The sequence below is a fragment of the Osmerus mordax genome, chromosome 19 (genome assembly GCF_038355195.1).
Source record: "Osmerus mordax isolate fOsmMor3 chromosome 19, fOsmMor3.pri, whole genome shotgun sequence".
Taxonomy (NCBI): domain Eukaryota; kingdom Metazoa; phylum Chordata; class Actinopteri; order Osmeriformes; family Osmeridae; genus Osmerus; species Osmerus mordax.
Window position 1 is genome coordinate 8,190,962 of NC_090068.1, and position 141,582 is coordinate 8,332,543.

The window sequence follows — 141,582 nt, forward strand, 5'->3', positions numbered from 1 at the left end:
GACACTGACACACAAAGAGACAAGTAACTCTATGGAAGCAAATACATTGTGCATGGCACTGATTTCAACTCATTCTCGTGTGGAACAGAAACGATGTGTACGTGTGAACGACTGTGTCCCCCTTGAACACAGATGTGTCCTCAGAAAGTGAAAACCCTCATAGATGAAACTCAAACACCTGATACGTGTACAGTCCTCTCCACCAACACAACAAAGTGTTGAAGTGGTTTAGAACAGACATCAGAATCACAGAACAAACATCCGTAATACAGATATAGTAAAAAATACCTTATATGTTGAGTCCTGTTTTACAGCCTTCCCATGACCACATGTGTGTGGAGTGCTGTAAAGTCCATAAAATCCACTTTACTTACAACATTTTCTGAGCACTTTCCTCTCTTCAAGATAGCCTCAAAGCGTTCTTTCATTTCCCTCTATGCCCACTCCAGAGCTGACATTTCTGTTCAAACCCCCCAAACACAAAAAGCTTAGAGGAGACGAGCATGGAAAATACTCGGTGTTCACTCCGTGCTCCAGTGCACATGCACGTAGCTATGGGAATAGTGAAGGCAGCGTATTCTGTAGTAGATCCTCCCTCCCCCTTTCTCCCCCCTCTCTCTCTCTCTCTCTCTCTCTCTCTCTCTCTCTCTCTCTCTCTCTCTCTCTCTCTCTCTCTCTCTCTCTCTCTCTCTCTTTCTTTTCTCCCTCTGTGTCAGTGCTGGTGATGGTGCTGAGCCTGGCAGAGAGAGGGAGGCAGACACAGCTCGGAGCGAGACATCTGTGAGTGTGTTTAGAAGGGACTGAAGGAGTCTCTGCTCTGAACCAAGGACCCCCACCCCTGGCAGAAACGTGTTAGCTACCGGCATGTACCATTCACACGCAGAGCAGGGTGGGTGGCCTCACATTACAGTAGTAAATATTGACAATCAGATAGGGAAAGAAGTGAATTTGAAGGAAAGGCAAAAGGCAGTTCACTGTAGTTAAACAAATTCCAACCTAACCTTTACATACTCTTGAGGAGAGACTATTATGTCAAGCAAAGTAATTGGAAAATAGAAAAAAAGTAATTTTTGTGAGACATAATTTCAACGTGTTCACATTGCACACAGAATTGTTGTGGTTGTGAAACGACAAACATCCAATACGTAAATTGTCTTTGATAAAAGAAGCAACAACTAATTAATGTTTACATATCATAGTAAGCCTGTCCTGGTGAGACGTGTCAGCTTTAGGTTGGTTTGGAGAATTGCTTTTGGGGGGCCAGTGGTTTATTATATATACAAGCAAATCAACTTTCCTTGGTCTAATTAAGATATTATTTATGCTTTCAGTGAAGATGCTACCAAGATAATGAATGTTTTTAGTATAGTGGATAGTTTAACAGCCTGCTCACAGCACAAGTAGGTCAATGCACCCAGGGATCTTGTAAGTGTTTTGGGCCAACATACTCACAGATCCCCTGGAAGTGAGTCTCCAGAGAGGTTATAGGAATAATTAGGGCAAGGCCATACACAATGAGTGTACTTTGCAGACTTTGTTCAGCCTGCCACAACAGCAGCAGATGCTTAGGAGTGTTTGGGAGCAGAGACACCTCTTCTCCAAACTTGGTCAGATTGTTATTGCTATGATGGCTGAGATATACTAACTTTTATGACCTCACAATCCTAATGTTTGACATCTTATTATTTGGATGTAGGCACAGTAGGAGGTGTTTCTGCAGCACATGTTTATTTCAACTGCCTCTAAAAGTATTTGGCTGCTACGCAAGGCTTTATAGGAGACCAGATTTACCTCCCTGTTACCATGGGAGACTAAAGAGCAGTTGGTTCCATATGTGAGTTTGTGAGACGGAATGAGACAGAGATGAAAGTTGAATTGAGGAATCAATGACTCAGCCAAGCTGAATGCTGTTGTATTTTGTCTCTGGTTGTCTCAGGGGTAACCTACAGTGTGTGTTAATTCACCCTTCACAAAGGGCCTTGAAGCAAGGCACTTCCCAACCAGCCAAAAAATCGCTTTTCAAGCTCAATTGGTATGCTCAGAGGGTGAGTCTCTGGTCTTTATGTTTTGTAAACCGGATATAAGAATTCTAACCACAGACTCATGGTTGCAGCATCTAGTCTGTTACACAAAAACGTTTTCACAAACCATCTCCTGTTGCTTATGAATGTGCATGTTGCTTATGAGTGTTCATGTTCATGAATGTCCATTCACATGGACACACACAATATACCCAAAACGACCAACCCCATAACACAATGTCTCAAAGTTTAATACGTACTACTCTGATTTTGCAGATGAGAAAATCCCATTTGAACCTGCAACGCTTTAAGATGCTTGTTAGATCCATTTCTTCCATATTATTGAGAAAAGAGGGGGGTACATTTTAGAAACAGTGAGCCAACCCAAATTACACTTTAGAGGATATTCTTGATTTGACTTTATCATTAAATACATTATTTGCATTTAAATTTAAACAATTTCTCTTTTCTTTTTTTTTTTTTACTGAATAATAGCTGTCAGTCCAAGCTTAATTTATATGAATCTTATAATCAATTTATATTTTCTCCTGTGTCCTCTTTTAGATGTTTCACCCGCTTGGGTCATAACACTTGTTTTGAATTATTGACCAACCAAATGGCCTTCTTCATTATTCAAAGACTGTGAATAGCAGGGAAGCATCATGGTTGTTGCAGCTTGTTGGCAATGTGAGGGTACCTGCAGGGGTGTTTACTGGGACCAATGAATATTTTATAGAAAACAAGATCTACAGTACATGATTACAACAGTGAGGGGGGTGTCACATGACCACATATGTGTGAGCATATGGTTACATTCTGACCCTTCTCCTAGCTCAGGATGTACTAATTATGGAATGAAAAGACAATAAAAAGGACAGAGGATTACTGAAAATGTTGGAAAATAGGAAAAGGATTCCAGAGGAGTTTTACATTAGTTCTCCTCAACCTACTAAAGTTCACATATACAGTAGGAGCTGACATTCCCAAGGACTGACTCTATACTGAAGCTGTTACATGGCATCCTTTGTTTTGATTGCGAACAATACTCCTGTTTTGATTGGTATAATGCCTCATGTGTTATGGCAGGTATAGGGTTAGTACAGTTTCTGTACAAATACAGAAACACTTGTGAAGCAGGTGACTGCGACATGGACACGGTGCCCTGCGCATCTCACTGAACTCACCATCCCTGCTGACAGCAGAGAGACAGTCACTCAAAACTCTCTCAGCCCTCTTAAGCCATACACCCTCTCAACGCACGGAGGTCTCCAGTGAAAGCAACAACAAAAAAAGAGAACCTCATTTCAATATCCTCCCACAAGACAGGCGGAGATACTAGCCTAGTCTTTAATAATGAGATCTCAAGCAAGAAGGCCTTTATCTTGCGAAGAGACAGGGAAAATAATGGGAGTAATTAACTGAACGTTTCTTCTCAGCGAGACCTCATGAGAGCTCCTGCAGTCATTACCGCCCTGCTTGTGCTCCAGCACTTCCTCTCTGCTTTAACCGATGTTTCTGTCTGACCTAGCGCGCTTTGGAGACGCTGCAACCGCTTGTTTTCACGATATATTCACTTGGGATTCTTAATTATTTTCGGGTCACCAATGCACCCATGCGGTAGTTATTGCTCATATGAAAGACAAACACCTTTCGCTCCATGTATGAAACGTATTTCAGACGTTCAAGGTTTTCAATTTAAGGCTCCATATGGACATGACATTTAGTCCACGGTGAGTGGTGTTAAAATCTGTGTTTCACATGCAGCCACAGTGTGCAATCAGGCTGCCTTGGCAGGTTACAATAAATCATTATGCCCCGATAATTTATGACAGCAAGGGAGATCTGATCATTATGCTCTGATGGGCTCATGTAGAGAACTCTCACAACACATGCTTTAACCAAGGCAGGCCAGCCTCATTTATGTCTGATGGTTTGTCATGACAAATTACCCAGCTGCAGGGCTTGGGATATCAGGGATATTGTTTTTGTTTCAATGCAATGGGTCTCAGAACACGATCTGCTAAGATATGAGCCTCATTATGCTCTATAAGGTAACTATTGACCAGCACAAGGAAAGCATTAGGATTATCAATGCAAATCTAAAAGGATCCTGCAATTTATTTCACTGGTGTAGCTTTTCTATGACCAAAACAGGAGGTCATAGAGCTTACTGAGTTCTGCTTGAAGTGTTCTCCTTACAATCGATCCCTCAGGATCCAGTTGCTCATGAAGGAAATCAATGTACTGTATATACACCAACTGCAGTCAAGGTTTCCTCTGCTACATTTATATTCCAAACAATTCCCTATATTCTACATAAATGCTCTATAAGTGGTACATACATTATACTCCTCAGTCCTTACTTGTACTTTCATCAGTATGCATATCAGAAAAACATCATAGCCTTAACCTCCCCTGTCGAACATTCTAGTGCTACAGTATGGTTTCCTTCAGCTTTTTGAATTCTGCCAGAGAGACTCGGTGAGCCAGGGTCGATCAGGGCCTCTGTCTCGCACTGTAACATTGTGCAACTTTCTGGATTGATCTCTGCTCCGTGTGAAGTCAGCGAAGGGAGGATAACTGAATGAGATCAGCTCTGCCAGCAGTCCAGACCAGCCCAGGGCTGGATGGAGGTTTCTCCTATTCTCTGAGGGCTTAAAGATCCATAGAAGAAGAACCTCGGTCTCGTCTTTCAAGCGAATTAGCAATATTGGGCTACAATCATTGGTATTGATCAGTGCCAGTTCAATGGTCCAATTCGAGCAAAAGTTAATAAAAGAACAGGATGGACTTCTTCTGGCACAGCTGTTGCTGTGTCGAGATTGAACCCCCCCAGAGTGGCTCACTTTCACCGTCTCATTAGGCTAGCAAGAAGACACAAAGCACAGCAAAACATCTCTATCACCAACACCAATCCCTCCCATTGTAATGATGCCGGGCTGGTATTGTTTGTCTGTGGGTATATTGGTATATGTCAGCTGGTATGAGAAGCCTGTCTTCTTAACAGCTCACCTGGGGTCACAGCAAAACAAATCTCACTGCTGTTGTGATTCCTGTAGCCTGGAGTGCCTTCACACAGAGCTGGATGAAACGAGCTCAGTTCATATTTTTTGTTGGTGATCTGATATAAGCATCTGGGTCTCTGAAAGGGAATTAGATTATCTCCAGCTCTCACATATGAGATCCATTCTTCTCTGTCTGCCTGCAAGACCAATCGCTCTAAGTCAGCACAAGTCGACATGACAAATAACACTTTCATTTTGAGGGTAAGGGTACCAAATCGGGGAATGATGGTCTCACAGAAAATCATAAAAATACATCTTGCTTTGGAAAATTGTAGGGCGGCTGTTCTTCAAGGACACTGTCATGTCATCACCGAATAATTAAGGAATGTGATTAAATGCAGTTATGACTATGGTAGATTTGGTATCAATCTTTTTGTGTGTTAAAATGTTGATTTCATTTAAAGGTTGATACAAAGGAGATTAATCTAAGAGGTTGCAACAATACCTCTTACGCAAATATGAAATATATTTTCAACAAGGTTATAAGATGTTGAATAAAAGAGTGACACTTTTGAAGGCTCATTTATTGCCACTAAACGAAACCTTTCTCAATTTCTCTACCATATCAAAAGATCCTCGTGAGAAATGTAAGAAAGCCGTGAATAAAACCGTGAAGAACTCTGGCATTGATTTACCCTAAGCCCAGGTCTCTGTGATGATAATGTACTGACCCAGAAGAAGGAGCACAGCTCTAAGGGCTGAACAAATCCTTAAGTTATACACCTCACCTATTTAGTTAACCATGCATTATTCTGACATGGACATTTACAGTACAACGGAGGTAAAAAAAAAACAGAATTATGGGATTTTTGTCCATCATTCTCTCGTATTGAAGTCAGAAGGGGGTTGCATAATGGGGTGGATATGAAGCTCTCCACTCAAATATCAATAAAACATAGTAGTAGATGGGTCTCAGGTGAGAAGTGAACACATGGTATGGTTATATTTATATTGCAGAATTATCTCCAAGGTGAGAGAAGATGTGTTTCAGAAAGTCAATGTCACTTTGTACTACACAGACGATAGCTCAAAAGAATTGCTGTAAAAGAAATGTAAGATACATTTTGCTTTGTTGGACAGCTTTTCAGTGAAGTGTGACTAGGAAGGCAGGGAGAGAGAAAACACATGCAGAAAAGGGTCAAGGCTGGATATAAACTCAGGCTTCTGTTTACATGGTACAAACATTTATACTGCGTGCCACCGGGGTGCCCCTAAAGCTGCACTGTATTTGGTATGCTTCCTCACACAAGCTAGTGGAGGAACACAAGTCATTACTTTTAACAGCAGCCACAAAGGTGATCCTACAATGACTGATTTGCTACTGGATGGAAATCATACTTTAGTCACCATTGCCTTCTGAATCTCCTCTCACAGCCTCACAATAACATTTAAACGCTCCTTCTGCTTCTCCCATTGTGGTGCTGTCTTCAATGCTATTGGACATCTCTGACTCCTCTAGTCAGCACGCCTCTCACTTTACACTGTGATCAACAACGGATGTCTGGTGAGCAGCTGACATCCGCATAAAGCTATGCATTACAGATGTCAGTGCCAAAAGGATTTCAATGTCAAAAAGGGTTATTAAAAAGTGAACTTTGAATTCAATGGATAAAGACTAAGGATTGTTCTGGAAGAGTTTGTGTGGAAGCAAAGCTACAGCAGCACCATGGACAACAGCCAGTTCTACAACAGCACATTCAGGACCATGGACAGGTCAGAGTATGGTATTACATAGCAGCCTTGCAAAGCAGGATTTATTGATCATATCTATTTATACACACACGGTCATACAATAGCAGTAGTCTTATGTTGACTGGATCAGTCCTTTTTGTTCTTTTAGCTTTTGTGAATCGGTCCATTTCTGTACATTCTCTGGATTCCTCACTTTCCTTTCTTTCTGATCTCAGTTCAAGAGAATGTTGGAAGACGTGTAAGTGGCTTTAGATCATGAGTATTTAGGTTTAAAATTAGGCAAGAAAATTGCAAAAACAGAATAGCCCTCAGCTCCGTGGACAAGCCCTGTTTCTGACTTTGCCAACTAACTTCTTTACCAGCTCTCAAAAGCAGTGGGTTGGTTTCATCCCCATGTCATATTTGATTTGTCATTTCTTTCTAAATCCAGGATGGGAAGGGCCCTGACCACATTAGGTTCAGAGTTTAGATAGAACGCAGAAGGTCAAGAAAGTGGATGAGCTGGAGATGTGGAGGGCAGTACATAGGACAGGGTCGGCAATCATATTAACATTCACTCACACATACACCCACACATGCACACACGTTTTCTCACAGAAGTCCTGCACTTTCTGGTCTTCATTCAGAAACACAGGACACAGGAATCTTTCCTCTCATGATAACTACTTCAATACTATACATTCCTGTGAGCTCCAGAGCAAGAAAACATGTCAGGTTCCCTCAAGAGGCCAAAATGCAGAAACTCCCTGCCAATGTCAAATTCGGCAGGAATGCTTCTCCGTGTAAATTTTGCCCTTGGCACTGTAGCCATCGGTGGATTTGATGCCCTTCCACACAATGAGTAATGCATACAGATATTCTTTGACTGACAACCTAGAGGCTATGTAAATTTGAGCTCTTATCTATCACAAAGTTAATTTGTATGTCCCTAGATTCACTGCTTCATTATCATCTGTCCCATTCATATGCAGTCAGTGTGATGCTTGGCATGAGAATCAACCTGGAAAGATAAGCAGTCGTGACTGTGGAGGACGCCTTTCCTTGGAACATAACCAGAGATGGAGAAGAAATTCTATTCTTGTAGACAGTCTAAGTATGGACAATTTCTATGTTATTTTAGATTATTTATTTTTTACCTGCCATCAGCCTGGTGTATTTTTCATAGGTCGGCTCCATGTATATTGAGAGAACAGTCAGGTGACTGAGGGAGGATATCTACTAGATATTGTCTCCATGAAAAGTGACAGCCCTGGGGGAATACTGTTCAGATCCATGAGAAAGGTAGCATTCCATTGCCCACTCATGTGTCACATTGGGACATGTTTTTTTACACACTCTCTGCCTTCCCATCCATCTTCAGAAAGCCAGAGTCCCTGCCAGAGGTGACTGTATGACCTGTCATGATCTGTGATGGAAGACACCACCACATTGCACCATGTGGACCCCATTGATTGTGCACTAGCCTCGTCTTGGGCTTGGGAAACACAGCTCAAATGGCCGTTTGTAGCATAAGCAGATGGCGGTACAAAGCAGGGGCTGTCTGTTGAATCAGGTGTTACCGGTTCTGAGGCTGTGTTGTTTTCCCAAATCAAACCAGGATTATGCAATTTCCCTGAAGCCACATGAAATGTATTTCAGATGGATCCGTGATGGTGTCGTCCACACACTTTAGGGCACACTAATGTGGCAACATCAGCCACTTTTACATCAATTTGACCTGTCTCTCCATCTATCTATCTATCTATCTATCTATCTATCTACTCTAACCAGAAAACTGTCTTGACTCATTCACCTCCATTACCTCTTGATGATAAACCGTAGAATAGGTTAAAAGAGAATGGTCTGAAGGAAAATCTTTAAGGAGGGTTTTAAAGGTGATTAGCTGGTAAAACGCCTGGTAAACAGTCTCTGATGCGTAACATATCCTGCTGTGGCTCCTCAGACCTTCATGACGCAAGACCAAAGTATGATTGTATAGCTACTTTCTGTACTGCTCCATGTTGTAGATGAATGAGCAGAGGGAAGACGGGTGGAAAAACGTCGTCTGGGCGTTCAACAGGATTGCCTGGGATGGTGAACTGAGCCTCACTCAAGGAGGTTACGGAATTCTCCCTTTCTTGAGCTGTTGACAAGGAGGTAGCAAAGTGTGATTGTTGTCTCTAATCAACAGTGTCATTCATTTATTCAAATCCATCCCAGGAAGGGAGACAAAAAGGGGTCAAATTAATACAAAACACCAGACACACGTAACAAGTAGTGCCCTGGAGGATAGATAAGTGTGATAGATGATACATCTTTTTCAGGGGGAGGGGAGGGGACGAGAGATTGGAGGGGAGTTGTGGTACTTCAGTGCTGGTGAATGGAAGCTGAGAGGTTTAGAGGATGTCGAGGGGATTGGAGTTGACCTGACTACTTAGTACAGTTAAACTAATGGGTTCTACTTGCATGCATTTCCATTAGTCCGTGAGACAACTGTGAAACTACAACAACAAAAAATCGGAATAAATATGGTTTATTTAGGAAAGGAGCACTCACTCTTTCTCCCTCTTTCACTTTTTTCTGTCTCTCTCGCTTTCTCTTTTAACCTTAAACTTTATTTTGCAGAACAATGATTCCTAAGCACAGGTTAACTTTGCCTGTGCTCTATTACAAAAATCTAGTCACTGACTTGTAATAACTTGTATGCCAAATCAGTTCCAAAGAGGACACCAATATGTAGTCTGAATGGTCAACTCACTCTGAGCCTCCAGTCTATTGGCTCTTTTTGGCGGCAATATTTATATAGCTTATCACTGGTCGGTTGGCCACCCTTTGTTAATGGAAATTGGTGTAGCATGGATGTAAGTCTCCATCTGTGTTGGGAGGCATTCATATGTAAACACGCTGGAGTTAAATAGCTTTGGAATCCCAACAGCTCTTTGCCCTTGCTTAACAAACAATGAATAAACCTTGACGCTCACTGCTTGCACAATCCTACAAAAGCAAATGTCATTAAACAAATTTTTAAATTGGCTGTTTTATCTCTTTACATATTTATATGATTTCCTGGTTGGTGGAAGGCTGTGATACAGGGTAAATTGGTCAATTGAATCAGCAAAAAGTTCTCAAATAGAAGCCGCCAGCTTGATTTGAGGACAGAAAGCTTTTGTATCAAGGAGGCAAGGAAAGCTCATATGAAATAATGTCCCTACACAGAAACACACACACACACACACACACAGAAAAAAGAAACAGACACCTTCCTCACTACTGAAACCCTCTCGAATGTAGGCTACACTTTGCAGGCTAGTCTTATGCATAAACATGTATAACGTCTGAGGACTGCAGCACTCCATCCATCAAACAAGACGTTGATTACAAGAGAAACGAGTCCAGGGGTGAAAACGGGGGGGAATTCTGCTGACAGAATGACACAGTGCTCCACACAGGTGAAATTGGATCTGCAGGAAGTCTGTCTCGAAACCTTGGGGGCACTCGTTCATTCAAAAGAAAGAAGGTGCTGGAGGGGAAAAGGAAGTTGTAATAGCCTGCCAAGTTCCAACAGCAGGGGGTCGAATCAGACGCATTAATTGAAATTTGGAGCTCATTCCGCCGTACACTGCCTCCACTCCCATGGCTCCCCTGCCGGCCCAGCTTTGTTGCAACTGGTGAGTCGATGGTGAAATAGCGAGGGTAATTACCCAGTGTCCTATCTACACCGTCATGATGCTCCCTGACTCATCCCCACATCCTTGTCATTTTTCTCTTCCTGTCCAATCTATTATTCGACATGTTGGAGCCACAGTGTGGGTCATGATGGATAGACTGTCCAGTCGGCTACCTGTGCTGTGTCGGTTCAGGCGCCCTCCTATTGGGCATTCAGCAGTGGGACTGAGTCTGTGCCACAGCAGAGCAATCTTCCCTATACCAACCTTCTCTTTCATTATATGATGCCAAAGTTAACAATTAATGATTTCCTCTTTTGCGCTGCTTTTAATGAACATGTCTTTCACCCATCTGGCTCCATTAGAAAGTTGTGACCTTTACATTGTGTTAAAGATGTTCAACTCATATGAATGATTTAAGACACAATGTAAGCCAACATCACGTTTGGGCTGTAATCTCAAAACACATCTCCATAGACGTCCATGTTTCAATTCTGTACCACAAAATACCACTGTCATGTAAACCTTTTATAGGTTTTAGTCGTATATAATTAATATCCCACTGGCACTACACTATCCTATCCTAGTAACTAAGTATATTTTTATGGCTTAGGAGGAGAAACAAACAGCTGCCAGAGAAAACCCATTTACCCTGTTCCTCATGGCATAGTTTGACTCGTGATAGTAGCATTCTCTGTTCTGGCACACTGGCACCAAAGACATTAACTGCAAATGTCTTTTTGCTTGTGTTAAAACACAAGGTTAATTCAGTTGAGTCATTTCGTTGACAGAGGTATTGGGTGAAACAGCAGTCGAGGGGGAAGGGGGTGTAGCAAGGCTTCCTGAGACCTCCCCCTGCGTTACCTCCTCCAGCACTTCCTCTGAGGTAATTATCTACCTGACACTGTCTGCCACACCAATCCCACCTTCCCCACCACTCCCCAGAGCAGCGCAGCCACTGAGTTGCCTGGCAACAGAACTATAGATAAAGCAGATAAAATAAATCATCTCACTGGAGAAAAACTTGGATTGGCTTCCTGTCTGTTTCGGCATGGCTGACACATTTGTAAAACCTTTTGGTTAAACTACAATGAACAGAACACAATGAACTCACATGGTAATGCGAAAGAACAGGAAGCATCCTATGACTTGATAACAGGCTGGTGCTGCAGTGACTAGTGATATGGAGTGTGACACAGAATGCTGTACGTGTATGTCAAGACAGTGGCATTCTGGGAGATTTTTCACACCTTCAACCATCCAAAATGGTGTTTTTGTGTGCTGCCTACCACAAGTGTCTGAACACTTGAACACTCTGTCAGACAGTGCCTGACAGAAGAATATTAAACAAGAAAAACAAGGTTTCCTGCTCAGTTTGTGTACCCTGCACCAAGCTGAGTTCTCTGGATATGTAAAGTATCTGAAGTGCACACTTCAGATACTTCTCCACATGAATGTTCAACCTTAAATGGAACACAGAGTTCACCATCCAAGGCTTAAACCTGGATCTCGTCAGCTCGCCTGACTTATTCCATGTGACATATACATGTTAAATCCATGGAAACTGATCCATGTTGTCATTTTGATGTTTAAAACAGACATCATGAAGCCTCTCGTGTCAGGAATAAAGCTTTTAGAATGAGGAAAATGTCAATCTGTCATGGACTCAGGATGAAAGCTGATGCTAAACAGAAAACAACATCAGCAAAAATGTCTGCCTTGGAGCTTTCAGATGAGAAATGAGGGCCCCTCAGTGTTTTTATTATTCCTTTATTCAACTTAAACCCTTATGATCCGAGTGCCTTAATGATTCATCAGCGTTCCGCTGATGCCACGAAACGGAACGCATCCCGTACATTTCCATGCACAACCCACTGTGGTACATTATGACTGCTGCCGAGCGTTGAACAGTGGTAATGAGATCTGGCGCTAACCCTCAACCTTGTCTTTTCGCATCACAACAGATGCAATTAGAGAGCACTTCAGATGCTGTGCTAACACAGAGAGGAGATCATAGCCTGTCTACTTACCCTGTTGTTGCCCTGTCTTAATTGGGTTCTCCTTAGAGGCTCAAGAGCTATCAAGGACAGAAGCCAGTGATGGGAGAAATTGTAGAAACTCCATATTTGATTCTCACCACCAACAGTTCTTGACTTGACCTCCCACCTTCCCTGACACCTCCTCCCACACACATACACACATACAAACACACACACGCATTAATATATTCTGCTTACTTGCATGAATATTTGTACTGAAAATCATTTATTGATTTTCAGATTTTCTTTTTTCTCAACACGAATGTTCGCCAGTAGAGCTGTGGGCCATTGATAACAAAATTGGTTTTCTTATTTCTTTCTGGTTTCCCTAACGGGGATTGTGAGAGTACTAGCCTAGCAATTTGTTTGCATTTATTCAAAGAGTCCCAGCAGCTTTTGGGCCACACAACAAATGTTCTTTGTAGGCTTAAGGTGAGATTATGGGCTTGTTAATTCACTCACAGATGGGTACCGTTCCTAAAATGGGCAACGTGTTTATTGTGGGAGAAACAGAGGAAACCAACATGAAGGTAAGATACAAGAAAAGGTTTATGCCATATAATAAAGAAACCCAATAGGAAACCCACAAATCAACGCATAGTGTGTCAAAGAGGAAATGTGTTTGTATGCAATCATGCATGATACTGCTTGTATCCCTTGTCAGAGGATTATTTAATGGGTGATTACAGTTGTCTATGAATTTTAAAAAGACCTCGGAAGAATGAATATTACATGATGCACTGGAGTATGAGCACACTGTGACTTTAAATAATAGAAGCCTGTATTTTGGTTTAATTAATTAAGTAAAATTACGTTGAAATCAAAAACTATATTTAGGCATCGGAGTCCACCACTTTTGGATGGAAGACAGCAGCTTTGTGCCATTCATCCAGATGGGCAACTATCTACAAAGCCAACTTGGCTGCATATCCTATTAATAATCAACGCTGTTTGGCACGTAAGATGTCGAACTGCCAACCGTATGTATTGGTAGAATCCACATCTCCGTCAGTGGCATGACATCACTGGGCTTGTGCTCTCTGAGAGAGGGCAAAGATGCTGTGGATGTGCTCTCTCGCCGAGTGCTGACTGGCAGGCCTGGCTTCTCTCTCTGCTGCTCCTGCCAAGGCTTGTGTGGCTGCTTTTGGCAGCACTGCCCTGTACATATTCTTCTTCTGTCATGAAGAAGAAGAAGACTACCTGACCACAGAAATGTCTATGGAATTCATGCTTGACAGTACAGTAATCAACCGACTGAGCCCAAACCTCAGAGTTCCATGTTGTTTCTGTGGTTCTTGATGGAGAGGAGTTGACAAGGTAGTTTTCGTAGACTGAACTTTAGTACATAAAAACCATTAAAAACCATACACTGTTGTGAGCCCAACCACACAAATGTAAACCTGAAACTAATAACATTCACTGTGAAATCAAACAAGTGGAAAATTGTTGAAAGAAACAAAACAAGAACACCGTACCATTATCAGAATGTTGTCGTTCTCGTGTCTGTCCTGAAGATAAGAATAATGGATCCTTTCGCAACACTTCATAATATTCCTAACATGATTTTGTTATCCAACGCCCTCTCACGTACGGTTTGATTGCTCTGTTTTACAAGTAGGGATGTGGAGAGATCCACTCATGTTGAGCATGTCCCTGCCGACCCGTTGCCATCTGGTCTGTGCTCTGGGCTTCCCATCTGCAGTGCAGTGAAGAGACAGAGCTGAGGCAGCTGCAGGATGTCTCACAGCATCACAGCGTCCATGCCTCTATTATTGTCATGTTCGTGTTTTGATGGAACGGAATGCTATTTGTTATAAGAGATACATTTCCTACTTAATTTTCTTTGAATAGCTCATGCTAGCAACATCAAGTTAATTAACAAAACTAAAGCCTGGGAATTCATCAATTTGCATGTTTGTAACTCGGCCTAGGTAAAGTTCGAGTTGTGTTCCTCTAACGCCATCTGCTGGCAAATATTCAAACTATGCATCAATTGCTACAATGGCAGCAGACTGAATCACACGTTTCACAGTCAGACACAATGTTGGAACGTGGCCATGCAGCCTGGACAACCTCCTTCCTTACGAAAATGTAGGCCTACTCATTAAATGAGTTTACGTAAGCTATGTAACCTCATCCTTCTTAAACTCAAATGGCCTTTGGGCAGGCTTCCGATCTTCGAAACAGAAGCTGGACAGTGTGCACAGATGGGGAATGTACGCTCTTTACATGACGTAGCTCACATTTCTATATCAAAGCTGCGTGAGGAACGCCTTCTTGCCACGGACTAAGGGAATGGCATTTCAACGGACCAATCCAGGTGCAGAAGAAAGCAGGAGTTCCTGTTGCGGTTTTGTCTGGACACAGAGGGATTTGGGGTCCGACTCACAAGGTATCAGCCACGTATCCAATGTTTTGATACACTTTAACGATAATTTAACACTTTACCAAAAATGTTTACCTAATTTAATCAATTCCGGGTGTGATTGGAGAAATTATGTAGGATGCAGTGAACGATGTTGCTTCCGGATTGAAGATGCAAAATTGTAGTTCCATAGGCCTGCAGTGACTTTACCAGCTGTAACAGATGGAGATGCGTGATTTAAGTATTTACAGTGTCAGTTTAATATCAAGCAGAATATTGTTATTAATTGGTTTTAAGAGAAAATACCTATTGTTTTGGAATACTGTATTCATTTTGTATTCATGTTTATCGTATTTATAACATGTGATGCTGATGATTATTCCACATTATTGCGAAATAGGCTGCAGTTGATTAAACATGAATTACGTAAAGTTTCCGTTTAATGGATTGTAGCTGTAGAAATTCTTTCAGGGATTTGCCGTTTGCCTTGGTGGTCAAGCTTGAAGTTTCTCCATGGGTTTCCAATTTAAAAGTTCGACTGAAAGGCTATACCAACAGATAGACTGCCCAATTAAAGAGCCAGTTGATCTGCTCTTTCATATTCTATGAAGAGTGACAAATCCATTGATGTAATACAGAAGACCAAATCAATGGTATTAGCTATATCATTGTTCTGTGATTATGTAATTAGTTTGCTGGGCTGTTTGTAAATGTTAAAACGAAGGTAATTGGTCTTGAATTTCCTTTTGAGGTCAATAAAATGAATTGAATTGTGTCTTTGTTTTTAAACTAAAATCTAATAGAAGACCAGTAAGAATTTTACTTTCAATGAGACATATGGCAGGCCTAATCAATGCCCATTACACCCTTATTGTTTTGTTTGATTATCTAGGCTTTGGTGTAAGGGTTCACCTTCTGTTCTCTGTTTCAGAGGATCTCCACCTGCTGCCTACCTATGAAGAACTGGTCTGTGCAGAGAATGCACTCTACCAACCCCAATAACATCCACAGTGGAGAATACCAACCCTAAACGAGAAGCAGAAAGGAAACATCAGCACATTTCTGTTTGACTGACAAAGCGCTCCAATCAGCTGTCCACCTCATGCCTTAACCTCAGACTCTGTAACAGTTATCCTACAATTTTTTTATGTTTCTCTACTCAGAGAAAAGTCTGCATTGAGCCATTCCTCCTGTTAATGGAGCATCACTCTTGAGTGAACAGGTCCCAAGCACCGAAAGATTTCAGAAAGTAATTGAATAAGAATTGGGCCCAAAACCAGGAAAGGACGTTTTCTACAACCTTTTTGTTTAGCTTTTTTTTTTTTTTTTACCCCAGATACTACCTCTACATCTGGAAATATGGGGGCCACAGGTTATGGATACTACCGCACGGTCATCTTCTTCTCTATGTTCATTGGCTACTCATTGTACTACTTAAACAGGAAGACCTTTTCCTTCGTCATGCCCTCAGTGATGGAGGAGATCGAACTGGACAAGGATGACCTGGGTAAGAGCACTGATATGTTACCAAACGTGTTTACCTAAGTCAAGGATTTATATTGACCTCCATCTCTTCAGTATTGGTGTCCTGTTGAACCGCATACTTTCACTCCTGTTTCTTTAGGCATGATTGCAAGTAGCCAAACCATGGCTTATGCCATCAGCAAGTTCATCAGTGGTGTTCTGTCAGACCAGATCAGTGCTCGCTGGCTCTTCTCCATTGGACTCTTTGTGGTGGGAGTTATCAACGTGGCTTTCTCCTGGTCCTCTACTGTGGCCATGTTTTCTGTGCTGTGGTTCATCAATGGTCTAGGCCAGGGCCTGGGCTGGCCTCCATGTGGGAAGGTGCTGCGCAAGGTAACATTGCTGCACTCTGGAAACATGGAAACCCTAGGTTCTGGAGTGTGTGGGCTACGTGTGATAAAGAAACCTCCACCGACACTCATGAAGAAAGCATTCAGTGCCAGTGTAGGTTTAGAAATATGCACATGAACATTCTGAGAAGACATTGACACCTCTTAAGGTAATGCATGGCCCCAGCACTGGCCCCTTGTGTAACAGGCCCCTACGATCCACAGGTTTATGCTATGCTATGTGCCTGAGCCTTTTCCAATAACGGGAGAGTGCACCTGTCATTTACCATTTGGGACCGTACCAGCATGGTCAGGAATTTTGACCCCTGTCCTTGACCTTTTGGTCAAGAGAACTTGAGCTGTTTACCATGGTCAGTTCTAGACCGCTCTAGCTGCCTACATTATATGTTTTTCGATATGGAATAAAACGGTCAGTGTTTTTCCAAGACTTAAATATTTAGAAACACTGGTCCACATGTTGGACTGTCCATTTGTCTTTCCCACAAAAACATATTCCAAATGACTGAAATATAGGGGTTGTCTGGGTTTGAAGAATAGATAACTCAGAGAGTAGGAAATAACTCCTTCTATTGAGAATTGCTCAAAATGAAACAAGTGGCTGAATACATGGCTTCCGACTTACAACTATTCCGTGCAAACCTTTGTGCCACAGTGCACACTGAGACAGCTGCAGTCCATGAGAAGCGGACGTCAAAGTGCAAGTGTTTAAAGATAGGAGAGAAAATAGGCTTTGGCATTCACTGTGTGTCCTGGAGCAAGAGAGGGATTGGATTGCAAGTAATGGTATTTATAGAGGCCCCTGACACACAAAGGTATATATTTGTATGACAGAATAGGAACAATGACGAGCGACTGTTTCAACACAGTACAGGAAATGCTGGTGAGATGCAATGAAAGTGATTTGTTTTCATCAATTAGGATCAATGTGTTAAATCAACCTCCATGCAGGATTATGAGTGGGGGATAGTGGGGAATTAGTGTAGAAAACCTGATTTATGCATAATATGTAGGCATTCCATCAAGTGAGTGCATTTTAGACTTTCTTATTGATCGTGATGATGGAAAGGAGAGAGAGTGTTCCGATCTTGAAATCCTCTTCAGTCGTATCTTCTGGCCAGAGTACTCTGTTTAATCTCATCTCACTCATTATGGCAGGATCACATCCCATCTCACACGTACCCTGCATCCTAACATGATCAGCTAGACTGTGTAATAACATAAAAGTTCATTAAATGGTAACATGTGTCCTCTCGCTGTGTTTCCATTTGTCCTCAGTGGTTTGAGCCTTCCCAGTTTGGGACGTGGTGGGCGGTGTTGTCCTGCAGCATGAACCTGGCGGGAGGCCTGGGGCCTCTCCTTGCAACAGTCCTGCTGCAGTACTATGACTGGAGGGCCATTCTGGCCATGTCTGGCACCTTCTGTGCTTCCTTCTCATTCATCTGCTTGGTGTTTGTTAAGAATGAGCCCAAAGATGTGGGTCTGCCCAGTGTCGAGGCTGCTGCCAAGAAGGGGGGCAAGGGAGGTAAGGAGAACGTGGAGCCTGTAGACTCCTCATGTTAGCTTGTGTGTTATAACATGTCGACCAGTGAGCATACTCCAGGAAAGTCATTGGTAGTGTCTCTGTATGAAGATACACCCAGGTCCTTATTTTCTCCCCTGTAGCGGTCAACAGTGAGAGCACCCTGAGAGAGTTCCTGCTCTCTCCATACTTGTGGGTTCTGTCCCTGGGCTATCTGGTGGTGTTTGGGGTGAAGACGGCTGCCACCGACTGGGGTCAGCTCTTCCTCATCCAGGAGAAGGGCCAGACTGCCCTCATGAGTAAGAGAGTTGAACTGAATAAAACTTTCTTGGGGAAAGTCCAAGTGTAGCCTATCCTTGTGATTCAATGCTCATGACAAAATGTGTTCCACAGGCAGCTCCTACATGAGTGCCCTTGAGATGGGAGGTCTCGTGGGCAGTCTTGCAGCCGGTCTACTGTCTGACAGGGCTGTAGCTAAAGTAAGCCATCACACAAAGCACACATAGAATCTTTTTTTTTTTTTTTCTCTCTATCAAAATGTGCTAATTTTCCTTAAAACATGTCTCCTTAATGCTGTCTAATGACTTTCTGGGCTGTCCCTATCATTCGTCACAGAAAGGTTTGAGTACCTGTGGAAACCCTCGCCATGCCCTGTTGCTGTCCATGATGGCTGGCATGTTTGTCTCTATGTACCTGTTCAGGGTCACAATCACAACAGAGGATCCTGAGGTAACACAGGTCAAACTCATTTGAAATATTTGTCAGTAGTTTACAGTGAGAAATTGAGGCTTACTTTTTTTTTTTTTTAATTGTTATCTTCATTTAAGTGTGTGTTTTTGTTCATACAGGAAGCTCCTATTTGGGCCCAGGTACTCCATCCTATATCTGTGCTCATTGGCCTGTCAGAGAAAGAGGTACTTGATTAATTGTATTAGATGTGCATTTAGTGTATACACTGACGTTTCTAATCCTGACTGGTGTTAGGGGAAAACATCTTGAAGAAAGCACACTGACTTTATCCTACTCATATCTAGATCTGGATCCTCTCTTTGGGTGCCATGTTTGGATTCTCTTGCTATGGACCAATAGCTTTGTTTGGTGTTATAGCCAATGAGAGTGCTCCATCAAACTACTGCGGGACATCCCATGCCATTGTAGCACTCATGGCCAATGGTGAGTCTCTAGCTTGGCGTCCTACATGTCTAAAGCACATAGTGAACTTTAGCATTAGTATAATGACACTCAGTAACAGATGCAATTCTGTTGATCATAGTTGGGGCTTTCCTGGCCGGACTCCCATTCAGCACCATTGCTAAACACCACAGCTGGGACATGGCGTTCTGGGTGGCTGAGGTGGCCTGTGGCCTGATGACTGTCAGCTTCTTCTTCCTGCGCAACATGCGAACCAAAATGGGCCGGATACCCGAGAAAATTGACTGATTGCCAAGTCACCGGAGACAGTAAAATACAATGTTATGAGATGGTCAGCCTAGTGGGGCTGTATACTTGTATACCGTATAAAACGCTTCTTGCTCCTCAAGGCACAACACTGTCAATGTGATCTCATCTCAAGACACGATTGTAAATGTTTTAATCTCTAGAAGTCACTTGAGTAAGAATGTTAACTTTGTAGATGTTCAAAATGTTCCACTTTTGAATCACTTTTGATACACATGAAAACTAAAGTTTGAAGTCTCCACATTGAACACCACACAGTTTTATTAAAAAGCCACAAGGCAATGTTTTTGTTTGTAAATAGAAAGTAAAGTATGTAAGCTGGCACGGACAAAGGTTATATTTTATTATATTATTTCCTCTAGTGGTGCTTGAGAAGGACCTTCTGTTCTCCCGCTTATTGAAGGATCCTTGTGAATGTTTATAATTTCAGCTGTCATTTGTCTTTTACAAGTAATTTGTATTACTGTGTGTTTATCAAGATACATTACAGATGATGAACTAGCTGAAATATAAGTACACTGTAAATATGTGCTAGTCATTGCATAGTTTGCCTTCAGTGGAGGCCAATTGTCTTGGAGTTATTCAGTGTCTCATCAATGGGTTGGCTCAAGTCTGTACAGTAGACCAAGGAAATGCCACTGTGTTACATGTTCTCAGTAACTATGCACATCAAATTTTTTGGTATTTTCTTAAAAGAGCACTATTAGATTGTACTAATATGACATTGTTATGTGGTTTATTTAGTTTAATCAAAACGAATTCATCATCTTAGTTAAAAAAATGTGTACTGATATGAAGGAAAACATTCTGTATTGTTTGTTACCTAATACCCTTCTGTTTCTGATTGTCATTGTTGCTAGAACATTTTGACATGAACTGGAGTCTTAAATATTCATATTTTTATCTTGTGTTAATTTGACACCATCTCCAATAATTTGCTAGTTTGAGGGAAATAATGAGGGAAATAATCATATTCTCACTATGCATTACAATTCGGGTATGTTTTAATGTACTGGAATAAATACAAACTCTGGTCTATCAGTATGGTAGTATTATTTTATTATGACTATGAAACCCACGGATAATTGTTATAGACGCTAAGACATCCTACGAACAACATTATATCGGACAATATAATACTGCACATAAAAAAAATATATAATACGAACGAGAAACTCAAGTTCCCAGAATCACATGGAAGCTATACCGGATACGACACATTTGCAATAAGCGGAGCGTGCGCTTCAGGGAGTTCTCTCTGAACCAGCTCGTGCGGCCTCAACATGGTAAGAACGCGTGCTACAGTGAATTGATCCCGTTTTGCCACATAAATGCAGTAAATAGCCAACGGGATTGTGTTACATGATGTTTGAATACACGTTTTTAAAGAATTAATACGTACAACATGTTTAAACGTGGAAATGATCATATTTATGCAGTCAGATTTTTAGATGTTGTGCGGCCTGCTAGCTTAGCTGTTAGCGTCGTACTTAGAACTCGACTAGCTCCCACAGCGGCGGACTATGCATGTGTACAGACCAAGCCACCACCGGGTTGATCAGCATTGTACTTAGCTAGTGAGCAATATTTCCAGTGCATTTGATCAGAAACTACGGGATGTTTCTTGCAGCCTCCCAAGACTGATAAGAAGAAGGATTCGGGGAAGGCTAAGAAGGACAAGGACCCCGCTAACAAGTCTGGAGGCAAAGCCAAGAAGAAGGTAGCTACCGTTAGCTAGCAAGGCAATGATGAAGTTGGCAATGTACTATTTTTTTATATCGTTTTTTAATTTATTTACTCACTCCAAGATCATACTCAAATGTGCCAAGTTTGTTTCCCAGCACTTCAATTTTCATATACATTATCTGTCCCGAGTAGAAGTGGTCCAAAGGAAAGGTGAGGGACAAGCTCAACAACCTGGTCCTCTTCGACAAGGCCACTTACGAAAAGCTGTACAAAGAAGTGCCCAACTACAAACTCATCACACCTGCTGTTGTTTCTGAGAGGCTAAAGATCAGAGGCTCTCTAGCGAGGGCAGCCCTCCAGGAACTGCTTTCTAAAGGTAAAGTTCTAATTGTCCTGTATGTAAACAGTCAGCTAAACTTTAAATGCACACAAGTTGATATGCATTTCTTGATTGCATCCTTCCACTAACAGGTATGATCAAGCTCGTATCCAAGCACAGAGCGCAGGTGATCTACACACGTAACACCAAGGGCACAGAGGAGGGTGCACCAGAGGAGAAGGCGGCATAAGGTGAACCCCTACTTGGCAATGCTGAGCTATTGGACCCCTTAATTTAGGTGTGGGCAATCCTGGTCATCAGGGGCCACTGTCCTGCATGTCCTCGAGAGCCGCTGTCCTGCATGTTTTAGATGTTTCCCTGCTCCAGCACACCTGATTCAGATGAATGGTCATTACCCGGCTTCCACAGAGCTTGATAACAACCCATTCATTTGAAACGTGCTGGAGCAGGCAGTGTTTCCCCTACCATTATATTAGGGGGCCGCCCCCCTCTGGAAGGTCAAGTTAATAATAAAACATAAAACATTTTATATATATATATATATATATATATATAAAATTATAGTGCCCAATCACAAAATAAGTCATTTTAAGGTTAGGTTTCCTATGAAACAGGTCTATAGCTTGCTCTTTTATTAAACAAACTAAATGGCCTTATGTTATTTATCTTATTTACACGACGGCATGTCGTGCCCCCCCCCCCCAAGCTGTAAACCTAGGGGAAACACAGGCAGGGAAACATCTAAAACATGTAGGACAGTGGCCCCTGAGGACCAGGATTGCCCACTCCTGCCTTAAATTCTCACGGGGATATTTGGCCTACTAGCTCTATAGAACATATCCTTACACGTCCAGTTGGCTTCAGTCCTGTAGTTTGAACTGATCAATTGAAATGACATATCAGACATCCAACAAGCACGTCAATGTTTGATTCTGATTTAGTTTTCTCTTGTCTTCCAGGTCCCTGCTTGTTGGAGAAAAGTTCTTTGTAAAATAAACAAGTAAATCACTTGTATATGGTCTTTTAATTTTGTTTTTTATATCTTGTGCATAGTGACTGTGCTGTTTAATTACATAAACGAACCAAGGAAACATTAGCCATTAGGCTTGAAGTTTATAAATGTGTATATACTGTATTTTCTATGGTGGATATAATCACACAAACTAATGTAAACAGTAGCTTTTGATATTGTAAGTAGCTGTGGTCGGGTATTTCAACAAGTATTATGTACCCAATGTGCAGCCCATGGAAACTAACAATGTTGCATGTATGTAACTTCAAATTGGATAAACCATGACATAAAGAAATAGCCTATAGTAGAATGTGTGTAACCTAGATTGAGTCAAAACGAGTGTGTAGAACTGCCCAAATCGACTCAAATTAATGTAACGTCTTTAGTTACTGTGTCCTCTGTGAAACGTCTAAAAAACAAATTGACCAGTCCATTCGTGACATCGCTCCTCCCTGGAGTGGCATACTGTCTTGATAAGAGCTTTACAATTAGAATAAGCTGCAAATGGACAAATAATGTCCGTCAATTATTCAGAGGAAGCTGAGAGGGAAGCTTTACAACGATCGTAATTGTGATTTCATTACTGTTCAGTAAACATAGAAATTAAAATGTTATGATGTGTCACACAGGGAGTGAGCCAGGACAACATGACAGTAGATTTCAAATAAGTTACATTTAAGTATTTTAGTATGTAATTTGGCGAATTGTAGCTAGATTAACACCTTGTTATAATGGGCTAGAACGGCTGTGCTCAGGCTAATTTGTTATGCATTATATTCTTATGTATTGAAAAGGGATATGCAACATGGCTCGGCTGTAGGCATTCAAATACCAGCCCTTATTAATACCATTAGGCTATAATTGTATCTAAGAACATACTCAGACCTAATTGATGGGTTGTCCTATAAACGATTACGAGTTGCTGTTTTAGAACGTCTTGTCGATCATTTAGCCTTTTCCTGACTGCGCTAATTTTTCTACCACTGCAAAAAAGTTTTCAACAAGGACGTTTTCAATTGATGCCTTTGCATAGATAAGTCTTGCTGAAAAGGGGAGAATGGGTAGGCAGATCTGGGATGTAGCTCATGAGGGAGGGAGAGAAAATCCTCAAAAAAGGAAAGATTCCAAGCCTGTGCCGATTCATTGCATCTTGATGTCAAATGCCTCGGGTCTGAGGAATCGGCATCACAAGATACTGAAGGAAAGAGTCCTAAGACTTAGGTAAGAGACACTCCTCAACTATGACAACTGCGAACATTTGTGTAATCTTAATTTATATGTATTAGCCTATTGTGTATATTGTATATTTTCGGGTGGGAGACAAAGTTAATTTGATAATTAGACAGCCTTTGTGGAATCCCCCCCCCCCACAATGATTGCTTTTGAAATCTCAAAAATTATCTTAAAAACTGCATGTTTTCCTCGAATTGTCAGTCAGCCTGCCAACAAACGGCAAGTTGGAATTCATTATACGTTTTAAAATGAATGGTTGGCAAGATTCACAAAGGAACATACCTTAATAATTAAAACTTCATAGGAGTTCAGCTGTACATCAGGATGTTTCATTATAATTTCTACTTGAAATCTTTCGTTTTGGTATCATCCCATCACTGTCTCATCATTGCCTGCCGATTTTGTACCCTGAACTGGGAGTAGGCTACACACAAAAAATAAATCGTATTTTCAGCATCAGACCACATGTGTGAATTATACAATGACCTGTTGTTTTGACCTCTTTTGGGGGGGTCCAACCCCCCCCCCCCCCCCCCCCCCTGTAATTCGAACCCTGGACCAAATGAAAGATTAATCTCACAAGACTTCCCACTTTACTTGGGATTGGGATGCATAGTTGATTGCTGAATTCAACTATTCAGGCAAGGAACACTTGTGATATATAACAGCGTTGTCTGTAATATCCATCCATTAGCTGATGGTCCAGGCACAATCTGCCTCGCCAGCAGGGGGTGCCGATGGGGAGGGCACAGAGGAGCAGTATGTCTATAGACTGGGGATCTATGGATGGAGGAAGCGCAGCCTCTACCTGCTGGTGATACTACTGCTCTCCATACTGGTCATCAACTTTGCTCTCACTGTCTGGATCCTCAGGGTCACCTGCCTCAATACTGTGAGTGTGTGATTGGTTCTTCATCCCTTGTAAACATTTTTTTTTTTTTTTTTAAGTTGGACTTGCTACACAGTCCTTCCACCAATTCTGTGATTTTATGTATGGGAAAAGGAGATGAACTTGAACTAAACATGACCCCACAATGTCTAAACTAAATGTTGGAAACCTTGCTTGACTACCTTGATGAGCTCTCTTGGGTAGGGTTGAAGGATTCTTTTCTTCCATCATGCATTCAGCGATGCTTTTATCTATAAAGAGACACTGAATAAATAAAGAGGATACCTCTGTATAATCGAAAGTCTCTCAATCACAGAAAACTTTTCAAAGATTGTGAAGAGACATTGTCTGAAAGAGCATCAGCTCAACACAAGAATGGAAAATGACTCGTGGGGTTTTGTATGGAAGATAAACATGTTTATTTGGCCCATTTGCAGGAGGGAATGGGACAACTGAGGATAAGGGCAGGCAGGGTGAGGCTTGATGGAGTGTCTGAGTTTCTCTTCCCCCTCTTTGCTCAAGAGATTGGCTCAAAACAGGTGTGTTGAAGTATAATATTTTGCATGATTGTCTTGACTCATTGATTGTGTTGGAATAGCTTGATTTGATTCTGAATGACTGCATGTGTCTACTGTGGAGAGGGATGTAGCTCTGACTGTATGCCAATTTTTAGGAGACATCTCTTCTCGTCCACTCCGAGACTCACAATGTCTCAATAAAGTCCATTAATAGAAGAGGAGGCGTGTCAAGCAGCCTAACTCTGGGTGAGATTCTTCTTGGTAGGACCGGATGAGAATGAGAATAACATTCGAAAGAATCAAATGTTTGAAACCGTTTTTGATTATATGTTTTGATAGATTTATTCAATTTAGACCCGTGGGACTGATCCATTTAGATTCATGGGAAAGACTGATGCGTCAATAAGACAATGGACCTTTCTGGACAAATCTAAATGGATGGGTTTAATGTATTCAAATCAGACCTGTGAAATCCCTGGATCAAATATTTTCTCAGGCTATAACTCAACAATTCTATTTCATTTCATGCAAATGTTTCCCTCTGTTTTGTGTGTGTGTGTTAGACAGAGAAAATGGGTGTGTGTAAGGTCTACACATCTTTCAGGTCTCACACTGTCATACAAGAATGACGGTGGGAGCAGATGCTAACATTAATTATCTCCAAGTTTAATATATTCATGGTCATTGCTCTTTAAATGTCTGCAACTGCCCCTTGTGCACCTCTCGAGTCTGAATAAAATTAAATGTGTTGTTCCCTAATTAGTAAACGCAATGGAAACCATCCTAGTGCAGCCTTTGGCTTCTTCAGCATAATGTTCTGTGTGGTTGAATTACAAGCCCATAACTAAGTTAGTAGGTTTTTGCAATCACATCCAAATGATCACTGTGTGTGTGTCCCGTAGATACACAGCTGGATATCTAAAGGGTCTGAAAAGTTATGCATTTCTACTGTTTTTTCTTCTTCCAGGTCCACAGTCCATAGATATCACAGGCAAACGCTTTGAGGTGATGTCTAACACTGGGACTAGTCTGTTTTCTGCTGGGCCAGAACATTGCGTAGTTGGAGTAGGGAAGCTAACAGTCACAGGTACTATCACCACAGTGTCAGCCATGCAGGACTTGTTTTATATCTTACAAAGTCTGACAAGAAAATCTGGTAAATATGAATATTCTTATCTGTATTATGCAGGTGAAGATGGTGCTGAGTGTGATCACTCCATTGAGACACCACTAGTCAGGGCTGAAGGTTCCAAACACCTCAGGTAAACAAGGAAATGTTACGACCCAGTTCCTTATCGAGCATTTGATGAGGGTGCAGACCATATTTCATTAGTGAGCGGTTAGATTAACATGTCATACTGTGATTTGAGTAATTCTCAATGTTCCGTACGCGGAGCATTTACTGTCCCAATCAAAACTTGATGGCCATTTCATATTCACAGCAGTATTCACAGAGCGGAAGCACAGTTTCTGTGAGCCTTGTGTCCAGAATATAAACGGAGCCATCATGCAGGATCAGCAGTGAAGTCCACACACGCACGGTCACCTGACCTGAGCCCCTGTGTTTCCCAGACTGCATGTTATCTCCTCCTCCAGCTTGTTGTTCTTGCAGTGTGTGGCCCTCACAATTAACCATGCTCACTCTTCCATAGCACACGTTGTGTGTCTACCTAATTCTATTACAAAACAAACTGCTCTGTTGTCGTGGGCAGGCTATGCAGGTAGGCGGACGCAAGCCAGGAGTTATGTAAACGCTGGCTGTAGTGACAAAGTAAAATATCCCCAATACTGATGAGAAAGGAAATCCAATTTACATATTTAATTTAGATAAACCCTCAAAGAGATGTTAAGCTGTTTTCTTAATTTAGATGGAGGTGGAGGTCTCATAGCAACAGCATGGAGGTGCCAGGCATAAATATCCATGTCATTGGCTCATATCGAGAGGTGAAAAAGCCCTGTGAGTGCACACAGAGGGAATGTCATTCAACCATGTTCCAAATTCTAATCGCTAGAGGCCATGTAGAGGAAACAAAATGTTTACTTAATGTAATGTATATCTTTGCTGCCGTCAACAGGTACATTTGTGTGGATTCAGATAGTTTGTCCTGACACTTCACTACACAGCGCTGATCATTATTTATTTCGTTATATTTTTGTATAGCTGTGAGTTTTGCATCATCGATGTCACTATTATCCCTCCTCCTCCCACCCCCACCTCCACAACCGTCTGTATGGTCCAGTCTAGAAGCCCCCACCCGCTCCCTCTACATGGACGCACCTAAGGGTGTCCACATCAATGCTGAGTCGGGTAGCACCAAAGCCCTGTCCAACACAGACATCTCCCTACTGTCCACGGACGGAGTGGTACGCAGAGGTTTCAATGTAGCACTGCAAAACGTTCGATCGATACAATCCAACCCAGAATCAATGTTATTTTCACTAACGACATATAGAATAAGTTGGCCTTCTGATAGTGAGCGACCTCTTCTCCCTGTTTCCATCAGTTGGTTCTGGATGCTGAGTGGGTACGACTGCCGAGGCTGCCTTTGAGTGGGCAGGCAGAGGGAACAGGACAGGATGAGGAGCAGCCGCTGTATGAAGTGTGTGTTTGTCCGGATGGGAGGCTGTACACCTCTGAGGCTGGACTCACTTCCACCTGCCATGACTACAGTGGGAAGTGTTAAAGCAACACTGTGGACAACAGGCCTGTATCACTGTGGCATGAAGATGAAATTCATGAGATGTAAGTTGCCATAAATGGAAAAAAGGATGGACATATTTTAATAAAGAGATTTCTCCCCCCCCCCCCCCCCACAAAATAAATAAATAATTGTAAGTGAATTGGGTTATCTACTTTTTTGTGTTTTACTACTTGCATTTGAATTTCACATGCACCAAAAATCGTTTGATTGGATATTTTTGAAGACAATAATCTGAAACGTATTCGTTCACTGAGGGTTTCTATCAAGATGTTTTGCTGGTGATCATTCGAGTCTCTTGTGAGCAAAATAGTTGGCCAACTTCGTATAATTTGGAAGGTTGAGGTAGTGCTGTGCTAGACAAATCGTCAGAGAATATCACCACATAGTGGTTGCGCATTTACTGAATTGTATTCAAAGGCACGTGAAAAGGGTTAGATATGCGTAGTAGGTGCTCCGTAGAGATGGACCATTAGATTTTTCTATATGGACTACGTGTAGGTTAAAGGCAGTTATATTAACATTTTAATTTACTTTATATTTTAATATTAAAGGTAAAACGATACACATTTCATTTTTCAGTAACGTTTTTCGGTAAACCCGCGTATCTGTGTCCGATTAAAGTGTTATCGCAACTCTTATTTGGTTTCGTCTCTGCACAGTAGAAAGTTCTCAGAACTCATTAGACACATGGACTTGAAACCTTGGAACCATCGAGCCCGTTTACTGGAGATGACAATATTGTGGTACTGCTTTATGGTAAGTGCTCTTCAAAATCAAAGTGTACACATTTAGATACCAACAAACACACTCACTGTCACTACAAACCATATCCTAAAGACGCTGTGTTTTAATAACTGGACTGCACCTTTGTGTGAATGCTACTTTAGTGTTTTTCTGCTTGTGGTCAGGATCTTGATGCAATAGAGGAGGCCAGACAATGCAAGGAGCACGAGTACAGAACAACAGCTAGAAACTGTCTACCCTGCATACAATGTGACTCAGGACAGGAGTTATCCACGGTAATTACTTCATGACATTGCTGAAGTATTTGTGAAGGCTTATTGAACAACAATTTTCAAACCGTGACACTTAATATTATTTCTGTTGTCCATCAATGTCAGTTGGTAAACTCTTAGATATTCTTCAGAAGATTAAACAGATATCAACTGCCAACCCTATCCTAGACGATTTAGCCCAGCAGAGGAAGGTCTAGGGTACCACTGTAGACTTCTCCAAAAGAAGAATTTTTCTTTGTTTCTCTCATAGATTTAGTCAGATCTGTCACAGATGACTAGCTCCTGCAAACAGTTATAGGGGCTGTCTCAGACCCCCAAACAGGTTTTTATAGTGTAAAGATAGCACTGAAAGGGATCGTTATACTAAGATTTCAACTTCAACAAGTTGAAATTAGTGGCTCATTCAGAAAAATGTTTTTACCATGTAAAAGTCAAAACTGCCCTGCATATTTTTTGAGCAGCTGATTTATTCTTTGATCGCTCACTCAATATTTTATCCGAAGGTATCCCACGTGTATGAGAGAGGAACAATGTGGTTTGATGCTAGATAGAACGCAAGTCACAGGTAGAGGCAACATTAGTAGCACCTCCGTTTTGTATCTTTTATTTCGTTTTCTTTCCGTCCCTGTCAAACAAAGGACCCTGAGTTCCTTGTTGTTGCCCTCCTAACCCCCCACCCTGTAGAACATCCTCAACTGTTGGGTCCTCTGGGTTAATCCCCCCAGGAATGTGGATTTGGCTTCGGAGACGGTGCCCGCTGTGTGCCCTGCAGACCTGGGCGCTTTAAGGACGACTCTGGCGTCCAGAAATGCAAACCCTGCCTGGCATGTGGCCATGCGAGTCGCCTCCAGACATCCAACTGCACCGCCACCATCAATGCTGTGTGTGGCGACTGTCTGTCTGGGTGAGAGCCAGCCAGCAATCAACTCAGTCCTCGCAGTAGAGGGTTGATATGTGCCAGTGTTATCCTAGATGTTTTTGTAGTCGCACGTCACACAGACTGCGCTGGTATTTTCCTCATATTCTCCAGGTTCTATAGGAGAACCAGGTTGAGTGGGTTTCAGGACATGGAGTGTGTACCTTGTGGAGACCCTCCCCCTGCTAATGAGCCTCAATGTGAGTCCTGTGTTTGGATCCGTCATATCATATGTTCTGTCTTTGACTATACTCACCACACTCAGTTGACATTGTACAAAGGTGTATGACACCATCTTTAAGTTATTTTTGGTGAAATATATATGTATACCATATTTGTATATGCTCACATTCTTTATTCTTCATGCTAAACTCAGTGACTGTTTGGTAATGGAGTGTGAACTGGCTGGCAATTGAACCTCTGTGTATCTTGGCAGTCACAATAATTGGACATGGGAAAACATACACATTTCTCAGATCTAGCAAGTTAGTGTAATGTACCAGTTTCTATAGATATTCTTAGTGTTAAAATAAAATAATTAGACTTATTAGTATTTTCACCTTACTGCATCAAAACAATCAATAGTTAAAGTATTATTTTCAGAGGGGACTCATGCGGGCATTATTTCATAACCTTAGTATATCATCACAGTAAACAATAACTTTTATAGGATTAATTATGTTAAAAGAGAGATTCCTGTCATGAATGCAGTCATTATTGATATGAAGTCTGTAGACATTTGGTTACTTTGCCCCGCTGCACTCCTGCAGTTGAAATGTGAAATTCTTATGAAACAAATAGAGCTGAGGGGCCTTCCAACTGTAGTTTCACTGCGTCTCCCTACATACCTGGACAGAATTTGTTTCATAGTGGAAATGTGGGAAAGTCTTGAGAACGACTTACCTAATGTGTCTCCACAGAAGCACAGAACAAAATTACATTTTGTACTGTCAAGATGGTTCATAAGGGACACAGCATTTCAGTTCACGTGTTGATTAATGTACAATTACCTGTGCTTGTCTTTCATCCACAAACTGAACCTACACTCACTTCCTGTGGGATTGACTATACTGTATATCTATACATATACAGTATATACTTTGATAGTGGGTGGAGTGTGGTGCCTCATATTGCACCTGAGGAGATTTATTTAGAGAAATAATACTTTTAAATGATCATCCGTGTGTGTGTGTGTCTGCATACACAGGCACCAGCAGAGTGAACCTGGTCCCCCTGTCATCTGCAGTGTCCAGCCCCCATGACAACGCTCTGGCTGCGGTCATCTGCAGCGCCCTGGCCTCGGTCCTCCTGGCACTGCTGCTGCTCTGTGCCATCTACTGCAAGAGACACCTGGAGAGGAAACCTCATGGTACTTCAGGCCCCTCCCTCATTCTTCACCAGCCAACCAGATGGTGCGAGGATGATTAAGTGAAACATTTGTTTTTGCATGTACATATTTTCTTCTTCTTCAGAGCCCTACCAGGAAGGACACTGTGATGCAGAGTTCTCCTGCTTGGAACATATCCAGGTCCAGCACCTGCCAGACTCTTACCAACAGAACAGCTGCAACTGTTACCATGTCTGGGGCCATACCTCCAGTAGGATAACTCTCTGTTCTAGGCAACACTTCCTCCTCCATCAATAGGCAACACTGTCAAGTTTCCTTGATTCAATATTCTCATTGATTCAAGTTCAAGACCACATTAACATGGTAGTATTCTTTTGTGTGCTTATTTTCCTGTCTCGTTAAGGAGTGTTGCACTGTCCATGTTGTGATGAGCCTTGCAGTGTGGGTCATATCAGTAGCTACTGTCTCTGCTGTTCTCAGATCAGCTATGACGACAGGTAAGAGGTCACCTGTCTTCAGTGTGTTTCATGTCAAATGTTAAGTTTGATAGATGCACCCTCTGTCTTGCCCTCACCTCATCCTCTTGTCTCAAGCTTCTCCAATCCAGGGAGTGAGACATTCTCTGGATGTCAGAGATTCGCTGGCAAGGAGGTACAGATGGAACTACAGGAGAACACTCTACTGTGTGAGGAGAACCACCATTCCCAGGAGGAGCCTGAAGACGTTCCCACAGAGGAGCTAAGAGACTAGAGGATGGTTCGTCAGCTAGTGAGGTCAGGTGCTAGAGGATACACACTAGTAGATTTGATCTTACAATATTGGAAATCTGGGGATTTATAATGGGCAGAGGAATTATTTGATTAAAAGGGTAACGTTGAAGATCCTTGTCTACCTTGAGAGCAGACCAAATATCACCAGGAAACATAAATACTTCGGCAAATATCGTTGCACTCACAGTAATCTGTACATTTGATTAAAACATTTCAATAAGTCATTTAACTGTCATCTTTGACTATTGTAATTTATTGGTTATGATAAGGTTAAGATTCTGCAATAATGTTAATGTCACAGACGCATGTATATCTTCTTTTCCCCCCAATTCTAGCATTATCCTGGCATTATTTCCCCTCTCATGCAGGCCCACTTGTGAGGCTGCTTTCAATAATGACCTTTTGCATTCGGTGAATAAATGATTGGAGTGAAGCTTGATTCTATCCCAGTGGAGTGAAGCCCTTTGAGGCCGGTGCAGAGTCAGACCGCTTCCTCTCATCTCCGCTCCAGTGAGTCTTGATTACCTGTCATCCCTCCAGGATCCCTCAAACACAACACAGATGCCTCCTTATCCTCCATGTCAAAACACTGGCAGGGTGACAGCCAGTCTGGGAACCACCACTCCACATGCCCCCATTCTACTTCTGTCCGCCTTGATAGGGTTTTCGGTTTCCAATTGTTGTAAACGCAGTCAATGAAGCTGGAGTTTCTTACATTTCACGTAAAATCTGTTTTATTTCAATCCATTGTATTAATATCCTGGTGGATAGGAACTTCACATAGAACTGCATTCACACTAAATTATATGAACTAATTTCCTCATTCTCACTCCATGCATAATAAATCGTACTTTAAAAACAAACTTTTGTAGTCAATATATTTTATTCAGGCCTAACTATGAGCCACTGTATGTCAATGTGTTATCTGCACTCCTGAGGATGTATCTGAATACTTGATAGACGTGTCACTTACAGATGAGGTCAAAGGTTAAAAACAGTCATAGCAAGCACTCTTAAGTATTCAGTCTCACAACTCTTCAAATGTCCACACAGGATAAGTGCACTAATGGGTTAATCTGTGTGATGAGGTAAAAGAGGACATAGTTCAGTAAAAAAGAAAAGCATGTCTAATCACGTCATGACAAATCGGTGAAGGTTTCAGTTGTATCCAGGTCTGCTACTAAAGCATCTACCAATTCCTCCAAGGTAGGAGTCCTTTGCAACATGCCTATAAGGTAGCCCAAGACAGAAAGGGAGAGATGGGAGAAGGAGATTATGCAAAAGTACTATTTGGAAGTGCAAAGTATTTCTACGAACAAAGACTACTCTGAAAAGCTGTCTATTATTCTTGATTCAAACACACGTTTTCCTGAACAAATGTCTACCTTTGATGGACAAGTCATGAAAGGAGTTCAACAGGTCTTACTAGAGTGGTTGTAATTGGTCAGACTTCCCACTTAGATTGGACACTTTAATCTGAGTGTGTTGCCAAATCCCCTTATGCTTTCAGTAAAATAGTGCTGGCAAGTACTGGTAATATGTGCCATTCTGAACAAAAGTACAGCTGAATCTCCATCTCACTCCCACTTTGAGACACAGATGGAGAATTACTGTATTAAATACAGGATTGACTGCAAAAGCTTCAACTGAAGCTGACTGGTGCCTGACTGACTGAATTTAAGAGTGGGTTTGGCAACTTGTCTTACCCTCTCATAATTATGAAATGTAATTTATGTCACTCAGTACCAACACTGAATACAGGGGGCGGGCGGGGGCATATGGAGGTAGTGATTACCACTATTACAGCAGTGATACAGCTATTACATGTTATTATGGGGAGTCAGGTGGCTGAGCGGTGAGGGAAGCGGGCTAGTAATCTGAAGGTTGCCAGTTTGATTCCCGGCCATGCAAAATGACGTTGTGTCCTTGGGCAAGACACTTCACCCTACTTGCCTCTGGGAGAATGTCCCTGTACTTACTGTAAGTCGCTCTGGATAAGAGCGTCTGCTAAATGACTAAATGTAAATGTAAGTAAGGCAAGTTTACCCGGGCTGTGCGTCCGACAGATTTGGCTGCGTCAGCCAAGCTCTGCTGACTTTGAAAATAAAAAGTATACAACAAAAAGAAACTTGACTCTACATGCCCTGTCTCATCGACAGATTGCGCAAGGAGGGAGCAAAGTGGCTGAGGGAGGAGAGTGTGAGTGTGTTACCTTGCACCATCAGCAGGGGCTCCTTACTGCCTCCATGAGCCAACATCTCCCGGCGGTAGCGCTCTCCCATTTCCCTTCAGGCACAAAGACGAGGTGTGAACCAGAGGCTAGGCTTGTTGATAAAAGGCTCCTGCACTCTCTGTCAGCTCCCGTACTGACATACGCACGTCCTCGGCAGAGTGGTTTGGCTGAAACTCGGGCATAAGCTTTCACTGCCAGTGACAGGAACCTCACACGTCAAGCTCCCGCAAAAGAACCAAAAGCAAAACCAAAAGCACGATGCTGGGGCAGACATAACACCCCAGGCAAAACAATCCTGGATATCTAAAACCGTAATCCTCTGATGTGCAATCCAAGGAGTCACAGGGATATCTAAGGTGATTTTGCATTCCTCTAATGCACAGTTCTCCTGTTCCTGTCAGGACTGATCGTTGGTGTGATTTCAGACTACAAGTGCTGAAAGTGTTATGTCTAAATCAGGGAACACGTGACCAAAATCAACCTGACAACCCCCCAAAAATATGTATTGTATGCCCAGTAAGACAGACAAACACTGGAACATTAGTATTTAATCATGTCACCCTGTCTTACCGGTTGAAGGGGTCCTTGCTAAAGCACTGCCTCCACACCATGGAGGCCACAGCTCTGGACATGAGGTAGGAGTAGTACTTAGCCCCGTAGCCAATCAGGTGGCTGAATCTCAGTTGCCAGGCCTGCAGGGAAAAAAGGTATCGAAAAACACGACACTGGTACATACAGCAACATGGTCTAATATATCATTACTTTTTAATGCAAGTTTTTTTAAATGTTTGGTTTATCCAGTCTGCTCTCTCTACTTCTACTAGGAAAATATGAGCTATTTTCTAAAGTATACCTTTGTGGGAGCTATAGTATTCCATCCAGCTCATGGACTGTGATGAACAAGATAATTTAGTCCATCAGGACTATTTGGTCAGTTGAGGTTTAAATAATGTCAAGGGACCAACATTTTTGATCAGTTCGTCTGTGGACATGATGTCTCACAGCAGGGCAGTGGAATGGTTTTAGATCTTAAGACAAGAAAGAGCAACAACAGTCACAAGATAGTCTCCTTGAGGCTCCTGCCAGTCACTGTAATTCTGTCCCCCTAGCTTGGACAACACAAAAGGCCTTCATCAGTAGAAGTGTTACGAGTATTTGCTGTACATACAGTGTTATCAACTTACAGTGTTTGGAACATATGGAAGTCCGTAGAATTTCTTCTGCACCTCTTTTAAGAGGTCCGTTGTAGACCTGTTTTGGGGTTTTCCATGGTACACCTGATCCAAAGCTGCATAGAAAACCTACAAAAACCACACGTTTCTGCCTCACCTCAGAACGTTTATCATCACATTTGCTGTAGTTGGTAGCTAGCTAGTGTGTCTACTTGACATAATAACTGTATTATGTAGTTACCTGAAGTTGAGTGTCTGCAGCTCCACAGATTCTCTTTGAATCACAGAGGCGAGACACCATGCTTTTAGACAGTGGCTGGAAGAGATGGCACGAAACATGAAATGTTGTCATTAGCATGTAGTAAAGTCTTTTTGAACACTCCACTCTACCAGATGGCTTGGTGGGGTGGGGTAGGGGCTGAGGTGGATGCTGTTGAGACACAGAGATAGACAGCAGAGCCCAGAACAACTAAGGACATATGTTTGTAAGTGAGTCTACTCGGATAAATTAGCCCCAGCACTAACCAACACACATACAGTACACACATTCAGTAGACACACCAACAGATATCACAATGTGAGCTAACGGGAGTTTTGGGAGATACAAAGACAGGGAGAGGGCCTAACATATAATAACAACAATGTATACATTTAGCGGACGCTTTTATTCAAAGGGACATATGGAGGGGGATTCAAACCTACAACCTCTTGAACTGCAGGTAAATCTCTACCACCAAGCTATACCTGTCCCCGTATTCCTATACCCATGACCGTGTGTGTGTGTGTCTCACCTGTCCAGTCTGATAGTGGCGTGCAAACTGATTCACAACACGATAGTCTGTGGCAAAGTACTCCATGAGGATGGAGGGAACCTCCGCAAAGTCAGTGGAGCATCTAGTCCCTGGAGGAAGAAGTGGGTGAAGCAGATGGTATTAATGTAGCTCATTGTTACATTAATAACCAAAGCCACATACATAACCCCCCTCAAAAATCCAATGATTTCCCATAAGAAAAGATCTATGAAAACGTCCAATATTTCTGGTAAACCGATGATTGTGCAAGCTTCCAAGGTCATATGACAAAGTCCGGACCTGTGACATGCTGGTAGCGTGTGCGTCCCAGCATGGAGTGCATCGCGTGGCCCATCTCATGGAACAGGTTCTCCATCATGCCCGGGGTGAGCAGGGTGGGGGTGCTGCGAGTGGGAGGGGGCAGGCTCAGCATCAGCACCACCACAGGGAGCTGGTACTGCCCGTCCTCCATCAACCGCCCTCCGCGAATGGTGAAGTGGCAGTCCTGGGGGGGCAACACCGGGACAGGGGGAGATGTGGAGTGAGAGAGGGAGACAGATCTCACTCTCTCAGTCCCAAGCATGTTTTTTTTTAAGGGTAACTTTCCTGCACCTGTAGAACCTTTAGACAGGAGCCTGTCTCTTACCTGGTTTGGTTTGTCAGACCTCCTGAAGAAGTCACAGTAGATGTATCCCAGAATTCCCTCTGTCTGGTGAACCACCGCCTGTAGGGTTTGGATAATGGGATGAAACCACTGTCGAGGACTGGTCGTGGGGTAGACATGAGTCTGCTGTCCATCTAAGCATATTTTTCCGGACTGGGCAGGGAGTGGTAGTGAGTGAGTTGCTGTTCGATGGACGTGTGGTCTCACCAGCTTGCGGACGTCCTCGCTCCACACCTCCCCAGTCATGGGCTGCTGTGTCTGGAAGGACACCCCCAGCAGCTGGCTGAACAGGCCGTTAAGACCCTCCATACAGGCCCCCAATGAAAAGTAGGGACTATACTGACTGGGCTCGATATCATACCTGCAATGACATTAGGCGTTACACCAGGTCATGCTACGTCAGCAAATATTTGGTAACACGGGTTGATAGAGAGTTGCTAAGGAGTCCTAACAACATAGTGGAGACTTAAAGCAACGCAGCCCCCTCTAGAGTTCGAAGACAGGTGGTTCCAACATACTCTCCAGTTTTCTGAAGAACTGCCTTTCACCTCAGACAAACAAACTAAACGAACTAAACAACAGAACACATCACTGCTTGTTTACCTTTCCGCTCGCACAGCACAACTGAAGTAGGGGTGGTCCCATGGCATTAGCTCCTGGGAAAAAGCATATTTAGAAACTGTAATAACCTGGTTGTCCAACATCTTCTAAGACATTACTTTGAAAGCTGTTTACACGGGATGAAGACTCACCGTACTTCTGGTGTTCATTTTGACCTTCACCTGCCTCATCATACTGAAATCTTTGGCAGTTCTGTGGCAGAAAAATTTTACATGTCACATGAGAGTGCAGGTTTTCAGTGAGATTGTGTCACTGCTTCTTGGTGACACAATAACATACCTGTCTGAGAGTTTGTCTGTCAGCAATTCAAGGAATTTCATTACAGTCTCTGAAAACGAAACACAAAATGGAAAATACTCATCAGCATAGAGATATCCAACATTTTATACACATCTCCACTTGGTGTTGACTTCCATCTCCATCCTTTACAAGTGACAGAACCTTCACAAACATGTCCAGAGGTCCATTTACCTGGGTTCTTAGCCATGGTTCCCTTTAAGGCCCTATGTGCAAATGACTCATAACCCACTAGCTTGGCAAGCTCATCCCTACAAGCTAGCAGCTCATCCAGGCAAAGCATCAGACTGGGGTTGGGGTACAGAAAGATCTTATATGCAGCTTCCCGGACCTATGAAAAAGAACACGCACAAAGATAGCAACTTCGGACAACATTTGCTAACTACTAACAAGTGGAGGATGAAGATCTTAAACACCAAGTTTGCAGTGAGTTAATGGGCCATTAAGCGTAACTGGATGCGATTTCAATTATTTGCCACATGCAAACCTAGCACCAACAACAGCTAAATGGATGGGAACCCAATGTAGAGACACATGCCAGTTCATCAGGAGAGTCTGCATGGAATCCTCCTATCTGGATGCAGTTGCCATCTATGGAGAAACAGTGTCGGATGTGCTCTGGAAGAACCCTCTTCTCTACCCTGTTGGGCAGATTACAGCCATTCAGAAACTCATTGTTTAGATCCAGGAGATTGACGTTGAGACTGACAGCCTTCCTTCTCTGTTAAAAAAAGCCACAAAAAACAATGGGAGGTAATGTTCAGGTTCTGCAACAAAATGAGCTTCGGTGAGTTAGTAACTGTTTAGCAGAGCATTGATATTCAGAGGAATTCCACTGCATATCCATGTATGATGAGCTATTGAGATGGTATATTACAATATACTGTGCACTGTCGTGACAGATTGTTACAAACCTTTGATTCATCCAGGTGAATTCCACTAATCTCAAAATCAAACATGAACAGTTCTGCAACTCGTCTGAAAGGTATCAGAAGACAAAATACAATTTTAGATTTTCCTTTTAATATGTTTTTGCCCATTTCTGCCCAAGACGTTAGCAACACACAGTAGGCCTACACACCTTGTATCTGGATCCAAGGACTCCAGAACCTTGTTGTTATCCAATAGGTTCTTGAGACTTCTACACAGCTCAACATTTGTGTTCAACCTATCACGAGAGGAGACATTAAACATCATGACAAACACTTGCAAAACTTGCTTGTAATCAGTCTAATTTGGCTACTGGACTGGGCAGGGCAGGCTCATACTTTTCTACTACTGTACCAATGTTTAAGCATGCTTTTTCAGCAGCTTCGCGAAAAGCAGGATCTGGGTGGCCAACTTTGACAAAATCTGCCTGCAAGGAGTAAAAACAGCAGGTTACATTATACTTGTCTGAACGTAAGTTATGTATTGGTAAAAGTGGTACTTTTTGAGAATGTCGAATGTTGCGTTTACCAAGTCTGCTACTTTGCACAAGTTGTCTGACAACTGGTCAAAGGACTCCACTGTAAGTGCACCTGTTGGGCAGCGGCAGGCTCTGTCAACCAGTTTCTCCGTTTCTTTGAGCGCTCGCTGCTGGGCCACCTGGAAACCTTCAGGGGTGCTCAACTCTGGTATACCAAACAATCCCTGAGCAAAGGAAATGCATGCAGAAATTTAGTTATAAAGGTCAATGATAACTTTCTCGTCCGACCTAATGAGGGATGTAGCCTACTCGACAAATGGGGAAACCCAGGTCTACGTGTATGTGGGCTAGAGCATTGTTGCCTGGAACATGTTCCTGGTCAGCATTTTGAAACTCCGACTCCGTCTTGAGAGAGAACGTACCACGTTTTTCTGAGACACTTCGGATCTCCTCTGCTGTGCATTGAAAGCAGCTCCGACCGGGGACCACGTTGTGACATGTCGTGATAATGTCCTTGTGTTATTCCTCAGAATACTAACTAGGCTTTGACAAACCAACATTTTTCAAATATCAAATTGTGATGACCCAGGCTCTCATTGGGTTCTTATGGGTAAGATCTAACATTGTAGGCTATGCATAGCCTATGCAGTGCAAATATTATGCACGCTTGAGCTTGGTGCTGTTGTTCCCTTAGATAACTAGTTATGCTGAGAAGGTATGGCCTGTTACGCGTATTTAGTTATATACATTTAAGGTCCCATTCATTTCTACACTAAAGGTTGGCTAACGCAGGTCATTGAGTCGTGTTTACATCCACATAAAGGTATTATTTTGTTCCAGTCAGTACTTTCGCAAGTTCAACCTGGCTAACAACATTAAAGACAATACGGCTGAGTGTCACGATAAAAAATATATAACATAGTCCTAAAATAAAACATAAACCAGTTTATTTTATTTTAGTCACAAAAACATACAATGAGTTTGTACACAAGCAACGAAACTGCGGCCATTCTTTTACTTATATGACGTAGGCTGTCTCGGGAATGCCCCCAACACATGACGAAAAGTACAAAAGCTTACAAATATAGGCTCACTTTACAGCTGCAACGGTGTCATCGTAAATAAATGGACATATAAAGAAATTTTGTGAAAATTAGGGGTAGCAAGAACCCCCAAACCTGAACTAAACTGTGTTATAACTTTCTTAAATTGGCTGAAGCAGTGGGGGTGCTGTCCTTGGTGCTGATGTTAGTGGATATCCGAGAGTGGTCTATAGGTGATCTAAACACATGCAAGTTTTTAGGGGAATTGTGTGACTTTACATGAACTAAAGTAGGCTAAGTATGGAAATGGTAAACGGATCTGATTGAAACAATGCTAGAGTTACCTACCACGTTCGGTAGGGTGTACCATTAATTATAGGCTGAGACAGTCAAGTTTTGTATTTTAAAATTTGTAGATACAATTTCTTTAATCAACAACTGAGTTAACACTATATTTCAGACTTTCACAAGAGGGTATATTCTGAGTTATGGGTAAGCACTCAGAAACCTTTGTAGATATAACACAATTCATGTATGACACACAATGAGCAAACAAACAATTACAATATTTTATTGTTTTGTTCATACCAATCATTACACAGAGAAACATCTATAAACAAAGGAAAAACTGTACACTTGTACTTTATACCTAAAAACCCACATGAATATTGCTACTGCTGGTATGTGTATCTGACAGGTCAGGTGGATGTACAGTTTGTCTCATGGAATCTGAGGAACTCACGGTATGTTTCACACTGTTATGTACGTCATTATCTTGGCTAAAAACACATATAGAATTTTTTTTTAACCATCCTCATAATGTACCATTACACACTGCATATAGAAAGTTTGAAAACCCTTTTCACAGCAGCTATACAAATTTATTGCGATGCTATCACAGAACGGAGACAAAACTAATACACGCAATGCACAGGCCTGATATAGGGAGAACTCCAGTACTAGGGAATAGGTTTATTTTGCAGAATGGTTAAGAAAAAACTGCATGAGTACAAGATTTAACATATGGAACACAGCTTACAAACATTCTAAAACACTTTTTGTCCTCATTATAAACAATAAAACAAATGTGTTTCCCCTTGAGTAATTCCTCCCCACCCTCTACAATACAGGTTACATATACCGTCCCTCATATAGCCTATGGAATGTTAGTCTCTCAGGCAAGCTCTCTCAGTTGTTTCAGACTCCTGTAAACGATGGGCTTGCATTGTTCTTAATGCAGCAACCTGTCCCTTCCCTCCCCAACATCGAAAATAAAACCATTGACATTTACAATGACCGTAATTGTTTTGGAGATGCAAAAAATGTGGGATGCGATGAAATCCCCCGTCTCCAAATGTACTTTTTGTTTCATAAAAAAATGTGTTTCTACAATCAAACTACTAAAAAACCTGCTTTTAGAAAATAGTTGATAAAAATATTCCCCTGAATTGTACAAGAAAAAGAGGTACAGGGAGCACTGATAAAAGATGTGGTTTGAGAGATGCTATTCTGCTGCCTCCTCCTCTTCTTCTTCTTTCTGTTCAGCTTCTTCCGTGGCTGGTGCCTAAAATGACAAACATCAATGACATTTCTGCAACAGTTTATGTGCCTTACCGTGACTATCTTGTGCAAGATCTGTGATTTGTATTGTCAAATTAACGTTTGAAAATAACTTTTAACACACATTTTTTTCTTGTAAAAAAATAAAATAAATACAATTACAAACAAAAAACTGCAATCCCTGAAGCCCCTTACCTCTTCCTCGGCTTTGGCTTCTCCATTCTCAGCGGGAACGTCCTCATTCTTCTCCTCAGGCTTAGCTTTCTCTACCTCCTTTGCTTTTTTGGGCTTAGCAGGTGCCTTCTGCAAGTGCACATGTTTGAAAAGTTGAAACACGGATCTTGGCCTTTGATTTTCAACCATCTCTTAGGAGTAACTATTTTAATACATAGACTTATTTTACCTTTGGCTTTGGCTCTGCTTTTGTGGTTGTGGTCGTGGGTTTCTGTAATAAAAAAAAACAAAACATGTTTTGTTGACTTCCATCATATGATTGAGTATGAGGAGAAAGAAGAGGAAGTGCATTCTAAAGTAATCTTAGATGTTGGGAATATACTTACATTTACCAATCTCTCCGATCTCCTTTTGGGCTGCAAAATATTTCAAAAAGACATTTGGAAAGTTTAGTTATCAAGTGGACTGATGCTGACCTCTAGTGGAGGAGTAGTTGTATTGTATTGTAAGTTAAAGCTTCCTTGGTAACAACAAAGTAAAGTCTTCCCAGATGTAATGCAAATAATTCAATTTAATAACGGTTTTGATTATTTACCTCCGCTGCCTCAGCGTCATTGTTAGCCTGTGATAATAAAAAAAAAAAGGATTAATATAATTGTAAAACTACAGCATCTTAACAGTGGGTTTACTGAAGGGGGAGGGGCCGTTTAAATGCCAATGGTCGCGTATAATGAATAGGCTACGTAACCCGAAAAATACCAAGAAAATTATTTTAAGAATTCATAAGTTGTTCCACAGATATCACTCATTTACAACAACAAAAAAGAATATGCTATTCCTTGATACAGTTTGCTGAAGTAATTTACACATTCGCCAATGATTAGATTATTACAAGCCCTCCCTGCTCGCTTTGAAGAGGAGGGGAACACCGACTCCGCCTCCTACCGACGCATTCGTTCGCTTGTAATACATGGGACTTGCCAGACTAGCTCCACACCGACCAGTGTGATATCTGTTCCCGCCATTCATTCGAATTTCGCACTCCGACACCCTCAGCGATTCTCCGAATGGTTACAGAATCGACTAGAATCCCCAGCAACAAGAGCGGCGCTGTGATGTCGTAGAATCGCCATTGCATAACCCCGAACTGGCACGAGCAAACAAAAACACGAAGAGGCACTCTAACGAAAGCACGGGATAATATTATGATTTAAATAAATGCAAATGTGTGCAGTTGTGCATTGACATGCATTAATTAAAATGTGTCTGAAAATGGCAATGGTTAGCCTATTGACAAATAAGTCGTCCGGTGTTCATCTTTCTCAAATGGGTGGCCATGACACCAACACTTCATGCCCTTTGAGAAGAGCCTTAGAATCAGTCTTGGTTCTCCGCCTACTATGCATTGGACATCAGTACTGTCCAGAAATTACATTGCATCTGGAATGGCTATTCCACATGTAGGTTTGTGCAGAAGGGCATTCTAAAAACTAAACTCATGAACATATACATGCGACGTTCTTTTCACTAAATGATCGCTGCCTCCAACTTTCTCTGCAGAAATGCCATCTCACGACGCGGCTACCTACGCCTCTTTGTCTGGTTACAAGCTAAAGTCTCATTTGTAAACAACCACGACACTGCCAGTGGAAAATAATCGCTTATAAAAATCCAATTGCCGTAAAACATGTTTTATATATTTTACATGTCATACTTATCAAAGTATAAAATCACTGCATGAACAAGAACCCGCCACTTCCCGGATCAAAACAGAGGGATACGTTTTAAACCGATACGTGCACAGAGCAGTGCAACAATGTTGCCATTGCGCGCAAACCAAAGTAGACCACATTATTGCTACATTTGAACATCTACAGCCTACGTGTCGCTTAAATACAGTATTTCAGGAAATATTTGTTATAGGCTAAAGATGCATTAATTTAACGATCTTATTTTACTCACTTTGCTCCTTTTAGGCATGGCTGGCTTGCGTTTGTATAAAAAAAATAGAGAAATGCAAAAGAGAGAAGCAAGAAAATACCGTTCAATGTTCAGTAAAAGATTCAAACAGTACGTTCTATTACGGCGTAGCAAGACGTTAATGTTCCATTGGAACAAAAACTAGCTCAAACCGGATTGGATTCTCCCCCTCCCTCCCTATTCATTTCATTATAGCCCCAACCTGATGGACAAGGCACTCTCCGCCCCTGGGTAGCCATTGATTGGTCTGAGGAGTCGTCAACACGTTTTCAAATCTTAGCGAGATACCTGTGTGGGTATTCTTACATGCCAATCAGATCTATATTTATTTGTCCTTTCAGTGCAACCTTTGGGTGTATGGGGAACCGGACCGACTCAATTATAATTTTGGGGAGATATTGTAACCTACTGCATCAAACCGTGTCCAATTGTTTGATGTAAACGACCTGTTTATTATTATATTTGAGAACTAAGATAACATCACACATCCAGCACAAAGTGCGACATAAACATGCTTTGAACACGCATTTACAATACAAAAATAATGGACGTGGCATTAAAGACATAAACGAAAATAGTTAAAATGCCGGTTAAGAAAGGGGATGTGCTTCTCTAGTAGCAACGGCTGGTGTAAATAATCGGGGGAAAATGGCGACCGGGCATGTCTGGTTACTGGTTTTAGGATCTGTGATCTTGTGCAACCTCGTCAAAATAATGTTGCCGTCCATTTCCTCCCATGTGAGTAGTCTATATTTACACCGAGACGGTTAATGTAGCTCGTTGACCATTTAAATCCGTGACTGCTCAGTTGCAATGTCGGCCAGTCTTTTTTTAGGACATTATGTTCATTTTTCTGCTTGTGTGGGATTTACTCCAACGTCTCTCGGTTTTAACATATGTCAACTATTTATAGCAAAATGTCGATGTTGTACCATGTTTAGTGAGTATCGCACCCCTAACTAATGGACATTATATAGTCCGATTGTTGTAAATTGTACATAAATATTTAGCCCCAAAATCTAATTTAACCCACGGTTGAACGTTGCTGTTTTAAAAGGCAAGATAATCATGTCCAGGAAATAAATTCAAGATGAAGTCTGAAAGCCAGCCTATAAACACCATGGTTAGGATACCTAATGGACTAAGATTAGTGTATAGTGGAGGTTAACTGTCCATAGAAACAAAAGTTGAAAAAAAAATGCTGCCCTTGGGTCAATTACTATAGCATATATTAATCCCTCTTAATCTGCAAAGGATCCATTCTAATCCCTCTAGTCTCCTATATAAATCAATCCTTAACCTTCATGTTATGCATGTCACACCTCTGTGCTGTTCACTGTTACTTTCAACAAATATTTACTATAAAATGTTTTTCCTGTTCCTTTCTTATGTCAGTTATCCAGAGTGTTTCAGAAGAATGCAGAGCAGGAGGTGGAGATGAGGGCCAAGATTCAGGACATGAAGAAGGAGCTTTCATCGATCAGTATGATGGACGACTTTGCTAGGTACGCGCGACTCGAGCGCAAGATCAACAAGATGACCGACCAGTTGACAACGTTTGGTAAGACACACAGGTTTTTGTTGCCTAACCATGTTATTTCACAAAACAGGTGTAGCTCAGTGGTTGAGCATTTGACTGCAGAGTTTAATCTCCCCCCCCCCCCCCCCACCTACTTTACTTTGGATGCAAGTGTCTGCTAAATGAATAGATTGATGTTCTTTTCCTTCTGTGATGTTGTATACCCCACATCTCATGTGTTACATGGAATATCCTCTCCAGCAGACCCTTTAATGTCCTGAATAGTCATAAACAAGTGGACCAGCTTAGCCTTTATATTGCCTAATGCCACAGGGTGAAAGTGAGTCAGTCCAGACAGATTTGTATTCCGCTTGGGTAGTTGTGTCAAATTGCATAACTGTGTAAATATGTATCATCATGTCACCTGAGTCTGCCTTTCATATTCCTTAATGGTTTAAGTTACTGAAATATATTTGTTTGTTGTGATTATTACTCCTCTCTCGTCAGGGTTTGTAGGTGGTAAAAGTCTGGCGTTAACATACACATCGCACCATCTGTCTGTGGGTCACTAGGCGGCAAATGTATGTGAAGGAAGGAGGGAAGAAGAGAAGAAAAAAGTGGGATTTGTGGGCGGGCCTTAGATGACAGTGGTGCGTTGACATGGGGGGGGGGGGGGGGGGGGGGCTACCGTTACAGCTGCAGCCTCTAGTCCACCCCTCCTTCACTCTCTCTCTCACTCTTGTTTCTCTCTCCCTCTCTCTCTCTCTCTCCCTCTCTCTCTCTCGTTGTTTAATTTTCCCGCCCAGGCTCTTGGGCATTGACGGGACCATAAGGAGTAGGGAGTGGGGTCTCCATTTCAGGAAACACTCCATTCTTTACAAACTACCTACCCTGCCACAGTTTAGTCACTTATCCAAGTCCACACTCAGCTCACTGTTACACAAGACACTATGAAAAGCAGAACTCTAAAGGTCCAAGTTGCATGTTTTTTCAACACTTAGCATTAATGTTGAAATGTTACACGACACTGTGTGAAATTGTGTTTTTTAAAGTTGTTGCATTATAAGAGGTGCGGTGTGACTAAGTGAAAGGCGTATTCATGGAGTGGATTGGATGAAAGACCTCCCATAATATTCCTTTGTAGAGCACCAGGAGGATGAAGGAAAAGGTGACCTCCGACATGACACATTTCCTGTGGCTTGACCAAAGCTTCTTTGAGGAGGGGCAACTTTTCCCATCTCTCTATCCCCACTTTCTTAGCCAGCTGTCTTTCAGTCTCACCTGTTGGTCCTCCAGCACTACTGTGATAAACAGCCTTACTGAGTGTGTGGGTGACAGCCTAACACAAACATTACGCTGAAGTTGTCTTCTCCCTTTTGTTTACAGTGAAGTCCAGAACAGCACAGCAAGCAAAAACTAAAGGGGTGGTTAACGTTGTGTACTATCTACTACAGGTATGTGATGTCAAACTGAAATATACAGAACGTGTAGGAAGTCATTTGAATATTCATTCGACACACTACTTCCTCAATGAGGATCGTGAGAAGGGAGTGGGGGAGAGGGGTGGGAGTGTGACTGTCTCTTGCTCTCTCTACAATCCCTTGCTTTTTCTATTTCCCAGGCTGTGTTGATGATCTCCCTGATCTGGCACTACTGTGCTGACCCAGTGACTGTGCTCCCCAGTAAGTGGATTTCTCCTCTGGAGCGAATGGTGGCCTTCCCATCTGGAGTGGCAGGTAAGCCAGATTATTGCCTGCCTTGAGAGGGGCTGTATGAACCACCAGTGGCTCAGGGTCGACATTCAAGGACACACACACAGTGACATAAGTGTTTATGCTTAAAATGTTCGACGCTACACACTATTAGGCTGTAGCTATTTATGTGAAGGATTATCATTGGTAGAAATGTAATGTTGTCCACAACAGAATGGCAGTGCCTGGCCTGAGCTGAAAGGTATTTGAACCTATGAGGGTTTACAACATTATTACGTACACTACCAGATCCAGGGAGTTTTTTTGTTCCTTTTTAAAATCCCATTTTCCGTGATCTGGGTAAAAACAATTGGGGGATTAAATTGGTCTTAATTGATGTTCTCCATATTATTGACACCATATGTCTATGATAAAAACATTTATTTGTCTGAAATGTGATAGTGTTATTGTAATGGGGCTACTGTGGGAACCTCTACTCATGTGTTTCAGGTGGGGTTGGAGTCACCTGTTGGCTCGTTGTATGTAACAAGGTGGTCGCCATTGTGCTCCAAGCTGCGGGGCGATGAGCTGAGGACTCGGCACTTCCTGTGGATGAGCACTTCCTGTGGATGAGCACTTCCTGTGGATGAACTGGAGATGAGGGGCAACTTTGCCGTCTATTGTGACCAAATGATGCACTAAACAAATATTTGCAATTGTTCTCATGTATGCCATTTGATATGAAAGTGTGTAAATAAAGTATTTTCATACATAGATGTCTATTTTGGATTTGATTTCCAATATCTTAAGTTTCACTAAGTAATTTTTTGTGTCTCTGGACTAAATGGAAGAAACCAGCAAGATTGTGTGTGTCACCTTGTGCCACCAACTATTTTTGCTGTGACTAAACTGAGCTTTTTTCAAGGAAGTTTGTAGTTTTGTGTTTGTGATGTTATGGTTATGTACAGCGACCACATCCTCACGTCAATTTTTTTTTACAGCAATTATCATTCCATGTTGTTCCATGCCTTCATTTCAACATACCTGTGAAAAGCACATTTGTAAACACTTTTGTTCAATACTGATAAGAGCATGGTCACAGTTTTGAAATGGCAGTACAGCTCAAAGAGAATCAGACCTTTGCAGTTCAGTTAGCTGGGGACAATAACCTCAGTAGAGACCAGAAAGCCCCTGAACTGGCCAGCAGCAGTCTGAATGACCCTCAGCTAAGCCCGGGGCATAACTAGCTTCTAACTATTGATCAGCTTGATAACTATTACAATTAAATGAATGCACACACACACAAAACACACCAGCGCATTCCTCGATAGTCTCTCCTTTTGTTATTGAGATCATTGTCTGGCAGTAGGACCACTCCCATTGCTTCGTTAGCCTGTGAATGAAGGGTGATAGAGCATAGCTGATTCTTAATGACAAACTCTCAATAGAGGCAACAGAACAGCAAAGCAAAGACACAAAGTCAACCTTACGAGACAATGGGAGAGCTCGGCTTTAAGGCTTCTAACGTATGCTCTCTAGGACACAGGAGGTCTAATGGTGGAAAGGACTCATTACTCCTGTGCACACGCCATATGGAGGGGACTCCCATTGCCGCCCCTCCCCCACCATCTACTTCCTGTTTTTCATGGTTGTCTGCTCTCCTTTCCCCGTACAATACCAGCTGTGTCTGGAGACATTCCAGCTCTATACGTTGGCTGTCTGAAGGGCCAGACTGGCTGTAGGCTGGGCCTCGCTTCCATGATGGCCGCCGTTGTGCTTTTTGAATTTGTTTTCTTCTTCTGGTCTAGTGACATCATATCGAACATCATACTGTAGCCTTTTGTGCCTGTGTTGTGTGACGAAGCCCATTCAGATGCGGTCAGCAGACCCTTTATTTAAATGAGCACACATTCGAATTTCACAGACTTTAACATCCTATTTCTTTGTCTTTTATGTAAACTGAGATAGGAATGACATTCACTCTCTTTAAGCTGAGGGGGTTACTGGGGTTAGCTATGTCATGCATGTAGTGTTAAAAAATATGTACATATATATATATCATAACCATGGACTGTATTTGAATTTGTGCAATTAGATCATAGACTGTATGTCTATGCATTGGATGCATGTGTTTTCTTCAGGGCTGTTGCAATACTCTTTCATGCCAACGTGTGGTGCTAGAGATCATCCATGACAAAGATGAGGTATGTCATTCGGTTGGGTTGGTCATTCTTAAATTCAAAAGAGGGAAAGAGGCCTGCCAGACACCGCCCTGATAGAAAGGCTCTGAACTGTAAGGTATAAAAATGATCTCAAGGAGAACCTTTTTTTTTTATTTGGAAGAGAATAACCCCAACTACCTAATACTCTTGGCAGTCTCAAGACCAGACTTAAAGGATTTCCAATACGATTTGAACCAGGTTTGGATAACTTGTGCTTATAGCACAACCACATAGCGTCCTCTTTTGGTAAAAATGGGGAACTACACCTTATATGTCACCAAATATGATTTTCATCCTCTGAGATTCTCTGTTTAAAAAAAGTATCAGATTCAAATACTGATAATCCGACATTAATTTAGTTTTACATTTCAAACTTCCTCTGAATCGGAATTCGTACATCCCGTAACAGGAATCGTCCGTTTAACTCCCGACGACTCTGACCACAGCGCATTCAGACAAGGTCGGGTTGACCTTGTTGGTGAACTTGATGTGGGCCTCCCGTCAGCATTCATCAGATGCTATGCGTCACAGCTCCATGCGATGCCCCGCGGCAGGAGTGTGAACTCTGATGGACGCCAGCGAGGAAGATGACACCTGCTCTCAGACCACACCTGTCCACTGTGATATCACCCTGCCACTGCCAAGGTCCTTCCACTGGTTGGTTGAAGCCCAAAGCTGGACCTTTTGTTTATCGTGTTGGGACTGCTGTCTTTAACCTTGCGAGCGTGTGTGCTGTTGGAAAGGAAATGTGTCGCCTGTGATGTGACTTGTTGGTAAAGATAAAATCACTTTCTGGCAATCAGCATGCAAAGCCTTCTTACTCTTAAATCACCACCCCAGTGACACATTGGGTGTGAGTATTTAATTGCCTTTCATGGGAGTGTCTGCAAACACATGTAATCAGTAGCAATCCCCTCACTCAGTGTGTCATGGGGTAACAGCCCCCAAATCTTTTGGGTAAACAGCCCACCTTAGCTGACTTCATGATAACCATCTGGTTAAGTTTCAACACATACACACAAACGCAAACACATGCTGAAATACCCACTTGAACACATACTCAAACAAGCCGTCCAACAAGGGTTTTACAACTCACAATAGTTCTTTGGACTCATAAGAAAACTGGGATAGGCGTGAACTCCATAGGGAGAAATACATCAGGAAGTCAGGAAGCAGTTGATTTCGCTCTCAAAGATGAATCAACAGGATATTCAGCTTGCGTTTATTTAGCCATCACCAAGCAAGATTGCTAAAAGTAAGTTGGTTGACGTTGGGTCTGGAATTCGACAGGAATTGTCAACCGAGGTATTTGAGAACTACGGCGTAAGGATGACCTTCATTTGTTTTCATGTATTCTATACAGGAAGTCTACGTACTGTACTGTATCGTACAGGACAGGACAGAACTGTATAGTAAACTCACATTTCCCATGTCTGGTCACAGTTTTGATGAGTAAACAATAAGATGTTTTACGTCTGTGGCTAGCAATAACAGTTGTGTATGTGTGTGTGTTTGTGGACGCACCTTTTTTTCAAGGACAGAGGAGTATACTAAATGTTACCGGTAGTTGTACCATTGACATAGTGTTTGTTTTGTGTTCACAAGAAAACAGCATGAGCTTTAGCTGGTCAACATGGCAAGTCTTCACAAGTTCTTCACACTGCTTCTACTCTACTTAACTGGAGGTGAGAACATCTAATTATTTTTTAAACGGGTGTTTGGAAGATTAAACATCACTGGTTTAGTTCACAGAATGAGCTTAGGAGTTCTGATGACATGTTATACATTCCTGCCTGATAATTGACTTGCTTCATCTTACACTGATCAGTCTATCCTTGTTTAGGAAGGATTAACACTGAATTTGTAGTCAGGGCTCTTCTTATGTTTATCACACCAATGTAGGAGAATGGTCTCTAATGCACTTGGTCTGCGGGATGCATCACTGAAAGTTACCTTCAAAACATTTATTTCAAGCCAATCAAAGATCTCTTGCCAATTCATTTACATATAGATCAAACTGTACACAAGCACAACGTTACCGTTTTCCATTACAAAGATACAGAAAACATTCTACATTTGAAAATATTCAAACGAAGAAAATCATGAACCACAGACCGTTCTTAGAGAAAGAGACCGTTGTTCCTCTGATAATCCTGTTTTACACACCTGGGTGGGTTTGACGAAACTGCAGTTTGGCAGAACAAAAAGCAAAGAGGGCTTGCTGTGTTTACTCTTCTGAGGGTGTGGTGTTGGCAGCAAACACATGAATATAGCACAAACCTTCACAAACCGGTAAATCTGTAAAGCTGGTCCATGTTGCCGTTTATCACACCCTCTAAACACCTTCACAATTACACCTCATGATGATTCAGTTGCTTTGTTGATGTGTCGTTGACTCACAGCTTCAGAAAAAGACGACAGTATGTAAAGTATATGATGGTTCTCCACACCACCTCTGTGTCCATCTCCTCAGAGGTGTCAGGGATAATCCAGCTGGAGCCCCTGAGCGCAACCGTCCTCCAGGGCTCCAAAGCCCGCTTCAACTGCAGCCTGGAGGGGGACTTTGAGGTGATGGGCTGGCTGATCAACGGCCGCCTGGCTATCACCATCTCCATGCAGACCGGTGTCCTGGGGAACTCTCAACGCTTCTCCGCCACCAACTTCTCCAGCGGCACCACTCAGCGCTGGGAGTTCATCATACGAGAAGTCCAGAGAAACGACTCCGGCACTGTCAGCTGCGATGTCCAGAACATCCAGACCAGGGTGGCCAAAATGTCTGTCCAAGGTAGGGGCTCCCCTCGTCTGCTCTTAACTCTTCCAGGGCCAGGCCCAGTACAGGAGGCGTGGACCTTGATAATACTGGAGGTCTTAGTATACAAGCAGGTGTTCATAGGTGCTGAGGACAGAGATATTCATGAGTAGCTGGATCTTGCAATCTTACATTCCTCAGGGCTGGCGTCTGTCTGGTTGGCTATTATGGTTACGAACTGAAAGAATACAACCTCTCTGTTTATGTGAAAACAACTGTAGCTTGACACCCCGGCTCCAACGCACAGTAGGCTCTGTGACACCATGGTGGGATGCTGGTGTAATGACTCACTTGGCCTCTGGAGGGCAGTAGCACACATTATACTCTGCTCCCAGCGTAAGGAGATGGGGAAGGAGGGATGGAGATCTGCTTCTCCTGCTCCTTGTACTCGTTTTCTTTGCAGAAACACAAGAGCAGGAATCTGTTGGCTGACTTTGTAGAGAGGCACATTCATATCAAGATCCACATACCTGACCATCCTTTCCCCTCATAACACCTTTGATGTGTTTCCTGTCATGTAGAATGTGCTGTTTCATTTGGCTGCTTTCCTATTGGTGTCAAGATTTTTTTGTTTTTTTAAATACATACACAAATCCTAGTATAATTGTTATCCACTTGATATAGCTGCCATATTGGTGCTGTAAATGAAGGGCAAGTTGCTTAACCTGCAATGCTTTCTGCCACTGCAGCTCAAACAGTCCATTCTGCACCATATCCCATGTGACTAGCCTATGGTTTTCCCTGTCCAGCTCATTTGCCATTGTTGCTAAATTGACATGTCATAAATAACTTACGGACCGAGTCCATATAACCAGACACTGTTGATGAAATCTTGGAGGTGATCACTCATTAACACTAGTGGAGATTGTACTGTACAGCCCTGGTCTGCTGATGGCAGGAACTGCACAGACAGACTTTTCTAAGTGAATTACATGCACAGGCATTCATCGTCCACAATCAGCAAATACAGTGCACAGGGCTTTTAGGTGATGGTATAGGATTAGACGAACTGGTAGATGGAGAGGCAGTGGAATCACATTATGCACACACATGCACACTTACTGTAAATGTATATTGCACACATGCACACACACACACACACACGCACACACAGCTTGTTTTCTCCTTCCCAGCTGCTTGCTCTCCTAGTATAACTAATGGACACAATGACTCAGGTTACATACTGCTTTTACATAAATCCATTTAAACACCTCACAATCTGTGTAAGACGCACCTTATTTTATTTGCTTTCACAGTCCTTCAGGGTTGGGTCTCACAATCCAAAAAGGATTTTCTTTCAGCAGGAAATGTGTTGAATTGGACTGAAACTGAACAGAGAGCTGTGAACATTCTGCTAGGGCAGATAAAGTTGACAAGAAGGAAACATAAGGGAAACACAGTGTAGATATGCAAATTCCTTGTAGGGCTCAGCAGTTATGTACTGTCTAGAAGACTGGTACATGCATATTCATGAGGGGCAGACTTCCACTGATGTACAAAACCTAACTATGTTTCCACATGATGGGACTGACAAAAATGAAAGAAAGAAAGGTTGACATCAGATTCCCAGAGATGGTTCAAAGAAACAGGCCTGGGGTGAATATCAAACACAATATGTTCAAACATTTAAACTAGCCGAATGTCTTAAGGCCTGAATGACATCAGTTATTTAGCTATCACCAGTCACCAGTCATTGGGTGTGCTCAAGCCTTCGGCGAGAGCACAACCTTTGTTCTCTCACATATATATTATTATTATTATTATTTTTATTTTTATTTCTTTTTGCCCCCCTAAAACTCAGTAAATACTTGGCCTACATAGACAACGTAGGTGTCAAAAGTTTCGTCTTGGTAGCGATTGAGTTGCTTCTATTGGAATTTACGTTCCGTTGCATGGTTTAAGCTTAAATTAAGTTTTTGTGGCGAAAAGTGAAGCTAACGGTGGCTAATTTGCTAGCCACAGTCACTGACGTTACTAACGTCACTGCGTCACTAACGTCACGAAAACACGCGTGACTACCTTTGCCAGAACATTCGTTTAGCATCTGTTAACTTGGGGGATAGCTAGGCTAACTATAGCTTTACTGCAAGGCAGCTGCAGAAACGCCACAAGAAAAGAGGCCAGGGTGATAACTATTTACTCATTTTACTTTGTGATATGACACACAATTGTGATGTGTAATGTACAATATAAGCTGATATTATTAAGGAAGTACATCTACTTTCGGAAACAGTAGTCTACTATTTCACTGAAGTATTAGCATCATGACATTAGCCTGTGTTTCCCGGGCAACACATACTACAGTGGTCTATGATGTAGCGTTATCTGTTTTCAATCGTTAAAATAAACATTCCTCACATATACATTTTCGTTGTAGGATTTATTCTGACATTAGAAACCGATTTGTTGGTGAAATTACCATTACCTGTGGTTTCAAACCAGTGTAGCTCACTGCAACGCTGTAGCTTACGCGAGACACACTACAAAAACATCTAGCTACAGTACACAGCTGTTTAGGAAGTCAAACGGCGACAGAAAATGTTCGGCACTCCCCTTACTTAAATCAAAAGTCTATCTAACTACTAACCTGAACTTCATTGCCACAGCCTAAACGTTGTCAATCTGTTCATGAAAATAATTAATTTCAGCCTAAACCGTACAACGGAACGTTAAATCCAATTCAACCAACGCAATCGCTACCAAGACGAACACAGCAGTAGCCTAGTACTGTACCGTAGTAGTACAATTTACCGGGGCAGCTTCTCAACACAGGGCTATATCGCATTTTGCGTTGTTACTGACAATGATCGCTACCAGTGAGCTTTTTATGAATGAGCAATTTTCCACTAAATAAATGTCAAGCTTATTTACGTTTTGGGGGGCATATTTTCAGTTAGCAGATGGTACCGTTTGAATTGCGATTCCATCTTCTACTGCCGGGTAACGTCGTAGAATAATCTTCAAAGGGGTTGTTTATTCATGAATGAATGCAATATGAGTAGGCTAAATGCCTGAAAATATCATGAGAAGAGAAAAACTTAAAATGACGTTTAAATCATAGAGATTAGGTCAATTTTTACACCGGTCTGCAATAATGTCACGAAAACACGCGTGACTACCTTTGGCAGAACATTCGTTTGGCATCTGTTAACTTGGGGGATAGCTAGGCTAACTATAGCTTTACTGCAAGGCAGCTGCAGAAACGCCACAAACAAAGAGGCCAGGGTGATAAATATTTACTCATTTTACTTTGTGATATGACACACAATTGTGATGTGTAATGTACAATATAAGCTGATATTATTAAGGAAGTACATCAACTTTCGGAAACAGTAGTCTACTATTTCACTGACATATTAGCATCATGACATTAGCCTGTGTTGCCCGGGCAACACATACTACAGTGGTCTATGATGTATCTGTTTTCAATCGTTAAAATAAACATTCCTCACATATACATTTTCGTTGTAGGATTTATTCTGACATTAGTAAACGATTTGTTGGTGAAATTACCATTACCTGTGGTTTCAAACCAGTGTAGCTCACTGCAACGCTGTAGCCTACTGTACCCGAGACACTAGTGTGAGTAGCTAACAACAACTCCTCAGCTGTTTAAGTCAAACGGCAACAGAACATGTTCGGCACTCCCCTTACTCAAAAGTCTTTCAGTAGGGAAACTATCTGACTACTAACCTGAACTTCATTGCCACAGCCTAAACTTTGTCAATCTGTTCATGAAAATAATTAATTTCAGCCTAAACCGTACAACGGAACGTTTAATCGAATTCAACCAACGCAATCGCTATCAAGACGAACACAGCAGTAGTCTACTAGTAGTACTGTACTGTAGTAGTAGAATTTACCGGGGCAGCTTCTCCACACAGGGCTATATCGCATTTTGAGTTGTTACTGACAATGATCGCTACCAGTGAGCTTTTTATGAATGAGCTATTTTCCACTAAATAAATGTCAAGCTTATTTACGTTTTTGGGGGCATATTTTCAGTTAGCAGATGGTACTGTTTGAATCGCGATTCTATCTTCTGCCGGTAAGGTCGTAGAATAATCTTCAAAGGGGGTTCTTTATTAATGAATGAATGCAATATGAGTAGGCTAAATGCCTGAAAATATCACGAGAAGGGACAACTTAAAAGGACGTTTAAGTCATAGAGATTAGGTCCATTTGTACACCGGTCTGCCAAATGTATTCGTTTTGATTCAGCCTGTCAGCTGCCTCTTGCAGGGGAAATGAGAAGACGTCATATTTCATTCTACACTTCACTCGTATTTTGAGTTGTAAATGAGCAGCAAAAAAAAGATGCTTTTAAATCTATGTAATCTTTATAAATAATAAGTAGGCCCGATGCATTTTTATATAAAATATACAGACCCCTGTGCAACCGACGCAAGCAAGCACACCCTACAATTTCCCCAGAAATTGTATCCTCTCTAGTTGTAGTATATCATCAGAGTGAATGGTCCAGCAGTGCTCATGTGGACTAGTGTGACAGGTTGCTACTACATATTGATCTGTGACAACGTTCCGAGGGTTTCCATTTACTCCATGCCTGACGATTCTCCCCTTACAGTCCCCCCCCCCCACGGCTCTTGTCATGTGACAACCCGACCATTCAAACCTCGGTCTCTGCTAGAGTAATAACCCTAATCAAACGCACACCTGCTTCATCCACCACCACTTTTCCCCTCGTAGTGATTCTGATGTACAGAGGGCTTAACCAGACGATAATCTGCTTGTGGAACACTGGGTTCTATTGGATGGCTTTGATTGGATATCGATTTGCTCCCGGTCCTATGGTGCAGGGACTCCATCTCATTCAACTGATTTGGCTCTCCCTGATTACGAACACAGTCCCTGTGTCAGTGCTCCCAGCCTAGGGCCAACATGTGTGCCACATCAACATAGAGATTGCATTGATTGTGTACATTTCAGAGTAGGGTAAAGGGATACTAAGTAAGGGAACTGATGCTCCAAGAGGAACCACTCTACTGTTGGCTTGGTCTGCAGTGGAAGTTCAAGTCAAAGAACTCAAAACCACGATGACAGGCTTTCCCCAAACATGTGCCAGGGCTTATCTGTGTCATCCCCAACACTAGCTAGACCTCTGTGGTCCTTGTTCCTGTGGCAACCCTTCAATGTCCCTAACCGCGGTGCTCAGGGTCCCACTATCTTGTCGTGTCCCCCCCCCCCCCCCCCCCCCCCCACAGAGAGTGGCACGGTGGCCATCGTCGGAGACAACGTGACGGTGACCGAGGGAAGCCTGGCTGAGCTGTGGTGCGTGGCGCCCGGCTGGTTTCCTGCTCCCGCGCTGACCTGGGCCAAGAACGGGAGTGCGGTGGACAGCAGCCTCTACAACAGCAGCAGTGAGCTCCATGGCGACCTGTTCAACTCCACCAGCGTCCTACGGATCCGCGCCGACGTGTCCGCCCCTGTGGAGTGTCGGGCTAGCATACTTGCTCTGACCGCCCCGCTGACCAGCACCATCTACATGGTGGTTGGTAAGAAAACCCAATCACTGTGTACTAAACTGTCATCTTCCATGTTCCCTCACAACCTACCCTCCCTACATGCCATGTCCCCAGCTGCTTCTAATGTTTCCATAATCACTTATTCACTGTCATGAATTACCTATTCAAGTCTATATTTATGCAGGTATGTGCTTACTTGATTTATTGATTCAATACAGTTTTCAGTTGTGCCCAATGGCTCACACTGTAGACTCTGTTTGCATACGTAACATATGCACTTGGTAAATACTGTATTTCAAAGGTACATTTGACCTGTTTTCTAGTTTATATGATTTTAGATCTATTATTTGGCATCGCCTTGTGTGCATCTTCTATGAAACAAAGTGCCCTATTTGAGAATGTTCTCTCTGATGTTGCCCTATCTTCCAGAGGCTCCGGTTCCTGAGCCCACTGATTGGACCGTGCTAATAGCTGTGGTCGTATCCATTGGGGGATTTGCTCTGTTGGTGTTGCTCATTCTTGGAATCCTCTTCTGTTGCAAACGCAGGAAAAAAGCAAGTAAGTCACACCCCTGCTTGTAGCTGGTAGCAGAGTTATGGTTCTGCTGTGTCAGTGCTTGGCCTACCAGTCTTAACCATTGTCTAACACGCTGGTGTTCAGGACAAAACCACAATCGGACAGGGTTCAGGTTTTCATTAGATGGGACCTCTGACCATGGGTTCCTTCCCTGCACTCCTGGGCCAAGTTCTTAATCAATAACGTGAATAGATTACAGCTTCGATAATGCAATATATTGCACAAGCATTGAGCATTTTACACTTTCATCCATACCAATTAAAGAGCGATGGTGATTCATTGCTTTCTTCCCGGTCCATTCTAGAATCAAGCTATGAGGAAGAGATGAGGTAAGGTCAATAAATAAAAAAATTGTTTTTGTTTTTAAGAACTTTAAATACTATCACCTGCACAACGAAGGACTATGTGACAGTTACGTATAAGGTAGGGTGGGTTGTTTTAACTTTGCCTTGCAGGAGAGCAAGGACACAAAGTCAGTTGAGTATTGTCAGTGGAAGTCGACAGAAGCCTGGTCAAGTTAACCTTGGATATGTGGCAGACGGTCAAACAAGTAAGAATGTACCCAGGTGCATGCGCGCACACACACACACACACACACACACACACACACACACACACACACACACACACACACATACACACGCACACAAACACACACACACACAACACGATTTGGCATATACACTGTGTTACTCTTTCCTCTACAGTTTTCCTGGAAAGTGACATTTCTCTCTTTTCCTGCAGATATACCTCCCAGTGAATTCAATGACAGTGGATACAGCCAGACAAACGGTTCAGGAACATTTGTAACGGTACTGAAAAGGCTCTTACACTTGCAGTTGACTGCAATTTTGGGGTGCTATGTGAATGAATTATTTTCAGGTTCAAAAATTATTTAGGTGGAAAATTATAAAATGTATGATACTGTTTTTGCTTTTCTTTTTTCTTTTTCTAGCACTTTTCTGATATTTTGAATAGTAACCAGACTTCAAACGTTCACATGAGAGCAACCAACACCCTCGACGGGAATGGAATCAAGAATCACCGGCATGCTACTATAGTCTGAGGAGAGCTTACAACATCCCTGGCTGAACTGAGACTTGAAAACTGATATAGCAAGCAAGCATAAACTATTTTACCATGACGAAACATCAACAACCATTTGGACAAAGCTGTATATGTTTCCAAAAACTACTTTATAGAGCTTTGTTTGGAGAGAAATCTACCATGCTGGATTCTGACTCCACTTATCAACCTCGCCTTGGACCTAGGGGCCAACCTCACAACTCCTTTTAGTTCTCAAGAGATAAGGACTTCTGTGTGGAAAGTAACCTCCTAAAGAAAACTGATGTCACTTTTATGGAGCACAATGACTGAAGCACATGTACATCTCGTCCATACTCTTGATAGTTAAATAAACTCTTAGGGAGAGTTCTGGCATTTGAGTGCTGAAGACATGACTCCGTGTTCTTGGACCCATTTGTGCCATGCCAGGTTGTGTGATGAAAACACTGACAAAGTGATTGATGCTGCGTGCTCCTATACAGGGTGCAGTGAGTTCAACAGAGGGCTCCATAACTCTGTCTGGTTCGAAGCTTGTCCACCCACCTATCTACACACTGTACCTCTACCGCTGTGGCCCTCGTAAAATCTGCCTGATTGAATAAGGCCTTTATGACAGTGAGCTGCAGAGCTCAAAAAAATCTTCCTTCCAGCTATAAAGCTGCATCTGGCTTCGTTGCAGTATCCCTCTCTCTCTTTCTTTATCTCTCTTGGCTATATGTATGCTTTGTACTGGAGTTATCAGTACATTTTGTTACTGACATGCATTATGAAAAGATGGAATGCTAAGACAAGCATTGAGAAGTGACTGATTGAGAAGTTTGAACTTTTGTAACGTATGCCTGAAAGGTCTTCCATATAATGCTTAGCTCTTGGCCTCACCACGGATACATCAAATCGATGTCTTAAACTGAATCTGAAATATACATTTTTATTTATTATCCCTGTTGTCAGATCTGAACTACACGAGTTGTATTACATGCACATTACACAACAATACCTCCAGTTGTAATGTGTGTCAAGTCAAGTGACATCATCAGTAAGCTATTTTCTGCCCCTCCATGTGAACTCATCACCGTCACGAGGGAAGGGAGTTGATTCCCAACACAATGGGTCAGGTCTCTAAGAAGATCACAAGGGACGTTTTCCACATCCATATTCAGACAGGGAAGTAGGTTTCATCAGACCTACCATGTGGATCTCAGTGTTCCATCATCTCACGGAACGTGCCGAAGCCGCGCTGTGGCTTTCACAACGTTGCTCGCAGATATCATTAACTCATGAAGCAATTAAAGAGAATTGATGATGTGTTTACATTGGCTCCGAGAACCCACAGAGCACACACAGACGCCGGGCCATAAACCTGGAGCCCACGGTGTACTTCCTCCAATTTAATGACTAAAACATTGTAATGTGGTTCATCCACCATATAGTTTCTTTGCAGCATTCCAGAACATTTCACAAGCCTTCCCCTTTGATGTGAGGACAGGCTGCAGTGAATCAATGGGAGAGAATAAGGCTAATGGCTTCCCCAGGGACAGTATAAAATGGCAGACTAACTAAGGGCCGGTACAGAAAGTCTGTTGACGCTCTCAAGGGAATCAATGGAGACTTGGGTTAAAGGTTTGGGATTGAAGTCATGTGACTAAATAGGAAAACAAGTGTGAGCTTGGAACTGTGTAATGGTACATAGTTGGAAGGGATCTAAATTAATCTCAGGAAGGACTGATACAGTAACAGACAAGTTGAAGTGAAAATGGAGGCTGTGGATTGGGTTCACCGCCTGTGTCCTTGTGCACTGAGGCCCTTTGGGGAGACAATGACATTTGAATGAAAGATGAATTCTTTCCAAGCCACAGATAGAGGAACTATACATGCCTAATGAGGTGACATTTTGATTTCAGCTTCCAGACTCAAGCACACACCCAACATATTGCATTGGGAAATTTGAATATCATTATGCAGTCTGTGTCTTTAAAAAAAAGAGCGTCCTGTTAGGCTTTGGCACCTGCTTATTCAGGAAGCGACTCTAGGAATGTGAGTGGGGTTCGAGTGAATGGATGAGCCGAGGTTCCTCAGTGGCTCGTTACCTGGCAGGTCTCTGCTTAGCTGTCCTTGTTCATCCCTGGTGTCCCTCAAAAAGAAGGAGCTCAAGCCAAAGCCACTGGCTGGCTGCATTGGAAGACCTCAGGAAGCAAACAACTTTCCTCCGGCCTCCATTCATAAACACGTTCAAACTTCCAAACCTGACTCATTCTCCTCCCAGAGGAGGGGAGACAGCCTTGTACAGTGTGTCGGAGACATATTAAGAGAGCGTATGCTTTGTTTATGATAACACTTCCATTATTTTCAATCTCGTAACGTAGAAATGACTTGCCTCCGAGTGCTAGCACTGGCCTCCATTAGGACTGACAGGAGCTGCAGATTCAGTGTGAGGAGTCAGCAGAGGCGGGCTGCTTTACAGCAGAGCCTGAACTCACTTGACCTCTGCTCGACATCCCGAAGACAGCCAGCCAAACAATTAAGCTATGCTTGTCGACCACAAAGTGTCAGCAGGGAGTAACTCACCCTGGATGGAGACATAAAGACAAAGAAGCAAGTGTGAGTTTGCACACGAGCAAATCCAAACATGCAAACTACACACAATCAGTCACATGAACACACGCGCAAAACATGTCGCGCTCGCTATGTTTAGATCAGCTTTGTGACTATGTTTCCACAGTAGCACGCTAAAGCAAAGACCTCGACACAGCCAGCGATGACTAATTAAGGCTCTGACTTAATTAGCTGTTGAATTCAATTCAATTTCTTTCGAATGGTTGCCTCTGCCCAGAGCAAGCAACTGCAGTGAGAATGTGGAAGGTCAGCCAGCTTGTTGAGTTTATTTATCCACATGTCTGCAGCATGTCCTGCAGCCCAGGGTCCACTGGTGGACAGTGACACTATGCTGGGGAAGGAAGGCTGCTGGCCATGGCTAAGGGAGGCAGACAAGGCTAGCGTGGACTCTCCGCAGCTACCCAACACAACGTAGCTTTGTTTACATGAACTGCGCCATGAATCGGTCCTCAATGTTGTTTTCATAATACCCTCATTCAAACCATGTCTGGTTCTCTGAAGAATTTTATATCTCACTCTCTTCTATGAAATGTGTCCCCCCCAGAGAGTGTCCATAGAACAAGATTATATTAATGACCATGCAAATGACTCAAATCATTTATGGCATATTTTACGCACTACTTACAAATCCTCTAGGGCCATCATTATACATGCACACTGCTCTGGTGAATATTATCACTGGCATGTTTCATGCGGTGTGAAAGATAGCTTAGCATCTAATGGTCATCCTCCATCCTGAAGAGGATTCATTAGCCCTTTAACCCTATCAGTGGCAAACAGTTTCTTAATGCTTTGCAAAATGTATGAGCTTTCAAGACACAAAAAAAAATGCTAAAAGAAAGGTTTACAGTTAGGCTTCTGTCTGTCTCAACTACATGTTACGTTGATGCGTACACAACTGAGCAAGATGATGTAATTTGTCTGCACTAATTAACCAATGGTTGTGATAGAATGCCTATCTTACAGAGCCAAGGCCCACAGGGAATTGCAGCCAGCTAACCTTCTAGAATGTTCCCACTGTCACTGTGCTGAAAGACTGCCTGACTCCAAACACATGATGACCACAGGCCCTCCGATGTGCCTTGTCAACTTGATTTGCATGCAATGAGCCAAAGTCCAAAAAACTGAGTCTTTCCTCATGGGTATGCTACAAGAACAAAAAAATGACTAAATGTAATGTAAATGTAAGAACACCTATATATGTTGTACCTAACCAGGCCTTTACTGCAAATGTAGATTGCCTAATCCTCAATGAGGGAACTAGAACTAGACCATCAAGAACCAAAGGATCTGAGTCCAACTTGCATTCAGAGAGACATATTTCTCTTGCATTTCCAAGCTGTTGTCAATGACTTGGGAAGTAGAGGGTGGACTAGAGAAATAATGAATAATGCTATACTAATGGCTATTGATAGGCCATCTGTAACATGGCCTCTCAACTCATCCAGGCTTCAAGGGATCTGACTACAGTGTGTCCATTTCCTAACAGTTCCACCATCGCGGAATCAAGGAATACCTCAAAAAGTAATCTCTCAAAGAAGACTTTAATCATGGAAGTGACTTTGGGGTTTGAACTGGAGACCAACCGACCAATTTGAGATAACCCATATAGGATTCCATGTTTGCTAATTTTTTACAGTCAGATAGCATTCGTTGAGAGACAGGCAATTTTCAATGTTTGTGTAATTAAGATGTGAACAGCTATGCTATTGATTGCGTGGTCTTCTCTATCGACTTTTTAATAACGCCTTTCCCATTGGGAGTACTACGGAAATCAATAAGATTGTTTACTCATAAAAAAAGAAATTACTTAACATTTGAATAAATAATTGGCATAACTGACCACTAGAAACAGCCCACATTAGCATTCATGGACAGAACATTACTTAGCTACATGATCAGTTTACTCTGTAGTGAATAATTTCCAGGTCGGAATGTTCTGATTGTTGAAGAAGATAACGGTGTGCCATCGGTACAGGAAATTACTTTCTCTCATGATAGAAAACCTGAAAGAAAGATGTCGATACTTTTGGATTCTCTGTGAGAGACAGACATGCTAGACCATCAGGTGCTGGGATTTCTTGGCAATCATTTCTGCCGTCAGAAATGATTGGAAAGTTACACCAATAGTTGCACTATCTTCTACTATGCAGCTAGTATTGAGTATTCTGTGTTTTGTATGTTTGTGTGTGCAAAGCAAGTCTCTAAAAAGAAAATACAGCAGGAAATTTATGGCCATTTCTATAACGCGGCCATCTGATTTAAAATAATGGCAGCTGTGAAACGTTCCTGTTGTTCAAGGTCTCCTATCAATCCTTGAACATCTAAAAAGACAAAGGCGTCTCAACAACTAAAACAATCATCAGTGAACAAGGACGCCAAAGAGGGCCACATCTATTGTAAACAGCCTGTGCAATCGAGCAGGAGATCTTGAGAGAGGAATCTCTAGGTCTGTGCTGGAGGGAAACTGGCCCCTTCTAGTCATGTGGGAGGCTGAGAGCAGGACTGGAGGACTTTCCCAGTGTAGCCAGGCAGCTGAGTGGGCCAGCTGTCTCCACACCCTAGCAGCAGAGAGACTCCTGGGATGAGATGGAGTCACCCGCCTGCCATGTAAAACACAGAGGCCCGTCATCACGTCTCTCTATACGGGAGACCGACAGCTCAAAAGAGAGATGGAGGGAGAGAACGAGAGAATGCTTACGCGGGTCTGTGGCAACCTCTCAGGAACTGGGAAGCAAGGCACACCGATGACATCGTTGTTTAGATATTGCCTTCTCCAAAGCATGTCCCCGAATCACTAGCCTGAATGGATAGGTGGAGGCGGTGTAAACGGCCCCCCTTTTTAATTGCCTCTCTCAATTACAACACCTCTTTTAAAAGCAATAATGGGACAGTACAAAAGGAGAGCAATGAGTCACCGTGGCTGTGGGTCACTAAGTGTCAATGAAAAGGGCCACCAAGCTGAAGTCCTCTGTGTTCTCAGTCCAGTTTTAGGCGGCCAGCTATTTTAATGGCCCATTTCAACAGTGCGCCTATTCAAATATTCAGACTTAAAAAGACCTTTACTTCAAAGAGCCATCCTGACAGTTGCCTCTGCTCTGTCTTGTTGAGAGCAAACCTGACTCAATGAGAGGCTGCCCTCGTCTGTACTCCCTTATTCCTGTTGATCAATTAGGGCAGCGTTCAGCATCAACGGTCAGCTAAAGTAGTTTAGGAGGGTTAACCTTGTCCCGTTAGCATGGCTCGTGTTGCGGCTTAGGGGAACATAGAACAGACCTGTTGCTTTACAGAATCTACAAGGCCTTCTGCAGTTGACACTTGATCTTTTACAGGTTAAGAGACTGGTGAATTCGCTTTCCAATGCTATTGTGTAACACTGAAACGTGTCTGCAACGACTTCACCTGTCTGTCAGTAAGCACATGAACCGTGTTCCACACAGCAAGAGGTGAAGCCCAAACATCTTTGGGAACAGAAAAACCCAGAATGCATGTCTGCCTCATTTCCCTGAGCCTGAACTATTTACTCACCATAAACACACACGGCACATTGATTCATCTCACATCTATTGGTCGTCAAATTATTTTCAACTTTAACTGGCAAATTAGATATTACGAGCTATTTATGCAAATAATTCTGCACCAATTAAGTATGTGGGCTGAATACCAATTAGAGTTGGATCCATGGAATTCTGGTTTGAATATGGAATCATGGTATGATGTGTAACAGAGAAGAACATTAACTGAGCGATCTGTGACTACTATGGGTTTCTCCTTGGGAACAGAAACTAACTTAATTTAATTTAGTAGGGAGAATAGGGCTTGATACTCGTTTTGCTCACGGGAGAGGACTGGTTATGTTGTTCTCTTGGATCATTCTGGTTAATCTGAGCCCCCCCCCCCCCCCCCCCCCACACACACACACACACACACTCACTCAAGTCACATCATATGATGTTGATGTTGCCTGGTCAAAGATCCGGAAGAGTCTTTGCCTTTAGGACTAGAAATATGCCTTTTCATTGTGTTCAGACGGATTACACGAACCAAAGTGATTCAACGGAATAGAGGAATAAAATCAATGTCCCTCATCCTTTGAGCTACATCATACTTTAAAGCTCTCACAAAAGTACTTCTTTACAACACAAGTTCCAGTTTTGAAGTAGATTCTCAGAGGATTCTGCACTGCAGCAAATGTATTGTCTTCTCTAAAGTAGAGAAAAATGAAAAGCATGTGTTGTTAACTACAGTCTTATTTTAAAGTAATAAGACAAACAACAGCGAGGAACAGTGTTTTTTTCTGCCAAAATGTAATATGCATAGTCATACTGCACAGTTTTTTCAAGCATCAGTGTTTACGCTACAGTAATACTTTGTGGTCTCTTCCTGTTTCATTTACAGTAGGTGAATTTGTCACATATGTGCATGTGTCACAAGTACCATATTGCTCAATCAAAATAACAACAAAGTGACAGTGTGTGCATCTCCGATGAAGAGAGTAGGCTATTGTGCGGCATGTCTAAAGCATTCCTATTGGTTTAATAGAAATGTGATGACATGAAAGGGTTACTCCTCACGGTATAAAACCTCCCTCTAACAGCACCACGCACCGTGGCCACGAGGACTGTCTGCTTACCATAGACTTGCGCATCAAGTACTGGAGCCGAAGACGCTGCCATACTAAACCACTTTGTAACCATGAGTGAGGTAAGTGCATTGAAGACTACCCGCATTTTAAAAAGACTCCAATGTTGATTTTCTTCCTAGACGCCTCTCAAAATTTCACCCTATTGCCTCCGCACTCATGTCAGCATCGAAGCGCAGATGATGGAGGCTACTTTATTAATTGTTCTGATAATGACAACGGAATTGTATAAGATATTCATAATCATTCAACATTTAAATGTTTGTTTACCTATTACAGCTATAAGCTACAACCCAAATACATCTAATATGATTAGGGTAATATTAATAGTTTGGCTATTATATTGATTGTGTTGTGGAGTGCTTAAATTTGTTATCCTGCACACGTTGTGTAGCCTATTTACAATTGCATTTAGACTAAAGTTCTGATCGTGGATATTAATTATTTACTGATAGATTTGGCTATGGAGTTTTATAAATTATACATAAACGAACTTCCTCTGAACTTTTATGATCCTTGTCATAACGAAGACGCACAGCCAAATACGAAAAGTAACGAGTAAAAATAAATGTGATAAAAATCACTGACGAGTTTAAGTTTCATTTGATGATCTTCAAATAAATTGTATCTGCACCGTTTGTAATTGCGGAGAATCACCGTGCATCACTGTAGGCAATGAGCTTGAGCCTCAAGCATTCCGCAAAACGAGCAGGTGGGCTTGCATATTTATAGCCACTGTGACTATAAGAGGCATGTTTCAGGGTCGTCAAGTCAAATTGTGTTGTCAACTCATTCCGTAAACAATATTCACATTCCACTCTGTATTTCTAATATGTATTTTCTTGTCGGTCGTGCTCAAGTCTGAGCATCAAGTGACCAAACGGTGCTCTACTAAACTTGTGATTATTATTCACATACCATTATAATAAACATAACTGATAAGGCATGACATATAGAATGAAAGTTTAATCATAATATAAACAGTACATGCAAGGAAATGTTGACCCAGGCACAAATGTCTGCCTGTCACATTCCAGTCAAGCAACTAGAGCTAACCCATACCCATTTCTAGTATGCACCCAAGGTGTCCTTGCACTTGCTGCACTGATTGTTTAAGAAAATCACGGCACCAGCCAGAATCCTCACTATGCAAACAGTGCACAGCCAGACTACATCATCCCACAGACCCTGAATTATTCAAGGCATGCTGCTGACCGATAGAAATAACACATTGTGTCACTGCATATAGGAGGAATGGAAATAAGTGAGGCCCCAATCCAAGACCTTATCACTGTCTCATTCTCTCCAAACAATGGAGCAATCTGAGATACAATTGAGCCACATTCTTCGGGCAGGATCGCGCGTACAGTTGGCCTTGAATCACTAGGCACACCATTGCTGGCTGTCAGAGTCAATGGAATCCTGCAGTTGCTAGATGTTAAGCTATCACGGGCGGAGAGGGGAAAGAGAGTAAGAGCGGGGGGGGGGGGGGGGGTGTAGGGAGAGAGGGAGGGAGAGAGCGTAGCAGATGGGCCCAGTCCTTGTAGTGGAGCTGTGGAGCTGTAGTTCAACCCCCCCCCCCCCCCCCCCACCACCACCACCACCACCACCCCCTTCCAACAGCTGCCCCTGAATCCTAGCACGCCACGATCAGAGGCTGCCTGCCTTGCTAGGTGGCCCAGCAGAGGAGCAGCAGGAACTCTTTGTGTGATTGAGGGAAAGACCAGGCAACCTTTCACTGTACAACGCTGTGAATACATACATCCATCGCCAACTGCCTCAGGTCTGTATGAGATCTTTGGGCTGAGGTGTCACTTTGGTGTAATCTGTCAACAGACCCTCATCATGACACATATTGGGGTGTCAGATTTCTTGTCCCTGATTCGAAACAACGATTCTGTTTTGTACACTGGGTTTATAGTGCATGGGGTTCAGATAGTCTTATAAATAAGACATTAGACCAGGGAAACCTTCTTGCCGCACAGGACTATCCGTAGCATCCTGTCTCTGTGATGGATTTATTTGGCTATAAAGACTCAGGGCAGGGCTGGGGAAAGGTGCTGGGAATGAATAATGAAAGTAAAATCGATGCTTTGCCTCCCACTGCACCCTTTACCCCCTGTCGCCGGCTCACACTGCACCCCTCCACCCCTTACATCCACACAGCTACCCCCACTCCAGCCCCCAGCCTTAGCTACCTGGCACCACTGCAGCCTCCAACCCCCGTCACCTATCCCCACCACACGCTCAACCCCTTGCCTCTTCACACCTACCCCCCGCCTCCCCCCCTACCCCCTGCACTCTCCACCCCCCATTACCTACGCCCATTTCATCCGCTGGGAGGCCAAGCTTCTAGCATGGTGTCACTGCGGTGAGCTCCCCAGCATCTGCGGCGTGCTGTGCTCCCCAGTCACAAGGGCCTTGCATCGGGATCGACATGGAACGGCCATGTCTCCCCCAAAACGACATGCAGGCACCTAGACAAGTGCCAAGTTAGTACATTTGTCAGGCGCAGTACGAGAAGGGAGTGTAGTTGAGTTCTAGTGGGGTAGTGCGACTGAGAAAGTGAAAGAGAGAGAGAGAGAGAAAGAGAGCGGAATCAGACCTGAACAAGAGACAGAATCACATGCAATCATCGAGCGCTCTCACACTCTCCCCCCCCCCCCCTGTTTCATAAAAGCCTCGAAGATTGATTGGTCTCCCTGTCCTTAATTCACATGGTAACCGTTGGCTCCTGGGGCTTTGGAGTAACACGGCCGCTGAAAAGCAGCTCGGTAATCCCTTAAGTATTATGCAGTGTGCTATTTGTCAACACATCTGTACATGCACTAAATGTGCGGGAGGGATATGAGGGGGCATTAGACCCCAGCTCTAAACCCACATCCCCCCACATTCAAAGGGCGTGGCTGAGATTGAAATCTGGTCTCCACAAACACAGATATTAAGCGGATTTGTTCAATACTTGTGTTGCCAGGGGAGGGTTATGTAATCCTGCTCTACTGACTGATCTACAGACTGAGCTCTGTCCCATAAACAAATGGAGATGGGCCAGACTCGCTCAATAGCGTCTGCATGATAAAGTCGAGGGTCGGGCTAGATGGGAGTCTCCATGCCTCAATATGGAACTTGGGGACCAAACATCCATGCTGTCTACTGTCCCGTATCTTGCATCTTTAAGTCCCTCAAGCTTTGTGCTCGGACATGATGAAACGTGATGTCAAACATAACGGCTGCCCTGGTGCAGCGTGGGTGCGATGATAGCTAGATGATCCTGCGTGTTCCCATCCCTCCCCGCCAAAGCCCCGGGCCTCCAAACAAACCCTCGTAACGTGCTCCAAACCAATGTCAACGCGTGGTTGTCGATCTTGATGAGACTGACAGATGGATAAACTGGATAGATAGATGGGAGGAGAGAGGGAGATGGGGGGGGGGGGGGGGGGGGAGAGGCAGAAATGGAGAGAAAAAGCTTCTCGGTGTAGCCTGAAGGTTTGAAATCTGGGTGCAGCCAGCCTCGACTGATTAGCTTTCAGATCATGGTCCAGTGGTTTGGTGTTTTCCATGTGGATGGAGGCACAACTGAGTTTCAGAGAAGCAACATACAGCAACGTACTTACTCACATGGAAGGGTATTTAAGTGTGAACACACAAATAAACAAACAATGTAAAAAGTATAGCGCGTGTTCAAACTGTGTGAATATTGTTGTGAAGGGGGCGTCTCTTTAGGTTTGGATGAGATGCTGGGCTGTGTTTACACGAACATGGAAACACAGAAACATGGAATCAATTAATTCAATCCATTTATGATCATTTGTCATTGTAACAGTAATGATCTTAAATATATTCAATAATGGTAGTTATAATTTAGGCTCTACTCACAGTAGACACAGTTATTTCATAATTGATCATCTAATTATAGTAAAGCGTACGCCATGCTAATAAGGCTATAAATCTTCTCAAGAAATCCAGGTTGTTTTGATCCTATACCCTCCGTAGAGGATGCCCCACCTTGCTGATGCAACACCCTTTTAGAGAATATTTGATTGATTGTCCGGTCCACTGTGGTGTTTTCCCCACTGCCTTTAATGTCATGGGACTTGTGGCTCCGGCCGCTACCCAGCACAGCTTCCTGTTTCATCATCACAAGTGGACCAGGCCTCCTCTTCAACCTTTCTTTATACATCAATGGAAAGAGAGAGTGTGCGAAAAGGTTGCCACCAATTAGAGTAAAAAGGTCATCTTGGCTGTGATGCGGGAGGCATGGATGGGGATTGTCAGTTTGTGTCCTTTTAAATCCCAGTAACCGCTGATGAATTACAAGTGAAGTGAATTAAATTCAGTTCAAAAGTGTATATCGTACAGATTTAGACGGCAACTCAGTCAGCTAAAGTACTTTTTTTAATGTGGTGCTTTTTTGCGTTGAGCTATTTCTGACCTTAATGAAGAGTTTTCATGTTCGGTATTCCCTGGATGGTTGCTTTAATCTCACATGTCCATGTGCATCAAATTCAAATTACACTTTCACAAATAACTAAAAACAAATTGGAAGCAAATCCGTTCCCCTTGCTTGCAGCCCTCAGTTTTCCATGTTTTGCCCTTACATAATACATAACAAACTTACATTTGTTTACATTTTTAGCAACATTCCGCTGGTGACACAAGCTTCAGATCAGAATAATTTTGAGACAGTGGGGGAATCATACCTCACTCTGACCCTAATCACCCCACACAATGAGCAGAGATTACATTCAGATCAACTGTAATCCATCTAAATTGTTAGTACGCTCTGATTACAGCACTCAGGTTGACCTGACCCACTGCTCTAATCCTGGTTGCTGGCTGTATTTCGAGAGAAAAAGGCAAACATCAGCGAGTATGTATGTGTGTGTGTCCGTGTGTGTCTGTGGAGAGAAGTGTCGGAGAGACTCAGACATGAGGAGGTGAACTCAGCTTGAAGGTTGAGGTTGAAACAATTCCACAGAGAGAATGGGTTTACCCTGATGCTGCTGTTCCACCAGTCAGTCATTGAGGGATTTAGCCCAATATCCCTGAACTTAGAGCCGAGGACAGCGTCCTGTTGATTCACATGCATTGTATGTACAAAGAACAGTCTTTCATGTTTTTATACTGACTTTGGATGCTACTGCACAGGATTGTGGATTCTGAAGAGTAGGCACATACTGTACTCTGCATAGCCCTCCAGTCCTCTTTGAGTGACAGGCCTCACTCATGGCCAGACTGAGGGAACTGATTACTCATTCTGACAGAGACGCAGTAGATAGTAGCCATGTCTTGTAAGCTGTGCTGAATGCCCTGGAGTCAGCCTAATGTCTGTTAATGTTTTATGAGGAAATCATGCAGCTGTGTCATTAGTTTTGCTCGGATTATTCCAGCAGGGAGAGAAACTGCTACGTCCTCCTTATGTTATGAACAGAGATTAAGGTTAGAAGGAGAGAGCGAGGTTCTTCCTAGCTTTCAACGTTCACGTTTTCAGCTTTCAGATCACGTTTTGAAGTACCCCTGTCGAAAATGTCGGTTTGATCCTTTAGACCAATTACATTTGGAATTGATTTAATACCTGAAAGAAGAAATCTGCAGAAGAAATCCTTTTTATGGTCTGAATGTGTAACTTTGAGTTAGTGCAAAGCAGTTTTAAAGACTGACTAACTCAACAAAACAGCATCTCTTCTCGCATAGTGTTACAACATCTCTGGGGCAAGCGCTGGGGCAAAATGCCCCTATTGACTTTTAAACCGCTTCTAACAAACAGGGAAATGCAATGTCTGAGCAAATCAGAGAAGTTAGCTCAAACCACAATCGCTTAATCGCTGTCACGGGGTTTACTCGGAACAGACCCACCCCTACGGTCAATACCATCAAGGTCATCCTTAACTTGATTCATCTCGCGGGCAGAACTGACCCAGGCCTTTTTAAAATAGTGGCCATGTCAGCTTCACTTCATAGATGGATGAAGAAATCAAGCCAACTTGAGCACCCCAAGTCTGCCCTGCAACACCAACGTATGTACGCATGAGAAGAAGACCTCTCCATGGCATCACTCTAAACTTGGCTTCAAGTCGTTGCTGAGCATGCAGCATTGTCAATGTGAATGGCCATTTGACAGAATTCCAGTGGCTATCAGTTTAAGTAATAATTTCGGGATGCGCTCGTAATGAATTTTCACCATGGGCCCCCTTGCCAAACGTGAAACTACTGAGGTGGAAGTAACACATTAAATAGAATTACGGTTTGGTCTGAGGCAGCTAATGTGTTGGCGGCAGACGAGGGACTTGGCTCGGTCTCCAGTGGAGGAATAACGATGAGGACTAGCACAGCTCAACGTCCTGCCTGGAAAGCATTCATCAGAGGGAGACCATCCCAAGTCAAGTGGTTTGTGTCAGGGAGCTGATGTGTGCGCTGGAGCATCTGTGTGGATGGATGTCAACATTCCCCTGACCTGGGAGAGGGGGGGGGGAATCTTTGGTTAATGAATGGAAGATGTCAACAGTCAGTCATTCCAACATTCGATTTTTCCCTTTGTTTCACCAATTAGTAGATTTACGGCCCATCCTTGACTTTGATCCAAACTGTGCACACGCTGACAATTAGTAGACAATGGCTGTTGTCGAAGCACTGAATGAGAATTCGATTGATTTCGGCTTCCCGTGTCCACGCAACTCAAAACGTTCCGTTTTCCCAGTCCCTGGATGCACCTGTCGTGACGTCTTCATCCATGCGGGCAGCGCTTCGCCTCCTCCCACTGACGCTCCTCCCTCTCTCTCCTCAGCCGTGTCTGACCCACGCCTGTCACTCCCGGCTTCCGGCCCTCCCGGCTTTGGGGGGGTCTCTCTCGCCGCCGAGGAGGCGGGACGGCGTTGGGTTGACACTTCGTCTGTGGCCTACTTCCTCGACTCCTCGTTAAATAGTTAATAGACAGTGAGTGCAGCACGGGGTCCCTCTGGAGAGCCCAAGCTTCCAGAGGAACCCAAAATAGACCAACAAACGGCCGGGGGGAGAAGGATCATTTATTTATTTGATTAATACCACCCCCCCCCCCCCCCCCAACCCCCACTGCCGTGCCACACTTTCATCACTGCAAGATGTGAGCGTGTTGTATAAGAGCTGACATAGGTTAATCTGACATGTTTGCATCCAACAGGAAGCGATACTCGCTGTGTAAATGTCCTCGGTCCCATGGAGACCATTCAAACGCATGCTGCAGGGAGTTTCCCCTCGGTAAGCTTGATGTAGCAGCATCCTGGCTGTCGGTTGGCAGCAGTCAGAGGTCAGCTGAGACAGGTTGGCATCACTTTGGGGGGCGGTGCCAGGAGAGTTACGCAGAGGGGTGGTGGATGTGTCGCGCCAGACCTCTTGCTGGCGTCAGGTTAAACGCAGTGCGCTGTGGCCTGAGCCAAGCTCTGCAGGCAGGGCTGGATTGAACAAGCCCAAAGGGAAAGAACTCATTAGTTTACCACTTACAGGGGGCAGGTGCAAGGCAGAGGCTGAAGTCCTAGGACTGTGTGTGCGTGCATCCAGTGCGGTGTGTAATGTATGGCTGCTCATCCATTTATGTATGGAGCTGGTAATGGCAGAGTGGTATCAGACATGAGTTCCTGTTCCACCCGTTTCTTTTGGAGTGTGATTTATTTAATGAATAATTAACATACATATTAAGATACCATGCTTATTTAATGTATCTGAGACAACCGGAGGAGAAGATGATGGATGCTCCGCTCTCTGTTGTTGATTCAAACCACGATCCTTCCAGAGCTGTTGAGCACAGAGCCTATCACTTAACGTTAACCGTAACAACCCCAGTATGATGACAGCTCATCCTTATAATCGTTATTACTATCATTATCATCATCATTGTTCATTAGTCAAGCTCTCCGGCTGACTGTAGCATATGGGACTGGGAGCGGGCCAGCATCTTGTCCTCACCTCGGGGACCGTGGCAAGCGGAGCCTTGGTCGACACTGCGTTCGTGTCCGGTCTGAGACTGGCGCAGGGCGCTGTTATCTCCAGGAGTTAGACGGAGCCCGCTCCTACCTCCACCGGCCTCGCTGTGGAGGGTCGGCGAGCAGCCTGTGTGTGACCGTGCCCGCTGTTACCCCACTGCCTCTCTTTCTTAACGAGGCGACTGTAGTCATGTCCATGTTGACTAGTGGCCCAGAAAAAGAAGAATGTCGTTGTTCCGGTTTTAGCTTGTGTCATTTGTGCCCTATCAGCAGAGTCATTGGTCTTCTTGGCGTGGTTGCTGTGGTTGCGACAGAACGTTCTGACAGTTTGTCAGAGTGGTGCTCCAGAGTGATAGCCTCCCACCACAGGGGAATGCGACCCATCACCGCGGGTGTTCGTGAGGTCAGGGCCCGGCGAACCACAGGTCTCGTCTGTGACTTAGGGCCAGCGATGGTCACAATGATGACTCAGCAACACCGAGCAAATTTAAGATGTTTCACTTTCCCCCTCCTTTCTGCTCACAAACATTTCAAAGGCTGATGCTGAGTTTGGCTCGAGCTGAGATGTGCAAAACCTCTCCCGAAGCGGTTTCGGTGACAATCATGCAGAAATTCGTAGGAAAAAGAAAACATTCAGCTATATTAGATTGTAATCTCTAAACGGTGTGGACATTTTGCTAATCCAGCACTTTGTTTAGCGGTTATTCACTCCCACGTCGTTCAAAACCGCCATAGGAGATTGTTGGGACTTGTCTCAGTGACTTAGGCTCTACCTGTCATGTAGCTCCCTGTCTGTGAGGAGAGGAGTTGAGGTCAAGATAACGGTGAGAGTGAGAGAAAGGGAGGGAGAGAGAGAGAGAGGGAGAGAGAGAGAGAGAGAGATAGGAGAGAGAGATAGGGAGAGAGAGATAGGAGAGAGAGATAGGGAGAGAGAGAGAGAGAGATAGGAGAGAGAGAGAGAGATAGGGAGAGAGAGAGAGAGAGAGAGAGAGAGAGAGAGAGAGAGAGAGAGAGAGGGAGAGAGAGAGAGATAGGGAGAGAGAGAGAGATAGGGAGAGAGATAGGGAGAGAGAGAGAGAGAGATAGGGAGAGAGAGATAGGGAGAGAGAGATAGAGAGAGAGGGAGAGAGAGATAGGAGAGAGAGAGAGAGATAGGGAGAGAGAAAGAGATAGGGCCTCAGATGTACAGGAAAGAGGCCTGATGGCACTTGAGCATGCCAGCATGTAACAGCCACGAGTCACGAGTCAGCCCTCCGGGTAAACAGTCTCTCTGACTGGGCATGGGTGCCTGCTCCCACGCGGACATATGCAATCGAAACCCAGATGGATGGCCGCCCGATTCTATCGGTGTTCGGCAGCCTGCTTCCTATTTCCAGGAGTCTCACAGGTTTTCAGTCAGAGAGAAGTCCGTCTGTTTTCCCAGAGGCTTTGTGTGCACACATCAGTGGGTGATCGGATCTTTATTTAGGTCTGGCATGAGTGGGACTCGCACGAGCGCACGCGCTCACACCCGCGCACGCACGCTGGTCACACGCGAGCCTCACAAAATGAGCGTTCAAACATTGTGAGCCATCTGTTTTGGCATCTCTTGCTGGCCCACTTAGAGTCAAGCTTTCCTTGGCCTGTGCTTCTGGCCCGACCAAGCCGAACCAAGCTGAGCTGAGCCGAGCCAGGCACTGAAGACCTTGTGGACTGGAGGACCTGTTATCTCCAGCTGTAGGCACTTTGAAGATACTGCCTATTTCACGAGTTTAAAGACCACAACTGGATATATTTGGCTTTACTTGAAGAACAAAGATGAATGAATGGAGGGAGTGAGGGAGGGAGGGAGGGAGAGGGATCCAGGCGGAAGGCTCTGGATTTGGTGGATGAGTTCTAAGGGCTTGACTGGCCCTCTCAGAGCTCGGACAATCCCCCCCCCCTCCCCCCCTCGAGGTGCCTGGATAGCAGAAGGAGAAGAGAGGTTGGGAGGGGAAGGGATTTCAAAGTTGAGACAAGTGAGTGGCTGGTGCGGCAAGGTAGTATTGATATTCAGTTACTGACTAGCCTGAGCTGTCTGGTGGATTGGCTGACGAGTGTCAGGCCTGTAATCGACATGGAAACCAGGTGGGTGGATGACGTTGCAGACGGGAGATTGGGGTGTGGTCCTCCCCAACCTCAGTTCATTCAAACTCCCATTAACAGCCGCTTTCCCGTGTGTCATCATCACCATAGTAACTGCTACCTTGGTGTGCTTGTGGGGTTTCGACAGTAAGGGACAGGACAGTCGATGTGACTCTATGGCCTCATGTTTGGAATCATGAATTATAGACAGGGTGCGCCACAGAAGCTCCACGCTCAGCGCTCACCTTCTCCGTGGAGACGGGAGATCCGCTATAATAATGCATGAGTGTGCTGGAAGACGGAGGGAGAGAACGGAGGAGAGGATGAAGGAGAGTGAGTGGCAAAGAGCTGCGCTATTAAAAATGGAAAGGGTGGGAAGCGTATGGGAGAGCATGGTGAGAGTGTGTGTGTGTGTGAGAGTGTGTGTGTGTGAGAGTGTGTGTGTGAGTGTGTGTGTGTGTGTGTGTGTGAGAGTGTGTGTGTGTGTGAGAGTGTGTGTGTGTGAGAGTGTGTGTGTGTGTGTGTGTGTGTGTGAGAGTGTGTGTGTGTGTGTGTGTGTGTGTGTGTGTGAGTGTGTGTGTGTGTTAGACCAGGTGTGTGCTGGAGGTTCTTCTCTCTCTAGTGCCATTTCACATTGGGTCCCTCTTTCGCCCAGGCATACATATTCATTCAGTCCTTCACATGAGACAAAAAATGCTAATAACATTAGCATCTCTTAGAGCAGATTGGCACAATATCTTAACTTGTGCTAGTGTTGAACCTTTGCCAGACATACTCTTTAGTGTTCACATCTATGCTTTGGCAATAATGTCAAAGACGTTCGCTTCTATTACCTTCACTAAGTCGTTTCCAATACTGTATGTGGTGATGGGTAGCATTTAGCAAACAATAGATCACTTGCTTTTCATGTTTCAACACTAAACAACAAAGGACATGCACCTTGCGAAGGCCAAGGCTGCCAGTATGTCACGTCATATTATTTCATTGTCAGACCAACAATACTGCTCCTTCGAGAGAACAAGTTCCAACACTGAGACAAAGGACGAAAGATCCCAACTGACCTTGTTGTCATTTTAATCAAGATCGTTTATGGTCTCCCACTGCTCCTCTGTGTGTGTGAGGAAGAGAGGAAATGTGAAAGCGAAAGACCCTGGAGAACAGAGGAATAACGGGGACGAGTGGTCTGTTTGTTTTTGCGGCTACTCTGACGCAGGTTCATCTAACAGATCGGAGTGAATTGCCAATGTGGCTCCACTTACCTGGAACTCACCATAGCAACCGATTCCTACGGAACAGCAGCCGAGGTTGCCACGAGAAGGGCGGTCGATATGGGTTTCCTAGTGAGTGTTTGAATCTCATGAGGACAGCTATACATCTCGGGTAGATGTCTCTGGAATAGCCACGGAGAGAGCTTTTCATGTGAACGCTGTTCCAGGCCTCTGCCAACAAACGTAAGAGTCAGACAGGCTGAGACAATCGCCTCGTTTGAAATTCACTCATGGTTTCTAAAACCTCATGTGAATTTTTATGCAAATGCCCTCTTTTTTTCCGCACGTTTATTAAGGGCTGTAAAACAAAGATAGAGCTGAAAGAGGGGAGATAAAAGCCACACTGGAGAAGGAAAAGCGGGAGGAATAATGTGGGGGGAAATGTGCCAGCGTGTTGAGAGTAATCTTCCTGCATATCATGACCAGAGAGCCGTTATGTAAGCTTCCACCGTATCTAGGCAGAGAGAGGGATCACAGAGCGACAGAGGGAGAGAGACGGAAACTGAGAGAGAGAGAGACAGTGAGATAGAGCCAGAGTGGGAGGAGGGGAAGGAGGGAGTGCAGAGACAGGGGACACGTTCCATAAGCTCCTCCGACTTCATGTGTGAATTATCTCTCAAAGTGAAGAAGGACACGTCCCCTCTGTTAAAGGGCTCCTCATCACAGCCCTTCCAGGCGCATCAGCTGGCTTTCGAGTGCGCCCGGGAGCCAACAAACGGCAGACTTGTCCATCATAAATGACTCGGAGCAAACAGCATGAGGATCAGTCCAGATTAGACAGCGACGCTGCTTCTGATATACTGCTTGCGTTTCTGCTTTTTCAGACACATTTTCCCTTCAGTCAATGTGTCTGAGAACAGTGCAGGGCCAGACAGTGGTGTCTGCCGGGGAAGGGTTGTCGGGGCTGGGCAATGGCACGGGAGACTGTAAAAGTTCATTTCATGGGTCTAATGTGGGCTGATGCAGAAGGGTGTCTTCTGCCTTTGAACTTAAGATTAGCTGCTCTGCTTCCTTCCCAGGTCTGATGCCACAGCCCCGTGTACTCAGGGAAGGAGGGAGGGAGAGAGAGAGAGGGAGAGAGAGGGAGGGAGGTAGAGAGAGAGAGATAAGATTGGGTTGAGAGGGAAAGCGAACGAGAGGCAGGATAAGGTTAGAGGGAAGGAGCGTGGAGGTGGAAGAAAGAAAGTGAAGGAGAGAGAGATGGAAAGGATGAGCGGAAAAATCCAGAGAGGAGGTCGATAGCCTTCTAGAATGGCCTCCCTTCCTTCCCATTACTGTAGTTACAGTAAAGCCAACTAAGAAAATCAACCTTTCCCTACTCTGCCCGGAAACCAGAGTCATCTTATGATTGATAGTCAGATGAAGCTTTAATATCTCCTCAGCAATAATTCTCATATGATTTGTGGCCATTTTCCAACTGGCACTCAGGCCGCCCCCCACTTTCCCACCCCCTCCCCCCCCTGTTCCCCCAGCCCCAAGTGGTGGGGTGAGGTGGGAGTTTAGCATCGCTCTGATCCCCGCCGAGGAGAACACAATGCAGACAGATGAGGCCCATCATGGACGCCAGCACCCCAGTGTCAATGACTCCTTTCGGTTTTTACGCTGAAACAGAGAAACAGATGGCCGGGCTTCCAAACAAGCTTTCTTCCTGGGGTTGTGTCATCCATAATGACACACAGGAAATGGAGGATGCCCCCCCCCCCCACCACCCCACCACCCCACTCTTATTTTTGGGGGGGTAGGAGGGTTTGTTTTGTTTTCCTTTCCTCAGCTGCCCAGCATCAAAGCTGAACCACTGTGTTTGAAATTCATTGAAAGAGCCGGATTAATAATTCAGGGTGGAGAGGATGCTGCATGGTGGGGCTTCTATGCTGGGCTCAGCTGCTTCACTCACACCGTGAGGAACACACTCTAGTTCAAACACACACATACTATACACACACACACGCACACACACGCACATACATACATACATACATATTGAGGTTCGGGCCAGAGATTCCATCAGAGAACAGATTTCCAATAGCAGTAATGGCTTTACACCTGCATTCTAGATCAGGGCACACCCCCCTTCCCTGTTTTGTCGCCAGGTCAAACGGTTGGGATTTGAGGAGCTGCATACAGACACAGAAGGTTTTCTTATGAAGTGTGTTCTATTTGTTTTGGTCGAATTGGAGGTATATTGATGTCAGTCTCTCTCTCTCTCTCTCTCTCTCTCTCTCTCTCTCTCTCTCTCTCTCTCTCTCTCTCTCTCTCTCTCTCTCTCTCTCTCTCTCTCTCTTCCAGAGACAAGGATCCGGAGCCATGACTGGCAACAGCAAAGCTTCTGCTGGACAGGGTAGGTGTCCACACAGACAGAAGGTTCACAGGCAAAAGTACCGCAGAGCTATAAAATTGCAGTCCTCGATATACAGAATACAATGTGCATGCATATCGTTTGTTAGGACTAGGCATCCCTTGTGTTTTATCAAAGGTAAGACGCCACAGTGATTATGACTACACTCCATCAAACATTCAAGTCAAGAATTCACAGAAAGACCTACTTTCTAAACTGGGGCACGGTATTGTTGTCATGATAATGTGCTTCAAATCCCCAGAGTTATAGATGGAAGAAATGAGGCTTGCCACCCTTTTATATTCCAAAGTGGCAGTGTAGAATTCAGCTAAAGAGAACATGAGCAGAGGAAAATTCAAATTACAGGTCCCTGCTTCAAGTGAAACAAGTAATTTCCTTTTTCAATCATCCTTCCAACCTAGATATGTTAGATATGGTTCATTCTGACATATCTCTTTGTATTGCCAGCATAGAATTGAAATTCAGAATGTCAGCTGTTACAGCCATGCTGTGCTAAATTCCGATCATTCAGTTAGCTTTTCCGTGAATCATTGGTACACACTATTCACCCTCTATCCCAAGAATACATTTAGGTACTCTTGCACGTTATTTGTAGACACTTTTGAAACCTATTCATCCAATTGGAACATTCCTTCTAGTTTATACTATTCAATGGAACCAATGAATGTAGAGGGTCATGACAGCCTTCAGTTAATCTAGTCTGCCCTCTAAATATAACTGACAGCCTGGGAGCTGTCTCTCCCCTCTGAGTCCACTGATAACCCTGTTGAGATTCTGTGGTCAAATGGATTTCTGTCTCAATTGGTGCGATGATGAGGTACATTGTCGTTCATCCTAATCCCAGGGGAAATGCCTTCCAAAAGAGCGGGGATCATAGTCTTTTTAATTGAATTAGATTTTTACTATTTTTTTATAGCCTACAAGATAATACTGGAGCATTGTCATTGTCATATTACAGTGCCCCAACTGAAGTGATTTCCTTCATTTTAAGAATGGGTGAATTAGTATTCCATACTGCGCCAGATTCATTACATTTAGTCATTTTTAGTCATTTAGCAGACGCTCTTATCCAGAGCGATTCATAATCCAAGGTGGTTAGCTTTTGGTCTCCTTCACTGTTACTTACACAGTACCACATTCATGAAATCTATTTGTCTTTGTTCCAAATTGATGTGATATTTAAACCAAGTTTGCAAAACCTCAAATTGCACAGACAGTGTGGATATATCTCCCTCCATCTTCTGTTTGCTTTTAACAAGATTCATCTGACCTTCATCCATCATTGTCCCTTTGTCTCCGAGCAACATAAATCTACTAGACACCTTTTATTACATTCAACCAAAGGAACAAATCCTTAATAAAATAATACATTAATTGCATTCATCATCACCAAGATAACAATTGTATCATGTTCTTTACATGTATATTTACAGGCACATGAGAGCATACACCACACATCATATTTGTAATGTGTCTGTAAGAGATGGGTGCCTGTATGGATGTGTCCTAGGAAGGGGTAGATGGAAGGAGGGGAGGGGGGGGGTGTGGGTAGTACTTTGTTTGATTAACGAAACATAACATGAGAGGAATTCTTTCTACCCATCACTAAGTAAAGCACACAACCACTCAGCAAAGACCAGAGACTCCAATCTCTGGATTAGTTAGCCCAAGGCGACACGGGAGATCCATAACTGTCCCCGTGCGTCTTTTGTCAGTAAGGTGGGGGGGAAGTTCCATAGATCGTGTGGGTACTGCAATCACAAACTGTATATCTCTTTTCCTCGTAAAACTCTTGCCTACAAAGGGCGCCAAGGTCGCCAAGAAACCCCATCAAAACGTACGTCGCACATCCTGCTGTTACTATTGCCTGTGTTGTTATGTGGACCTGCACCAATGGCATTAACCTTCAGCACAACTGCATGTGTGATGTTTGGGAAAAAACGATGCAGCCTGGTGGTGCGAACCACACCACAGATGCATGTGAACGGGCTCTGACGTGTATGATTGCATCTCCCTCGCCTCTCCAATCAGCTGGGGATCGAAGTCACGTCACAGAAATTGGACCCCCACTATTGCTTGTTAGGTCACTCACGGTCTCTTCACGGATCCAATTCTGGGCACTCGCCTCTGACATTTCACCAATCAGCCTGGACTCACTTGCTTATTCACCAAACTCTCTCTCTCTCTCTCTGGATCCTCGGCCACTCGACCCTCAATTTCTTTGCTTACATTTTGGCTGTTATGAATGGCTTTGTGTTAAGGAGGCAGTTAACCTCTCCTGTGGAAGCAGACCCACGGGGAGAATATGCCTGTGTGAACTTGACATCCCCCCTCCCCCACTTCCATTCCTACCTCACCTTATGGAGCACAAATAACAGATGACGAGTTAGACAGTGAAATCCTCGGCATACAGAGATGACGGCATGTATATTTATGAGAGATCAGTTCGGGCAAGGCCTCTCTCGTATCGGACGGTTTTATACATCGTGTGAAAGCCTCATGTCATATGAAGGCTTTGAGGAGTGCTGCTTCTTAAAAGTAATCTGTCGAATTTGATTCCAATCTTTTTCACCTCTGTAGACCTATGGCGATTAACAGAAGACTAGATGCCTGGGATATCATCTCAAAGGGAATGACCGGGCAGAACCTGCTTACGGCTCACTAGTTGGAGAGATGCCACCCACTCATTCAGAGTTGATCTGAAATCTCCTTTTTAGCCCAGATCTAATCCTGACGAGGTTTCCCATATTCTGAGAGACAGTGGCTTGATCAGTGCTCTCACCCAGTCATACTGACAGACAGAAAACTAGACAGATACATCAGTAAAATTGCAGACTATGGTGAGGACTAGGATGGTGGTGGGGGGTGGAAGTGTACTACCAGGGACCTTATCCCCAGGTGTTGGCCGCTAGGTAATGCCCGATCGTGTCCCCTCTGTTTCTCACTGCTTCCTTTTCCTTCCAGACGAGAAGAAGGAAGTCCCAGCCGAGGACTTTGACATCGACATGAAGGCCCCGGAGACGGAGAAGGCTGCCGTTGCCATCCAATCACAATTCAGGAAGTTCCAGAAGAAGAAGCAGGATGTGAAGTCCTAGAGTGGGCGGGGCGGGGCCAGACAGTCCCGTTAGCCGCTGGCTGGACCGCACCAGTTAGGGGCTTGGTTTTGCATGTCAAATGAAACTGCACTGTCATGGACTCAACTGAGGGGTTGGGGAGGGGAGGGAAAGGAGGGCTGGGTGTTGAAGTGTCGGGGGGAAGGGGGGAGGTGTGTGTGTGTGGGGTGGGTTAGGGGTACACTGATACTGTATCTTTGTGAAATTCTATGTGTAACGTATGACTTGATTGCTGTATCCATAGATCATGGTTGTGTTCTGAAGACATCCTGATCTTTCCTATGATTTTGCTATTTCAGTTTTGTATTGATTCCTGTAATTCTTCTCTCTTTCTATTATACAGTTGCTGTAGCAGCCAAACCCTTAGTGGTCCATTCATTATATATTATTCAATGTAATATACTTTGAATTGTAATAAGCTTGATGAGTAATTGGGCTCATCAAACAATTGAGATGACACAATGGTTTATTTCACCCTGAGGCAGAAAATGTAGCCAAATATATAGTTCCGATTGATCATCATATTTAGGACATGATCGTACATTGGCATTTGTTTCAGACGGGCCTCGTAAATCTAAAGACTCTCCTTCTCCCAGGGAGGGTTGCTAATGGCTTCTCCCCCTCGGTGAAAACGATCCCAGGCATTACCGCTTGTCTGCTTGATTTCCTCACTGTGCCCTGTGCTCACACCCCTGTATGACTGATGCATTTACATTTGAATCAACGGGTCAAATTTGCTTTCCGACCTTTTTTTTCTGTGACAGAGCTAAATCTAGGGCTTATATCATTATTCATGTCAGACTTGTAGATCTACTTCCCTCAAACATTGACGTTTGTTTGCTTTTATTTTGTATTTTTTTTAAACTGAATTTAGTTTTTGGACTGTGTGTTTTTATTGATAGATATTGTGCTTGTGGTTTAATCCCTTTTGTTTCTCATCAAGGCATTGTTTGACCCAAATATGTGAGAAAAAAATCATAGATGGGAAAAATATATATAAATATGTATATGTATATATATATCGCCTACTTAATAAATATTGTAAAGAGGGAAAGATGGAGTCAAACTTTGTTTCTTTACATCATGGATTGTCATATTTTATATTAGAATAACATCACATTTAGTTGAATATAACGAACATAAAATGATTGAAAGTGAGTACACTTGTAACATGCTTATTATCAGGATCATTACACAATTTAAGAGGCTTTTTTGGATTACACAAATTGATATTTTACCCTGAGCCTGCAATGAACCTTGAACTTAAATGCACCAATCGATCTTCGTGATTTACTGGATGGCTTCGAGCCTATAATGAAGCAGAAACCAGTCCACTCCACATTTTAAACACTCTGCACAGAGAAGCTGAACATTAGGGCCCAGTTCCTCAGACCTGGATGTAAACCTAGTCCTAGGCTAAAATAGAACCCAGTCCCTCAAGCTACGCAGGCAAGGAACAAGAGAGTGCAAATTCACAAAGGCAGCACAATAGTTACGACGCTCTTGAAGACACAGACGTCCGAATCGAACAACAACTGCAACCAGGTTGTTCGCAGGAACCAACAGTGTGACGGAGTTAACTGTAAGGTAGCTAGGCTGTAGCCACTCAGTCTGGGGAAGAAGAAATCAAACATTTTCCAGGAAAAGTGAAGCGTGGCCCTATCCTGCGGACGGCTCGGTCTGAAGGACCAGGATCGGAGCCTCAGGTGCGGCTCTATTTCACGGGTCGATAACCTGCTGACACGAGAGGCCAGCGGAGGCAGCGCTGAGCCCTGTAATTCATTTCTCCCAGATTAGAGTCAGCCCGGGGGACACGTGCGCCAAAGCCGGGGTGAAAGAGCGAGCGAGGCTAAAGTGTAAGCCGTCTCCGCAAGCGTTCATGTCCAAGTGCTGGTGTGCTGGGGTCACGACCCCTGGGGTACCCCGTCGTTTTATACGTTGTAGGGAGGGTGTGTCGAAACATGAGTACCTGTTGTTTAAAAAGAAAATGAGGACTAGAAGGAAAGGCAGCTGTTTCCCTCACTATTTTTATAGTTCATGCCAGTGATGATAATGACTTTTTTTTACCTTGAACATTGATTCAGTGCATTGGATTAGAAAATGAATCCCTGACACAAGGATTTTACCAAGTGTTGAAAGCCCCTTGTGAAAGACTAGAGGCGGAAGCTTGGACATCTTAGATTCGTAACTTTTGGGTCAAATACGTAAAGATTACATCCCAGTTGAAACTGAGGTTAAAATTGATGAAATCCAGATTATGATGAACAGATTACAACTGCAAGGAAACCCCAGGGGCCTGACACTAAGTTTGTCAGCATGTCAATCTGTGATCTCTGCGCCCTTGAGTGTGATTCATGGATAATCCTGTGACTCTTTGTTCCTTAATGCTATCCTAATCCAACACCAATACGGACCAAATGTCAACACTTCGGAAGATGAGTTTTTGCAAAGGACAGGTTTAGGTCTTCTAGTAAATCTTTATCTCCGGGTGACTCAATTGTCTTAGAAAGAGCAAATAGAATGCATGTCAGAACCAGACTTTTCAGGACTCAAACTGCTGTATACGTAGGTGTTCTGCCCCTTCACTTTAGTATTGTTGGGAGAGGACTGTATTGCAGTGAGGTTTACAGGGCTTGGAAACATGAGCCTTTCGCTGAGGAATCTGTCCACCAGTGTGTCTGTGCAGGAGTGTTGGAGCTGAACCTAAACCAGGAATGTTCTGCGGTTTCTCTGACAGGGAGCCTTGACATCTGGCCCAATGACTAGGGTGTGGGTGACATTCATGATCCATGGAGCATGGACACGGTCTTGGCAACAGGAGAGGCACCCAACCTCCTAAATTGATTTAACACACCTCATATGTTGTTGTTGTTGTTGTTGAATATGATGATGCTTCCACTTCACTAAAGGCTAATGTTTGGTATGGAAGGCAAACTATCACCACTGTGTTGTTTTTTTAACCAACTTAAATGGATTCATATTTTCTTGCTAAAGCAGGGGGGTTATTGTAATCTTCAGGTGGTTGCCTACAACTTTCTCTGAATCTTTCTTTCAGTTCAGTGTTCTTTTGGGTTGATACGGTATGTGATTTTCCACTGAATCAGGAAGGGTTATGGTTGCGTGTCATTCATCGTGCGGTGGGTTTGAATCCCACTCAGGTCAGAGAAATTGCAGCGCTTGACATTGGCGTTGGATATCTGTGAGCGTGCACTGTTAAAGACCCATATTGTTTATTTTGGACCTTTCAATCAGAAATCCCCGGCATTAAAATAGTCCAAAACACATTAGATCTGATCTCAAAGCAAGCATCATGCAGGAACCATGACTGGAGTGGGAGTTAAAGACACAAGGGTGGGAAGAACAGGACTCCAAAACGGGACTCTCCATGATGAGCAATCACTCCCCTGCAGTAGATCCTTCCACCCTACTAGGGCGGGGGCGTACGTCGTTTCTCTCACATCTCTTTAATAGCTCTGGCAAATGGGGGCCATGAGGTCATCAATCTTTTTTTTCTCTCCAATCATGTACCTCTTCTTGACAAAGACAACGTTATGTTCCGCATGTTACCCCAGCTGTGCACATCCTTCTCTCCAGTCTCTGATCAGGCGATTGCTTTCGACACGTCCTAATTAAAGCACATTGCGCGGGCCCCACGTCCATCTCACGATGCAATCAGCCTCCCAGTCGGAGACAGCTCCATATTTCTCCGGACGATCAGAGAGAATAATTCAGTGGGTCCGTCTCTTATTTACGGCAGCAGTTAATAATGTCCGAGTGTTGGCGGCGAGTAAATCTCTGTCACCACGCTTAATTTGTTGTGTACTTCAGAAGCGGATGGCGAATACAGTTGTCATGCTGAGTAATATGCTTTCGCATTAGCTCTCGCTCTGTGATATAGGACCGTGGAAGCAATTTTCAACTGAGGCATCAGGCAGCCAAAGCTGGATCTCTCGAGTGACAGGCTGGAAGGCTCCAAATCAATAGGCCAATTTAGGAGAAAGGAGCCCCTCTTCCTCCCTCACGTGGCAGAGCCTACAGTAGGGACACCTGACCTACCAGCTCTTTGGGGATTGGTTGACTGAAATCCCCAAATCACCTGACTCAGCTCATATTTGTTGGCAATATGACAACTTGATCCGATTCCTTTACTGCAGATGCATCCTTCAAAAGAACAACTTGAACTGCGACTGTACCTTACACAGTTCTTGGAACAAGACTTGCCGTGACGGATGGATATTCTTACTGTCATGTACACTCACACACCAGCAGGAACATCAGGATCCTTTGCTTGGCAATGGTGTGACCCTGCCCATCCATTCTGCCCTGACACAAAATGCTCCATGATCACGCTCTCCCTGCTTGAAGACCAGCACACATGAGATCAGGAGGAATCAGGATAGTGAAACGTACAGATTAGTAACTGTTCGATGTTTAACAAAGCAAGACATGATTGCAGGAACATAAACTGACAACCTCCAGAAGATGGGGAGTTGGGACTCATGGTACGGAATGGCATTATGGTGTGTGTGTGTGTGTGTGTGTACCATACTCGGCAGGACTGCCACCTGCAAGTTAAGGTGTGTGTGACAGCATCTGTGAGGGAAATCTCAACCACCATCGCAACGGGAAAAAGGATCAATGTCTTTGGTACAAACAATACTTTAATATAGAGATTTGAGTATTGTGAGATGCATGAGTGCTGGTACATAAAAAGTGATGGATGATGAATCTAGTTCATATTCACTTTAGATGTGGGAGCCGTGGCATCAAGCTCTGTCTGTTTTTATGCCATCACCAGTCATTCATGTCAAACTGTGGAGGAAGATTTGGGGAACAGCCTTTTTATTAATCAAATTGTAACTCTGTGTTAGTTTCTCTTTATTTTAGTGCCACCATAGTGAACACCCATGTTAAAAATAAAAAGCGACATATTTGTTAAAAGGAATATCATAATGAAGACAAGTAATTCAACTAACCCATAGAAACTGGCATAAAGACCTCACAGCATTCTTATCAAACTCTCCCATCAGGACTAAAAAAAAGAAAATAATTAAGAAGAACAAAAATGGGCCAGGGTAGACAACAACAAAAACAGCTTCTTATATCCACACTTTAGATACTGTATTTTCATAGACTTTTACGTTTGGTTTGAAGGGGGGGGGGGGTTGTATTGGATTGTCTCAAGTTTTCCCTGTAGAGGAGTGTCACTGCAGTGCAGCAGCAATAGGTCTACGGATCAGGAGTGAGAGCCCTGTAGACTCTACCTAGTGCACTGAGAATAGAGGCCTCAGCCTGGACACTGTTTTGGGTGTCGTGAAGTGCAAACCGTTATCTCTAACCCTCCTTGTTCTAGCTAACATCGTCTACCACCCTGGCAAATTAGTAGTGGTAAACTACACCTGAATACATAGCTGGAGTTTGTCCTGCCCTGTAAGTATACTCACAACATAAGTTCTTTTTTTTCAATACAGTATAGTATAGATCAATAGTATTCATATAATTTTCATATCTTTTTTCATATTGCACCATCAGATAATGGGACACAGATCAACAGAGACTTGATTTCCTAATCAAAACGAGATATGTGCAAACATGACTAAGGACTTTATTAACCAAATCAATTCTTCCCTGTAATATCCACAAATAAAAGTGATTTCTCTTTTTATATATATATTTATAGTAATAAGAATAATAAATCTTCACATTGGATCATTTCATAGTGTGACAAAATGCTCAACTGGGCTGTCCAGTCCTGGTCAGAATGCTCATTGTCTTTAGTTGGTCAGTCACCATGCATCCATAGGAAATAGATTTTTTTTTCTTCAAAAAAGTAACAATTTGAGAGCAGCTGACAGCTGAGTTTGGACTGGTGTCGATTGCTTTCATGCCCAGAATTCTCCAAAGTTTAAGTCAGTGTTTTAGAAGTAATTTCCATAGAAAAAAAATGTCTCCCACTCCAGAAAATTGTTGTCCAGGTTTTTATGAAAACATTGTTGTAATGGTAATAATGTAATAATTGATTGTTTGTAATCAATAATTAATAATCATTAATATTTGACAACCAACAATTAATAATCACGAATTAATCATTAAGAATTAACAAGAATAATAAAGAATAAATAATGCTCCCTTCATAACGCAATTAGTTTGGCAAGCTCCCCCTGGAGTCACTTCAGATGAGTGAATTTGTCTCACGAGTTAAAAAACAAACAAGAAAGGAAAGAAAGCTCCAAAATAAATAATAAAGGAGATTAGTAAAAGTGACCCCTCGTTGAAGAAAAGGGAACGTATATACAGGACTGCGTGGTGAGAGTCAGTTTACTGCACTTGAGTGTTAAGTCCAGTGTTAGTGTGAGTCTGAGTCTGGCCCCGTGCTCCTGGTGTTATACCAGCGTGTAGGACTTTGCGTAGGGGTTGCTGCTCGGTTTGAGGTGTCCTCTGGAGTCCAGCAGGGACTCCTGGGAGGTGCTGAGCTTGGCAGCCTGGGCCAGCTCCGAGCCCTCTCTGTGGGGCAGCGTGGCAGCTGAGCCGGGCTGCCACTGGGCCACTGGGTCCCTGCTGGCCTGGGGGGCCTCAGTGGGCGTAGGGGGGGCCATGCGTGAGGGGCGTTTCAGGGAGCGGCTCTTCTGAGGCTCCAGACACGCCTGGCCCATCGCGCCCTCTCCGCTGGCTCCGCCCCTGGATGTCCCCGAGCATGACATGCCACGGTTGAGCAGGAAGTCCATCCTCAGGTATGGGGGCAGGTGCACCAGCTCGCCCCCTACAGGAGAGAGGAGAGAACGCACAGTGGTTAATATCTAGAACATGTTCAACATTCCAAGATATGGTCCATTGAAGATAGTACAATTCTTCAAATTCAGAATTTGAACACCGAGGAGAGAGGATGGTAGCTTTGCTGTTATGTTATTTGACTTTTTTAGACAAATAGCCTGTTTTGGACTAGCTCAACACATCTACCACAGCAACTCCCTATCATACAATACCAGTCAGACACATTCTGAAACTAGACCTCTCTCCTTTGACTTTACTGAAGTCATACTCTTCCATTTTCCGCATCCATTAGATATTCTCCTAGTGCTGTACAAGCTGACTGTGTCCTTGGTCTCACATTGACCTAGACCAACATTAAATTAAACGGTGATATCTTCCAGTCTTCAATTTCCTCTGGCTCCATTATGCTTATTGTATCAGGGGGAAAACTGAAGACTGTTGCTTATCCATAACATAAATAAGTAATGCTATGGATTAAAGATTGCAGTGGAGTTCAGTTAAAATAGATCTGTGTTAAATATATAACGCTAGAGTAGAAATGAGTGTAAGTTACTGTACATCTCTATGATTAACCTTAACTGAAATAGACAGAATCTCATTTGTTGATCTCAATGTTCAGTATAAAAGATTCAAATGTGTTTCTCCTGTGGCATACCTGTGCACACTATTGCACACCGCAAGAATCTAACAATCAGTATCCAATTTGATTTAATAAGAGAGAAGTAGTGCACAATTTCATATTTACAGCTGCAGTTTTATAGCTTACCAGATCATTATTTTCAGAACAGAGGATCTATCAGCAGTAAATATTTACGTAGCCCAACCCCTGGGATATGTTCTGTTTGGCCTACTATGCAGACGCTGGCATTTACAAGGGAGAGGGGAATGACTTTGAATTGATTGGTTTGGTCTGAGTGACCCGCATTGTGTTTTGAGTGTTTTTTTCCTTATTACATTTGTAGTCTGCAAAATGAATACATTGCAGTTAACAAAACACACCATATCAGAATTAAATGGTACAGAACACTGTGAAAAGTCTTAATCTTTCCACACTCTTTCAGTCAGGACTCAGTGATTTTAGGGTTGTGAGTTAAGAGTTAGGAGTTAAGGAACCTGTTTGTGAGTCCCAGCATTAGAGCAAGGCCATTTTAAAACATTAGTCATGCAGGCCCAGGTCAGTTAGCCAACCAGCAGCTCGGCCTCACCCGGTCTGTGGGCCTTGGGCACGGCCATGTTCATGACGCGGCTGACGTCCTGGGGCTTGGGCGGGGAGGCGGTGAAGCGGCAGATGCCCGACTCGGAGGGCGTGCTGGAGGTCAGGCTGTCCGTGTAGTCGTTGGTGCCCGCCGTCATCTGCTCCGAGGACGTGTCGGAGATGAAGCACTCGGTGATGGTGAACTTGGCGTGGCGCAGCTGCTCCTCCATCTTGGCGTGCTCGTAGGCCCGCGCCAGCTCCTCGTAGGTGGAGGAGGCGCTCTCCGTGGAGACCATGCTGCTCCGCGCCCGGTCTGATGCGTGAGGCGGGGTTAGAGGTCAGGTTAGTGGAGAGGTTAGCCGCTAACGTTAGCATGGTTCAGTACAAGGGCTGCTTAGTGTTGTATAGTAGCAGTTATTAAATGACTGGTGTTACAGGGCATGGGTTGAGGCCAGTGTTAATCATAAGATGGGTAACAGGAAGTGTTGTAGGGTCTGGAATGCGTTGGCTCACCTGTGTCCTGAGATGGGCTGACGCTATAGCTGTCACTCTCCTTGTCCACAGAACCTGCCACTCTGGGCGTGGGAAGCCTCCAATCAGTGCTCAGCGTGTGGGCGGAGACAGGGGGGTGTGGCCTGTTGAGGGTCCACTGGCTTGCGTAGCGGTTGCGAGCGGCAGGGCCAGCTTTGGCGGTACGCCGAGCTGTGGGGTCTGAGAGGAGGGAGGAGTCAGATGTTACGTCACAGTGCACACGGAAGCACTGCGTTACGTCATAGAGAGAAGGACACAATGTCCTTGCATCCGACCAAGGGTTAAAATACTGTTCTGTTGACATGTGAATAATTACAGGGCTTAATGTGCTAAAGTGGATGCTTGCTAATTGATTTCATTGCCAAACTGCATCAATAAGGACTCAGCTATTAAATTGTTTACTTCCAGAATTTTCTACATTGACATTCAAAATGTCACTCTTGGGAAAGGTATATGTACAGCATATAAAAGTCAAGATTGCATATAAAAGATGATGTTCAATAAGGCACCTATAGACGACAAAACACCACCTACATGCATTTCTCTGTGGAGCATAATCTAACCAATGCATCTGTCAACACAGACAACTCTGAGAGGGATGGAATGAAGGTGTAAAAAGGAACTTATTGTAACATGAATGTAATGTGGAGCACGTGCGTACACTGGCTCCTCACTGCCAGTACCATCAGAGGAGGGGGTAGCGGAGGTGCTAATTACATCCCCAATGTCTCAGGACTGCTGGAGTCAGAGCGTAACCAGCACACCCAATTATCTTCAATTAGAGGGAGGGAACTGAGTGGGTGAGAGAGGTGGAGCACAGGTCGACCCAGCTCCAAATTGCCTTTGAACCGTCCTCTTGTTTGTCAACAAGCTAACGAACACACAGACACATACTGCAGTCTGGTGTACAACTAAAGACAGACAGGCCACATGTACCTTTTTAAAAGCTTTCTTTCTAGTACAGTCATATTTCGACAGACAAACCGTACGTTATAGTTTGTTTTCACCTGTCTGGCGGTTGTCTAGAGGTTCTCCTCCGACCAAACACAAACGCTATTCTACCAAAGGAAATTAAATGTGTCCGTACTGGACTTACTGGTTCCAGGTCTGGCATCGGACACGTCCACCAGTGGTCCGGTGGCTTGGGACAGGGACTGGTAGTGGACTGTGTGCGTCACCGTGGAGGACTTCTGTTTCTGGGTCTCCCCAAAGTCGTTGTCCGTCAGCAGTACGGTGGACCTGTCGTCTGGGGGGAGGGAGAGAAGAGAGGACTCTCAAACCTAGTCCTCCACATGAATCTGGAGGAATCCACCACCTCTGTCTAGACACTGACACACTGAAGCATCGACAACCCAAAAGTGTATCGGTGTATTGTCTCTGACTTCATAGCGCACATCCAAACACGGCCCGAAAGGAAGAATGTTCAGACGGCAATATTCATGCTACTGAGAAAGTCATAAGAGGGCTTCCTGTCGTTTGAAGTAGACTTCAGTATTTCTGGGATGATATTTATTGAGTTCCACTCACCAACAGTCTCCATGGTGTCTCTCTCCTCGATGAGGAGCTGGGCTCGGGGGATGTCGATGTGCATTCGCAGGGTCTGCTGCTGCTTGTTAATGGTCTCTGCTGGTCTGGTGTTTTTACTGAGAGAACACAGGAGAGCCATTCAAGTGTCAGTTACTGGAAGCTTTCACTGTAATGCCTCTCATACCAGTACACTAATGTTTTATTGGTGCAGTTGTATACGAATAGTATAAGAATATACATTATACAACTATAGTTTGCGGAAATGCATTGAACTTCTGGATGATTCTTACCTCATGAGCATCTCAGCCAAACTTTTAGCATCTAAAGACCACACAGGATAAATGAATGACCAACAATTCAGTTAAGATGAAAAAAGAAGACGTATGACATACAATATTCGTTTTGGAATGTATGCGGTGACCTCTCACCTCTCAGCCGCTTGAGCCTCTGTTCCCTCCTCCTCCTCCTCAGCACCAGCAGGAGGGTGAAGACCAGCACGATGCCCACCAGCACGCAGGAGATGGTCACCATCATCTTCAGACCCTCGTTGCCTGACGAGCTGCCTTCCGGAGGCCCGTTTGGAGCCCTGACCAGAGGGGCGATGGTGCCTGTGTGGAGCGCTCTCATCAGAAAACTGCCACGCACTGGGATCGTTTTAATACTAAACATCATCATCATAATCATCCATAATAGTAATGACATAAAATGCATGAAAGGCAAACCGATTGATCAAATGTTGAGACCAGAAATTCGAAAGTTCGAAGCAAAATATAGAAATACGTCCATATGGGGTTTGTGGTTGCTGAATGTTAAACAGCAAATGACCTTTGTGTTAATGTTTAAAACATGCGGCAAGCGCCTGTTAGAAGCCGAGTGCCTCTGCAGCTTGCATCCCAAAGTAATGTCTCTCTCTCCAATCACACAACACGGCCCGGACCGGCAAGCTGCTGAACTGTGCTGCAATCAGCACCTGACCTTTTGCAGAATAGGCAATAATGCCCAGTTGACTGAAGCGCTACTTAAAAGAGATGAACTCATCCTTCTCAGCTGAACCGACGCTCAGCAATTTCCCCCCCACCAACCACCACCTCCTTCTTTCACAGTTCCTGGACGGGTCGATGGGGCTCGGGAGGGGTGAGGGCGGAAGTAGAGGCGGATGTCTGGCACAGGTGGAGACAAACGAACCCTGGGTCAAGAACCAGGGGGTTTGTTCTGATGGCAGGGGCAGTTGCTGAACCACCGAAAGACAGGGTTGGAGGGGGGAGAGGTCTGCCAGGTTGAGCGTGGGAGGAGTGTGTGTGTGTGTGTGTGTGTGTGGGGGGGGGGGGGGTGCTGGCAGGTGATTGCTCATCTATGCCCCCCTCACCAGAGTCATATAATGAATGCGCCCTCGCTCGATACAGGGCTGATGGAGGCGTCATAAAAAGCAGCAGACAAAACAGCCGCGGCCTCCGGAGTCAGCAGAAAACGGGGAGGTACTTTACTGCCCGATTCATCAGCACGACCTGAGCCCCCCGCGGCTGGAGGGGTTTGGGGTGAGGGGCGGGGGCGGGGTCGGAGAGACTGGCAGTAGACAGCCACTTTAACACCAGTGAGACGAACCCTGCAGCTCTGCTGATATGAAAATGGGGATTTATGTCCCTTTCTTTGGAGGTCTTAAATAATATGGTCTGATGCTACCCATGGACAGCTGGAAATGAATTTCCAGGGGGATGGGATTGGTAAAAGGCATCTCATCAAAGTCACTCAGTCTGTCATCCTGTAACAGATCCTTCACTACCAATACCCCACATTTCCTAAGGCCCATGACAGGACGAGAACAGCGAGTTCCACACATTCCACACGCTCTCCACACAGACAAAAAACACAGCAGAAAGGCCTCACGACGGATCAAAACTGGAACTGGAAGTCTGTTGGGAAACTCACTGCCGTCGTAGCTGAGCGTGGCAAACTTGACCCTCTTCTCGGCGAAGCCCGCGCTGTTGTACACCTTCATCTGCAGCTCGTACCAGGTGGCCTCCTGCAGGTCGTACAGGATGTAGCTCTTGGTCAGCGATGTGCGCTGGGCCGTGGTCCACGCCGGCGACTCCACCGGGCGGTACTCCAAGGTGAAGGACGTGATGGGGCAGCCGCCGTTGTTCCAGCCGATCAGATTGAGCCTGACGCGCGTGGCGTTGATGCTGGTGAACAGCTCCTGGTCCTTGGAGTACTGAGGCTCTGGGGTGAGAGAGAGAGGAGGACACCGTGGATCAGAGTCGGGGGCAGCGGCACGGCGAGGACTCGTCGCGGATGTGAGGAGTCGGGATGAAATGGGAGCCCCTCGCGGAGGGACGTGTGCGTACCTTTCCCGTGGGTCTTGGCCTCGATGATCTCGCTGATCCGTCCCGGCCCCACTGCATTCTGGGCCGTCAGGGTGAACTTGTACCAGGTTCCACACTTGAGGTTCTCCAGCCGGTAGGAACGCTCGCTGGGGCTGATGGCGTAGTTCCCCCACTGCTCGCTGTTGTCCTCTGAGTACTGCAGGATGTAGCCTAGAGAGAGAGAGACAGAGAGAGAGAGAGAGAGAGAGGGGGGGAGAGAGAGAGAGAGAGAGAGAGAGAGAGAGAGAGAGAGAGAGAGAGAGAGAGAGAGAGAGAGAGAGAGAGAGAGAGAGAGAGAGAAACAGAGGGGGAGATAATGGAGTTGGTGTTATTGGAGATATGCAGACTTGGTAGAACAGGGTCCCCAGTGTGGGACGCCAACAGGGGGCTCTGAGTAGGTACCTCTGATGGAGCTGCCTCCGTTGTCCCCGGGTATCCAGGACAGGGTGATGGATGTGGTGGTTGTCTTGGTAACGGTTAGGCGTGGTTGGTCCGGGGGAACTGGAGAGTGGGTACAACACACAAGGATCTTAATGTCATTCAAACTCAAAGAGCCTAATCTAATTAGGCAAATTAGCTAATCAGAATAAAATGAGAGAGAAGGAGAGAGAGAGAGAGAGAAAGGAGAGAGAGAAAAGGGAGAGAGACACAGATAGAACGGAGAGGGAGAGAAGGGAGAGAGACAGAGAGAAAGACAGAGGGAGAGGTAGAGTGTTATTGGTGCTATCGATTCTATCCAGACATCCTTGAGGATATTAAGGAGTCTTAATCCCCTAATGATATATACGTATATATAAACAAAATATTATGGAGTTAAGAGATTGAAGATGGTTAGTATAGTGCAAAACAAAATACACTTTTTGATAATTAGTTTGAATTCATAGTGTAAACAGTATATATACTGTATATCCCCTGAATACTAATCTTAGACTCAGTACACCAAGTGCTCTACCCAGATATAGTGGTTATTCTACATGTTGTTTACCTTGAACCTGCAGGTTGAGGATGATCTTATCAGGGCCGAAGCTGTTACTGGCTACACAGGTGTAGTTCCCAGAGTCCTCGGCTTTCACTGTGCGGATCACCAGGCTACCGTTGCCATGGACACTGCGCCGGCTGTCAATCACAGCAGGGGCGGGGCTTCCGTTGCTGAATCACATGCATGTGGGATGGTTAGCACGAACACAAACAACAAGCGACAGACAAAGGATTCTTAGTTGTGGTTGTTTTGAAGAAATGGAACATTGGAGAATGTTCTTCCCTATATGTGATGTCACCAGGCTGTGCAGCAAGGTCACATCAACTTACGTTTCCTTCAGCCACTTGACCGTGGGGGCGGGGTCACCGACCGCCTTACAGGGCAACACAATGTCCCTCATCCAAGGGGTGGTGACGGTCCCGTTGAAGGTTAGGATCCTGGCAGGGGCTACAGAAACACACACAACACCTCACATGAGCAAGGCTACAGTATCACTGTAACAACCGCGCACGATAACCAATCAAGATACTATGTTGACCCGGGTTAAAATAGAATGGGGTTTCTATGGTAGTTCAAAGTTCCGCTCTAAAAAACTGCTGTCTGAGTTAATGCAGTTGAAATGACAAATCTCTGCGTCCACTCCTTCCACAAACTTTCACACCAAGAGGGGGGCTCTGACTTTAGCCGGGCCAGGTTAGGGCTCTGGGTCTGTGCGTGTGTGTGTGTGTGTGTGGAGGGCGGTGATTGGAGCAGCCAGAACATTCATCAGGCCTGCCTCAAACAGGATGGGAGCGTCCTGATAAGAGCTAGAGGTCCCGACTCAGAGAGACTTGGCTGCCTATCACTGGGAACCATCAGCTTATCAGCTCTCACCACAGGGCGTGAGTGCTGACAGGGCAAAACAGGAGCCCATTTGCATTCTGTTTGACGGGCCGGCCTGCGCTCTCGGGTTGAGATACGGTACAGTCCCTTAGGTCTCACCACAGAATCCACAAGTAAGGAAACACATGCTTTTCATCTGGCTGGCAGGCCTTGGAAAAGCTCAAACCATTTGGCTCGAGCTTCAATGAACTGTTTTCAAAATGGCCGACGTCAGAAGTGCTGCACGACGGTTCGCCCGGGACCGTGTCACCACTGTGTAGCAGAGAGAACATGCTCCTCCACCTACCCTCGGCCAGGGGTTTGATGGTGATGATGTCGCTGGCGTTGCCGCGCCCCGCGGCGGTCACGGCCACCACCCAGATGCTGTACTGACGGGTCCTGCTCAGGTTGGGGATCCGGTAGAAGAACACGTCCGGCGCTGCCTCAAACTCACTGCTCACCTGGAGACGCAGGGACACAACCACACAGCACACAGTCACACACAGTCACCTAACACTGGAATAGGACTCATGGCTTGGGATCATAAACATCTCAAACACTGCCCTACTGAATCTGGCTAAATCTTTACATACAGTAGATTTAGATAGAAATATAGAGAGATAGATGATAGATTGTTAGATAGACCTCCAACTCTTCGAGAACATCCCAGAACTTCCAAAACCCCCTTCCCTCATCCGTGTCCAGTGGCCTTACCGTAGGGTGTGGATTGGAGCAGAAGACCGTATACTTCCTAATGATGCCATTGAGTTTAAGAGGAGGGAGCCAGGACACAAACACCACCGAGTTAGACGCCGCTGCTGCCTTCACGCCGGCGGGAGGACCAGGGACTGATGGGAAATTAAGTAAAAAAGGGAAATTATTACATATCTTGTGTCAATCCTTACTGTGGTGTAACTCACTGTAGCATAAACTACACATCCAGTACTCTCTACCCCTGAGATTTGAGGTAGCCAGATACAGTCTACAATACAATATATCTCACATTTTATGACTGAAAAGAAACCTCTACCACAACAAAGTTTCTGAATGCCAGGGCTGCAGCTTTTCAGCTGCTGATTTTAAGGCATCCGGACCAGATGTCACCTTCTATCACTTCAACAAAAAACTGTAAAAGAGTCCTTCCTCAGTTCTTTCAAGCTAGCAAATTTCCAGAACATACAGCAAGCCCTGAGGACCAAAGGAAAGATGAAACGCAATACCTGACTTCAGACCCACAAAGGAACCTTAGTTAGACCCCTGGGGTATATCAACCAAATCTACAACATTGCAGATTTCTATTTTTATGTTTACAGTAGAGCAACTCTCACACGAGCACAGTGTACACACATACAACCCTTCTCTAACAACACACTCGAATCCCAGCACTGGAAAGTTGCATCATTTCGACCGTGGCCCTGGTGTGTCTGCATAGAGATGCACAGAGCTCCCTCTCAGGCCCCAGGTGAATGACCGTACCATCCTCCTTGGTGCGCGTGTAGATCTGCTCGCTGCGGACACCGTCCCCGGCCCGGGTGAAGGTCAACACCTGGATGCTGTAGTTGGTGTACTTCTCCAGACCATCCAGCTCCAGGGAAGGCTTGGAGGTGGTCACGTTCCGGATCTCCCCCAGCTCTGAGCCAGGGAACGGAGGGAGAGATGGGGAGGGGAGACGGGGCAAGGTGGATGCCAGGAGGTATGGAGGTGCGGTTGGAATCGAGGAGGGAGGTAAAGAGAAGGAGGGGGAGAGATAAGGAACACGTTGACAGAGACAGCCCAAACACCTGAGGCCCCGTCTAATAAAGACCCCAGCATGTTCAACCTCCTGAGATGAGTGGCTGACAGCGCTGCCCAGGTAACCAGAGCAAACACACCCTTTCACTGCAGTGCACAGTATATGACATGGGGTTGAAATAAGATTTTATTTCCAAGGATGTCATGGCACGACTGTGGACATAACTCCATGTTCAATCACACCATGGCCACAAAGGCTAGATTAGACATCCCAGACAAGGTCTGTTCTGGGCTCCATCTCTTTGCCTTGGCTGAGATGTTGAATTATTGATGTCTGTCTCTCCAGCTGTCTGTCTCGTCTTTCCCTTTCTCTCTCTTCTCTTTTCCTATCTGTCTCCATCTCTCCCCCTCCCTTCTCTCTCTCCCTTCCACCTCTCGGAGTCGCTCTGCAAGTCTCCTTCTCTCTCTCTCCCTCCTTCCGTTCGACTCTCTCCCCCTGTCTATCGCTGGTTGATGCCCAGCGCTTCATTAGCGCAGGTGTCATCCTCCACTGTGATGTTTTTAAGAAGTAATCAAAGCTTCTGCTCCCCCCGGGAAGCTGTGTGCTATGATGAGCTCAGTTGTGTCACCGTACTCTGGTTTCACTGGACTGGATTTTGTTCAACTCCCTAGACCAGGATTGAGTATTTATGGACTGTCCTCATGCCGTCTCTTCAACTGTTGCTCTGGGAGCTGTGAGTCGGGCCACTAACTAGCCAGTCCAGCACAGACAGCTGGTCTTTATATCGTCCAGTCCACCGCTCCTCTCTTGTAAAATTGTTTGAATGTATACTACCTCTTTCAGTTTATGATATCAATCAAATTGATTTAATTGATTAGCCTCTGGGAAAATGTGTAGCATTTACGTTCTGTTGGCATAGATAGAGGAAGACCTCTCAGTTTTACCACCACTACAATGTCATGTTAAAACATGGGCTTACTACACCCTCTGCTGGTTAATAACTGATACTGCTTTCCAAGAGGAATGTAGTATGTCTGTATCATATCGGGATTAACAGAACAGCAATGCCAAACACTACTGATATGATCGTTCTACTGATATGAGCTAATACAACAATTATGATTTTTTTCTCCAGAATTTGTGACAATTCAATATCAACACTAAAACAAAATTGTGGAACTCAAAACGCCTCAGAGTGTCACATTATGGATGTCCATACAGTATGTGTTCCATATGGGCATGCAGTCCAGCTTTAAACATGTCTTTCAGTGGCATTCACTGTTACCATGCAAACTAGGGTTGTCTGTCAGACTGGGAGCAGTCATGTTGTACGGGTGCACGCAGGGCCCGTCACAACAACAGGATGTGACAGACCAGAGGTCAAAGGTAGCCTCGCTGTCACAACCCATCACCATGACATGTCTCCACATCGAGACTGCATGGCACATTGTCCACGTTTGACTGCGACTCCTAATATCTGCTTCAAATCCTGTATTCTGCGAGCCATATGGAGCTATCTGAAATGTTAAGTACTAAAGTATCGTTGTCTTGCTGTCCATGAGGGTTTGGACTTTGGAATTGTTTACTCTATGTATGGCTGTTGTTTACTTAACAGTATGTATGTTTTTTTATTTATAAAATTGAGTTCTGAAGGCTTATTTTTTCACGGTGTGTCGCAAACAAATATGCTGTGTGACAGAGTGACAAATGAAAACTGATGGATGTACTTCTGACCCCAGTAAGTGGGTTATTGCATCAGTGTGTACCTTGTGTAGAATGCGTACCTTTGCGGTTGGGCCAGTAAGAGTGCCGTGCACGTGATGACGCCAATCCCATTCTAGTGTGTATGTGAGCGTGTAGCGTACAGTATGAAGCTGGGGTCATGTGCGTACGCTCCTGTGTGTGTGTGTGTACCTCCGTCTGGTAGGTTGGCCCAGTAGATGACCCTGAAGCCCAGCAGGTTGCCGTTGAGAGCCTCCTTGGGAGGGGTGAGCCAGGACAGGGAGATGATCTCTGGGGAGGAGGCCGTGGCCTGGACGTTCTCTGGAGGGCGGCTGGGTACTGGAGGAGGACATGACAACACAGGGTCATGTGACGCAATCGCCTCACCGGCAGTAACAAAACTTCCCAGCAGGTGGCGACGTATGCCTACTGTATTTTACAGGCTCCCCAATAAAGACACATATTCGTTGAGACACAGTATAAAGGATTGGCTGTCGATATATCTGGTTGTATATCTATTGATTGTGACATTTATTTAGTCTCTCTCACATACTTACACTGCTTTAACTATTCCCATGTGTTGTAATCTTAAACATATACTCTGTTTTTTACTCACAACTTTTCCTAAATAAACGATTTACGAGGACCAATCCTGCAACCTCACTAAGTTCCTCAAGATACAGCCACTGCCAGCCAACACACAACAGCTACATTGAACATAAATATAATGAACGGTAAAGTTTTGCTATTCAAGATTCTCACCGTCTTCCAGGGTGGTGGAGGACACCTCTGCGGAGGAGGGCCCGGTCCCGGCGCTGTTGCTAGCCTGGACCACCACGCCGTACTGGGTGAACTTCTTCAGGTTGTCCAGGATCAGGCTCTCGCTGTTGTCCCCTGTGGTCTCCATGCTGATCACGCTGAACTGGTAGTTCCCCCCGGAGCTGTACTCCCTGTAGCCCACCTGGTAGCCCCGGATCGCCCCATTCTGAAGGTGCTTCTTGGGGGCCTGATGGGAGGAGGTGACGGAGACGATGAGGAAGATGATGGAGAGGAGGAAGATAGCAGAGATGACAGAGAGAGAGAGAGATAGAGAGAGATAGGAGAGAGCCGAAAGAGAAAACGGGAGAGACAGGAAGATAAGCGAGGGTGTCGCGATGAACCTCACACACAGGTCCACACCTCAGGCCTCCACGCTCAGAGAAGATAGCGAATCATCTCACCCTCCATGACACCCGGATGCTTTGGGAAGAGAGAGCCTCCAGCTGCACTTCCTGTGGGGGGCCGTCAGGAGCTGGAGGGGGGGCACACAGCACGGCGGTCAGGGTGGGGGGGGGCGCACAGCACGTTGGTCAGGCAGGGGGGGGGCACACAGCACGTTGGTCAGGCAGGGGGGGGGGGCACGGTCAGGGCGGAGGACAGAAGGGGGCTTGAAGCCGGGTTGCGGCGGGCCTGAGTCGCCCCTCATCAACAAACATGGCCGCCATGTTTGCGGGGGATCAAATGAGAGAGTCGTGTCTCATAGAGGAATGGGGGGTAGGGAGGCAGGGTGGGCGGGGGGGCGTGGTAGAGAGGGCAATTTGGAAAGAAGCCGGCTAGCCCGTGGTCTATTGACCGCAGTGTGACATTTACAGTGGGGGCTGCTAATTGAAAAGTCTTGCTTTTAGTGCAGGGTCAGCGTGCGTTCAATAATGCAACAGAGCCAAAGCAGCTGATGTCACTGTGCTGTTAATGAATGGACTCACCCCGTCCCTCTCTCTACCCCCCTGGACCCTGGTCTGCCCACTCGGTTATCTCTCGCTCTTTGATTTGGTTACTGTGAAGTCGGGGACGCTCATTTCGGATGCACATTGTTTGCGCGCGTCCGTGTGTCCATGTACTGCACGTGTGTGTGTGTCCAATATGTGTGTGTGATGATCATGTTTTTTACCTGCTTCGTCCGTGGTGATGGTGAGCTCGTTGCTGGGCTCGCTCTTGCCGATGAGGTTCTTGGCGAACATACGTATGTTGTAGGTGGAGGAGGGGTGGAGGTCGATGATGGTGGCCTGGTTGAGCTGGGGGGAGACGTCTTTGGTCTTCTGGGCCGTATCCCAGGAGGCTGTGGGGGGGGGGGGGGAGGGCACAGCAGGGTAGAAGGGTAGAGGGGGGGTAGGGCAGGGTTTATTGGGGTTAGTGAGGTCACTGAGTAAGGGGAGGGAGGTCAACATTGGCTAAGTGCATTGAGACAACCAGATTGAATTATTGCAGTTCGACCAAGACAACGCATTAGGGATGATTCTCTCTCCCAAACAGAGGCTTGCTCAAGTACAAGGTGTTGCTAAATCATGACTTCCTACATTACAGTAACACGGTCCACGGTATTCAGCAGGGGGACATCATTTGCATCACATGCCGCACGCCCTTTGACCCCATCCCGGTCACCCGTACCTGATTTGTTCTTGCTCTCGATGTCGAACCCTGTTATTGGACTGTTGCCGTCAAAGCCCATGGTCCAACGAAGGGCAATAGTCCTGTCCTTCACCTCCCTGATCTCCACCTCTGGGGGGTCCGGGGGCTCTGGAGATGGCGATAGGAGGTCAGGGTACTGATGTTGGAGCACGCCCGCACACACGAGACGTAGAGAGACTATCTGCACAACACAGTGAGCTGTAGTGCGCCGCAGTGTGGGCCTGGCGGGGGGCTCTACCTTGCACAGTGAGCTGGATGATGCCTCGGTCCTCTCCGTAGGAGTTGATGGCGTGGCAGGAGAAGAAGCCCGAGTCCTCCCTCACGGTGGGCATGATCTGAGGGGAGGGAGAGGGGGGGTGAGCCTCTGAATGCAGCCGTAGGGAATCATCCAGGCCACAATTACATCCCCCTACTTATACAACATCAATCCCATCAACCTTCAGTTACTTCCGTTGAATACCAGCAGAGAAACAACCCCCCCCCCCCTCCAAGATGGCCGCCGTCTGCACCTGCAGCGTGGAGATGACCTCGTCGGCCACCTCCTTGACGGTGACCACGTAGCGGCTGGTCTCCGGGTTGATGATGCGCTCCTCCTTCTCCAGCGGACCATGATGGGCTTCTCGCCGTGAGCCGTGCAGCTCATCTTCTTCTCCTCGCCCTGCGTGGCCAGCGTGGTGTTGGGGTACGACGTGATCATGGCCGGGACTGGGGGCGAGAGGGGGAGAGGGAGGGAGGGAGAGAGGGAGAGAGGGAGAGAGGGAGGGAGGGAGAGAGGGAGAGAGAGAGAGACAGAAAGAGGGAGAAAGAGGGAGAAAGAGGGAGAAAGAGGGAGAAGGAGTCACAGCAACAACAAAAAAGGGAAACAGGAAACAGGAGTTACTTTCCCGGTGACGTAGGACAGACCCAACTCAAATCCTCCATCCATAATCCAATTCATCTGCAACATCCCACTGATACCTGTCACACGGAAGCTAAGAAGACCAGACATCACAGACAAGACAAGGAATCCAATTTCTTTGCTCCAATGACACTTAATTGAGTTAGATCATTGTGCATCTGACATCAGTTGATGCTTAGAGGGCTGGTTAACATTCTGCAGACAAGCTCATTCTAATGTCCCACATATTGGATGTTGGTAAAGCGCATCTGTGCAGTTCGGCTGCCAGACTCTGATGACAACAAGCAGCCTTGGCTTGTATCTAAGGGTCCCTATTGGTACAGTGTGCTCTGACAGGCCGTTAAAGACCGCGCACTAAACACACCCTAACGACAGGCACGCCTCATTACCCCCACAGCGGAGTGTGTAACAGCGCTGTACTCAGGAACACACACACACACACAAGCCCCACTGGCTCACACCCCCCCCCCCCCCACACACACACTGGAAACGCAGCCCCTGTGATTTGATGCAGAGTGACAAGCGAGGGGTTGCAAACGTTTAAGCCTCATCTCTTATTCACTCCCCAGCCATTTTGAGCCTTCGCCATGGAAAAGCACGCTGATTTATTTTGCATGGCAACTATGAATTTTTAGTGCGACACATTTGGAGTGGCGATGGGGAGGGGGGTGAGGGGGGGTTGGGTGGGAGAACTTCTAAGGCCTTTGGTAAATGTTATCGCTCGGAGGGAAGGTACTCTCGTTTTTTTTTGTCATGTAAGTGCCTCAGAGGAGAGGTGGTGGATGGGAATGTTTACACTGCTGGCAACTGATGCCGAGGCAGAGAGAGGATGAGTGGCAGAGAGCCGGGAATGTACAGCGTTTCTCATAAAAGATGGAGAGCCGTTTGCCAGAAGCTTCCGATGTCACACCTCCGCACGTTTACACTTGATATCGTCGGGCTGAAGCTCAACGCCGTCCCTGTGACCTTGTAAAGGAAACAAGACGTCCATGCGTGGTACTCAGGGTTTCCTAGTTGTGACATTGGCACTCCCGTAGATAGCAGCGTGTGCGTGTGTGTGTGTGTGCATGCGTAAGTGCATGTGCGTGTGTGTGCGTGTGCATGCGTAAGTGCATGTGCGTGTGTGTGTGTGTGTGTTGGGCACTGCGCCCTTAGGCAAAAGCCAGGTCCTTCCACTGAGTTTTAATTGCCCTTTTGATGTATTTCTTTAATATCCAGCAGACTTGTGGGTACAGGAACTGGGCTCTGGGGGTCAGGAGGGGGGGGGGGGGGGGGGGGGGGGGGCGAACAGAGGGGGGAGTAGGGGGGGGGGGGGCATGCTTCCACTGGGGAACATCGATGAGACACTCCCTGCAGTCTCAAAGACACACTGGAACAAACAGTATTGAACACTAGAATACATATAATCGACGTCTACTGCACGCAATAATAAACATACACCACACATATACACACACATAGTTAACGCAAGAATACACACACAGACAGTACGCACGCGGTGTCGCACACTAGAACGCACACACATGCACGCATTATGCAGTAACAACTCTCACACACACACACATGCACCAAAACCTGATCAGCAATGAGAGATTTGTCCGGTTTACTACAGTATAAAAACAGTGGTCCCTGTGTGCCACAGTACGACCCGGTGGAGATTAGGTTAGAGTTCATTAACCAGAGGCTTGGTAATCGTCCTCCAGCTATACCAGAGCTCGTTCGTGCAAATGTAAAGGATGTGCCTCGAAGGCATTAGATCTAGCACTAAGAGAAGTATTGACATGTTTAAATGAAGCATAGATGGATGGTTGAATTGGCTGCCTCTCACACAAACAATTGTCCACACACACACACACACACACACACACACACACACACACACACACACACATGCATATGCACCCATACACACTAATGACACCATATTTCCTTTCCAATCGGGCGAATAATTTGAGTAAAGCCTGTTGAAACTGTGAGACCAGGCAAAGACTCAGCTGCACTAACCACACTGTACATACTGAGGACCAGGACAGTACATTAGACAGCTAAAGTGAATTAGGAAGCCCAGACAATCCAGATATGCTCACATAACTCCTCAAGATAAGACTCAAGTGAACATGGCATAGTAGAATACATGCAGTCAGAGCGGATAGAGGAGCAGGGATTTATGTTTTTAGGCTTGGTGCTGTTGTTATTGTTCCAGTGGCTGTATTGTGGTGGATGAGGATATGGTACAGTGTGTACTGTGTTTGCAGCCTGTAGTGGGAGGAGGTGAGGAGGTTCCTCTCTCCTCCTCTCCTCCTCTCTCTCTCTCCCTCTCTCTAACCCTCCCTCCCTCCCTCCCTCCCTCCCTCCCTCCCTCCCTCCCTCCCTCCCTCCCTCCCTCCCTCCCTCCCTCCCTCCCTCCCTCCCTCCCTCTCTCTCTCTCTCTCTCTCTCTCTCTCTCTCTCTCTCTCTCTCTCTCTCTCTCCCTCTCTCTCTCTCTCTCTCTCTCTCTAACCCTATCTCTCTCTCTCTCTCTCTCTCTCTCTCTCTCGCTTCCTGTCTCTCTAACCCCTATCGTTCTATCTCTCTTTCTACCACTTCTCCTTAGTCTCTCTCTAACCCACATCTCTCTGCCCCCCCCCACACACACACACACACTCCTCCTTTTTACTACAGGCCACGATCCACACACGCCTGCAGGGGATTCTGGGATAGGCTGCTGCTGATAGGCTGCTCCCGCGAGACAACCACCCCCCTCTCTTTCATCCCCCCTTCCCCCTTTCTCCAAGGCTCCCTTTCACCTGGCCAGGTTACCATGCCAACCAGCGTTGGACAGTCTCTCCTCTCGCCATCCCTGCTCTCAGAAAGGGCCATTTATAGTATCCAGGAATAGAACACGAGCCTGCCACTGATTTCCACAAGAGTGTGTTTACTGAACGGGGCCCTGAATGTCGCAATGCAGAACACGGGAGATACTAACAGGAAATGTAATGTTGGTCATGTTAACAGCAATGCCATCATTAAGGGATGCTGGGATCTGCCCAGAGGCAAAACCTTCCTAAACGTGTAGTCAGCTAATACAGGTGCATTGTGTTACAGTACAGTGTCTATGGTACAGGCACTATTGGTACTTTTGAATAAACACAGGATCCTGTATGTGACTTCACCCCACAATCTTCCACCATGGGTTGGAAACTGTACTGTACCCAATACTGTACTCCCCTGTCCAGCCACAATGAAACTATCATGACTGTTGGAGGTTCCAGCCTCTTTCACCCCCCCCATTCCCGCCAGCCCGCCCGCCCCACCCACCCACCCCCCCCACCCCCCCCCCCCGGCAGTGAGCCTGGCTGGCGGGCCAGAATGTAGGCCACAGGGTACATGGTCGACTCAATGGGGCATGGGCCAACCAGAGGAGATGGAGAGGGAGAGGAGCGGAGATGAAATGTCTCCCTAGGAGATCACCACCCCCCCCCCCCTTCACCCCTCACCCCTCCTCCTCCTCCTGCCCCCGGGGCACCGTGTGAGCGGGCGCTGAAGGAGAGACGGCCTGGCGTGCGGGTGGGGGTGGGAGGGGTATGGTGGAAGGAGGGAGGAGGGGCGACGGGGTGGGGGTTGGGGGCAGGATGGCACAGGCAGGACTGGTTGACCGGGCGCCTGGCGCTGGGGTGAAGTAATTCCCTTAGCTGGACAATTGGCTCGGACATGGAGCATGATGCCGGCTGCAGCACCCCAGACAGGGGCCGGCGAGTCTGGCTAGGAATTATACAAACGTAACTAAAAGAGAGGGAGGGAGAGAAGTGGGGGTTCTCTGTGATAGGGAGCTTGGCGGTCATGCGACAGCACAATTTTTCTCCAATTAAGTCTGATTACGAGGGCACTCTCGTCAGTGCGTTATGAGTTTAATGGACTTAATTGGTCTTAATTGGCACTGATAAACACTGAGAGGCCGTTGACCCACTCTGACAGAACCCACTCTGGGTGGGCGATGAATGAACACGACTGGGTTCTTGGAGGTGGAGATACTGAGGTAGAGGCAGAAGAAGAGGACTCTTGTTTACGCCGCATGCCGAAGCTAGTAAACACACATACAGAGTAACTGTGTGGTCATTAGGGCTGGATAGTGGTGTCTGTGTAGTGAGTCTACCTTTTACACACACACACACACACATGCATTTTCACATAATGGACTGCAGCGACACAAGGGCTTTCTGGAGCCTGACGGTGGCTGTGACAGTGTTCATACAGGGTGATACATGAGGAGTGCCAGGCAGGCATTAGCGTATGCACAGACACTAATAACAATAAAAGTGCCACGCCATGACATCACAATAGCTGCAATTCATTTCCCCGGGACTCGGGCACAATAGGCTCAGCCAATGGAATCTGTCTTAGACCCTGAACTACAGTGAGGGCCTGTGAGCCAGGGCTCCTTGTTCCTGTATGGCTCCAGTGTGTATGTGTACTGTCTGTGTGCAACTGCACCGTCTCTGTGAGTTCAGTATGTGCATGTTTTTCCATTGTTCTTTCTTTCAGTTGCTACCATTCAATATAGTGTCATCCACAACCCTTAACTCTGCCATTCTAACCCTAATTCTCCTTTTAACCGCCCTTAAACCCCATAGAAATAGCTTTTGTAATTGCTTAGCCAAATGAAATTGAGCGTTTTTTCTTTTTTACAGAGTACCGACGGTGCAGTTTCCTTCAACTGCCTTCCCCTACACCTAGGCAAACCTGCGCAGCCAATAGCAAGCCCTGCAGATCACACTATATGTCACATGACAACTCCACAGCGAGTCAGCTCCGGTGTTTCTCTAATTGGCTCCTAAAGCCTCTTAAGTGGCTGCCGAGGCCTCTCCGACGGTGTGGTGTGGCCTGGATAAACAAGCCGCACGCTCTGCACTGACGGCAGCATGCTTACTGGCTGTGGAGGTAGCGCACCACCTGGGACCGGTGTGCGCGGCGTAACATGACACCCCGCTAAGCGGAGGGACGAGCTCTGGGGGTTAACGCATCGGCCCGGGGAGCAGGCCTGATGGGAGGGCTGGAGGCTCGGGTTACAGGGAGCGTGGAGAGCCTCAGAAACAACACGGGATCCGGGCTACGTTCACAACAACAACCCCCTCCCCCTTCTGCCTTCCCTTACCTGCCCCCATCCCCCCCTCCCAGAGAGGAAACTCTCACCTGAGGGAGGGGTGTCACCACGAGACATACATTACACACACACACGCATGCAGATATTGTATACACACACACACATACATACACACACACACGCGCGCTGGACTAAGACGTCAGAAAGGGAAGATGATTGACAGGAGGATGGGCAGATTGCACAGGAGGCAATGATGTCTTGATAAACACAAACACACTGTCTGTGCATCGCTGTGGCCTGAAGATGTGTCTTTGTAAATGTGTACTGACTACGTGTAGAGCATTGTGTGTGGGTGTGTCTGCGCGTTTGTGATTGTGTGGGATGTGTGCGCGTAGTATTAGACCGGGGAGTATTGGAGGCAGTCAAGACAGAGTCATGAGGGAGCAGTATTTGTCTGAGGCAGACAGACAGGGCCGCTCTGCAGGGAGGGGTCTGCAGCAGCCAGATAAGAGCTGGGGGGGCGGGGGGCGGGGGGGGTGGGGGCTGGTGGGGTGTAAGCCCCTCTACCGTGTGACTGTGATCACATGAGCACCCAGCCCAGCCAATGGGGAGCTGCAGGGTGTCATGCGCACGCACGCGCACACACACCCAGAGCATCTTTGCATCAGAAGGCCCGGGATGAAGAGGCTGCACAGCAACTGTAACTAACACGGCTCATCATGGATTTTGTCGATTCAGGCAGTGTTGTGCCAGACAATGTTTTCCCCCCTATGTACTGTGAGAGGAAGTAGGCTTCATCCTCTCTCCTTCTCTCCGACTGGACCTAAACAATAGTTTCTGCTCTCTGTACGTCTCCATTGCCACCTGAAGAGGGCAGTGTTCCAAATGGAAATAAAAGAGGACGGTCGGAGTAATTATCTTCGTGGAAGCATCCAATTGAATTAAATGAAAATGAATTGAGGTGCCTTTCCGTTGATTTGCTGTCCAATAGCTCTGTTGTTAGGGGCTGTGGGGGGGTGGTTTATATGGAGCCGGCTGAAGGGAAGTGTAACCTAGCGCACAACCCCCCAATCATGTCAGCAGCCATCAGCCCCTGCGACTAGACAGAGACACACACACAGTGATGAGGGATGAGAAGAGAGGGTCTCGGACAGAGAGGGGAGGGAGGGGCTGTTCATACTGTTCTAGAAATCAAACTCCAAAATTACTGTTTCTCTCTTTCTCTCTCTCTCGCACACACACACACGCACAGGCACACACACACACACACACACACACACACACACACACATACACACAGAGGAGTAAGCCTAGACAGAGAGAACATGTTGGTCTGGAGGTTGAGGGAGAGACCACTGAGAGGAGGAGGCAGAGGAGGAGAGACGTCCAGTAGAGCAGGAGGGATGGGTTAGAAGGAGGGGGGGAGGAGGGGGGTGGGGGGTAAACGTGTATACTCTCCTGCCCCCCCTCCCCCCAGCCCTCCTTTCCACATGGCAGCCCTCGCCTGCATACAGACTTCAGGGCTTAATGGAGGGGAGCTAAGTCCTTGGCCACTCAGCGGATAAACGCCACAGTGTTTTTCGCTCCGAGATCTCTGCTGCTCGTTCCTGTGTGTGTCTGTGTCTGCGTGTGTGTGTCGGTCCGTGTGTGTCTGTCCGTGTGTGTGTGTATCTCAGAGAGCACAGGGCCAGGGGAGAGGTGACTAGCCAGTGGCCTCAGCGTCACAGAGCAGATATGACTCAGAACAGACCCGACTCGCGACACTTAACACCATATCACAATACTGAGCGCGCCCGGGACAGCCTACATGAACACAGGAACACCTGGTCATGTGGTCAGTAACAGGCCATTATGGATCAAAGCTAAACGGGAGTCTGGGTTGCATGGGCACAAATAAGAACACAACCAAAAGATGGGCATTACAAAGAGCAGCTTAACAAAACTGCTCATGGAAGCTTAGGAAGATTCCATGCCACAAAATCATTTTTGCTTGTGAATTCCAAGAATAAAACATATTTGAAACATATAATACGGTAACTAGCTGCTTCCTTGGGCTGTCTTGCAGTTGGAATAAACAAGAAGATGAAATTTGGCGTCCGTAATGACATTGAAACACAACCTTGGGAGAGAATGGCTACCGGACAATCACACAGTGGTGTAGGGGGGGAGGGGGGGGGGTCTCCTTTGGACTTACTTTTGACGTTGAGGTACATGGACTTGCTGACGTCGGCGCCGACGTCGTTGCTGACCTTGCACAGGTAGTAGCCGCTGTCTTCCTCCAGCACGTGCTTGATGAGCAGGGAGCCGTTGACCAGCACCTGGACTCTGAAGCCTGAGTTGAGGGCTATGGGCTGGAACTGAGGCACACCCGCACCTGGGAGACACGCACACACACACACACACACACACACACAAGCATTAACACACACACACAAGCATTAACACGCACACACACACACACACAAGCATTAACACACACACGCACACACAAGCATTAACACACACACGCACACACAAGCATTAACACACACGCAGATGCACGGAAATGCATACCCAGACACACACAAACGCACAAAAGTTTAACAGAGAGAAATCTCTTGTTTTATATAAGCATTCTAGTTTCCATTAGATGAATGTTATAAAAAGATCAGAAAAAAACTGCAATGCTATTGCTCACCGCTATGTCACTTGTCATAAAGTATATATAAAAAAGAGAAACCAAACTTAACATAGTCTATATTGAAGCAGGTGCTAGTAATTTCTTTGCAAGATGTCTGATTAGCAAAGCACAACAAAAGCTCGTATTAGAATCAAGAATCAGCCAGCTACATACTCAGCTGTCATGATTAGAATTTGATCTGTATTAGTTTTATTACACTGCTGTTGTTGGAGCTACTCAGCTATACCAGAGTTATTGGTACGTTGACTTGAACGGTTTCCATCAACCACATCTCCATCAAGACCCACTGTTGGAGGAACATACTGTATGGGTAATGCAGTTCAAACCACTCACGCTAGCACATTTGGGATCCCTAGTATTATGTCTTAAATAAACTACATCTCCCAGAAAACCTCTTTCTTCACAGTTGGCAGTTTTGCCTGGGCTTCTTGTTGTTGGTTATGAGTTGCAGCGCCATCCACCCCGAAGGCTGTGTTGACATTAGGTTTGCTGTGTTGGCTTTCATAAGTGGATGCTTTTTCATAAGAAAAACTTGCCGTCGGAGACGCGTAAGACACACAGTGTTGCAATTCAGCAAAACCATCTGGACTGGAGGGTAGACAAGATGTTGTGTACCTGTGTGTGTGTGTGTGTGTGTGTGTGGCTTTTCTGTGCGTGTGCTTGTGTGTGTGTTTATACCTTTGGAGTACTTCCACTGAATGGTAGGGACAGGGTAGCCCTCTGCAGAACAGTTGAGGATCACAGCCTTTCCATAGATGCCATCCTGGTCTTTAGGCTGCACCACAAACTTAGGGGGAACTGGATAGAAGGGCAAAAACAGGTCAACTGTCAAAAACCTGCTATGTCACAGTGGTTTAAGCGGATATGAAATAAATGGGATATTGAGATTATGAGAGTCATATGATACTCTTAATACCTCCCTCCCACCTCTTCCTTCCCCTCACCCGCTCAGTCGCTCCCCTTGCCCCTCCCTCCCTCCCTCCCTCTCTTTCTGTGTTCCTCCCTTCTACCCCTCCCTCCGTCCCCCCCTCCTCACCCCTCACGATGAGCTGGCTCTGGTGCTCCACGGCTGCCGCCTGGTTGCGGGCGATGCAGGTGTAGTTGCCGTTGTGGAGGAGGGACAGGTTGGAGATGCGCAGGGAGCTGGTGAAGTCGATGTTGTCGATGGTGACGCTCAGGCTGGCCGGGATAGGCCGGCCGTCCTTCTGCCAGGTGATGAAGACGGGCTGGTCGCCCGACATCACCACGCAGGGGATGAACACCCGCTGGCCGATAGAGAAGCGAGGGAACTCGAAGGGATGGATGGCAGGAGGGACTGGAGAGAGAGAGAGGGAGACATGTCAGGTGGTAGGAAAAAACGTAGGCTTCTACGGTTAAAACAGAGTTGCTTGAGTTGTGTTTGACCTACACTTAATTTGACCTACACAGGATTCATTCACACACACTAATGTTTTGGTTTGCATTGGTACCTGTCCAATCCAGTCATCAAACAGTATACCCTCCACAGTACAGGACTGTGCTGTACTGTACATATGTATACTGTACATGGAATAGCCATGTGTTTTTAAGCAAGGTAGACTGATGTTCAGCACTAGACAGAACCTCTCTCTGACAGTCCTCAGAAAACCTTTCACAGGCAAATCAACCATCATCCTTCTCCCTTTAGCACCTTATTAATACTAGGGATTTCCACAGTCGTAGCAGGTGTGGGAGAGGAATCCATTACATTTCCCATGCGGAGAGGCAGATTTCCCTCACAAAAATAACACTTATTTCCCTCCCAGTGTACAGTCCCTACTGTATGCACTCTCTCATCTCAATATTCCCCCCTCTCTCTCTCTCTCTCTCTCTCTCTCAATATTCCTCTCTCTGTTTCAAACGCAAGATTCCTCTCTCCCGCTCTCACTTCGTTTGCCCCTCTCGTTCTCCCTCCCTCTCTCTCTGGGGACACTGTAGCCATCGTGAGAAACAGATGCTTTGGAGAATTAATGATTTAAAATAACATTGGAATAAGCGGTACTTCAGCGCTTATTTAATTCACAACAAACTAGGCATAATGGGCTCCCGGGGACTCCCCTTGGCGGCGGAGGAATGCTAAGCAGCCTGCAGGCAAATTAGCCCCAGCCGAGTGGCGGGCTCGCCTTTGTCTGGGCGGCGTGATTTCCCCCTCGCGCACTCGTTAGCGAGTCGGCGTGAGTGTGTGCGTACGGGGGGGGCGGGGGGGGGGGGGGGGGGGGGGCTATCTGACACTCCTTCAAATTATGCAGCGTCATTGAGGAAGAGAGTCGTGCGAGGTTATTCCCCTCTGGTAGTGGCGGTGGAAGTGGCAGAGGAGAGGACAGGAGAGGAGGGAATGAAGATTAACAGTGTTTGGTGAGGAGGATGGAGTGGCTGGCTCTATGTAAACGTGTGTGTGTGAGTGTGTGTGTGTGTGTGTGTGTGTGTGGAGGGTGGGGGGGGGTCAATAGACAATGCACAACTACACCTCAGTACAGCTCCATAATCGTGCTGTGGTTGTGTCCCCGGGGGCAGAGTTCCCACTGGACTAATCGTGCTCCTCGGAGCTGAGGGCGGTGGGCGGAGCTACCCGGGGGTGACCTACCTTTCACGCTGACGTGGACGCTCTGGTGGGTGGAGAGCTGCGGCTGCACCAGGACGTGACACGTGTACTCGCCCTCGTCCACGTCCTTCTGCACGTCGTACAGCTTCAGCGTGCCGTTGTTCTCGAACGCGCGCTGCCGGTGGTTGTACGGCAGCAGGTTGGAGTCTTTGTACCACTTGATGGAGTAGTACGGGTAGCCAATGACGCGGCAGTGGATGTACATGTCTCGCCCGGCGATGGCTGTGAGGTTTTTCATTGGTCGTATACTGGCAGGCCCTTAAAGGTCACAACAGAGGAATACCTCTCTTAAAATGGTTTGGAGGTGGGGGGAGTTGGATATTTTGAAGTGTGAGATGTGTGTGTGTCGGACAACCATTAATACGGAAGTCTCCATTTATCCTTACGCTGTACATAAGAAAAACATTTAGCATTACATTGGTTAAAACGATCACAATTTTGGACTTGGAGCGTGCCTGACCAAGACATCAGAGCTGACCAGCTACATCCCCAAATAATTACGACCACATGCTTGAACCAAACGGACATTGATTCAAACTATAAAATCTATCACCAGCCCACCCAAATGAACCTATACTCTATTTCGTTCCGAATCCTCTCACCTATCCATACAAAATAACCATCTCACTTTGTGACTAGGATTTCTAATCCTAGACTGAAGCAGAGGGGAATAGCTTCCTGTTCTGGTCTCCCTGTGTGAATATTGCCCAGTTCTACCCTCTCCTAAACACCGGCCATGATTGCCATGATTGCCTTAGAAGAGCGTTAGAGCTCAGTGTTCCCAGTCCCCACTCAGGAATCTATTATCGAAATCATTACTTACACTTCGCGCTCTCATACACTCCTGCCACAGAAACCCACCAGGATAGGCTGGAAGGTTCCAGAGCACATAGCTTTTCTGGGAAACTTGACTATCAGGTCTTTTTCACAGCGAGTGGAAGACAGTTTAACTCCAAGTGCAGCAGTGTAGTTCTGGTGCTCAGGCATCCGGGTTGCTACTCTCTTTAGCGCGATTAAGGAGCCAATGATGCAAAAAAAAACAGTCATTACTCTGTCTCCGCCACGCCACCTGCCGAGATTTATCTTGGCCGCTCGGCTGCGTCCGACAGCCACTGATGCCAGGCTCATCTCCTCGCCAGCTACCCTACTGAACCAGAGCCTTTGGAATAGCCTTATTTAGCCTATACCACAACATGCTAGAGTGAGCATTCAATCTAAATGGGTTTAAGGCTACTCCGATGAGTCTTCACGTACCCCCTCTCTCTACCTCTCTCTACCTCTCTCTCAGTCTCTCCCTCTCTCTCCGTCTCTCTCCCTCTCTCTCCCTCTCTCTACCTCTCTCTACCTCTCTCTAGCTCTCTCTACCTCTCTCTCAGTCTCTCCCCCTCTCTCTCCGTCTCTCTCCGTCTCTCTCCCTCTCTCTCCCTCTCTCTCCCTCTCTCTCCCTCTCTCCGTCTCTCTCCCTCTCTCCCCCTCTCTCTCTCTCCGTCTCTCTCCCTCTCTCCCCCTCTCTCTCCCTCTCTCTCCCTCTCTCTCCCTCTCTCTCCCTCTCTCCGTCTCTCTCCCTCTCTCCCCCTCTCTCTCTCTCCGTCTCTCTCCCTCTCTCCCCCTCTCTCTCTCTGTCTCCCCCTCTCTCTCCCTCTCTCTCTCTCCCTCTCTCTCTCTCTCCCTCTCTCTCTCTCTCTCTCTCTCTCTCTCTCTCTCTCTCTCCCTCTAACATAACGACTCTGAGGCAGGAGGGGCTTCACCAGGCTCAGGAGGCGTGCAGGACGAGGCCGGCACCTGCACGCCGGGCCCAGAGCGCTGCTCAGCTCTAAGCTGGAGCTCGTGTAAATCAACGTAATGGCGCCCTAGTATAAAGCTATCAGCGGGAGTTAGGTAGGGAGCGGGGCATTAGAGAAGTCGGCGCTGACACGCGGTGACGGATGAGGGGAGCAGAGCGCAAGGCTGGAGGACGGGCCGGCCTCCAGCCTCGCGGGGGAGGAGGAGGACGCGGACGGGGGGAGAAAGACTGGAGGAAGTGACGAGACGGGCCTCGGATCAGCCCCGTCTGGGAGGAGAACCCCCCCCAGTCCCTCTTAAAGGGGGAGCGTCCGGGAAGATCCGAATGTCTAAACGCAAAGTCGCGTGCGTGTCCGCAAACCAGCAAAGGCGCGTGGACACACACGGCGACACGTGCGTGGACACACACGGCGACACGTGCGTGGACACACACGGCGACACGTGCGTGGACACACACGGCGACACGTGCGTGGAAGGGAAACAACCCGGCAGCTCACGGTGGTTCAGTCAGGCACGCGAGTCCAAGTCTTGTCCCTCTTTTAAACGCAAGCGAGACGGGCCAATCAAGAGAGAAAAACAACAATGCCTACGGTAAACAACAACAGCTACGGTTACTATAGCAACACAGCAGCAAACAGAGATGTGTGTATGTGTGTATGGGAGGAGCTGGTCTGACAAGCACCTCTTACGTTTATTCGCGCCTGGTAGGAGACTGCCCCGGCCGAATTGTTGCAGGTGCAGCGGTAGACGCCCCCGTCCGGCACGTGGGTGTGGCTGATGTTCAGGTGGCTGATGACGTGGCCCTCGGCGTTGGTGAAGTGGGACATGCGGTGCCGGCTGTCCCGGCTCACCGGCTCGTCGTCCAGCAGCCAGGCCACGCGCGGCTCCGGCGTGCCCTTCACGGTGCACGCCAGCGACACAAACTCGTTGATGTTGAAGACCTTCTCGCTGAAGGAGGAGAGGATCTTGGGAGTGCCGTCTGTGGGGAGGGGGAACGGGAGACACCTGGTGAGAGGCCGGTATCGCGAAACTGTCGCTATCGATATCGAGGCTGGTCTGTTGTTAGTGCATGGAGAAGACGAAAGCCTCTTTTGGGATTGCGGTTGCGGACAGTTTCTGCAGAGAGACAATAGTCGTGCAGCCATGCAAACGCCACAGACACTCTCGCATGCACCATGGGACCACTCTCGCTCGCACAAACTAGGCCCTGTTCATGTAGAGGGATCCTATGAATACAGAGCAGGTCCCTACACTATGAGAAGAAAAATGGAGAGACGCGTTGGAGTGGTTTCTCCTTCCTGTTCCTGCCCATCCCCATCCTCCTCCACATCATTATAGATTATCAATACCCTCTTTATACTGGTCCATGGACACGGGAGGCAGTTGCCGCAGCAACCGAGCTCCGGCTATGCCAGCTTATGCAAGCCTTGTTCAGATAATCTAATAATAGGGGCTGGGCCAAGGCTTTACTGCAAGTCTCATTAGCACGCACACACAAAACACTGATCAATGGGTGTACGGTCAGAAACACAGGAATGCAACATAGACTGTTTGTTTGCAAGTCAGCTCAAGCAACATTGAGAACACAGTAAAGCAAACACACTACAAAGCCGGCCATGTCCTACGTCCAGGCACGGTGTGCTCTGAACGAGCCTATTCTCAATCTCCGACACCTTATTCGTTCCCCCTCGCGGATGGACGACTGACCTTCCAGGATGACCTGGACGAAGTCCTGGGCGGACATCTTGCCGTTCCTGGCGAAGCATTGGTAGGCCCCGCCGTCGCTCTTGGCCATGCCCGCCATCACCAGATTCTCCCGGTTGTCCCCCGTCATGCGGACGCTGTTCCCAGGGTAGATGAGCTCTCCGTTGCGGTACCAGGACAGCTCGTACTCCTCGGAGCCAGTCACGCTGCAGGACAAGGACACCTGGCTACCCACGCTGCCTTTCACCTTCCTGGGGCTCACCACCGCCTTCAAGGGCTCTGGGGGTTGGATACATCACGCAAAGATGTTACACTGGTTCCCTATTGACATAATATCTTGTGATAACCAGGTTTCATAACAGAATTGAATCATTTGTTTACCTACATCATGTACTGCGGTATTCATTTAGCAGACACTTGTAACGCCAATCACTCCACACACGCCTTCATGAAAACCCACTCTAAACTCCAACTCCCATGGTTCCCCCGGGATACTGACCTTTGACCAGCAGCCGGCCCACCACCTCAGCGTTGCCGTAGCTGTTCCACACCTCGCACACGTAGCCCCCTGTGTCGCTGGACTGGGCTCGCTCGATAAGCAGGCCTGTGACGCTCTGCCGGAAGCGCGTGTCGGGCTCCAGGGGGCGGTTGTCCTTCAGCCAGCGGTACTTTGGCGCCGGGTGACCGGACGCCTTGCACGGGAGCTCCACCCGGTGAGACGCCATGACCTCGCGACGCTCAAAGCCGTCCAGGATGTTGGGCGCCGAGTTCGTGGGGTCTGGGAGACAGAAAAGAGAGAGAGGGGGAGGTGAGAGGCATTGCAGGACGATGCTCGTTCACCAGGAGCCGATTCGCGTTCAAACACGACGGTCCTGTCGCTCCGCCACACGGCCAGGCGTGTACGCGGTCCTCACCGGAGACAAAGAGCCGAGCGCTGTTGCTCTGCCGCGTCTCCCCGGTGTAGCGGTGGCGCGTCATGCACCGGTAGTTGTACAGGCCGTCCTCAATCTGCACGTCCAGGATGTACAGCGCCCCCGTGGATGTGATGAGAAACCGCGACACTGAAACACACAAGCGGGAAGAAAACACGGCCCCCGTCAGTCAACCGGCTCTTTTGTGCTCCCGCGCCAACTTACGATGACGTGTAGGCCCCATGATGCAGTTTAGGTGTCATTATCATGTGTAGGATTATTGTATTCATCCCAGAACCTGTGGATTCTCAGGCCTGTGTAGGCATTGTGTGGTTGTTCCAACAGATGTACGTCTGCACACAGCAGAGTGTTTTTGTGACATGAAAGCGGTCTTGGAAGTGTTCGCAACTGTGAGACTCCGAGCCCCACCTTGGAGACCGAACATCTGCTCAGGGTAGCTCTGAGGAACAGAGACAAGGCTTGATGTTGTCGGAGTTGTGGCAACATAGCACATTATTGTCCATCTCATTGCTCTCTCTCTCTCTCTCTCTCTCTCTCTCTCTCTCTCTCGCTCTCTCTCTCTCTCTCTCTCTCTCTCTCTCGCTCTCTCTCTCTCGCTCTCCGTCGCTCTCTCTCTCTCACTATCTATGCCGCTCGCCCGCTCGTCTCAGGGGAAACACTTTCAGCCCTCTCTTATTCTCTCTATCTCCCCCCCGTCTCAATGCTTTGATCCAGCTCCGCGGCGCGGGTCGTCCGTGCTAATATCATGCTAATGTCATGCTAATTTCCTGGGAGCACGGGGAGAGTGGAGAGACGCCGTCCACGTTTAGAAGGAGGGATGTCTGCTGCGACTGTGGCCAAGAGGGTATTCCTGTGTCACAGATGATGGAGGAGGCTAGTTGGTGGAAAAGGCCCTGGAATTTTCTCGAATTGGTGCTATGGATGGAAGAGGTTTTCTGGGAGCAGCTCTAATACATTGTGACACACACCGTTGCTGGGGTGTGTGACGTCTCTGTGTGAGCTCCTGTTGATGGTGTCCATCCCATTTAGGACATGACCTTCCTGCGTGTCGGTGCGGTCAAAATCATTGTCTTTGCCATCGTGTTTGTATGTCATATTGAGGGTTAGACTGTAAGAAACACTGGGTGGATCTGTGTGCTGTGTGCTTCAGTAATCAGTCTAACCACGTCAAATCAGCCAAGTCCAAGTCCTTGATGTTTTATTAAAACAATATTGATTTAACCTTGTGGTGTTTTACACTGGATTGAAGGAAGGGATGAAATAAAGAGGGTGAGAAAGAGAGAGAGAAGGAGGGAGAGAGTGGGGGTGGAGGGGTGGAGGGGGGGGGGGGGGGCGAGGATGCAGCTATTGTGAGCGAGCGTTGACCTAGTTAGAAATGAGAGACCGTGGATTTGATATCCTGAAGGGGTTTCTGCTTGTGGTCTACATGCAGTTGTGTGTGACAGGCAACCACTGGTAAAAGAAGGGAGAATAGAGAGAGTGGGTATGTATGTGGTCTGTACTGTGCTGTACTCTACTGTGCTGTACTGTACTGTACTGTTTGTCTACGAGTTCAATCTCAACAACGTAATAAAACAGCCTAGCCCATCCACCTGATTGATTTGAGCTCTCCACCCAAATGAAATCATCAAAAGAATTTCCCAAGCTATTTCATCTTTTAACCCCTTCCGTTTGTTACCTTAAAGACAGCGTGTCACTGTCTAAGCGAGACAGGCATGCAGGGTCAAACTATTCCTTTTCACGAGAATACACAGGTGCCACAACAAAAACATATCAAAGGGGGAAGAAAGCCGTCACGTTGTCTTGTCTCTCTCTTCTCCTCTTCCCTCTCCATGCTTCTCCCTGAACCCTGCCCAGCCCCCTATGAGGCTTCAAGAGTTGACAAGATTTGGTTCCCCAGCCTTATGAATGAGAGGAGCCTTCATTAAAACAGACTGCCTGTCAGCCGTGACAAAAGGGGAGAGATGGAGGCAGTGTGCGCTTGCGCTTCAAAAGCATGTTAAAATGGCACCGGGGTTAGGAGATGGCTAGACACACACACACACACACACACACAGCCACACACGCACGCAGTATAGGCAGACACACACACACATGTAGTACAGACAGACAAACACACACACGCAAAGACAGGATCTCTTACACCGTCATTCACACAGTCCATTACACATACATAGAGCCAGTAGATTGATGTTTATTGAATCAGTCTCCTATGCAGCACTGGAAGCACATTCCTCGAACTTGGCTGGATTGAGCCTCCTGGTGAGGAACATGTCCTTCCAGCACTTTCTATATGTATTCCGTATATATCCTGCCACATAGCCTACAGCAACAGACACAACACTGCAATTCAATACATGTCTTTACTGTAAATTATATATGAAATCCGGTGTGAAAACCTTTCTCTCCATCCCCGCCCCCCTTTCTCTCAACGCATCAATCCTTGAATACCCCTCCCTCTGTCCCTCTGTCCCTCCATCACACTCTTATTAATAACACAGTCCCTTCAGGTTTCTGCATCTGCGGCCTCCTCAGATTGTCTATCCCATCATGCACAGGAGCACTGCACCGGCTCTGCTGAACGACGCCACGCCTTCGACGCTCCCGTCACCCTCCCTCTCCACCCCTCCCCTCCCCCCTGTCCCTCCGCCTCTCTCCGTCCCCCCGGCTCCAGGCTCTGGCGTTTAGTGTATAGCATGCCGCAGATATCGGGTCACATGATGTGGTGTGTGTGCATTCATTGTAGAGCATGCATTTGTATGTCATTACATACGTGCACGCGTGTGTGTGTCTGCGTGTGTGTCTCGGCGTGTGTGTGTGTGTGTGCGCGCGTGCGAGAGTGTGAATGTGTGTCTGTAGAAGACTGGTCAATAATAACGATTTCAGCTGCTCCAGGACACTTTCCCCTGCTCTCCTCCACTCCCCCGCTGCATACTAACACAGAGGAGGCCTGAGAGAGAGAGAGATCTCTGTCAGATCTCTGTGAGAGCCCACGGAGCTGTGTGTGTGTGTGCGTGTCCTGCATGTATACATCTGTGTATGTAGGTATTTACGTCTGTTCACGTTTGAGTGTATGTGTGTACGAGTGTGTGTGAGTGTGTGTGTGTCTGCGGGATTCGGAGGAGAGTGGCATCACTTCACCCCAGGTGGCGTGCCTGCCCACCCTCCCCCTCCCTTCCTCTGCCCAGGTGCTTGGCATGGGCCTGTCCTGCAGGCACAAGCCTCTCTCTGTGACTGTCCACTGAATAGATCCAATTAATCCTCCTACAAGCCGCACCGCGCTCCCAAATAGACCCTCTATTCACTTGAATATTGAGGTTCACCTTCTATTCTGCTGAAACTTCAATTCTTGCCGAATCATGAATGGCAGCAATAACAAAGACCTAATTTCAGCCATATTCTTACATAGCTAAGCTATTGTCGCTGTGTGCCTGGCTTGGCTAGCTGGGCTCGGGTACATTCTGTCCTGGTGGAGGGGCTTGCGTCAATAAACCCGCAAAGATCCGAACAAAAGGAAAGAGTAACCATCTTTTGAAAAATCTTGGTGACGTGAAAGGACCCTGCAGTGACAGGAGCCCCTAGCCTTATCACCTGGATGACCTGTGCTTGCTGATTGGCCATCTGCCCACATTGTGTCCCCGCCCCTCCCCCTGACTGAGGAGTAAAGGTGCCGTTCTCCATAGGAGTCTTCTACTGATTCCACTCTGATAGTCATGCATAGAGAGACGAGAAAAGAGAGAGAGAGAGAGAGAGAGAGAGAGAGAGAGAGAGAGAGAGAGAGAGAGAGAGAGAGAGAGAGAAAATGAGAAAGAGAGAGAATGAGAGAGACAGAGCGAGCACCTCAGGGATACAAGCACTCTCTGTCATCTGAAATGACTTACAAATTAGCATACACCCCTATACCCAGTGATAGAAGGAAGACAGAACTTTCATATGCTAATTCAGATCATGGCTGGGCAGAGCAATTATCAAAAAAAATGTCAGCCGTGTCTGTTTGACAGATCCCAACAGGCGCCTGAAGACTCTGACCTCCCAGCCCTCCTCTCTCTTCCCCCCTCCCCCTCTTACTCTCTTTTCCCCTCTCTCTCTCTCTCTCTCTCTCCCTCTCTCTGAGTACGTATCAACGCATGACCATACCCCAGACCATGTACTATCAACCGTTCAAAGACTTGATGAACTCTTTGTTTCTGCACAGTGCCAAAGTTCCACAATACAGCTAAAGAGAATCTCTTTATCCTCATTACGGATCTCCTCGCAGGCCACATACCGTGTCCTGAAAGGGTTGCCTGCTCTTCTGTGTGTGTGTGTGGGTTAGTGTGTGTACTGTGTGTGTGTGTGTGTGTGTGTGTGTGTGTGTGTGTGTGTGTGTAGGAGTCAGGCCCCTAGAGACAAAGGTTATTACTGTCACTGTAACCTTGGCCACTCCCACGTCACCCTCCCTGACACCAGCAGTAGCGCACAGGCCCACCTGCAGCTATCTGCATCTATAATTAATACTGCCTCTTCACTGTGAGTGTGTGTGTGTGTGTGTGTGCGAGGGGGGTGTCTGTGCGGGCATGTGTGTGTGTATGCATGTGTGTGTTTGTGTGCTTATCCCCTGCTGTGCAGAGCCTAGGTATGATGTCGAAAAGACATGAACTGCATAATTATCGTGTTTTCCCTCCACTTTTGAAAGACTTCCTTTATTTTGTATTTATTCTCCACTGTGTGAAAAGTACACATCAAGGTCTCGGTCTTCCCACAGAAGGAGTGGCGAGGGCCCACAGTCAGCTGAGAGGACGTGACCTCGCAGACGGAAAAGGAAGGAAGATCCGAGTGGAGGATGAGATTACGCCCACCATGTAAAACCACACTAGAACAACCACTTCTAAATCTCCCCATGCCACGCGGATGAAGAGCCTCATCGACGGCAGGCTTCTGGTGGCCCTCCTGTGTGTGTACAGTACTGCAGGAGCTGTAGCCAGGGTGAATGAGGAGCGTGTGCAGTAGGAGTCTTTCGTCTTCTCCCCCCCCCCCCCATGTGACCATCCTAAGATGAGGATCTGCATGGCAGACCAGGGGGGTCCCACTAAATGACTCACCCGCTCTAATAAGACCCATTTGTCACCATTACAGGAAGCTGCTGACAGCTGCTGTTGTTGTCAAGGCAACAACCCCCCCCACCCCCACCAATCACCCACCCACCCCCAACTGTCCTCCCACCTTAGCAAGCAATATTCTGCATACTGTTCAACTAGGTGATAATGCACACACACACACACACACACAAGTAGAAGCCCCTCATCACAGACCCACCTTGGCCAGACTGTAGGTAGCATAATGTGCTATCATGTGCCCGATGGTTCCAACAGCGCTCATAAAGACACGCGTGGCTAACAGCTTTGATTCATTAAGCTAATCGGAGGCAGCGTCCCTCTGCTCATTAAGCAGTAGCACACTAGCCCGGGGCTAACGCTCTCCTGCGCCGGCAGGGGATGAAGATGTCCTCCTCGGCCCGAGCGAACACGCCGCCCGCTCTCCGCCGCGTCGACGCGCCGTGCCCTCAGCTCCAGCATGCTTTCCATGAGAGGACGACGGGGTCACTAACGAAGCCCCGAGGCTCCCGACTGGAGTCCTGCTTTCTCCTGTCACAGCCAAGCACGTTTTATTAAAATTGCTTTTTTTGAAGAACCATGTTTGCTGATTTGAAGGACTCACGTATGGTGCAGAGGTAGGAGTGGGTATAGAGGGGCCAGTAATATAAAAAATAAAAAACAGATCATTAGCATGAGCAGTGTTGACACAGATGTGCCTAAAACTATATTTTCGCACACTAATCACGCCCTGGGAGTGTGTGTGTGTGTGTGTGTGTGCGTGTGTGACCCTTTTTCTGCAGGCAGAATGCTCAGAGCCATCCTCATTGATGAAGGTATCATGAAGTTCTGGCTTCATGCTCTTCTTCTACAGAACGTATGCAGTCTGTGGATACGAAGACATCCTTAATGGGTTCACATGACAAGCATTACCGCGTAGTGTTTCCGACTGGAACACGACTTTGTGTCAAATCAAATCTCTGACCCTCTGTGCCTCGTACACAAAGACACAGAGATAACGGTCAGCCTACTGTTTCAACCAAGCAAAGCGCCCTTTGCTCATTTAACACTTGGACAAAGACACGCACACACACACACACCACCACGTCTAAACCGACCGGACACAGCCTCGTTTCAACCTCTATTTCCTCCCCAATGAATGAGAGGCCGTCGGGGGCCGTGGCGAGTGTGTGTTTGCGTGCGAGCTTGTGTGTGTCTTAATTGGCCACTGTTCGACTCAAGTCGTTAAGCCCCTGATGGCTCTGAGTTTACAATGCTATCATTGGCTCTCCCTGGCCGACGCTAAATGGCCCAGTGTTGAGTCTCAGCTGTACCCTCATGAATATTCAGCGGGCGTCGTCCTTCAGCTGGCTCCGTCACTGGGCCCTCTGTGGCACGGCGCGAGCACGCGGCCAGCTCGCTGGGTCACCGTCACTATCGGTTACCATCGGTAACAGCTTGTGCGTCGCTCCTGACAGCTAAAGGGCAGGCGACGCGGCCACGTTCTTTACCCAACGTGAACACAGAGAGAGAGAGAGATGGAGAGGGAGAGTGAGAGAGAAAGGGAGAGGGAGAGAGAGAGAGAGAGAGAGAGAGAGAGAGAGAGAGAGAGAGAGAGAGAGAGAGAGAGAGAGAGAGAGAGAGAGAGAGAGAAAGGGAGAGGGAGAGAGAGAGAGAGAGAGAGAGAGAGAGAGAGAGAGAGAGAGAGAGAGAGAGAGAGAGAGAGAGAGAGAGGGAGAGAGAGAGAGAGAAGGAGCTCTTTTTTTGCCTTGCTTTCCCTGCGGACTGATTTCATCTCTTCTCTTTGATTCCCTCCTTCCATCTTGCTAGCTCCCCCCTCTCCATCTCCCTTACTCAGAGAGGGTTTCGATGAAACGAGCCCCATACACCGGGTTCACCTCTGGACGTGAGTAGAGTAGTCATCAAAGAGGAAACGATGGAGGAAAAGAGAGAGAAACGGAGACAGAGGGAAAGAGAGAGGAGAGGGGCAGAGGGGCAGAGAGAACAAGGGAATGCGCAAGAATGAGAATGTGTCCAGAGAGTGGAGAGCGGGAGAGAGAGAGAGAGAGAGAGAGAGAGAGAGAGAGAGAGAGAGAGAGAGAGAGAGGGAGAAACCGGCTCTCTCTCTTCAACAGCAGCAGAGCGAGTCTTATCATCGAAATCTGAGGGGAGGAATGAAGAAGAAAAAAAGAACTAAAGTGCTAAGTTGAGACCCTGGATATCTCACCCCTAGCCCCCACCACACCCTCGTTACTCGCCCACCCACCCCCCCTCCTCCTGCCGTGGTACAGACGGCTCTTAAATGGAATGTTCATTGGTATTTCATGGTAATTTACAGAGCAAAGCCGAGCAGGCAGTCTGGCTCGGTAAGTAAAACAGAAGGGGCAAGGGGAGGATTAGATAATCAAACAGTGTGCCACTTTAAATAATCTCTGCCTCCTCTGGGAGAGGTGAGACTCAAAGCCAGAGCCCTTCTGCTTTAATTGTCTGATTTTCCCTTCATTACGGTTGAGGGCCTCTGTAATTCAGCAACATTAAATATTCAGGAGGCCGACCTGAGAGATGACAGAGAGAGAGAGAGAGAGAGAGTGAGAGAGAGAGATAGTGAGAGAGAGAGGGGGTGGGGGTTGGAGATGAAGGGAGAAATAGAGGGGGGGACAGAAGTTGTGGTATTGGGGAGAGAGAGAGGGCGAAAGAAAAGGAGGGAAAGAGAGAGGGTGATGTAGAGAAAAACTAAGAGAAAGAGATCGAAGAAGTGAGAGGAAGGGAAAAACAGGAGAGTAAGGGAGAGAGATAGAGAGTTGGAGAACACATAAGTACATGTCATCATTCTCTCCCTCCCTCGATGACGTGGCTCATAACAGTAGATTATCTGTCTTATTAAACCTAGAGATATTTGATATAAACAGCTGCCTCTGCCCACATAGTTAGACAAGACAAAGATTTTATGAGAGAGGCTTGTGACCTCTAAGTGTCTCTGCCTCAGTTTGCTCGTGTTTACCAGTGTGTGTGTGTGTGTGTGTGTGTGTGTGTGTGTTCATTTGTGTGCGTGTGTGTTGGTGCTTGTGAAGCCGCCATGTCATGTGCCTGAACACCCCTCCATAAAACATGGTTGAGATCAACAACAATACCCAGTCCCTGCAGTCCAGGGTGGGCCACCCCACAGCGCCTGCAGGGGCGGAACGGCTGGGCAACTCTCCGGGAAAAGGTGGCCCCTGTGTTGCCATGGGAACAGTTAGGACGCAAGGTCAGGGCGCATGTTCACCGAGGCCTAGGCTCATTCATTAGTCCGGCCTCAGATTGATGTCCCCCCACGACGGAGGTCACACACACGCACAGAGCCTGCAGGGGGTGACCCACATGAATCCCATCCTCACCTGCGGTGTGTGTCTACGCACAACATGGACGGCCCCCACCTCCCTCTCTCGATTCCTTCCGACACCTTGCATTTCTCCCGATCCCCACCCCTCTTTCCCCGCCCCCCAGCGGAGGGATGTTAGCCTATGGTGGCCAGGCTGGCTAGCCGCTTCACACTTGAGGAATATCAATCAAAATTACGGCCGAGACAGACCTCCGCTGCAACTCTCAGGGTGTTTATTTGTATTTTTTGGATTCCGTTTTTTTCCCCTCAGTCTCCCTGCTAATGCTCCCTGCCACTTCACCTGCAGTCATACAGCCACACCGACATCCCCGCCAAAAACAATGAAGACACCAGGGTAGAGCCGTCGGTACAGTGAGCTCAGAGAGCAGAGAGTGTGGACAGCGGTGTGGTAGCAGCCTGTGTGACAGGGCTGGTCTGCACCATTCACACCATCAGACCAGATATCATTACTGGCGTTGATTAATGCCGTCCAACGCTTAGTTTGGACTGGATAAACCCCCAGCCATATTCTCAGGGCCAGTCCTCTTGACAGTGAAGACGAGAGCGAATCAGAAGGACGAACGGGGGGAGCGGATCTCTGACTGCCGACACCTCCTGGAGCTAATGACTCGGAGGTGTGAATAATTAGGCGGCGGGTGCAAAGACCCTGAGATGTGTCTCCAATCTCCAGGCTGGGGGAGAGGAGCAGACAGCCATTCAGTTCAGATGGAGACGTCTGTCAAAGCTGACACCCAGATTCAGCAGGCTTGGCTGAGTCCTCTGCCCACTTACGACTCCCAAAATAACAGCTGAATCCTAAACCCCCGAAGTAGCTCCTCAAGATCCGGCCAATCGCTGGAATAACCAGGCAGATATCTGGCGGCGCGGTGTGTGTGTGGTGATGGCCCTAGCCCAGCTGCCCTTTCCCTCCACCCAGGGAAGCCTCTCTTCTGCGGGGCCCGGAGCCTGGCACTGCCCTGTGCTGGGTCCCAGTCCAACGAATCCCCGAAAGGCCCACTGAGGGGTTAGGTAAATATTGGTGGAAGCAGCTGCTCTCTCAGTCATTGTGTCTGCCTGTGTTCCTCCTCTGTCCCTGGCTGCTATAAATCACACACGGCAATTAGTGATGGGCTGCCCCCCTGCCTGCCTTTCTCTGCCTGCCTGCCTGCCTGCCTCTTTCTGCCTGCCTGCCTGCCTGCCTCTCTCTGCCTGCCTGCCTGCCTGCCTCTCTCTGCCTGCCTGCCTGCCTGCCTGCCTCTCTCTGCCTGCCTGCCCCCCTGCCTGCCTCTCTCTGTCTGCCTGCCTGCCTGCCTCTCCCGCCTGCCTCTCCTCTCTCCCCTACCTGCCTGTCTCCCCCTGCCTCACCTCCTGCTGCCTCCCTGCTTCCGCTGCCTTCCTCCTCCACTCTGTCTGCCTCCTCCAGCCTGTTTCTCGGTAAGCAAATTCATTACAGTCCAGAACTGAACATGTTTAGATTTACGACGTTACTATGTTACAATGATGGTAATTATTTTATTAATCATGATTTATTTATTGTGTTTGTTGATTGCATCCTATAATCAAACGATCCAGAAACAAGCATCATCTAGATCTCTACCCAGACACTACACAGAGAAACAGCCATCCACACCCCAATTACCATATTGCTCTAAATTACCACAATCATCAGGGGAGCATTTGGCATGGCCCTTACCCCAGCCCTCCCTTGTACATAGCGAGAGAAAAAAAAAAGAACTCGCAATAACGTCAAAATGAATGTTATTGATTTATATTGCGTTTTATTTCTGATTGGCCTACCAGTGGCTATTGTGTCCGGGGTAATTAGGAGGTAAGGAGGGTGTGATTGGCGTGGGGCGAGTGTGGTAGAGGGCCCTGCGCAGAGAGGAGGGGAGAAAGAACACAGGTGCCACCCCTTTGCCTTTTGCTGTGGAGAAGACAGCCTGCAGCAACGCTTCTGCAGTCGCACAGAGCGGGCAAATAGCCACCCCCTCCCTTTTCACACACACGCACACACACACACACACACACACACACACACACACACACACACACACACACACACACACAGGGGACAGGGTTGGATACAGAGAGTGGGGAGGGAGGAAGAAAGAGAGGAAGGGAGGGGGAGGTAGGTGGAGCAGGTGGAGAGTGGTGGGGATTGGACAGGGGGGGGGGTGATTGGAAGAGAATGTGACTGTCTTGTGAGGCTTGCAGAATTCGAAAAAAGCAAGGTTGTCACACGTCAGGGAGCCCCCCACCCTCCTCCTCCCCCCAACACACACACACGTACATCTCCTTTTCATATCTCACATGCAACTCACCATGTCTGTCTCATCCTCGCCACTGTAATATACTGCCTTCTCTTCCTCCACCTGACTTTGTTTCTATCTCTGTTTTGACTTCTCTCTCTCTCCATCTGTTTCTCTCACTATATTTCTCTCTCGTCTATCCTTTTCTTTCCCTGCTCTGTTTCTCTGTTTCTCTCTCTCTCTCTGTCTTTCTCTGTGTGTGTCTCACACACCTGCTGACAGCTGTGGCTGTTCTGAGGGAATTCGGAGAGGTACTGGAGAAAAACAGAAGACAGAATTGTGAAACAGCATTTTGCCATTTCGGAAACATGTCTCTCTCTCTCTGTTTTTTTGTGGAGGGATTGGGGGGTTGTCTGCTTGTCGTTCTCCACCTCTCTACCCCCCCTCCCTCTCTACTCCCCCCTTCCCTTTCTACCTCCCCCACCTCCCTCTCCTCGCCAGCAGACATATTCTTCTCTTTAGGTGCACTATGACTGGAGAGAGAAAGAGAGAGGTGAGCTGGTTACTGTGGCAACCAGGAGAGTGACTCTCAGGCGATGACATGAGCATGGGGAGAGAGCGAGGGTGTAGGAGAGGGGGAGGAGGGGAGAGAGAGGATGGAGAAAGAGGAGAGGAAGGGGGGGGGACTTAGTAGGAACCAGGAGGCAGATCAGAGGGAGGTGTCAGTGGGTTACTGCACGGAGAGATGCACCCTCTCTTTTCCTCTGCAGAAGAAAGGGAGGGGAAAAAACCCAAAACAAAAGAGCCTGTCTTTAGAGTGTGTGTGTGCTGGATTGGACTGTCAGAGCTCAGTGCTAACAACCTCAGCTAGCTGTTTTTGCCAGACACTGGCTTATTCACACCGACACACACACTCATACACTCACATACTACACTACAACTGAACTACAGGGTATCAATGGTAGACCCCCCCCCCCCCCCCAAAAAAAAAAAGACTGTTCTCTATCAGATAGAATGAAAGCAATTAAATCTATGTATGTGAAACCAGATAGCCACATCAACCAGGATAATCCTATTTAACACGCAAACTAAATACATCACAGGAGTTGTATGAACAGAACCTTGTTGTTCTTCCTTGTCCAGGGTTGGTAACAGGCCAGGCTTGGTGACAGGCCTGGCTGAGTGTCACCCACTGAGGAGTCCCCTGTGACCTTTAAACAGAAGCCCGCAGAGAAACAGACTGCATGGGAGAAACAGACCCAATGGGGTGGCTGTAATGAATATGCTGCCCCCTGTGGTGGGGATGACCTTATGAAAGCAACGGCAATAACAACAAACCATGAATCCAGCCATGCCTGCTGGGCGATGCCCTCCAGCCAAGGACAAACTGTCCTAAAGACAGGATGGACACTTGGTAATGACCGGTCGGTCACACGGATCCAGCGCTATGGTTCCGGAGCACCGTGTTGTGGAGATTTGGACCTCTACAGAAATAGGGGAACAGCCAATGAGATGAGGCCACACAAGCTCCGGTCCATCTACTCCAGTGGAGGGGAATTCCCGCTCTATCATACGGCATCAAACGGTATCAAACGGTATCAAACGGTATCAAAGTTTAATCAGAAGCACGTTACATGACACGGCGCAGGATGACAGAACTCTGGCGCCGTCAGACATGACAGCGTTCACCGTGCCGGGTATCAAAAGTCAGTTTGGCTCCCGCCCACCCGCCCCTCCCCGACGGCGTGGCGTTCTGCAGCGCTAACACACTCCCGTCTTTATGCAAGCAGAGCGAGGCGTGGGGGGCGTGTGATCTCAGCGACGCGTCGTTTCAAACGGCAGCCGTCGGAAGAGATAGACGGGGAGAGACAGTGAGGGAGTGATAGATGGAGAGGGGGGCTGGGGGGGAGTGTGGGGGGATGGGAGAGGGGGGGGGGATTCCTTATGTTTCAAAGACGGAAGGGACTTTTATGTCACTGTGAAGGAGACGGCGGGGGGGGTTACGGGTGCGGTGACGGGGGTCAGAGAGGGGAGGCATATGGCACCTTGAATTTTTTGCTACGACAAGTGACAGGTTAACTGCACAGTCGGCGGAGTGGGGTGGGGTGGGGGGGAAATGGGGATGTGGAAGTGTGTATGTGGAAGTGGGGTGGGGGGTGGGGGGTAGATCAGTAAGGTTGCTAAACGTTCCCATCTGTTCGTATCCCGAGGCGCCTAGCTAGCTGCTACTGTCTTATGGAGATGAAGCCCAGCACAGGAGAGGGGGGGGGGGGGGGGGGGGGAGGGGGTTCTCCACTTAGAGCGGATATATAAATATATTTGAATAATAAGAGCAGTCGAATGTGAAAACGAGCTGCGCCAGGGTCAAACTGTTGCCCGCGAGCGCTTCTTTCCGTTCTCTTCCTGATGATCACATATTTTGCAGACGAACGTCGGAACGTTTTGCGGCGCTGCTCCGCTCATTAAGGCCTGGCTTCCTCTGGGCCCAGCCCTGTCCCCAGGGAGGATTGCAGCTTAATAGGGGTATGATACAACATGAGCTCTAGCTGTTTATCTGGGCTACCGCACTATACCATTAAAAAAAGTAATGTGTATCTTACCGTCACTTTTTTGACAGAAACTGGAGTGAAACAGCAGCCTCTCATGTTCACCCAATGAGACAAACGCTGCACTCTGGTCTATACTATCTTCAGTGACTTCCAGGTTCATTGCGAGAAACATAATTAAGTGTCAAATGAAGTACAAGCATAGTGTTTTCACATGGACCCCTCCTTAACACTACCCTTCACCCTCTGCATCTATTTGAGGGTCAGCTTGTTTCTGTTCTCGGGTTGTGGCGCCGGGCATCTTCCTCTCCTCCCGGACCCCTCCCCTGGCATGGCCCGGACAATAGACAGCGTTCCCCCATCTAGGTCTCAGATCTGAATCTCAGACAGATGAATACCACAGATTACTTGCATCATCCGTCGCCGTGCCACCAGATATAGTCAATATGCTGCGCTGTGCTTCTCCTGCTAAACCGTGGCATATTCAAATGAGGATAAGGAGCTTCTGATGGAGTGAGGGGATAGGAGGGAGGTGGGGGAGGTGAATCCTGGGCCTCGTCTGAATCTGGTAAACTGTCACATTGAGGGATTAACCGGCAAATCCCCTGGCAAAAATAGAGTTCCCTGCTTATTTACTAGCCTTACAACCAGCTGCAAACCATCTGTACTTAATTGTAAGACACAAACTTTATGAAGATCAACAGGGGATTTGGCCATAAAGCCTCTTACCCTTTTGAATTGGTGTCCCTGCTCCTGGACAGAAAGGGAGGGCGCTTTGGACACGACGTCACAACGTGCCTGGAAAGTAGTCGAACCATAACCCCCCCCCCACACACACACAAGCGCACGCACACAGTCACAGACACACACATTACTAGGATTCATATCGTGGCGCACACATACACACACACGCACACACACATGCACGCACACACACGCGGCATCAAAGCAGCTAATTGTCTTGAGGCTGAGTGGTCTTCAGTGAGATCACTCATTACATCCCAATTAGGCATGAGACGCCCTGCTAACCCACACTTAGACAGGCCAATCAGCATGGAGGGGCTAGCTGGAGCCTCCACACGCCCATAGCCAGTGATGCAGGACAGACACAGCACCTAGCATGAGTCGAGCATGGTTGGGTGCGTGTCGCCATAACAGGTCTGTACTACGTGTTCTTGCTGAAGCCACTGGGCGCAAGGGGATAAGAGGACCTGTCCAAGCCCAGCCAGGGAGTGGCAGGTAGCCACGGTAATCCTATTAAGTCAGGATCTAGGCCGGGGTGGGGTGAGGGTTGGGGTGGGAGGGGTCACTGCCCTGGCAGGAGGGTCGTGGCAGGCTACCCCTCACGTGTTGTCCCCTGCACATGCGCCGCGATCACCTCAATAAGAGCAGGCGGAGACAGAGCGGGAAGGACTGACGGAGAGAGAAAGAGACAGACACTGGGCCCGTCTGGGTGGGGGGGGTGTAGTTAAGGGTCGGGGGGGGGGGGGGGGGGCGGCTAGCTGATCAAAGTTGTCTGTCCAAACGAACTCACAGACATAAACCTAAGACTGACCAAATATTGTTGGCCCCTAAGCTGCCGGCTGCTTTAACTCCTTTATTTTCTTCCTCTGCGCTAATTCCACCCATCTCCATATGTTGAGGGGTTGGGGAGCGTTGGGGTAAAGGAGGGAGAGGGGGGGGGGGGAGATTAGGGCCTACTGTCTGGAGCAGGCCTCTGTGTAATCACAGTGGAAGGCTGGCCATTGTGCACCCCGTGTGGGTCTAATCCTAGAAGCGTGTTCCTCCACTGCACAGAGAAAAGCCCCCTGGGCAGAGAAAGGCCCGGCCAGCATTGGCACACTGACTCCCTGACCCCCCGGCCCTGACCCCCCGGCCCTGACCCCCCGGCCCTGACCCCCCGGCCCTGGTCCCCCGGCCCTGGTCCCCCGGCCCTGGCCCCCCGGCCCTGGTCCCCCGGCCCTGGTCCCCCGGCCCTGGTCCCCCGGCCTTGGTCCCCCGGCCCTGGTCCCCCGGCCCTGGTCCCCCGGCCCTGGTCCCCCGGCCCTGGTCCCCCGGCCCTGGCCCCCCAGGTCTGCCTTCCAATCAGAGTGCAGGGCTCAGGCACCAGCTCCAGTAACGTGGCTAATGTAGGTAAACAGACTCCTGAATGAGTTGGGTCCATCACTGAATAACTGTTGAATCTACTGTTGAACAGTCACAAGCATCAAAGCTCCCAATCATTTGTTGACAGGACAGATATAGTAGGAGAGATATAGTAGATCACTATGACAACAAGCTGCACAGAAGACAACACGTTATTTGTCAAAGGTATCCTCAACCCTGTAATGACACTCCCTACCCTCTCTTTCAACACTCACACACGCACATATTACACACATACACACACAAACATTAGACACACCATCTCTATACTCGTTAGCAGGTATAATCCCTATAGGCCCATCTGCCAGACACACACACACAGACACACATCAACACACACACACACAGGGCGCAGGCCATTAGAGGAGCCATTATGGGTGCGTTTGAATGGGCTGCCTGATCACTTACCTAGCCTGTGTGTGTGCTCTGTCTAAACAGAGGCAGACAATGGCGCTATTAAATCTCCCATCTTCCTCTCTTTCACACAGATAAGGATCTGTTTGAGTTGAAGCGAAATGATGGTGAGTGACAAACAGAACACCTGTCGCTGGGTTCTCTGTTCAGTCACATGGCGTGCATCTGTCCCTCAACAATGCACTGGACTGAAGAAGCAACTGGCTTTAGGAGGACCCAATGAAAAGACGCCACAAAAAACACAGATGACTTTAAAGCCAATAAAAATGACAGAAAATAGTTACAATGGTTGAAATGGTTTAGTAGAGACGTAATTAATGACGTGAGGTTTTATGGATGGCTGGATGAATTTGTGTTTGTTTTTTCATTTGCAGAACAATGTTTCATTCTCGCCATGCAGGTTGAAATTCAATGAATAGAGAATGATTATTCAGCCTTGATAAACAGGTTGGGCAGTGCCGTTAGTAGAATGAACTCATTACAGGACAGTGTCCTTCTGAAAGAAAGCAATCATAGACTAATTCGGATCAGTAAACAGTCTCCCAAACAAGCAGTCATTCAAATCAAGTGGACAGACTGTTGACTTGAGTTAAACAGCCCTTTATTTGCAACCATAGAGCTAAGCGTGAATCACTTCAATGCTATATGCATACAAATTCTCATTATCCTGCCATTTGACTTGTTTCATTTAATAAAAACCTGTTCCACCGTGGCAATAATTCTGCTGATAGCCTTGTTAGGTGTGTTGAAGAGCTTTTATCTACAATGGTTAATTCATTCGTTCAACCACTTCTTGAATACAAAATTTCAAGTAATTTTCATCAACAAACACCAGCACACAAAATGGCTGCTTTCAGTCCCCACACCGTTTGGCTCCAAACGCAGCCTCCTAGAAAGAACAACATTCAACGTGGCCCCCCTCTCCCTCTCGCCTCTGATTGGGAACAGATTAAGAACTCTGTTGTGTAACACAGTTGATTGCTTTTCCTTCAAGAGTGCCACAGTGTTGTAGACGTGCCAAGAGATGCAGGGTTGGGGCGACCTGAGCTTTGCCAGCAGTAATCCTGGTTTGGGGGCTAAACTGGGATCAATACACCAGAAGACACCGTGTAATCAGGGCCACTGCACCCCAAGAACCCAGACACAACATAGAGCCCTCAGCAGATGTGTGTCCACAATGTCAAGTACAACATATGTCCAGGCACAGTAATTGAAGACGCTAAGGAGCATTAAACACGGGCGTCTGCCGCATTGTAGAGGGAGACTGAAACCGAAAGCAACCATCTCGAATTCAATCCTCTTGACGTCTTGTAAATATTTCACTCACATATTTAAAATGATGCCCATGGTAAGTCAATGTAGCGTTGAAGAGACACAGGAGAAGTCCAAAGACAAGATATCATTTGCTGACAAGAAGAGAGCTGGATTCCGCTCAGAGGAGACTTCTCCCCTTCCAATTCTTGGGCTGTGAGAGACCCCTCAGTGATCATTCTGTGTGTGTGTGTGTGTGAGTGTGTGTGTGTGTGTCTGTGTGTGTGCGCGCCTCTCAGGAAGACAGAGAGAAAATGGCTGCACAAGGTCACATGGTCTGGCCTCCATTTTGGAGTTTGCATAATGTTTCTGCAGGTTCAACGGCTGCCTGTCATGTGCAAATACACACACGCACGAGGAAATCTGCGCCACAGTAACGCTGAGTGCACAGTAGCAAAAGCTTTTAAAAACCAAGCAGAATTTTAAAAGAGGAATAAACTCGCTAACATACAGTCAGCTTAATAGCTGATGAGAGAGAGAAGCTTATCTTCCCAACACAGCTAATATGAGCTTCTCAATTAGATGAAAGGCACTCTCTCTTTCTCTAATTTTTTGTTCAATTTCTCCAGGCAATTTATTTGGGGGGGTGGGGGGTAGAAGAGCAGCAAATGCCATTGGCTGAGCCTTACACGAGTCATACAATGTTTGCACCAATCAGGTGCCCCAGAATACATCAACTTAAAACCTCAGCAACAACATGGCTATTTACTGTACTAAAGGCTGATGCCGTTTTAAATACTTGTACCTTGTCAGTTGTGTAAAAATAAACTTTTGTATGTAATGGGAATGAATGCAGAAACTTGGTAAAAAAATCTGGGTTTTCTCATTCTGGGTTCCTGGTTTCTGAATCTAGGTTGTCATAAAAATCTTTAAATTAATTGTTAACTGACAGGACTACAATATTTGTTGAATCAAAATATTTAGATCAAAAAGAGTAACAACACTGGACATGACAATTAAATATGTATCCTCTATATTGAAACTAGTACAGTTATAGGAAACACAGTTCATTCTATATTCAGAATTTCAGATTATGTGGATTAGGAAAAAAATACCACACCAAAAAAACATTATGCATAATGCTTATCAGTTAAACATTTTCGTCCCAAGAATTATTTTTACTCTGACTCTACACATTGTATCTCTCTCCACAGCTGCCAAGTGTAACTAAAGGATTAGCAAGCAGCTTCTGATTTTTATTTATTTAACTACCTCTGACAAAATTCGGTTGTGTTCTGTACCCTTGTCCATTGCTTATACTATCAACAAGAGTTCCATGTAGATGCTATTCATGTCAGGGTCTTAGCGTCAATGGTGAAATTAGCCTTGTTATTTAGAAATTACATATTGTTGCAGATTATTGTATGTATTTATCATGTAGATTATTGTATATCTTTATCATGAAAGAATAACCTATGATGATACAGCACACATTCAATTAGATAACATAATACATGTTAATCATATCCAATTGTTTTTACATGTTAAAGACAAAAATAATTGAAAATTGTATCTGGCTTTTAATATATATTTCTGTGTATTTAATAATAAATAATAAACCTAATAATAATAGAAAATTATTTTGAAGTTATTAATTTTGAATGATTAAGAACTGTATGAAATTAATGCAGTGCAGTGTATAAATTATACAGTGCTAATCAAACAAATGTTAACCAAAGTTAACATGTACTTATTGTATTTATGTTTTAATCAAAATTGATATAATAATATTATTCCACAGAAATTATTCACTAAAGATACATTTTAAAACTATAATGTTCAACAAAGAAATATATATTCCAGTGTCTTCATTATAAATATGCTCGTTATAATTCCTTATTCAATATGAGATATGTTAATATGCAAAAATGCTGAAATAATGCAATGTCATACAGTAAACACTTCGTAAGGGCACTCTGTAGAGAAAATGTTGTTTGACCAAGCTGCATGGACTCCCTAATATTATTCTTAATCATCAGTTCACCATCTGCTCAAGAACACTTTTATGAGATTCAAGGTTACTTATCACAGTGTGGAAAACAGGTCTCTGGAAGCATACATGACAGGGCACCTGGTCTTGGGGGGGAGGGGGGGGGGGGGTGTTGGCTAAAAATTCCCAGAATCCTCTCTGTATGCAGTGCACGGTGCCTAGGGATGTCATTTTCCCAGCTGCCCAAGATGTCTATCTATCAAGGTGATTTCCCATGGTGGGTCGCCTTGGAAACACCTTTCGGCAGGTCACCTTTATCCTGGCACTGTCGCTCCCACATGAATTAATTTACTTCATTATTTCCTGTTATGATTAGCATCTGAACCTTGGGGAGGACTCATCCTCACTCTTATCTCCTTCTCTGACTTGTGAGAGAGCAGGAGAGAGGGGAGACATGGTCTGCAGTGGCCCCACGACTGAGCTCTTCCTTCAGTCGTTTACAGCACAGTTCAGTCTGACTTCAGCATCTTCATATTGTCACAAGTCTAACACAAACAGTGGTTCTTGGAAAGGCAATACTTTTTTCGGAAGCATGTAGTTAGGGCCATGGGAGTTGTAACCAAGGTTATTTCATTTTCTGAGTCTAAAGTAAATATCCCCTGACTCCACAATCCAATAGAAGCTGTTCCAAATGATCTGGTCATGTTAGTCTAAACGTAATACAAACATGCACACCTGCATAGTCTGGTATCAATCTAGTAGACATATATTTAATGGCCTACATTGAACGTATCTGTGTATGGCCCCGTTTAATCTGTGAGTGTAGGGAAGTTGATCACCCGTAAAAGGACGGTGATTTACTCAAATGCAAAACCCTCATTCAAACACACACATCAAGCAGCTATTTACTGAAGTCAGCTGATGTACCACTCCTCGTCTGTCCCTTGATGTAAACATCTCAAAATGCTAAAACACAGAGCGGCTTGTCGTGAGTCTGCACTAAAGCCATGTTTTTTCTCATTGCTTTCTCTCCTCTCTAATAGAGTATGCAATGCAGAGGGAGACAGGGAGACAGAGAGAGAGAGAGACAGAAGGAGAAATAGAGAGAGGGAGAGAGAAGGAGATAGACAGAGACAAGGAGAGAGAGACAGAAGGAGAGGGAGGGAGTGAAGAGAGAGAGAGAGAGAAGCAGGGTGTGTGTGTCTTTCCACTGTAAAGGCAGAGTGAGTGGCATGCACGGACAGCCCCTCTGTCTCTCAAAGAAACTGCAGCAGCTGCACACATGCGATAAGAGCAGCCATTCACAGGCAACATTCCCCCTCCTCCACAAACACACACAAACACATCCATACACACACACAGCCATCAAGCCCTCCGCCGTCTCTCGCGCTGATGAGGAGATAGCCGGTCGCCATTGTCACCAGTCAAAGGTCCCTTCCGTATGGATCACCCAAGGCTGACGTCACAATCGTCGACAACAAGGTTAAACACGTGCAAGATGCAGCGATGGAGGGGAGGACTGGAAGGAGGGAGGAAATATGCCTTCCCTTCCTTTATCTGTGACAGAGAGTAATCACATGCTGCTAAGGAGACAGCAGTATAGTCACTCAGGCTGTAGCTGGAAAGTGTGTGTGGGTGTGTGGGTGTGTGTGCGTGTGGTACTGTGTTTGCTCTCGTGTGACACATTGTAAACAACTGATGCCATTCCACCAGTGCTACCCCTAACGTAGAAGTTAGAGTTGCTAGGAGGTGCATACAGATTTGCAGCCTTTCGAGTTTGACAAAATGGCAGCCAGAAGCTGAATGGCAGCACTTCTAAGTTCCCATCTCTACTGCTAAGCTGCTGAGGACTGTCATTAGTTTGGATGACCTTCCTTCATCCTTCGGTGAAGTTATCCTGCTTGGTTACACCTTAGTGGCCTCAGCTGTTTCTCCAGATAGGTGGAGGATCTGCTCTGGTGCTCTGCTCTTCCTTGGCAGGAACATCTAGAAGCAGGACCATATGAAGAACCAGGACTATCTATAGAAGTATCCATCACAGCCTCGCAGACCCCATCCTCTCTCCTCCTCTTCTGTAGTGAACAATTACTTTTTTTCTGCTTAAATAGTGTAAAACTAACATAAATGTGTCCTGAAGTCCCGCAATTTATTAAGGGAATACTGAATTGGATAAATGATGTAATTCTAAAACACAAATGTATTTGAATTCCTGATTACCTAGAAAATAAATATATGCATTTTCTCTGAACCGTCGGTTGCAGGCACACAGGCTGTCGTTTTATTCCTGCTTTCCGTTCCAGCAAACAAACACCCCACCCACCACTGGCAGCAAAGCCAAGTCTTTTGATCCACTGATAAAAACTGGAACCCAAAAACATAGAGTCCACAGAATCTCTAAGTGCTAATTAATTGGTGGCTCCTTGCGCGATTAGCTCATGTTGCGCTTATAGCTAATCTGCATCTTGGCAGGGGGCCACGTGTGACCTGGCACCAGTCCAGATCTGATCAGACAGGGGTCTAGCAGGCAGCTGGGAGCCCCGGACCAGTGCAGAACGTTCTGGCTCACATCAGCCCCATCTCATCCCGGCACCGGCCCAGTTTAACCAAGCCGAACCCATTTCAGCCCCGCGTGGCTGTATCCAGCACTAGTACGACGTGTCAAAGCGGCTACCGTAGATGTGTCGAGCCCCTCACTGTTTATAAAAGATGAGCTGCACTGCACTGCCCTCCCCTCTTCCTGTTCCCTCCTTCCCCTCCCTCCGCTCATCTCCCACACACTCAGACCTACACTCTAATCACTCCCAGCCCCTAGAGTTTAATAAGGGACAAATTGCGGTTATTGGTGAGCAAACAGCACGGTGCGGAGGTGGAACTAGGAAGACGGCAGTGCGTTGCAGCGAGTGAAGAGAAAGCATTAGTTCATTCAATTAATATCTCTGTCAGCTGAGTCTGGAGCATCTGGGAGGTATAACAAAGATCATGGAGAGTACACAGAAGATAATCTATAAACTAATATGGATCTCCGTCATATTAAATTCATTCCAGGCTGATTCTCCGTCATCTAAGAGTATATAGGCTTCAGGTTATGTAATTCACCAGTGGACGCATTTTTCAAAACAAGCGGACGGACCCGCAGCACCCGAGCGACCACAAGATAAACACAGAGGCCATTTTGGTTCTGCATTGCTCTGCCGGTGCCTACTTTCCTCGCCGTCATGGTTATCATGCTGCCTGCACACAAATGCATCTCCCCCCTTCATGTTCCCA

At 46.0% G+C, this 141,582-nt stretch overlaps 9 protein-coding genes across 14 annotated transcripts in view; 6 read left to right on the forward strand and 3 right to left on the reverse strand.

The window, feature by feature from the left end:
* The first annotated feature begins 14,729 nt into the window (after positions 1–14,729).
* On the forward strand, positions 14,730–20,713 carry slc37a4b (solute carrier family 37 member 4b). 3 transcript variants are annotated; one of them, XM_067257060.1, is made up of 11 exons: positions 15,393–15,479; positions 15,758–16,075; positions 16,163–16,333; positions 16,451–16,683; positions 17,976–18,222; positions 18,363–18,518; positions 18,613–18,698; positions 18,835–18,948; positions 19,068–19,133; positions 19,254–19,392; positions 19,493–20,713. In XM_067257060.1, exons 3-11 carry the CDS (start codon positions 16,186–16,188, stop codon positions 19,657–19,659), a joined length of 1,356 nt encoding a protein of 451 aa, XP_067113161.1. In that variant the 5' UTR covers positions 15,393–15,479; positions 15,758–16,075; positions 16,163–16,185; the 3' UTR covers positions 19,660–20,713. The 3 variants fall into 3 exon arrangements, with proteins under 3 accessions (XP_067113160.1, XP_067113161.1, XP_067113159.1); XM_067257059.1 differs by lacking the exon at positions 15,393–15,479 and adding an exon at positions 14,730–14,853 and having other exon boundaries at positions 15,758–16,333; XM_067257058.1 differs by having other exon boundaries at positions 15,758–16,333.
* Positions 20,714–20,895: 182 nt separating this feature from the next.
* On the forward strand, positions 20,896–22,717 carry rps25 (ribosomal protein S25). Its single transcript, XM_067257769.1, has 5 exons — positions 20,896–20,963; positions 21,308–21,397; positions 21,556–21,739; positions 21,835–21,933; positions 22,663–22,717. The coding sequence occupies exons 1-4, from the start codon at positions 20,961–20,963 to the stop codon at positions 21,930–21,932; spliced, it is 375 nt and encodes a 124-aa protein (XP_067113870.1). The 5' UTR covers positions 20,896–20,960; the 3' UTR covers position 21,933; positions 22,663–22,717.
* A 4,687-nt stretch (positions 22,718–27,404) lies between these two features.
* Positions 27,405–32,087, forward strand: LOC136963552 (tumor necrosis factor receptor superfamily member 19-like). The gene is made up of 11 exons (XM_067257701.1): positions 27,405–27,430; positions 27,596–27,719; positions 27,860–27,880; positions 28,679–28,813; positions 28,966–29,076; positions 29,799–29,977; positions 30,104–30,189; positions 31,197–31,358; positions 31,462–31,587; positions 31,741–31,834; positions 31,931–32,087. The coding sequence occupies exons 1-11, from the start codon at positions 27,405–27,407 to the stop codon at positions 32,085–32,087; spliced, it is 1,221 nt and encodes a 406-aa protein (XP_067113802.1).
* Positions 32,088–32,971: 884 nt separating this feature from the next.
* Positions 32,972–39,963, reverse strand: mipepb (mitochondrial intermediate peptidase b). The gene is made up of 19 exons (XM_067257275.1): positions 39,716–39,963; positions 39,344–39,517; positions 39,154–39,242; positions 38,967–39,053; positions 38,800–38,863; positions 38,424–38,606; positions 38,060–38,216; positions 37,868–37,916; positions 37,720–37,780; positions 37,571–37,623; positions 37,175–37,328; positions 36,950–37,027; positions 36,604–36,808; positions 36,304–36,413; positions 35,754–35,828; positions 35,525–35,641; positions 34,911–35,032; positions 34,320–34,393; positions 32,972–33,335 (listed from the first exon to the last, which is right to left on the reverse strand). The coding sequence occupies exons 1-19, from the start codon at positions 39,851–39,853 to the stop codon at positions 33,244–33,246; spliced, it is 2,082 nt and encodes a 693-aa protein (XP_067113376.1). The 5' UTR covers positions 39,854–39,963; the 3' UTR covers positions 32,972–33,243.
* Positions 39,964–41,278: 1,315 nt separating this feature from the next.
* hmgn1b (high mobility group nucleosome binding domain 1b) lies at positions 41,279–44,187 on the reverse strand. The gene is made up of 6 exons (XM_067257286.1): positions 44,033–44,187; positions 42,666–42,692; positions 42,457–42,486; positions 42,300–42,341; positions 42,092–42,199; positions 41,279–41,900 (listed from the first exon to the last, which is right to left on the reverse strand). Exons 1-6 carry the CDS (start codon positions 44,048–44,050, stop codon positions 41,841–41,843), a joined length of 285 nt encoding a protein of 94 aa, XP_067113387.1. The 5' UTR covers positions 44,051–44,187; the 3' UTR covers positions 41,279–41,840.
* A 509-nt stretch (positions 44,188–44,696) lies between these two features.
* Positions 44,697–48,031, forward strand: LOC136963291 (guided entry of tail-anchored proteins factor 1-like). 3 transcript variants are annotated; one of them, XM_067257374.1, is made up of 6 exons: positions 44,951–44,990; positions 45,108–45,173; positions 45,446–45,611; positions 46,956–47,023; positions 47,191–47,305; positions 47,771–48,020. In XM_067257374.1, the coding sequence occupies exons 2-6, from the start codon at positions 45,141–45,143 to the stop codon at positions 47,845–47,847; spliced, it is 459 nt and encodes a 152-aa protein (XP_067113475.1). In that variant the 5' UTR covers positions 44,951–44,990; positions 45,108–45,140; the 3' UTR covers positions 47,848–48,020. The 3 variants fall into 3 exon arrangements, with proteins under 3 accessions (XP_067113474.1, XP_067113476.1, XP_067113475.1); XM_067257373.1 differs by lacking the exons at positions 44,951–44,990; positions 45,108–45,173 and adding an exon at positions 44,697–44,788 and having other exon boundaries at positions 47,771–48,031; XM_067257375.1 differs by lacking the exon at positions 45,108–45,173 and having other exon boundaries at positions 44,919–44,990.
* A 2,693-nt stretch (positions 48,032–50,724) lies between these two features.
* On the forward strand, positions 50,725–60,311 carry igsf5a (immunoglobulin superfamily, member 5a). The gene is made up of 9 exons (XM_067257475.1): positions 50,725–50,805; positions 51,088–51,167; positions 51,956–52,267; positions 57,517–57,807; positions 58,207–58,335; positions 58,658–58,682; positions 58,809–58,903; positions 59,098–59,165; positions 59,309–60,311. Exons 2-9 carry the CDS (start codon positions 51,116–51,118, stop codon positions 59,417–59,419), a joined length of 1,083 nt encoding a protein of 360 aa, XP_067113576.1. The 5' UTR covers positions 50,725–50,805; positions 51,088–51,115; the 3' UTR covers positions 59,420–60,311.
* Positions 60,312–66,641: 6,330 nt separating this feature from the next.
* pcp4a (Purkinje cell protein 4a) lies at positions 66,642–83,550 on the forward strand. 2 transcript variants are annotated; one of them, XM_067257395.1, is made up of 4 exons: positions 66,642–66,735; positions 80,286–80,337; positions 82,160–82,192; positions 83,320–83,550. In XM_067257395.1, exons 1-4 carry the CDS (start codon positions 66,727–66,729, stop codon positions 83,448–83,450), a joined length of 225 nt encoding a protein of 74 aa, XP_067113496.1. In that variant the 5' UTR covers positions 66,642–66,726; the 3' UTR covers positions 83,451–83,550. The 2 variants fall into 2 exon arrangements, with proteins under 2 accessions (XP_067113496.1, XP_067113497.1); XM_067257396.1 differs by lacking the exon at positions 82,160–82,192.
* A 6,301-nt stretch (positions 83,551–89,851) lies between these two features.
* Positions 89,852–141,582, reverse strand: part of dscama (Down syndrome cell adhesion molecule a) — a 61,633-nt gene continuing 9,902 nt past the window's right edge. Inside the window, 31 exon segments of the mRNA XM_067256979.1 lie at positions 89,852–90,228; positions 91,445–91,747; positions 91,948–92,145; positions 93,062–93,211; positions 93,493–93,608; positions 93,783–93,813; positions 93,921–94,100; positions 95,419–95,709; positions 95,835–96,023; positions 96,255–96,353; positions 96,838–97,001; positions 97,161–97,278; positions 98,000–98,153; positions 98,407–98,540; positions 99,169–99,324; positions 101,339–101,485; positions 101,909–102,152; positions 102,367–102,437; positions 103,074–103,241; positions 103,571–103,699; positions 103,830–103,926; positions 104,101–104,189; positions 104,192–104,296; positions 111,764–111,943; positions 112,928–113,047; positions 113,286–113,564; positions 114,852–115,127; positions 117,334–117,630; positions 118,359–118,634; positions 118,855–119,133; positions 119,270–119,416. Of these exon segments, the coding sequence (XP_067113080.1) occupies positions 89,852–90,228; positions 91,445–91,747; positions 91,948–92,145; positions 93,062–93,211; positions 93,493–93,608; positions 93,783–93,813; positions 93,921–94,100; positions 95,419–95,709; positions 95,835–96,023; positions 96,255–96,353; positions 96,838–97,001; positions 97,161–97,278; positions 98,000–98,153; positions 98,407–98,540; positions 99,169–99,324; positions 101,339–101,485; positions 101,909–102,152; positions 102,367–102,437; positions 103,074–103,241; positions 103,571–103,699; positions 103,830–103,926; positions 104,101–104,189; positions 104,192–104,296; positions 111,764–111,943; positions 112,928–113,047; positions 113,286–113,564; positions 114,852–115,127; positions 117,334–117,630; positions 118,359–118,634; positions 118,855–119,133; positions 119,270–119,416 (5,564 nt within the window).

Coding starts and splice junctions, on each gene's coding strand:
- slc37a4b (XM_067257059.1), top strand. CDS start 16,186: ATGGGGGCCACAGGTTATGGATACTACCGCACGGTCATCTTCTTCTCT. Junction 18,949..19,067: donor TCACAACAGAGGATCCTGAG/GTAACACAGGTC, acceptor TTGTTCATACAG/GAAGCTCCTATTTGGGCCCA. Junction 19,393..19,492: donor TGTAGCACTCATGGCCAATG/GTGAGTCTCTAG, acceptor TGTTGATCATAG/TTGGGGCTTTCCTGGCCGGA.
- rps25 (XM_067257769.1), top strand. Junction 21,398..21,555: donor GAGGCAAAGCCAAGAAGAAG/GTAGCTACCGTT, acceptor TGTCCCGAGTAG/AAGTGGTCCAAAGGAAAGGT. Junction 21,740..21,834: donor CCAGGAACTGCTTTCTAAAG/GTAAAGTTCTAA, acceptor TTCCACTAACAG/GTATGATCAAGCTCGTATCC.
- LOC136963552 (XM_067257701.1), top strand. CDS start 27,405: ATGTATATCTTTGCTGCCGTCAACAG. Junction 28,814..28,965: donor TATTGTGGTACTGCTTTATG/GTAAGTGCTCTT, acceptor GCTTGTGGTCAG/GATCTTGATGCAATAGAGGA. Junction 31,835..31,930: donor CAGATCAGCTATGACGACAG/GTAAGAGGTCAC, acceptor TCTTGTCTCAAG/CTTCTCCAATCCAGGGAGTG.
- mipepb (XM_067257275.1), bottom strand. CDS start 39,853: ATGTTGGTTTGTCAAAGCCTAGTTAGTATTCTGAGGAATAACACAAGG. Junction 39,054..39,153: donor ATTGGTACAGTAGTAGAAAA/GTATGAGCCTGC, acceptor CTCTCGTGATAG/GTTGAACACAAATGTTGAGC. Junction 35,642..35,753: donor CTGCAGACACTCAACTTCAG/GTAACTACATAA, acceptor TGGTTTTTGTAG/GTTTTCTATGCAGCTTTGGA.
- hmgn1b (XM_067257286.1), bottom strand. Junction 42,487..42,665: donor ATGACGCTGAGGCAGCGGAG/GTAAATAATCAA, acceptor AATATTTTGCAG/CCCAAAAGGAGATCGGAGAG. Junction 42,342..42,456: donor GATCGGAGAGATTGGTAAAT/GTAAGTATATTC, acceptor TTTTTATTACAG/AAACCCACGACCACAACCAC.
- LOC136963291 (XM_067257373.1), top strand. CDS start 44,699: ATGGCGACCGGGCATGTCTGGTTACTGGTTTTAGGATCTGTGATCTTG. Junction 44,789..45,445: donor TGCCGTCCATTTCCTCCCAT/GTGAGTAGTCTA, acceptor TTCTTATGTCAG/TTATCCAGAGTGTTTCAGAA. Junction 47,306..47,770: donor CTTCCCATCTGGAGTGGCAG/GTAAGCCAGATT, acceptor CATGTGTTTCAG/GTGGGGTTGGAGTCACCTGT.
- igsf5a (XM_067257475.1), top strand. CDS start 51,116: ATGGCAAGTCTTCACAAGTTCTTCACACTGCTTCTACTCTACTTAACT. Junction 52,268..57,516: donor GGCCAAAATGTCTGTCCAAG/GTAGGGGCTCCC, acceptor CCCCCCCCACAG/AGAGTGGCACGGTGGCCATC. Junction 57,808..58,206: donor CACCATCTACATGGTGGTTG/GTAAGAAAACCC, acceptor CCTATCTTCCAG/AGGCTCCGGTTCCTGAGCCC.
- pcp4a (XM_067257395.1), top strand. Junction 80,338..82,159: donor CAAAGCTTCTGCTGGACAGG/GTAGGTGTCCAC, acceptor TTGCCTACAAAG/GGCGCCAAGGTCGCCAAGAA. Junction 82,193..83,319: donor CCAAGAAACCCCATCAAAAC/GTACGTCGCACA, acceptor TTTTCCTTCCAG/ACGAGAAGAAGGAAGTCCCA.